This window comes from Mirounga angustirostris, unplaced genomic scaffold (genome assembly GCF_029215605.1).
Source record: "Mirounga angustirostris isolate CCGP_5_RB_7025 unplaced genomic scaffold, mMirAng1.0.hap1 SCAF_8, whole genome shotgun sequence".
Classification (NCBI taxonomy): Eukaryota; Metazoa; Chordata; class Mammalia; order Carnivora; family Phocidae; genus Mirounga; species Mirounga angustirostris.
In genome coordinates this window covers 88601204-88745382 of record NW_026991716.1, presented here as the reverse complement: position 1 = coordinate 88745382, position 144179 = coordinate 88601204, and the positions used below count along the sequence as shown (strand labels likewise).

At 34.5% G+C, this 144179-nt stretch overlaps 1 pseudogene; it reads left to right on the top strand.

Moving 5' to 3' along the window:
• Positions 1-49946: 49946 nt before the first annotated feature.
• On the top strand, positions 49947-50559 carry LOC123836482 (zona pellucida sperm-binding protein 4-like; annotated as a pseudogene).
• The last annotated feature ends 93620 nt before the right edge of the window (positions 50560-144179 follow it).

Here is a 144179-nt window from a genome sequence, read left to right as displayed (position 1 = left end):
TCTGCTCCGCCGAGGGACGTCACTCTGGTGGCTAAGCGGGGGGTGGAACCCTCGCGGGACAGTGTGGTCTCAGGACCCTCGGGGTCACAGAAAGACCGGGGGTGCCTGAGTGCGGCAGAGCTCCCAGGTAACGGAGCAGGGAAGCCGGCTGCAGAGGCGGAGCCCAGGGGCGGGCTCTCAGCTCGGGGTTGCCATAAACCGTGATCCGCGGCACAGTCGGGCCCCTGCTCCTCCAGCAGGGACCCAACAAGCGGCAGATCCGGGGAGACTCACCTTCCTTCCCCAGGAGGAGACGCGTGGGGGTGCACCGCAGGGATCTGCTGGGTTTGGAGGCTCCACGCGGGGTCGGGTGGCAGAGATAGAAAGGCGCGGTCACAGGCCGGGTGAGCATGGAGTGTGGCCGGAGACCGGGGAGACGGGAGTGACTGATGGCTTTTCTCTGGGGACTCGCTGAGGAGCAGGGCCCTGAGTTCTTGGCTCCTCTGGGGCGGAGATTGGGAGGCCGCCATTTTCACTCTCCACCTCCAAAGCTGTACGGAAAGCTCGCAGGGAACAAAAGCTCCAGAGAGCAAACCCGAGCAGATTACTTAGCCGGGAGGGGGCAAGGGCGGGGCAATTCCGCCTCCGGCAGAGACATTTGGAAACCACGGCAACAGGCCCCTCCCCAGAATATCAGCGAGAACAGCCGGCCAAGACCAAGTTTACCGATCAATGAGAACGGCAGAACTCCAGTGCTAGGGGAAAACTGCACATAGAATTCATGGCTTTTTTACCATGATTCTTTAGTCTTTCAAAGTTAATTTTTTTTTAACTGTTTTTTTTTTTTTGAATTTGTCTTTTTCCCTTTTTCAACCAATATCTTATCAATCCCTTTATTTAAAAAAACATTTTTATTTTTCATTTTTAGAGTCATATTCTATCCCTTCATAGTAGGTACCCATATTTTTGGCATATATATGTAAGTTGTTCTCTCTTTAAAATTTTGAGATAGTTTCTTCTAACAGATTAAAATATACCCTAAATCTCTAGTATATGTTTTTTTCTACTCCCCTGCCTGATCACATTCTCTCCCTTTTTTTTTCTTTTTTCTTTTTTTCAATCCTCTTCTTTCTTTTTTCAAACAACTTCTTATCAATTCCTTTTATAAATTTTTTTATAATTTCCATCTTTACAGTCAGATTCCATCCCTTCATCATATCAACCCTTATTTTTGTACATATATAAGTTCTTCTTTCTTTAAAATTTTGGGAGGCACTTTCTTCTAAAAGACCAAAATACACCCCAAATCTAGTGTGTGGCACTGATCTATATACCAGCCTGATCATATTTGATCACATTCTGTTCTTTTTGTTGTTGTTGTTGTTTTGTTTTGTTTGTTTTTGTTTTTATCTTTATCTTTTTCTTTTTCTTTTTTTTCTTTCTCTTTTTTCTCTCTTTCCCTTTCTTTTCCCACTGCTTCAGGTCTTTTCTGATTTGTTTAGAGTATATTTTCTGGGGACGTTGTTACTCTGCTAGCATTTTGTTCTCTCATTCATCTATTCTCCTCTGCACAAAATGACAAGACGGAAAAAATCACCTCAACAAAAAGAACAAGAGGTAGTACCGACTGCCAGGGACCTACTCAATACGGACATTAGTACGATGTCAGATCTAGAGTTCAGAATCATCACTTTAAAGATACTAGCTGGGCTTGAAAAAAATATGGAAGTTATTAGAGAAACCCTTTCTGGAGAAATAAAAGAGCTAAAATCTAACCAAGTAGAAATCAAAAAGGCTATTAATGAGGTGCAATAAAAAATGGGGGCGCTAACTGCTAGGATAAATGAGGCAGAAGAGAAAATCAGTGATATAGAAGACCAAATGATGGAAAATAAAGAAGCTGAGAAAAAGAGAGATAAACAACTACTGGATCACGAGGGCAGAATTCGAGAGATAAGCGATACCATAAGACGAAACAACATTAGAATAATTGGGATCCCAGAAGAAGAAGAAAGAGAGAGAGGGGCAGAAGGTATAATGGAGCAAATTATAGCAGAGAACTTCCCTAATTTGGGGAAGGAAACAGGCATCAAAATCCAGGAAGCACAGAGAACCCCTCTCAAAATCAATAAAAATAGGTCAACACCCCGACATCTAATAGTAAAACTTATGAGTCTCAGAGACAAAGAGAAAATCCTGAGAGCAGCTCAGGAGAAGAGATATGTAACCTACAAGGGTAGAAACATTAGATTGGCAACAGACCTATCCACAGAGACCTGGCAGGCCAGAAAGGACTGGCAGGATATATTCAGAGCACTAAATGAGAAAAATATGCAGCCAAGAATACTCTATCCAGCTAGGCTGTCATTGAAAATTGAAGGAGAGATAAAGAGCTTCCAGGACAAACAAAAACTAAAGGAATTTGCAAACACAAAACCAGCCCTACAAGAAATCTTGAAAGGGGTGTCTAAGCAAAGAGAGAGCCTAAAAGCAACATAGACCAGAAAGGAACACAGACAATATACAGTAACAGTCACCTTACAGGCAATACAATGGCACTAAATTCCTATCTTTCAATAGTTACCCTGAATGTAAATGGGCTAAATGCCCCAATCAAAAGACACAGGCTAACAGACTGGATTAAAAAATAAGGCCCATCGATAAGCTGTCTGCAAGGGACTCATTTTAGACCCAAAGACACCCCCAGATTGAAAGTGAGGGGGTGGAAAACCATTTACCATGCTAATGGACACCAAAAGAAAGCTGGGGTGGCAATCCTTATATCAGACAAATTAGATTTTTAACCAAAGACTGTAATAAGAGATGAGAAAGGACATTATATCCTACTTAAAGGGTCTATCCAACAAGAAGATCTAACAATTGTAAATATCTATGCCCCTAACATGGGAGCAGCCAATTATATAAGGCAATTAATAACAAAAGCAAAGAAACACATCGACAAAAATACAATAATACTGGGGGACTTTATCACCCCTCTCACGGAAATGGACAGATCGTCTAAGCAAAAGATCAACAAGGAAATAAAGACTTTAAATGACACACTGGACCAAATGGACTTCACAGATATATTCAGAACATTCCACCCCAAAGCAACGGAATACACATTCTTCTCTAGTCCCCATGGAACATTCTCCAGAATAGATCACATCCTAGGTCATAAATCAGGTCTCAACTGGTACCAAAAGATTGGGATCATTCCCTGCCTATTTTCAGACCACAATGCTTTGAAACTAGAACTCAATCACAAGACGAAAGTCAGAAAGAACTCAAATACCTGGAGGCTAAAGAGCATCCTACTGAAGAATGAATGGGTCAACCAGGAAATTAAAGAAGAATTAAAAAAATACATGGAAACCAATGAAAATGAAAACACAACTATTCAAAATCTTTGGGATGCAGCAAAGGCAGTCCTAAGAGGAAAGTATATAGCAATACAAGCTTTTCTCAAGAAACAAGAAAGGTCTCAAGCACACAACCTAACCCTCCACCTATAGGAGCTGGAGAAAGAACAGCAAATAAAGCCTAAACCCAGCAGGAGAAGAGAAATAATAAAGATCAGAGCAGAAATCAATGAAATAGAAACTAAAAGAACAGTAGATCAGATCAACAAAACTAGGAGCTGGTTCTTTGAAAGAATTAACAAGATTGATAAACCCCTGGCCAGACTTATCAAAAAGAGAAGAGAAATGACCCAAATCAACAAAATCATGGATGAAAGAGGAGAGATCACAGCCAACACCAAAGAAATACAAACAATCATAAGAACATATTATGAGCAACTCTATGCCAGCAAATTAGATAACCTGGAAGAGATGGATGCATTCCTAGAGATGTATCAACTACCAAAACTGAACCAGGATGAAATAGAAAACCTGAACAGACCTATAACCACTAAGGAAATTGAAGCAGTCATCAAAAATCTCCCAAATATCAAAAGCCCAGGGCCAGATGGCTTCCCAGGGGAATTCTACCAAACATTACAAGAATTAATACCTATTCTTCTGAAACTGTTCCAAAAAATAGAAACGGAAGGAAAACTTCCAAACTCATTTTATGAGGCCAGCATTACCTTGATCCCAAAACCAGACAAAGACCCCATCAAAAAGGAGAATTACAGACCAATATCCCTGATGAACATGGATGCAAAAATTCTCACCAAAATGCTAGCCAATAGGATCCAACAGTACATTAAAAGGATTATTCACCACGACCAAGTGGAATTTATCCCTGGGCTGCAAGGTTGGTTCAACATCCGCAAATCAATCAATGTGATACAATACATTAACAAAAGAAAGAACAAGAATCATATGATCCTCTCAATAGATGCAGAAAAAGCAGTCGACAAAGTACAGCATCCTTTCTTGATCAAAACTCTTCAGAGTATAGGCATAGAGGTTACATACCTCAATATCATAAAGCCATCTATGAAAAACTTACAGCGAATATCATTCTCAATGGGGAAAAACTGAGAGCTTTCCCTCTAAGGTCAGGAACGCGGCAGGGATGTCCACTATCACCACTGCTATTCAACATAGTATTGGAAGTCCTAGCCACAGCAATCAGACAACAAAAAGAAATAAAAGGCATCCAAATTGGCAAAGAAGAAATCAAACTCTCACTCTTTGCAGATGATATGATACTTTATGTGGAAAACCCAAAAGACTCCACCCCAAAACTGCTAGAACTCATACAGGAATTCAGTAAAGTGGCAGGATATAAAATCAATGCACAGAAGTCAGTGGCATTCCTATACACCAACAACAAGACAGAAGAAAGAGAAATTAAGGAGTCGATCCCATTTCCAATTGCACCCAAAACCATAAGATACCCAGGAATAAATCTAACCAAAGAGACAAAGGATCTGTACTCAGAAAACTATAAAATACTCATGAAAGAAATTGAGGAAGACAGAAAGAAATGGAAAAACGTTCCCATGCTCATGGATTGGAAGAACAAATATTGTGAAGATGTCAATGCTACCTAAAGCAATCTACACATTCAATGCAATCCCCATCAAAATACCATCCATTTTTTTCAAAGAAATGGAACAAATAATCCTAAAATTTGTATGGAACCAGAAAAGACCCCGCATAGCCAGAGGAATGTTGAAAAAGAAAAGCAAAGCTGGTGGCATCACAATTCCGGACTTCCAGCTCTATGACAAAGCTGTCATCATCAAGACAGTATGGTACTGGCACAAAAACAGACACATAGATCAATGGAACAGAATAGAGAGCTCAGAAATGGACCCTCAACTCTATAGTCAACTAATCTTCGACAAAGCAGGGAAGAATGTCCAATGGAAAAAAGACAGTCTCTTCAACAAATGGTGTTGGGAAAATTGGACAGCCACATGCAGAAGAATGATACTGGACCATTTCCTTACACCACACACAAAAATAGACTCCAAATGGTTGAAAGACCTCAATGTGAGACAGGAGTCCATCAAAATCCTAAAGGAGAACACAGGCAGCAACCTCTTTGACCTCAGCCAAAGCAACTTCTTCCTAGAAACATTGCCAAAGGCAAGGGAAGCAAGGGCAAAAATGAACTATTGGGACTTCATCAAGATAAAAAGCTTTTGCAAAGCAAAGGAAACAGTCAACAAAACCAAAAGACAACCGACAGAATGGGAGAAGATATTTGCAAATGACATATCAGATAAAGGGCTAGTATCCAAAATCTATAAAGAACTCATCAAACTCAACACCCAAAGAACAAAGAATCCAATCAAGAAATGGGCAGAAGACATGAAAAGACATTTTTCCAAAGAAGACATCCAAATGGCCAACAGACACGTGAAAAAGTGCTCAATATCGCTCAGCATCAGGGAAATGCAAATCAAAATCTCAATGAGATATCACCTCACACCAGTCAGAATGGCTAAAATTAACAAGTCAGGAAAGGACAGATGTTGGCGGGGATGCGGAGAAAGGGGAACCCTCCTACACTGTTGGTGGGAATGCAAGCTGGTGCAGCCACTCTGGAAAACAGTATAGAGGTTCCTCAAAAAGTTGAAAATAGAGCTACCATACGATCCAGCAATTGCACTACTGGGTATTTACCCCAAAGATACAAATGTAGGGATCCGAAGGGGTACATGCACCCCGATGTTTATAGCAGCAATGTCCACAGTTGCCAAACTGTGGAAAGAGCCAAGATGTCCATCGACAGATGAATGGATAAGGAAGATGTGGTATATATACACAATGGAATATTATGCAGCCATCAAAAGGAATGAGATCTTGCCATTTGCAATGACGTGGATGGAATTGGAGGGTATTATGTTGAGCGAAATAAGTCAAAAAGAGAAAGACATGTATCATATGACCTCACTGATATGAGGAATTCTTAATTGTAGGAAACAAACTGAGGTTGCTGGAGTGGGGGGTGGAGTGGGAGGGATGGGGTGACTGGGTGATAGACACTGGGGAGGGTATGTGCTCTGGTAAGCGCTGTGCATTGTGCAAGACTGTTGAATCTCAGATCTGTACCTCTGAAACAAATAATGCAATATATGTTCAGAAAAAAAAAGAAGAAGAAGAAGGTAGCAGGAGGGGAAGAATGAAGCAGGGGAAATCGGAGGGGTAGACGAACCATGTGAGACGATGGACTCTGAAAAACAAACTGAGGGTTCTGGAGGGGAGGGTGGTGGGAGAATGGGTTAGCCTGGTAATGGGTATTGAGGAGGGCACATTCTGCATGGAGCACTGGGTGTTATGCACAAACAATGAATCATGGAACACTACATCTAAAACTAATGATGTAATGTATGGCGATTAACATAAGAATAAAAAAACCCAAAAAACAAAAACAAAAACAAAACAAAACAAAAAACCTCATAACATCCTCAAATACCCTCTATTCAGGACCAATCTCTGAAGAGATTAGGGAGTTATGACTGTAAGAAATTTACAACAGGAGTGAGGTGTGATTCAAAATATCTTTTTTTTTTAATCATCAAAGGCAACCTCACTAGAAACATTGAAAATATATTATTATGTATGTCACATATTCTATTGTTATCTACTATATTCAAAGTAGGGAAATGGACGAGATGGGCCTGGATATCTTATAGTTCTGGAAAGTAAGGAAGCACTAAGGCAAAAAACAATTACATGGGAGTTTGAAGAGGCTTGATATGGGGTTTTATCTTTAAACTGAACACAACAGAAAGCCTTTGAAGTATGGTAAGCAGGGGATATAATGAAATCTGATTTGAATTTTTGACAGAATGCAGAATAAAACATTGATTTCGAGGAAGGTCAGAGTGGCTTCTGGGAGTTCAGCAAAACATTTTTACACTAGTTGAAGTAGAGAAATAACAGGGGCTTAGGCTACTTTGATGAGATTGCTAAATTTCCACTATAGATAGGTGTGTGTTTATGTGTATGTATATGTGTCTGTGTGTAAAGGGTGTGAAAACTGGTAGGTAGGAAGGGTTGGTAGAATCAGTGGAAATTTGGAAAAAAAAAATGTACCTGGAAATAAAGCTTTAAAGATAACAGAGACATCCAGTGAATGGATAAAGCAACTGTGGTGCATCCATACAGTGGAGTGCTATTCAGTGATAAACAGAAATAAACTATGTATCTGTACAAAACTTGGATGACTCTTAGGTTCATATCACTAAGTGAAATAAGTCAGTCTGTAAAGGCTACATTCTGTATAATAACATTTACATATTCTGGGAAAGGTAAAACTATTGAGACAGAAAATACATCAATGGTTGCCAGGGTTTTGAGAAGAATGGAGATTAAATAAATGAAGCACAAAAACATTTTTAGGGCAGAGAAACTATTTTGTATGACATAAGGATGCCAATTAAAAGGCAAAATGCATTTTTTCATGTTGAGTGCATTTTTACATGATAAATGGTGGACACGTGACATTTTACATCTTTCCAAACCCTTAGAATCATACAGAACACAAAGTGAACCTGAATGTATGTGGATTTTTAAAAAATCAATTAGAAAATCCAGCAGTCCCAGGATGCACAGGAAACTATATGAGAAGAATTATAATGTTTTAAAGAGGTGTGAAAAAACCTTGGTGGGAGAGAGCAAAAAGGTGTTGATCTAAGTCATTTTGGAAATTACTATTGTCTTACAAACCATAGGCAAAAGGAGTGATGCATAAGCACTGTACTTTAGGTGATAAAGTAGTTTCCTGTGAGGATATGGGTCAACAATTCTAAAACCACTATATATATAGGAACTTAACAATTTAAGTAAATGGATGTCTGATTGTGAGAGATAGGTTTCTAATTGTTGGAGTGGGAGGTTATAGATAAGCCAGAAGAGGAGGCTAGGTGATCTAGGAGGTGATGGATTAAAATTGGAAACATCGGTGTGAGTGATATTTGGCTAAACATAGATTCAGATGGTTACATATATAAATATATATATGTATATATATAAATACCTATATAATCACTGATTATAAACACATATATATTTCCTTGCTCTCTCAGATAAAAGTGTCTGGAAACGATACTCCTGCAGCAACAAGCATACTTAGTGCTCATATCTTGGTTTCTAATAAAGCTCTTCAATATGAGAACAAGAAATTTCTAGATAAATCAATGACTCTAAGACCAGGCAAATGGACGAGATGGGCCTGGATATCTTATAGTTCTGGAAAGTGAGGAAGCACTAAGACAAAAAACAACAACCAAAGAAGCACTATAATTATAGGAATATGTCAAAAGATATGTAATCCAACTGAAAGAACTCTCAATGGGCAAAATCAGAACAATTTAAGGAAAAACAACAACAACAACAAAAAAGGATTATAACCCAGTGTAGCATATAAGTATCCACATATTCATAATGATACAAACAAATGATGGAGTAAATAATAAGTGAGAGAGAAGAGACAAATCTACTATGCAGAAGAATTCCAAATAATTTATTCTCCACATTTAAGGAAGTTGCTGATAATGTCCCATTCAAGTCTGGGCCTTACCTAAGTGACTTCCCTCCAAAAAGTAAAGTGTGGAGAAGGAAGGAAAAGAGAAACAGTACAGTGGAGAGACCTGAGAAACACTCTCTCAGCCAGGTAATCAAGTATGACATCAACAGTGACAAGTGGTTTGGACAGTATGTATCCTTTATAATGGCGTACCACAGTAATGTAAGATGTTAGCAGCTGTGGAAGTGGGTGTGAGGTAGATGGTAATTCTCTGTGCCATCTTTGAAGCTTTACTATACATCTAAAACAGAAAGTTATTAAAATAATAATGATGATGATGATGATTGTAGATTTAATACCTAAATATTTATCTATTTTTAATTTCCTGCATAATATGGAATTCTGTTCTATGCAAACTGAGAGATTATATTAGACCCATTTTTGGGCTCAGTTCTCCTACTGAGTCTGGATGCTCGACTCCCTCTTCCTGTTTTTTTATAAACCTCTTTGCCTTATAAAATCCAAACTGTGAATCAACCTCCCAATCCTTTTCTTTTCTATACTTTGAGAGCTATTTTCTACAAGGAAAAATAATCACAACACCAAGATAATGAAGATATTTTGACCTGACCACCATATCATTTGGGTCCCAGATAACTTCCAACTCTTTAGCATGAAGTTGTGTGGGCTATAAATCATCCCCCCTAATCTTCCATAATCTTTGTGCTTTTCCGTAGCTTCAGGGTGAAGAGTGCCTCCTTCTCACATGGTTTCCATGTCTGCGCAGACTTCTTTTTTTTCTGATTTCCTCAAATCTCTACTTCATCAAAATCTCTTCAATCTTCCGTGTATTTTTTCTACTCACAATTTCCTCAATTTGTAAATATCATCAAAAGATATGTATCATTTAAAACCAACCAACCAAACAAGCAACAACGGCAATGATAGGCGCATGTATTCTCTCCACTTCCTCATTTCCTTTTCATTGGTTGTCATATGCACTGGGCCTTTCCTGAAGAAAAAGTCTACTGACAATATCATTGTCTTTGTCATCACTGGTCTCTGAAGTTCTAGGGTCAATGACTAATGTATTCTTTATTTTCATTGCTCTGAGACTTGTGACACTTTCTATTCCTAACTTTAAACTCTTTTCCCTGTCATTTATTTGGCATTATTTACTAATTCACCTTTATAATAATTGTGATGGTGGGTAAAAAAAAGCAGGGTAAGATCATAGAAAGTGAACAGTGAAAATTTTAGAAAAGATGGTAAGAAAGTGCTGGGAATGGCCAGCAATCCCTGCACCGAGGGATGAAAGATTACTCCAAATTTTGCTGTGAAAGAGGAGAAGGCAAGGAGGTCAACACCCCCTTGCCCTGCTTTGCTCCCACTTTTATTGGTCCTTCAGGATAATCACAAGTCCTTATCACTGTTTCTCTAGCACGTGATGTGTGCCAAGGGGTCTTACTGGAACTAGGCAGAGCTGTTTACAGGAAAGATACGATATGGTAATCTGTGTGTTCAAGGAGTTCTGCTAAACCTAGCCTAGGGGACAATGCAAAATCTCTTAGATCACAGGGCGGCTGTTTGGGCTAAGAAAGCTTCCGGGAAGGCAACTCCCCGCGGCATTCCTACTGCAGGGTGGTCGTGCAGGCTTTGGTGTTCTCCAAAACCTTCCCTGGCCCTCAGTGGCCTCTGTGTTGCATTTTAGCAAGCCAGGTATTATGGCTGATTTCATGCTCTACATTAACCCCAACAAGAAAGTAATTCTCTCAGGTGTAAATCTGAGCAAAGATCAAGCCATTACAATGATATGATGATACGCGAGAGGGATAGTTAGGGCATATGGTACAGAAGGTGCTCAAGTAGGGAGGCAGGAACAAACCTGGAGTAAGGCAGTAATAAACAAGAAGGCCAAGGTGCCCAGGGTTAGTGAGCACATGTTAGTTAGTCAGGCACATGATAAAGGGAGAAGAGATGAGAGAGATACAAAGACCAAATTGGTGGGACTTTACATGGCAGGAACAAAATAGTTTATTGTATTCTGAATGTGATGGAGTAGTGTGTTGTGATAGAATTCTTTTAAAAGATAATCTCAGGGCGCCTGGGTGGCTCAGTTGGTTAAGCGACTGCCTTCGGCTCAGGTCATGATCCTGGAGTCCCGGGATCGAGTCCCACATCGGGCTCTCTGCTCGGCAGGGAGTCTGCTTCTCCCTCTGACCCTCCTCCCTCTCGTGCTCTCTCATTCTCTCTCTCGCAAAAAAAAAAAAAAAAAAAAAAAAAGATAATCTCAGCTATATACAAGATTGACTGCAGTGATATGAAAATGGAGATAAAGAGATTCATTTGGAGGCCAATGCTGTAGCCTAGCTAAAATGAGGGTAGCGTGGGAGGGAAACTGAGATATTTCTAGCTTCATAATTTAAGAAATGTTTATGTTAAAACTATTTTGTTAATTCATATTAAATCTTTAAAGACTCAATATACAAATACACACTAAACAAACTTTATAACATGTTACTGCTATAGATACAAGTGAAAATGTGACAGAGAATTAAAAAATGAAACTGACTTTTATATTTTATGCACATAAAATATTTTTGTAAAATTCTGTAATTTCATAATACCAAAGGAATTTTTCCTCCAAACACAAGCTAACAAAATGTCCTAATGCTGACAACCACTATCCTGATGTAGTTGATATACTTTCTTTATTGTGCCTGGTTCAGTGTTGTTTATAATTAATTGGCAGCTTAAAAAAGTATCTTTGGATAAAAATGCTTGCAGCATTGTATGAAAGTGTCCATTGTCTGTCAAATGCAAGAAATTTACTGTAAATATAAATATTTCAAATAATAAGATTATTCAGAAGCAAGGGAAATAGAATAAGAGCATTTTTGCATTCACAGTATAATATAAAATGAAGATTAAAGAACATTTTTTACTTTCAAAAATCTTTGCACTGGTAAAACTATATCACCTATTTTTTGTTGTTGTTTTTCATGTGAAATGGGCTAATATTTTCTTGGTAACTTATAAACTTTGTTTTTCTCTTATAACAAAGAAGCTAATAGCAGGTAAGAAATTTTGAAGTAAATATATGGGCACATGAACATTTTTGTATTTCTTTTTTTCTCCCTCACAAACTACTGTCCTTGTGGGAAACTTTTATGATTTTTTAAATTAATCTTTTCAGAATTATCTTATTTCTCCTATTTCAAAGAAGACTTCCTTACCTGTCATTATTCAAGAAATATAAACCAAGGTATTTTATTAAATTTTAGCTTTAGCACTACAGGAATGTACCTGGTATTGATTTGAAGTTTGAGTAATAGGAATGATGTGATTCATTAGAACATTGTTGTAGGTTGTATTATAAGAGAAGAGGTGGTAAAAGAATATTAAGTCCTCAACTTTCCTATATTGTTTCAAAGTTTTTCTTTTTTAAGGAATCCTGCACCAAATGTTGGGCTCCAACTTATGACCCTGAGATCAAGAGTCACATGATTTTTTGAGGGAGCCAGCCAGGCACTGCCCCTCCTATATTGTTTCAGGAAAAAAAAATCCACTGGGTATTCTATTTTTTACCTCATCTGTAATATAATACATATATGCATGCATGCATATATATTATATATTTTTTTTTCTTTAATAACTGAAAAGTATGGTAGCTATGCTAGAGAAGAAAACAGTTACCTTTACCACTGTTTCCCTTGTTAAATCCTGCTTCATGCTTTTCTGATCCCGCCATGGAACAGCAAATTCTGACCTGAGGAATCCTCGGTCCACCTAATGCCTGGTACACTGCTAGGTTTGAGTAGTTCTGGAAGATATTTAATTTCAGCCTTTTAGGATTTAATTTAATGAAAACCACTAAACCCAATAAATCTCATGCTGGGAACTGACTCTAAAATATTTGCTTTTATGAAGGGGCAAATCTCTATAGCAAAGACTTTCTCTTAAGCATCTTAGACATTTCTTACATTCAATTTATCATTAATAAATATTCTAATTGGTGTGCTAACACTTTTATTTTATGAAGACCTATTTGAAACACAAATATTCATTAACATGAATTTAAAGAAGCATAGTTAAAATTTTTTTGGGGGGGTGGTTTACAGTATTTTCAGCTTCAGGTCATGGTATAGATCTATTGTTCAAACTGAGTTCACTGAACTGTAAAGTGTGGGTGAGTATTTGAGAGCTGTTGGAAAAGGCTTTCTGCATAAATGCCTGTAGGAGCAATCTGTTCATGTTCAAAACAGCATTCTCTTTTCACTTCTCCTGATTTCCTACATATTCTGTGCTTTATTACTCTCAATATCACCCATTTAAAATATAGGCATTATTTCACAATTCTCAAGAGAATTTTTTCAACACTTTTACTACTTTCACTGGCCTTGTTAGCTCTATTATTTTCTATTGTAACTCCTCTGAATATCGATTTACTTCTAAATTTGAATTTTAACATCTAAGTTTGCCAAAGAAATGTTTTATCTGAGAATATATTTACTAGGTTCTTGATATAGGGCAAGCAGTAATGATGCTACTTTTGTGTGGTTGGTATCATGAACATCTTATAAATTTCTATTACATAAACACCATACAATAAACACATTGCAATGGCCTGGAATTTGACGATTCACCTGAACAATAAGTAAAATCATTAATCCTGCAGGTGAAATTAAAATAAATATTTGGCTGGCTGTAAAAAAGACCTATGCAGTGACACTAATCCCCTTAATACGAACCCGCATTCACACTGCAGATACATTTTGGTAAGTTGCTCCACTCTCTCTCATTTGCTCAGTCAAAATCTCTTTGTCATTCCCAATAGCGATCTCACTTTGCCTCAGCCATAATATCTAAACCACCAACATTACTGCTCTTGCAACATTCATTACACTGTTTACTTTTCTCTGTCTCCTTGTAAGAGAGTCATAAAAAGTCAGTTAAGGGTGGAAGAGACAGATCCAGGGGATATGGAGCCAAAACTAGCATAGTATCTATGTTTAAGGGCCACACAATCAGTGGAAAAAAATAAATAAGCCAGTCTTCTTCTAAATAAAGAAGCCAGAGGTCTTCTTCAAATTCAGTGTCCTTATCATTGCACTTTAGCAATTCAAATAAGGCATACGGGAAAGGTGGTATTTAACCTTTTATTTTCTAAATTGAACTGTATTATTAGAGCAGTAAGAGAAGGTGCTCTGTTTGATTTTATTAAAGATTTTATTTATTTATTTGAGAGAGAGAGAGAAAGACAGAGAATGAGCGGGAGGAGGGGCAGAGGGAGAGGCAGACTTCCCACAGAGCAGGGAGCCAGATGTGGGGCTTCATCCCTTGATCCTGGGACACCAGGATCATGACCTGAGCCTAAGGCAGACACTTAACCAACTGAGCCACCCAGGCGCCCTGAGAAGGTGTTCTTTTAAATCTAATTAGATTTCCTGTATTTTTCTATTCTTGTATTTAGTTTTACTTTTTTATAATTTATCTCCAAAATAAGATTTTTATCTAGGTTTTATAAGATACACAGAAAATAAGTAATCCATTTTAGCTACATAAAAATGTATCAGTATTACACAAGTGTGAATATTCATCTATAATTAGAGAAACTAAATAATCGCTTATATATTAATTTTGTATCTGCTGATTGACAGGTGTATGTTGTATATCTTAGAGCCTAATCTGTTCCCACTGACTCATACAGGATTTCTTTACATACAGATTCTAAAAAATGTACAGTAATGTAGTAAATGTTTATTCTCTTAGTTTTCCATATAATTTTAAAGTAGGTTTTTGCTTTTATTGATTTATTGCAGTTTCAATAAAATTCACTTACAAGGGAGGTCCTGTGAGGAATAAGTTAACCTAAGTTTGCAGATACGAAGTTCTATTTCCCTGCAATATGCATTATCAGAGTTATTATTGGGGATTATCATATTACCTAAAGAGAACAATTGATTTACTGTGCATTTACATGCTAAATTAATATATCAACAACGATTAACATAGATTAGATTAATAGAGCAATTGAAACCTAAGAGAAATCTTTGATGATGGAGCTTAGGCAAATAAACACTGATGTAAATAGTGACATGCTAGGGAAGAGAAGGAGGGAGGGAAAAAACGTGAATGATCACATGAGGAAGCATAATGTCATCAATGATTATACTGTAATCCTGTCACTGTTCTAAGTTTTCTTTTTTTAAGATTTTATTTATCCATTTGAGAGAGAGAGAAAGCAGGAGCAGGGGTGGGGAGGGGGAGGGGGGACCAGATGGGGAGGGAGAAGGGGAGAGGGAGGAGGAAAAAAATCTCAAGCTACCCTTTCTGAGAACTGAGATCCAACCTGGGGCATGATTTCACCATCCTGAGATCATGACCTGAGTCGAAACCAAGAGTCCCATGCTTGACTGACTGATCCACTCAGGCGCCCCCTAAGTGTTTTTCTTTTTTTTTTTTTAAAGATTTTATTTATTTATTTGAGACAGAGAGAATGAGAGACAGAGAGCATGAGAGGGAGGAGGGTCAGAGGGAGAAGCAGACTCCCTGCCGAGCAGGGAGCCCGATGCGGGACTCAATCCTGGGACTCCAGGATCATGACCTGAGCCGAAGGTAGTCACTTAACCAAATGAGCCACCCAGGCACCCCACCAAGTGTTTTTCATAAATAAACTTAACTAACATGGTGTCTTATATTTTGAACTGCATTATAGAAATTCATAAAATGTATGTGAAATACAAAAAATTCAGAACAGAGAATTTAAGTATAGGGTTTTATGATAATTTTTATATTAAAACCAACTAATAAACATTAGAAATTATATTATTAATAATAATAATACTGATTTTCAAGTGTGAACTATTTTGAATAAACCTAGTATTATTAGGCATAACTATAAATTAAAATAATTTATTTTTAATACATGCAGCAGTATCTTTATATAAAATAATGGTGAGGTTACAAGGAGACTGAATCACTTACATATTGCTGGTAGGAATGTAAAAGAGCACAGCCTCTCTGAAAAACAATTTGGTATTTTCTTTCTTTTTTTTTCTTAAGGATTTTATTTATTTATTTGAGAGAGAGAGAGACAGTGAGAGAGAGAGAGAGCACAAGCAGGGGGAGCGGGAGAGGGAGAAGCAGGCTCTCCACTGAGCAGGAAGCCCGATGCGGGGCTCGATCCCAGGACCCTGGGATAATGACCTGAGCCGAAGGCAGACACTTAATGACTGAGCCACCCAGGCGCCCCAATTTGGTACTTTCTTAACAAAACTAAACATACAATTAGCATTCAACCCAGATATTGTACTCTTGGGCATTTATCCCAGAGAAATGAAAACTATCATATTCACACAAAAACTTACACAAAAAAGGTTCATAGCAGCTTTCTTCATAATGTCCCATATAAAAAAAAAACAACCCAAATATCCTGCAACAAGTGAATGATTAAATAATGAGTGGGACACCCAACTATGGAATACTATGTAGCAAGAAATAGGTACAAATTACTGATATATGCAACAACCTAGATGAAGCTCAAAGACATGTTAAATGAAAAAAAGGCCAGTCTCAAAGGTTATATATGACTTCTGACTTCAGTTCTGACATCTAAAGAGAGTGGAAATCATAACTCCCATACTTACAACAAGAAAAAAAACTGAAAAACTGAAAATCAACATTTTTCTCAAATTCATCAGCAAACTGAGGTTGCAGTTGCTGCCCCTAAGTCTGGAAAGACAGGCAAGTCAAGGAGTCACGTCCAAAATGTGCTTACCCGGAGCAGAACCACTGGAGCCATCCATTGGTTTCAGCACTTATATAAAAGTATAATGAATTGCTGGAGGCAAAGTGTGGACTAACTCGGAAGTGGGAAACTCTTGGAGCTATTAGTGGGGGCCCACACTTTCATAAGTTTTACCTTCAGGAACTCCACCAGATTCTCACAACAAAGAACCAATAATGGAGGAAGGGGAGAAGTAGTCTTTGTGAAATATCCCCAGAGCATTTTTTATAAAAGGCTTATTCTCCAGGGAAAGAAGACTACCAGAACATTGTTCCACACAGCGGGGAAGGCATCTACCCTCTTCCAGCCCTGTCTAGTCTTCCTGTCTCCCCTAAAGGGGAAAAGCTGAGATTTAATCATCAGATTCTAGAACATTCTCTTACCCTCACACCGAATGACCATGCCAAGAGGGCTCTAGTATAATAGGAATGGATTACATTGGAAAGAGTGACAAGATGCAGATTCTATCTAAAGAGGAGTTATTAGAGAAATCCAGAGACAACAAGGGATATGAAAACAAGGACATTAGAGAAATCTGAACCTCTGGCCCTTTTAGCAATAACAAATTATTAAACATAGCAGAATTCAACATAAACCTCACATTAAAGTTCTCATTATCCAATATATCATGACCGACTTTCAGAAAAATTCTTTTTTTTTTTTTTTTTAAGATTTTATTTATTTACTTGACAGAGAGAGACACAGCGAGAGAGGAAACACAAGCAGGGGGAGTGGGAGAGGGAGAAGCAGGCTCCCCGCAGAGCAGGGAGCCCGATGCGGGACTCGATCCCAGGACCCTGGGATCATGACCTGAGCTGAAGGCAGTCGCTTAACCAACTGAGCCACCCAGGCGCCCCAGGGAGGAGGGTCAGAGGGAGAAGCAGACTCCCTGCCAAGCAGGGAGCCCAACGTGGGACTCGATCCCGGGACTCCAGGATCATGACCTGAGCCGAAGGCAGTCGCTTAACCAACTGAGCCACCCAGGCGCCCTTTCAGAAAAATTCTAAGGCATGCTACAAACAAAACAATATAGAGGTGAGGCAAACATCAGAATGAGACACTCAGCTAGACATGACAAAAGTTGTGGAATTATTAGATAGGAAATTGAAAATAACTGTGATCAATGTCCCAAGGTTACATACTCCATCATTCAATTTATATAATAATATTTTTTATTATGCTATGTTAATCACCATGCATCACATCATTAGTTTTTGATGTAGTGTTCTATGATTCATTGTTTGCATATAACACCCAGTGCTCCATTCAATACGCGCCCTCTTTAATACCCATCACCAGGCTAACCCATACCCCCACCCCCCTCCCCTCTAGAACCCTCAGTTTGTTTCTCAGAGTCCATAGTCTTTCATGGTTTGTCTCCCTCTCTGACCCCCCCTTCATTTTTCCCTTCCTACTATCTTCTTTTTTTTAACATATAGTGTAGTATTTGTTTCAGAGGTACAGGTCTGTGATTCAACAGTCTTACACAGTTCACAGCGCTCACCATAGCACATACCCTCCCCAGTGTCTATCACTCAGCCACCCCATCCCTCCCACCCCCCACCACTCCAACAACCCTCAATTTGTTTCCTGAGATTAAGAATTCCTTCTTGAAATAACAAGATATAGTGGTGGAGAACAGATTAGTGGTTGCCAGGGATTAGGGATGGAATTGTATATGAGTGCTATAAAGGGTAGCATGGGAAGCCTTTTTCTTTTTTTCCTTTGGGGGGAAGGGCAGAGGGAGAGGGAGAGAAAGAATCTTAATTGGGCTTCATGCCCAGCCTGGGGCTCGATCTCAAGACCCTGAGATCATGACCTCAGCTGAAATCAAGAGTCTGGTGTTTGACTGAGTCACCCAGGCGCCCTAAGGGTAGCATGGGAAGCCTTATGGTGATGGAACAGCTGTGAATCTTGACTGTGGTATGAAATTGTTTAGAACTAGATACACGCACACACACACACACATACACACATACACACCCCACACAAAAGAATACACATAAGACTGGGAAAATTTGAATACATTTTGTAGATAGTACAAATGGTATTTTTCTGGGTATGACATTGTACCATAGTTATGAAAATGTTATATTGGTGATAACTGTTGAAGGTACATGAAGCATCTATCTCTATATTTTTTGCAACATTTTGTGATTCTGTAACTATTTCAAAATAAAACTTCTTGAAAAAAGTGAAAGAAAATGTATGTGAAATAGGTTTGTCTGTTTTTTAGATATCTTGTTTCTTTGAAGCATTAGATCACTGAATTAAATTTATAGCTTTGAATGTGAAAGAAGGAATTACTATCTTATTTTTATTACTAAACACACATTTCACATATTACTAAATAAACATATCATTACAGTCATTAATGTCATAACTGGTTCTCTGATTTTTGTATTAGGAATAGGCAGGGATCTTATACTTTTTACAATGATAATCCTATTACTCCCCCTTTTTGGTAAAATTAGCTATAAAAATTATAGCATCCTCTTCTGACTATCTTAGTAGAGTCAATATTTTACTATTAGATTATAGATTTCATATTTGTAAGGAGGCACCAGGCCACTATATTCAAGGGTGGTGGTGAATAATATGGCTTAGTAAATTCTGGAGATAGTTATTAAAAACAAGTGAGCAAACAAAAAGTTCCAAAATAGTTGGGGGAAAAAAAAAAGAATTTTTAATGGACACAGAGCATCTAAGTATGATTCTTTTGAACTCTGGTATTATTTTGATGTAAAAATATTGCTCATACGTTTAGTTGTATGGGTAACATCTTAAGAATTTTCCTCAAATGTTCTATAAATACAGTTTATTGAATTTTCAGAGGTTATATGTACATAGCCGCTATTTTTTTATGTTTCATTTCCTGGGATACCTGAGTCTTACTGGAATGACTCAGTGGTAGCCAGGTATAAATACCCTTAAAATCTAGCCTCAATTTATACCTTCAGCTTCATTCACTGCTGTCATCCCTCTTAAACTTGGTGCTTCAGCCACACTAAACACCTATGTTATGTTCCTAGATATTTGTAAGTTTTTCGCATTTTACAGAATATTATTTTCTGTTCATGACATGCTTATGGGACACATGATAGTACAATTGTCGCTCAGACAAAATTGGAAACTGGTAATATTTTGTATATTATTGGAATTATTATAATTATGTTTGATGCTTTTCTTTCCACTATAAAACTACCAAGTACCCATGGCAAAGACATCTTGTTTATATTTTTACCCCAGGCCCAACAGATTTCCTGGCATATAGCATAGTCCAAATGCTGAATCAATTAATAGCTGATAAGCAAAGTCACCAAAAATTTGCAGTTTTACTTAAGAAGGTTTTTATTTTGGGGTATCTGAGTGGCTCAATCAGTTAAGTATCTGCCTTTGGCTCAGGACATGATCTTGGGGTCCTGGGATGGGGCCCCACATTGGGCTCTCTGCTCAGCAGGGAGTCTGCTTCTCCCTCCCCCTCTGCCCCTCCTCCCCTGCTTGTACACACTCTTTCTCCCTCTGTCTCTCAAATAAATAATTAAAATCTTAAAAAAAGAAGGTTTTTATTTTTATAGTTGGGCAGCATTAATCTATGTAGCATTATGCCAATCACTTATTTTAAGGGCAGCTGTATAATACTATGCTATTAAGTAATAAGGTAAATGTCCTACAATTTTTTAGTTGAAAATGCTCTGTAATTGAGCTGTTTTTTGCCAGTATGATATATTTTCTTATTTCATTACACGCTATCTGTGGAGAAAAGGGACTATATTCATTTTACTCTGTGTCTTGGTTTTATAAGATAAAGTAGGACAGGATGTAATATTCTGTATTCTAAAGACAGTGTAATCTTGAGTAAATGGATCCTGATTTAACAAAATGGACTCAAATTTTATATGGGACCTCAAAAGACATGCTACATTCTCATGTGAAATCATTTTTTAAAATAAGCTAGAAAAGTAAAGAAATGACCCATTTTAACTATAAAAAAACTTATCGGGGACGGGGGAAGTTAATCATTTGATAAGCGTGGAAACTTTTTACCATATGTGTATTTTGTAGATCCAAGTATTCCTCATCTTCTGCTTTTTTCCCTCTAACTAAAATTACTTACACAAAACTGCTTAAATAGTAGCATTTTTATCAATTAGTGATTTCAGCATAGTGGAGGAGTAATTGGTAGATGTCATGGGCCTAAAGTTCCCGAGACTGTTTTATAGATTTCAGTTTCCACTTGTGTCTAGGAGTCACCGTCGTGGTGCATATCCAGGTACTTAACTGTATATTTGAAATATAGTCAGTTGACTATATTTGTTTGGGTCTGTATCTGGGCTCTCTATTCTGTTTTACTCATCTGTCTATTCTTTCACCAATACCAGTCTTTATGACTGTAACTTTATAGTAAGTCTTGAAGTAGGTTGTCTCAGTCCTCTGAATTTCTTTTTCAGTATTGTGTCTACTATTGTGAGTCTTTTGCTTTTCCATACAAACTTTGTAATCAGGCTGATATGCACAAAATAACTTCCTGGCATTTTGATTGGGAGTATGTTGAATCTATAGATCAAGTTGGGAAGAACTAACATTTTGGCAAAATTGAGTTCTCACTCAGTATGAACGTGGAATATCTCTCTATTTACTTAGATTTTCTTCAGTTCCTTTCACCAAAGTGTTATAGTTCTCATACGGGTCTTGTACATATGTTACATTGGGTATATTTACACCTAAATATTTCATTTTTTTGCTGGTAATGTACATTCCATTGTTTTTAATTTCAAATTCCAAATGTTCATTGAGTAAAACAATTCATTTTTTTTTTTTTTTTTTTTTTTGTATATTAACCTGTGTCTTGCATCTTGCTATAGTCACTTTTTAAATTCAAGGAGTTTTTTTGATTGATTCTTCGGGTTTCCTACATAAACAATCATGTCTTTTGTGAACAAAGACAGCTTTAGTTTCTACCTTCTCAATCTGTATACCTTTTATTTCCTTTGTCTTATCATATTAACTAAGACTTCCCAGTATGAAGTTGAATGAGAGTGATAAGAGGAACATCCTTACCTTGCTATCACTTTTAGGGAGAAGGCATCTAGTTCCTTACCATCAATGTGATGTTAGCTATAGATTTTTTTGTAGATTTTCTTTATCAAGTTGAGGAAATTCCTCTGTACTCCTAGTTTGCTGAGAGTTTGTATCATAAGTGGGTGGTGAATATGCCAAATGCTTTTTTTTTGTATTTATTCATATGAAAATGTGATTTTTTTCTTTACCCTGTCAGTGTGAATTATATTAACTGATTTTCAAATGTTGAAACTGCCTTGCATACCTGTAATAAATCCCAATAACTGTGGTGTATAATTCTATTAGGCATTACTAGATTCTATTTGCTAATATTTTGGTGAGGATTTTTACATTTATGTTTATGTAATATTATAGTCTGTGGTTTCCTTTTTGTGACGTCTTTCTATGGTTTAGGTTTTAGGTTAATGTTGGCCTCATAGAATACGTTAGGAAGTGTTCTTTCTTCTCCTATTTTTCTGGAAGACGATGAGAACTGGTATCATTTCTCCTTAAATGTTTGATAACATTCATTTATGGTTAATCTATCTGGGTCTTGTTCTTTCATTTTGCGAAGATTTTCAGTTGTTTAAATTCATTTCATAAATAAAGATCTATTCAGATTATTTCTCTTTGTATGATTTTTGGTAGGTAGTGTCTTTCAACAAATTGGCCCATTTCATCTAGATTATCAAAGTTGTAAGTATAAGAATTGTCCATAATATTTCTTTGTTTTCCTCTTAATGTGCATGGGATCAGTAATGAACATCACTTTTTCATTTCTGATATTAATATTTTGTGTATGCTCTCTTTCTTTTCATGAATAGAGCTTTATGAGCTTTATTATTATTTCAAAGAATCAATTTTTGCCTTGTTAATTTTCCTATTGATTTCATGTTTTCAATTTCAATGACTTCTAATCTAATTTTTATTTTTATTCTTCTAGTTACTTTGGATTAAATTTTGTCTAATTTTTCTAGTATCCTAAGATGGAAAGTTAAATTATTGATTTTAGAACTTTCTTCTTTTCTAAATATGCATTCAATGCTATAAATTTCTCTCTGAGCACAACTTTCACTATATCACATAATTTTTTATTATTTATATTTTCATTTAATTTAAAATGATTTTTAAAAACTTTGTTTTGGGGTGCCTGTGTAGTTCAATTGGCTCAGTGGGGAGTCTACTTCTCCCTCTACCTCTGCCCAACCCCCCCACCCCCACCAGCTTGTGTTCACTTTCTCAAATAAATAAAGAAAATCTTAAAAAAAAAACAACAACTTTGCCTTTACATTTCTTTAACCCATTAAATAACCCATTATTTCAAAGTGTCTTGTTTAATGTTTAAATATTTTGAGATTTTTCACATACCATTTCATTACGGATGGAATTTCATTGTGATTTAATTCCATAGTGACCTAAGAATATATTTTGTATGATTTCTATTCCAAAATTTGATAATTTTTTTTCTCAGAGTGAGGTTTATCTTGGTGAGTATTGGGTCTAATAAAACCTCAGCCAGTTATACTCTCGTTAAATAGTTTCTCAAAGAAGCAGAGACTGCGCTGGCATATTACAAAATGGTTCTTTTACCCCTGCCCTGCTGGAATCATTAGGGGATTTTTTCTCCTATATTCACTATGAGAACCAGGTAGAGATCAAATAGGTAAAACTCAGAAAATTGTGACTTCAGGATGTCTATTTATGAATGTGATGTTTTCTGGAAATAGGGACTTTCCATTTGTAATCAAGTGAATATGATGTCATTCTGAATTTGGGTGGACCCTAATCCAATGACTTAGAAAACAGGGGGGATTTGAACAGTGACACTAAGGTAGCACACAAGGATGAATTTCATGTGACAGTCAGTACACAGACAGAGATTGGAGTGATGCAGCTAGCTAGGAATGCCAATGCTTAGTGGCAACTACAAGAAGCCCCGGGGAGAATTATGGAGCAGATTCTGCCTCTGAGGCTCCAGAAGTAACCAGCTGTGTCAGTGTTTTGAATTTTAAGTTCTAGCCACCGTAACTATGATTTATATTATCTTCAGTCACCTAGTTTCTGGTATTTTGTTATTGCAGCCCTTGATAATTAATATAATGACTCAAAGATGTGCTTATTTTCTCTTGTTATCAATGTTGACTGTTTTTTTACTCTTATATTTATAGGGTAAACATATAAGTTCTTATACATGAATGTCGTTTCCTTTATTCAACTCATTGTTATATGTTTCTATTATCTGTGTGTATTCCCATAATAAGTGCAGTTCTCAAAAGCATGAGATAATACTGTAAGGAGAAAGAGAGAACTGACTGGTAGTGGCCGCTATAACCATTCAGTAAAAAGCCTTGATAGTGTGTTGTACAATGATGTTTTCCACTTACAAGAAAAGGGAGGGGGGCTGCACAGAAAAATTTCCTTTATTTCTGGGAAACAGATGACCATGTGAGTTATAGTGTGATGCAAAAGGCACACTGAACTGAATACTAAACTAAAGTAACTCATCCTAGAGGTACCTGGCTGGCTCAGTTGGTAGAGGATGTAACTTTTGATCTCAGGGTTGTGAGTTTGAGCCCCACATTGGCATAGAGTTTACTTAAAAAAAAAAAAAAATAGTAACTCATCCTAACCAGGTTCTGATGGACAAGTCACTGGAGGGCAAATGCACTAAAGGATGAGTTCAAAATAGGGCACCTGGGTGGCTCAGCTGGTTAAGCAACTGCCTTTGGATCAGGTCATGATCCTGGAGTCTCAGGATTGAGTCCCACATCGGGCTCCCTGCCCTCAGCAGGGAGTCTGCTTCTCTCTCTGACCCTCCCCCCTCTCATGCTCTCTCTCTCTCTCTCATTCTTTCTCTCAAATAAATAAAATCTTAAAAAAAAAAGAAAAAAGAGAACCTACAAGAATAAACCCATTAAAAAAAAAAAGAATGAGTTCAAAATGGAGATGAAGGAAATTATATTTTCACTGTCTTTGAATGAAGATTGGTTGGTTAAAGGCTCCCTTAAGGACCAAAGGCTCTCATGTAGGAGTTGTATAAGTATTCCTTATTCTATCAATTCTGGTCTATTTTAATTGGAATCGTCTTTTTAAAGATTTTTTTTTTTTTTTATTTGACACAGAGAGAGTGAGAGAGAGAGAGAGCATAAGCAGGGGGAGTGGCAGGCAGGCAGAGGGAGAGGCAGGCTCTGTGCTGAGCAAGGAGCCCGATGTGGGACTGGATTCCAGGACCCTGGGATCATGACCTGAGCAGAAGGCAGACGCTTAATGACTGAGCCACTCAGGCGCCGTTAATTGGAATCTTCTAAAAAACACAATGATTCCCATAATTCTCCATAACTGGGCAGAGTACTAGTCAAAGTGTTTGATGCTATGGTTATGCATACTTGTAGTTTTAATGGCCTGGCTCTAGGTTAATAAGGAGGGTCAAATTTAGGAAGCAAGACAACTTCACTCCCTAGTTTAAATGCTGCTTATAGTTTCTGCCACATGGCCAGCTGGGTTCCACATTAGCATATTTGCTTCAAAAAAACTCCTTAATTGTAAATTTGGCATTAAGATGAGGAAATGAAGAAAAGAACAATTCTTCTGTCACATAGATTAACAAAAATATTGGACTTCTTCCAGAAGATAAAAGAGGGTGTCCATAAAGGAAGAAACCCCAGTAATTTTGAGTCCATCAATGAGTACTTTTGCTGTGCAGGAAATAATTCAGAAATGTATATTCCTTGATGTTTAATGTTGGATTTTAAGTTGGATACTATTCTGAGTTTTATCACCCTCCATTATCCACAAAACTTTAGTAAAATTAGTTTTCCTTTAAAACACTACATTATTGGGGCACCTGGGTGGTTCAGTTCGTTAAGCAACTGCCTGCGGCTCAGGTCATGATCCTGGAGTCCCTGGATCGAGTCCCGCATCGGGCTCCCTGCTCGGCGGGGAGTCTGCTTCTCCCTCTGACCCTCTCCCCTCTCATGTGCTCTCTCTCATTCTCTCTCTCTCAAATAAATAAACAAAATCTTTTTAAAAAAACAAAACACTACATTATTTATAAGTTGGTGAATAAAGGCAGAAATGCAAGCATTGCTTTTATTAGACTTTAGGGGATGAGTAGTAAGAAGGAAACAATTTCTAGGGGTGTATCAGAAATTTGAAGTAGTGATTGAAAAGGCAGTATTTTTCAATCACTCACCACCCCACTAATAACTTCACACTGCATTTGCTCAGAAATATTAAGGGGAGGAAAATTCCAGAATGTGAACACTAGTAATTTTATTTGGGTATTAAAGGAAATGACGCCTATAGAATGCATGAGATATTTGAGGAAAACTGAATAATTACCTTTTATATAATGATTGTAAAGAATTCAAGAGACATTTAATGGGTTTTTAGTATTTTCCAGAAACTGAACCATGAACAACTGTTAGAAACTTTAGTCCAACATAAAAGACTGATATATACAAAATTTACAATAGTTCAATGTGCAGTATAGAAATATTTTTAGGATCCTAAAAGAAGAGAAAATTTAAAGATGGTGAGAGTGATTAATCATGATAAAGTTCTAGAAAGAACCTAAGGATACCTAAGATTGAAAGTATGTGAAGATATGAAGATAGCAGGGTATAAAAGTTTTAAGAATGAGACGTTGTTGAAAAAAACACAGGAAATGGGATCTCTTCTATGCATTTCTCTTAGGATTGGTTAGATCTGTGTATAATTTTGGATTCACAAGAAAGAGCTAACAGCAAGTTAGAAAATAAAGTAAAGTAAATGATCCTCAAATTCCTCTCTGAGGGTCTGAAGGCTACCAGTTCTCTCACTTTCACTTGGGTTTTGTGTTATTGGATATAATGTGTGTGTGTATGTGTATCCTAGAGAATGGTAGAAAACTTGAATCAACTACACAGGAAAAACACATGAATTACTAGTAGTCTAAAAACATAACATTTGAGGGCGCCTGGGTGGCTCAGTTGGTTAAGTGTCTGCCTTGGGCTCAGGTCATGATCCCAGGGTCCTGGGATTGAGTCCGGCATCAGGCTCCCTGCTCTGCCAGGAGCCTGCTTCTCTCTTTGTCTCTGCCTTCCTCCCTCTCTCTCTCTCTCTCTTTCTCTGTCTCTCATGAAAAAATAAATAAATTTTTTAAAAAAAATAACATCTGAAAAGCATTATTTTTAGATTTCTCCACAATGGTGATTAAAATGGAGTCATGGTTCTCTCCGGGTACAATGTACCACAATTTTATAAAATACTCTTGAATTCCTCCTACTTGATAAAAGTCTTAGGAGATACTTTAGTTTACTTTGTCCTTGATAGTTACTATAAACTTAGAATTTTCAGTCTAGTTATCAAACTAACAACATGGGATTTTGCCTATTTTAGGCCTAATAAGAGCTACTTATGATTAATTTGTATATTTATAAGTTATTCTTTATTGTGATGGATTGTGTGAAAATAGAAAAAAGTTTAAAGAAAAATATGTAAATCAAGCTTTATGCAATGAAAAAGAAGGCATCTGTCATGTATTTTGCATTTATTCTCTTTGTGGCTGTCGTAGAGGTTAAGAAAACTAATTAGTGAAAGGTTAGTTCAGTTTTTCACATGCTGACTTTTCATTAATCTCTTCTAAGTACTCAATAAGCACTCAGATTACTCAATCAAAAGTGTAAAAAATTGTTTTTAAATTCCAGCAGTCCAAAACTCTGAGATTAATGGATGTGATTACATTTTAGTTCATGCTTCAATTATAGAAAAGGTACACTAAAATCCTAAAGTTCTCATTTTATTCATATTAATTTTGCTGATGAAGACAATAGCTATAGGTAGAAAATAACCTTTTAAGTTCTGTAAGAGATTTATAATCAGAATTGTTATAATACATTATAGTCTCCTTTCTATCATTCGATTAACACTACTAATAACATCTCAATAAGGAAAGCTTAAGGCTTTGAAATTTGTGAGACCATTTCTATGAAACTGTAATTCCAATAAATTTCAAAGAGTCCACAAAAAAGGTGCTATACATTTAAAAACCCATTTATGGATTTTTTTTAGTTCAGATAATTTGACATTTATAAGTGGTGTTCCTTAAAATGATGAAGAGTGGTAGCAAAAAGAGAAAATTTTGTTCTTAGTCTATATCCTTTTTCCTCATGATGTACTTTAAGCAAAGTCATGCAAAATAGACTCAAGCTCTATGGAATCTTCTCCGGGTATTAGAAACTATATTTATAATAACTTCTAAATTTGGCTACATTTCAATTTTTAAGTTTGGCTACATTTCATTGGATTTAATTATTTGAACACCGTTTTCATATTTTTTTCTGGAATACCTGTAAGGTATTGTGTTTGTATGTATATAAAATAAAATGCAATATACACCAAATGTGACCTAAATACAAGACTTCCTGTTTTGTAATCACCCTCAAACAACAGAATTATTTTTACTGAGTAGCTAATGAAGGACTTTATTCAGCACTGATTTGAACTGTAAAGTCTGATACGTATCATAGGTCTATGAAAGTATCTATGACTAACATAGACCTAATGAAATATGGACCCAGATGCAGAAATTCTCCATTAGGTAAATTCACACTTTCCCTCCTCAGGTGTATTGACTTAGAATCATTCTGACTTAAACAACAAAAGGAATTATAATAAATAAGGAACACTGACAGTCCTTTAAATATAAAACAAACATCACTGAGCATCAATTTGACATATTTGTCAAAATATTTATGATACACTCATTTCCATTTTAATTGGAGTCTGCAGTGCATTTCAAGACAAGAGTAGCTGCTGCCTCTGATTGTGGCCCCCAGCTGGGTGTCTATTCAATAACACAGGTCGACTGTCCTACATCATCTGACCTGTGTATTTAACATATAATGATTCTTCTTCATGGATTTGACAAAATCAAAAAATTACCATCTGAATGTATTATTTTTATTTTTTATTTTTTATTTGACAGAGAGAGAGAGAGCACAAGCAGGGGGAGCGTCAGGCAGAGGCAGAGGGAGAGGAAGAAGCAGGGAGCCCGACGTGGGGCTCGATCCCAGGACCCCAGGATCATGACCCGAGCCGAGGGCAGACGGTTAACCGTCTGAGCCACCCAGGCGCCCCCAATCTATTATTTTTTTTAAAAGAGGAGATTTGTTACTTTAAACCAAAAAGATACTTGTTACAACAGTGGCTCTGTACAGAGCAGCATTGTGTCTGACTCAGCCGTCTATCAGTCTCTGGCCAGCACTGATCTCTCTTCGGCATTGCAGAACAATTGTCTATGGTCTGCCATCTGCATAATTTGAAGAATACAGAGGTGATGATCTGAATGTAAATCGACATATTGGGTATATAGTCCTTAATCATTGTGATTCCATTAATTTCTTCCTTTATATCGTCTTTAGGTATTTCAAAGAATTGGAGCAAATTATCACTCAAAATAGCCCCCTGGCTACTTGTTATTGTACAGTATGACCATGAAATACATTTCCTCCTCCAGTTATTAGCAAATGAGTGAGTTTGATAGGGTTAGCAAGTGACTCACATTCAAATCAGAACCAAATTCTGGAATAGCGTACTAGGGCCTTCCATGAGCACTGGAAGAACAAAGTCACACCCAAATAACTACAGGGTAATTATGTCTCCATTTAGTCTTCCTGAAATATCTCCTCCCTGTCATACAGGGAATGCAGACATTCCATTTTTAACATTTAAGGGAAAATATGCCCCATCTGTACATGCTAAATGTCCATATAAGCATTTGTTCTCTAAGCAGACACTACTAGAATTACCTTTTCAGACACTGTCCTGTTTCCTCTTTAAAGGAATATTTCCTGGAAAAATGGATGTTCACTTCCATTCATTCACCAAATAGTGATAGTGTCAATTTTGTCACCCACACTATTCTAGACACTTAAGACTATCTTGGTGAACAAAACAGACTAACTTCTTTGCTCCTGTGGTGCATACATCCTAATGGGTTGGGTTGGGGTGTGATGGGGAAAGAGATAAAACCAAAATAAATGAAAAAAAAATGCCTGGTAATTTATATGCTGAAAAGTTCTCTGGAGGAAAATAGAAAAGAGAAATGGAGAGGTGCACAGGCAGTATTAGAATCCACGAATGGGAGACCACTAACCGGGAGATGAAATGAAAGGACATTTAGGTGTTATATGCTTCAGATTTTACTTGAGAAGGAGACGTCATTGGAGGATTTTGAGCGCAGGAATATTATTCAACTTTAATGTGATCAATTTCACCACTTTGTTAAAATATGTTACAAAAAGGGAAAGGGTACATCTAGGTGTAAGGCTGGAAAAATTACTGTGTTATTTAGGCCAGGCGTGATGATAGTTTGGACTAGGTGGTGGCAATGGAGGTTTTGAGAATCAGTTTTATCCCGAATATGATTTGAGGCATGACATAGCCTTTTCTTATCTTTTGTGTGAATTTCTCAGGTCTCTACAGACTAGTATACTTACTTTTCTAGTAGAGATTTAGGGCTGCATCTACTACTCCCTATATTAGTTTTCTATTCCTAAATAACAAATTATCACAAGCTTAATAACTTAAAACTACACACATTTATTATCTCACAGTCTCTGTGGGTTAGGACCCAAAGTTGGCTAGCTGGATCTTCTGTTCAGTCTCATGAGGCCGAAATCAACGTGTTGGCCAGTGAGGATTCACCAGGAGGCTTGATGAGGAAGAGATCTGCTTTTTAGCTTCCTCAAGTTGATGGAGAAATTCAATTTCTGTCACTGTAGAATGAAGACCCTGTTTTCTTGCTGGTCATCAGCCAAAGACCATTCTTAGCTCCTGCTAATCACCCTCAGGTCATTGCCATGTGTCACCCTCCATAGCCAGTTCACAACATGAATATTTGCTTCTTCAAGTCCGGATGGAAGAATTTCTCTTTTTCAAATCTCTCCCTTCAAGAAGGGCTAAGTCCCTCTTTTTTTTTTTTTTTTTAAAGATTTTATTTATTTATTTGACAGAGAGAGACACAGCGAGAGAGGGAACACAAGCAGGGGGAGTGGGAGAGGGAGAAGCAGGCTTCCTGCCAAGCAGTGTGCCTGATGCGGGGCTCGATCCCAGGACCCTGGGACCATGACCCGAGCCGAAGGCAGATGCTTAACGACTGAGCCACCCAGGTGCCCCATGATCTGGATTTTAAAAAGTCCTTGAAAACTTTCAGATTTGCCATATGCACAGCAGCATCTTTTTATGTATTCTGTTATATAGGACACACTTTCCTGGGCACTGCCTAAAGGCTTCGTAAGTATGATTTAATTTAATGCCATTTAGTACTCAAAGTTCTTTTGAGAAGTTAGTATAATTAGCCTGATCTTACAGATGCAGAAAGGAAGCATATGAAAATTAAGTCACCTAGTAAGCCATATAGTTAGCTTTCTTTAGGGCTGGGATGTATATCCTAGTCGCTGCACTTTGGCACCTCTCTGGTCAGTCAGAGAATAAAGGACAAACCAGAAGCCCTGGAGTCAAGAACTCTTGGATTCAAGATTCCTTAGGATAAATACTAGAAAGGAATAAAGGTAGGGCATGAAAAGTCTATAGGAAAAGCAAAAGCAAGATCACTTTACTTCATCAGTTCTTTGAGGGGGTGGATCTTTCCATACCCCAGAATCTGTTCTTATGCTTCTTGAGAAGTGTTTCACTTTATGCCAAAAAGGTGTTTTTTTGACAGTCTCTGAGAAAATACAGTGATGAGTTCAGGTCATGGCTTATTTTTGTTTTATGTATTCATGATTCATTAGCTATTTTGACCAGAAAATCCTTTGCTGTGACACTACAGATTTCCTTCCAAGAGATAAGTTGAGATATTTTGGCCAGAAAATGGGTTAACCCCTCACATCTTGTAAGTTTGTTATTCCACTCAGAATTTTTTTGTTAATGCTATTTACTTATTTATTTACTATAGGGATGTGTAATATAAAGAAAACATTTCTGTTTGAATCCTGTTTACCCATGTTATGTTTTTTTTTTTTTTTTTTTTTTTGTAGGGCAATAGTAATTATGACTGTGTTATCACAATTACAATTCAGAGAAACAGACTTTTGTCCACAGGATTTTTATTCTAATCCAGACTCATTATCTTAACCCCCTCTGAAACAAACCAATTTGTAGTCAGAAGTGATGGTAAAGTGATAGTGGAGAGAATCAATAGGAAGTTACAGAATGCTTGAGAAATTTGTTTCCTGGTGTCTTTTGGCAGGATTCAAATGCAGAAGGTTAATAGGAAGTAAGGAAATGAGTCTAGACTACTTAACTATCACTTTAAAAAGTAATGAAGTTAGAATTACATTTGTAGTCTGTTTTGCTTGCTGGTGAGAGTAATAAGAATAAAAATATAATCCTGTGACAAAGACCTGGGTATTCAGAAATTTCAATTACACTTTGACTTGCAACGCTTTTCATAGGTTGCTACCCTGCTCCATGATAACGGATGCCTATTGTTCTCTCTGCTTATATATCAGCATCAGGAATTTCTTTATTTATCAGTTATTATTCAGATTTTGAGATGGAAAAGTAAGAATTCTCTTCGTATCATCTTGAAATTGTAATTATCAAATGTATTAAATGAAGATTAATTCTAAAAGCTGAGGTAACTGAAAAACATAGAGCATGCCATGACTAAGTTGATGTCTTCTTGTTAAGAAATATATTTTATAATGTAATCCCACTTACACCCCAACCAGTTATTTGCAAATAATGGTTGAACTTAATGCCAGCCTGATTGATTAAAAATGGGTAACATAAAAAAAAAAAAGGGTAACATCAACACAACCCTTTCTATGTGTACACAGACAGAGGGAAAGAACAATATTCCACAATTGATCTTTTCAGAGAGTTCTCACACTTATTATATGAATTTTTAAAGTACTCCTCTGAGGTCAAAAGAAAATAATTATATTTATCTTCAGTTTTCAGAAGAAAAATAGAAGACTGAAACTCAGGTAGAGTGTTTACCCAAAATAACATAAATGTTAGAATTGTGACTAGAGTCCGTGTGTCTCTAGTGCACTGCTAGCAATACGTGTCTCTATAGCAAATGCTGATTACACTATCCCGGGCTTTCAAATAGATTAAATTATTGATATGACAGCATACTCAGTAAATTACTAAGACACTCAATAAGTACTTAATATATGCATGCCAGGCATACTTACAGGGTTAGTGCTTACACAAAAGATAAAAACAAAATCCTTACCCTCATGCAACTAACATTCTTGTGGAGGAGGCAGGTGCTTAACAAACTAATGTATCTATAACCAAACAGTATGGATTTGTGCACCGTAAGAAGAAAAACAGAGCATCACACAAACTGGTTATTATATTTCATACCTTAAAGAAACAAAAAACAACTTTAGCTCATCTCCTTTTTTAGCCAGATTCCATTTTTGCTCATTTTTATAGGAAAAAAAATCCCTCAAAGAATTGAATATTACTATTATTGTTAAGGGTAAATGAATTGTTTCTCATGCCTGATGTTTCCTTCCTCTGAAAGGTGATTTGCTAGTATTTTTGGACTCACTCTGCCTTTTTTATTCCACTTCAGGAGAGGTGTTCTGATTAATCTTATTTGGTAAGTCACTTAGCATTACTACTATTTTTCTTCTTGAAGAAGAGTGGTCTGCAAGAACTTTGCATTCCACTGGTCCTTCAGAGGAAGGCCTTCTACAACAAACTGGGGCTGAGTCTGTGTATGATTCTGAGATTCAGTTAGAACACTCATCTGGCTGAAAGATATAAAGATACGTTGTCCACCTTAGCTTTCAGAATTAATAAAGATGTTATTGTGGTTCTGTATTCACTATATCCTTTATTTTAGTTCTCAACTTTTTCAGAATCCAAATGGGAAAGAAAATGCTAGGGGAGGGAGGGGGTGTGTTTTCTTTATCCTCAACCCATTAATGCTGCTATTGTGAGTCACCAGTGCATTCCACAATACAAAATCCGTGTTCATTCTAACACTTGAATTTAGTCACTCTCTCAAGCTACACTGAACACAGTTGCTTACTTTCTACCTCCTTAAGTCCTACTAAAATACTATCTATTTGATTTTTAGATACCACACTTACCTGGTTTTCCTTCTGCGTCACTGGAAACTATTTCTCAACTTCCTTTGCTGATACTTCTTATTCTCTACTTTGAGGTATGAGGTGCCTTAAGACTCAGTCTTTGACTTTCTTCTCTTCTCTGTCTAGATTTACTCTACAAGTGATGCCATAGAATCACAAGACTCTAAATACCAACGTATACGTTAATTCTTCCAGAATTACTATCTTCAATACTGACCCTTCCCTGAATTCTAGAGTTGAATCTGTATGTTACTTGACATCTCCATTTGTATCTCTACTAGGCATCTCAAAAGTAACATGATGAAACCCTCTTTCCCACCCCTACTACTCACACTTGATTATCCTTTAATAGTTCTATTTCAGTAAAGGACAAGACCATATACCCAGTTGTTTAGGACAAAAACCTTAAGTTCCTCTATATTAAGCCTATATCCAAAAAGTAGAAAATCTTACTGTCTCCATTTTCAAAATGCATTCAAAATTTTGACCACTCCTCATCACCTCCATCCCTACATCCTACTTCCAATCCAAGGAACAGCTATCCTTCATTCACTGAGCTACAATAGCCTCATCAGTAGTCCACTCTGCTCTATCAAAGGCCATTCTCCACACAACAGCTAGACTAAGCCTTCAGAACTATAATTCAAATTATGCCACTGTCCTGTTCACAGCTTCCGCTGGCTTCCATTTAAATTCAGAATATCACCAAAGACCTTGCCATGGTCTGTAACCTGCCATGACAAGCTTTGTGATCTTGCCCTAGGCTTACTCTCTGACTACTCCCTTGTGGTCTTGACATTTTTCACTGTTTTCCAGCCACACTGGCATCCTTTGTTTTCTGAATAGGCCAAACATGCTTCCATCTCAGGGCCTCTGCAAAAGAGATTGGTACTCTACCCCAAAGCTTATTGTTTCATTCACTTAAGGTCTGCTCAAATGTTACCTCCAAAGGTTGATTAATCTTCTATCTATCATCTATCTATCTATCTATCTATCTATCTATCTATCTATCTATCTATCTATCATCATCATCATCTATCTATCATCTATCAGTAAGTATCTCCCACTCGAATATAATATCTGTGCAGGCAAATACTTTGCGTTTATTCTTTTTTGTAGACAGGCTATAAAGTGATAACCAGCATATAGTAGAATCACAATAAATACTTCTTGAATAAATGTATAAGAGGACTCTCCAATCATATGAACACATAAAGTAAATGAAAAGAAATAAGAATACACAAAAAGTGAAAAAGGGCCAACTGATAAAGAACAGATTACAGAACTAGCCTTCAAATATTGGAGACCCAATATATTATTATATATACACACAGAATATCAGGGAACTTTTTGGTTCACTCTCCGTGATTTCAATTCCATAACATTTCTACTCTTGCTTCTTATTAAAAAGGAAAACACCATACCCTAAGTTCAGTCCCCAAATCTTGTCATGTACAATAGAGTTTATCAACAATTGAAGAGAGAGCCTAGATGCATTTATTCCAAACCTGCACTCCCTTTTAAATCTAATAGTTCTTTGTTTTTTATGATAAAATGTTTATCTAACAATTAGATAGTTCAATTGAGAACATTTTACCCATGAGGTATTCAGATAAATACAAACATCACAATAGGGGTGGGTTGAAAATATTCTTATAAGGTAATGATTTAAGACAAGAAAGGAATAACAATAACAGTAACAAAACGTAGGCTGAGAGAACAAAGCATTCTGCTTTGCGACCATTGCAATACTGCTAACAAATAAGATAGTGGAGGGTCTTTCTCTCCTTCAATAAGATGGCAATATTTTTGTCTGGAGTGGGGTACATAGTGGCCAGTACCTGAGGCCAAATCTACCTAAATACGGAATACAGAGAAATATCTGGAATTAAGGGTGGTGAGGGAGTTTTAGCAACATGGAAGACTGATCAATGATAAACTTTACATGGCAAACCCATCTGACAACCAAGAGGACTGCAAATAAAGGACATTCACAGCTTTTTGTTTTCTAAAGTATTTCAGACAGATTTTAGGTAGAGGATGAGTTTAAAAACACACATTTTTAATGTTAACTCTATTGAATCCCAATATTAGTTTATTTAATAAAAAATATATGAATTAAGAAAAGCAAAAATACTAGGATAATAGATAAAACTAAGTATAGGAGCAAGACGCTTGAGAGTTGTGTTGGACATCAATAACGTAGGCAGAGTATGTAGGTACCGAACATTGACAGAGAAAAGACCAAGAAGTAACAAATATTCATGATATAGTTACATGGGACATGTGGAGACGAGGATGATAATGAGACCGCAAAACACATGAGTTACACAAGACACTCAGCATGTATGTGTTCTCCATTTGTGACCCCCATTCTGGCCATATTGATTCTGGCCCCAAATGTCTTTGCCCTACAAAATCAATAGCTGATCAGCAGGTATTTTTTGCCCCCGTGTCTCACTCATACAGAAAATGTGTACTGGTTGCAGGCACCTTTTATCTGCTAAGCCCCTTTGTCAATCTCACCATGAGAGGAGACAGAAAAGAGAGAGAAAGACAGGACATATGAACATGGCTGGTGAAACAAGGATCCAGGATCCAGGTAGCAAGCCATTTCTACCACCTGTTATCAGTGTGTTACCATACTATTTGTTACCTTTCTCTTCCCCCTGCATTTTTGCTATCATTTTTAAGTTAATTCAATAGCCTGTGTGACTCATGTATCTTAATTCACTCAGTGAGCCTTTTTGTTCTGTGACCTCTGAAATAGCCTGGTTGGGAGCAAATGTGGAGCTACCGTTGCATCAGTGTATTTTCTCACATGACAGACGCCCTCATCTGATGATCAAAGCAACGTGTCCTATCATTTATCATCATAATATAATAAATTTGTTACTGCAGCTTTGATGGTGCCCTGCACAGAACAGGAATATAAAAAAACTAATGTTAATAGAGTGAAATTGATCATTTAAATCTCCTAGTAAATTGGTCCAAGGAAGTATTTTTCAATTCAAAAATAAAATATGTTTGCTTGACAAGTATATATTTTCTTTCCAATTAAATAAAATTCATATTATAGCATACTGTCATTTAATAGGTTCACTATTAAATAGGTTCACTGTGAAAGAAAGGCAATCACAAATAGCCCAAGGCAATGACTACACCCACTGAGGTTACCAACCAAGAACAGCTTTTTAAAATACAGGGTGGAGAAGCTTTTGTTCTACATTGATCTTTGAAATAGGAGTTGGAATGACAAAAAAATAAATAAATAAATAAAAGTAAGTGTGCATGTTTGCATGCACGTATACATGTGTATTACACTCATATCTATAAATTATAGCAAAGATTTAGGCTGACATTACCCAAAACAACTTGTTACTATTTAGCTAAATAGGGTTGAGGGTAGATTGGGAGGGTGGATAGTTATAGTTATAAAGGGCAGAAATGCCAATTTCATGATAAGTAAGGGAGAACAGTTTCGGTTGTGATATGCAGATGACTTAAGACAACTAAAAACAAATACAGGTGTTCCTCAACCAATGGCCAGAATTAAGATAGAGAGAGAACAAGAAAAGATAGAAAAATAGAATTGAGGAAGGTAGGGAAGATTGAAGAAACAAGGCACTTCCCCTGAATGTGCACTCTGAGAAAGGGGGGAGGGGAGGAAGTGAAAGGAAGGAAGAAAGGAAGGAAAGAGGGAAGGCAGGAAAGAAAGGAAGGACTGCAGATGTTGGTGACCTTGCAGTGACTGCTTTTGATTCTAAAAGCCCAGAAAGAACTGCAGATACATAAGATACATATTCTTGCTTGAGTGATTCATGAAAGTCTAACTTGACTCCCTAGTTGATGAAGCTTAAAACTATAAATCATGGGTGCCTGGGTGGCTCAGTTGGTTAAGCGACTGCCTTCAGCTCAGGTCATGATCCTGGAGTCCCTGGATCGAGTCCCGCATCCGGCTCCCTGCTCGGCAGGGAGCCTGCTTCTGCCTCTGACCAGCCCCCCTCATGTGCTCTCTCTTTCTCATTCTCTCTGTCTCAAATAAATAAATAAAATCTAAAAAAAAAAAACAAAAACAAAAAACTATAAATCATACTTCAATTTCTCTTTTTAGCTCAGGCAACAAGATACAGATAGTGTCACAAACCATTGTATTTCGAATGTTTAAGGGACTGATTTTTTGGTTATATTACCCAGGCCCCCCTGCCTCTTTCTCTCCTGTTTCCTGATGTCTGCCTTTGGGCCATTTTACTCTCATTAACACTTCCAGCTCTATGGGTAAATTGTTAGGCAGGCAGATTAAACCAAAATCCTTCTGTGCCTTGGATATAAGGAAGAACAGAATAGAAGTTATTAGTAGAAAATTAAATTTGGTGAATAAATATAAAGTTTAGTTACCCTGACTTGTTCTTTTTTCCATTTCTATGAGCAATTGAGAAGTTCTTACATTGAAAATTTATTCAATTTTATTCAGGTTCCTTCATATTTTCTCCAAAATCCATCAAATTACTAGGGGGATTGAGAATGCGTCAGCAGGCAGACCAACATGGATTGCATTTACTGTTTCCCTGCCATCAAGTATGAGGCCTGTGACCTTGGCAAGTGATGTGAACATTCGGATTCTGTTTTCTCCATAAAACACATACCTGAACACACTGTGACAAATTCGGTGGCATTTTAACAGCCCTACTAAAGGGGATGAAATATATTAGTGCTCAAAACATATTAGAAACTTTCCTTCCTCCCTTTTCTTCCTTGTCTAAGTAAAACAAAAAGAATGAAATTTAATAAATTTACTGATTTTCATTTTATTACCTTTGTAAAAAAATTTAAGGATAAGGTTATTTTTAGGACTCCTACTACTTTATGCTGATATAGTAACTTAAACAACTTTGTGGCATAATCTACCCCCAATTTTTTTTAAACAAACTGCACTTTTTGAGGTTCTGCATCAAGGGTTAAGTTTGTTTTACACAAGAGACTACACAAAAGGAAGCTTTCTTTCCAAAGACCATGACAAAAAAAAAAAAAAAATTTCCATCAAAGAGAACAAAATGATTTATGAATATCTGTAAAAAATACAATGCATGGTATATATATATATAGAAAAACAGTTCAAATTCTGATGCATATTTTTATAGGTGTGTTTTACTTATTTTCATTTTGTTAAACAGTAGTTTTATTCTTTAGCATTTTAATTTAATATTATTAAGAAGAACTGACCACACATCAAATTTTAACTTGTTTTATATAATTTCCTAGGCATTTATATTTGTTTTCTCTTGCTGCCATAACAAAGTATAATAAACTAAATAGCTTGAAACAACACAAATCATTATTTTTTTTTTAAGATTTTATTTATTTATTTGAGAGAGAGAGAATGAGAGAGAGAGAACACCTGAGAGGGGATAGGGTCAGAGGGAGAACAGACTCCCTGCCGAGCAGGGAGCCCGATGAGGGACTTGATCCAGGGACTCCAGGATCATGACCTGAGCCGAAGGCAGCCGCTTAACCAACTGAGCCACCCAGGTGCCCGAAACAACACAAATTATTATCGTACAGTGCTCTGCACCAATCTCACTGAGCTAAAATTAAGATTTAATTAGGACTGCATTCTTTTCTAGAGACTCTTGAGGAGAATTAATTTCCCAGTCGTTCAGGGCATTGAGAGAAGGCAGTTTCTTGTGGTTGTAGGATTGAGGTTCCTTTTAATCTTGCTGGTTATGAGCTACAGATTGACTGCCAAGATGTTTAAACTTTAAGGTGACACTCTCACATGAGTCCTTTCCATGTGTGGTCCTACAATTATGTCTTTCTGAAAAAAAAATAATTTATCATGATTTCTTTTCTAATTTTAAGAAAATTCACCTTTGTACAGAATTTGTTTTCATTAAAATTATGCCTACATGCCTAAAGAATACCTAAAAGTTGTGTTAAAAATTAAACGACTTTGGAAATAAGGTAAATAACCTCAAGGTTTTCTTCATTAAATGAAGATCTATCCTTGCCATAATTCATTTGAATTTCCATTACTCTTCTTGTAAGTAAAATAAAAATGCATTGTTGAGATCATTTTTATCAACAGTTATATATTGACTAATCACATAAGATTATACTGATTTTTTAAATGCTATATGCAAGCAAACATAGATTACATGTCTTCTGATAATATATAAGAATATGCATAATAAATTAAGAATAGTCAATGGCTTACTTATAAATTTAATACCATAGCCATTGCAAAAAATTGAATTTGTGTGTGTGTTCGTATTTTCTTCTAATTAATGGCAGAAATTAACCTTGATTTACAGTTTATACTCCTGAAACATATCTTTCTTTTCTGGGTAGAATTTCTTCCTTTGTTTTATATACACATGTATACACATGTAAGGATAATAATCCAAAGTATTTTAGAAAAAGAGTAAATTCCTTTAGAGATCCCTCTCAGATTATGTTCTTCCTTAAGCTAATAAAACCTTTTTTTATCAGGTCTTTCCATTTTGGGTTTTTCTTTTGGGGAGGAGTGGGGTGGGAAGTTGATTGTAAACCATTCCAAGTATTTTCTATTATTTATTAAGTAAGTACTAAATTATAAAAGCATATTTATTATCCTGGATAGAGAGCATAATCACATTTTTTTTTTTTTATTCTTTTCCTTGTGGTTGTTGCTGTTTTTGTATTTAGGAGTTTAAAACTCCTTCATCTCTGGAGGTGATTCGATCACCTAGGAGAAAGTGTGGGAGAATTAATTCTGGTGTAGCAGATATTGTGACTGGTTATGGCCCACCACCTCCAAGAGGATCTTGTATTCTGAGAAATCACCATCTTATGAACTAACATGGTTTGTTAAAAGTTGCCATATTGGACTAAGGTTATTTAGGTATAAAGTCCCTTTAGTAAGTGCAACTTTAAGATAGTTCCTCCTCATAAAGTGTGCTATTCCCACCCAAACAGCAGTGGACAGATGAAAAGAGCTACTTTTACTTGCCATGCTTCACACCTAACTTCCAAACAGGAAGAAGTGGTAGGAAGCACTGATTTATCCCCAAGTATACCGCAACATCTGCCAAAGAGATAAAACTGGTCCCACATCCTGCAGCCTGCCCTTTCCCCAAGATCACAGCTTTGGTACTCAGCTGTATACCCACAATCGCCTTAAATTTCTCCCTTTCTGTGGTGAGATGACAGGGAGTTACAATTTAACACAAAAGACTCTGGACATCTTGAGACTCCTTCATTTGATTGTAAAATACTGTATAAATATCCGAAAATATACACTCTTGAGAGCTCTACATATCATAGCAACGGCAAGTTCTAATAGAGCAATTTTGCCCAGAATTTCCTGATTTTCAAGAACACAGTAAGGAAAGTATCAAGCATCTCTTTGTATAATAAGCAGAGGTAGTGTAGGAAACATTTGGAAGAATAACAGAACAACAGGTGACATTTGGGTGAGTAATTTGCCCTCTACATTATGTAGAGTAACACATATGTAAGGTTAACTTGAGTTTTACTGTTTTAAAAGAAATGGTTTTCACCTATGATGAATCATTAAGCAGAGATTACATATAATACAAGTCACTTTTATTCCATTTTATTATATTGATAGAATATATAAATGTTTTTAGGTATTTTATATAATATATAAAATGTCTTTAGGTATTTCTACATGCCATTCTGAAATTCTTGGTAGACTTTGAAGTAACCTGGCACATTACTTTGGTCACAACTTACAAACCACCCTAGGTTTTCCCAATTATTATGCAATAGATTACATTTTTCTTTTTGTAGTTCATGAGCTCAATCAATCATAATTTTATAATGATGTCAGGGGTTAATTTTATATCTAGCTTCAAAGGTCACCATGATTTTATCATTGTTTAAGTTAACGGGATTAAATTGTTTAAACCTATATTCATATCAAAAAATAGTATGGGGTATTTCAGTTTTCTTTGTTTAAATCTTGATTGTAAGGAAATCTAAAGCTGGATTCATGGGAAACATAAAATTATATTTTTCTCCTTCCATCTCTACTTTTTATAAAATGTCACAATAGCCACATTCTCTATAACTATTCCTTAAAAAAAATAAACATGTCTAATTATAATATGCCATGGTGACTGACAGGCATTACATTCAATATTCAGATAGGCAGTGTTATCCCAATAAAATTATACAGTGCTACCCATCCTGGCCTTGTAGGGTATACTAATAATAGCTTTATCTTCCAAAATATTTCCACATGTGACAATTCTTATTTCCTGTGGCATTTTAAGAAAAGCAGTCCAATCAGCCGTAAATATATCAGTCTACCTATAAAGGTTCACTACCCAAATGGCAATTCCATTTTCAATTTTCCTTGCTAAATAGATACTGAATATTTGAAGGAGAAGTTTGTTTCAAAAGTCTAAAAGATTAAAATGACATTCCTGTTAGAGCTCCTTTTACTCAGGTGGGCAACCAAAGTGTCATTTGGAAAGTTACCTTGATATAGCAGTAGCCTCCCAGAACACTACCAAGGAGATTATCTGAGAAACAGGGTTATAAGCCAAATTAGAATGCAGAGATCATGAGGTTTATTATATTACTTTATGACACAGCAAGCCACAAAGCAGACATGAGGGGTTGGCTAACACTTAGGACAGGGTGAAAGTGGGTAGAAAGAACACTCTACCTTAATCCTGTATTAACCAATGTTCTAATATTCCGTCTCTCTTTCTCTCCACCACCTAAGGCTTCCCCTGTGATCAAATGTGTACAATATCAGAGTTATGGGCGAACAGAAGAGTTTGGCAGACAGAAGACACACAGAGCAATCACATATTCAACTCAGGGCCCACTCCTTGCTGCAGTTGTATCTCCTTGGACAGCCTGATGAACATTCATACTTTTTAACTATTTATGGAGAACAACACTTATGAGGCCAGAATAACATCATATCAGTTGTCCCTAGTTGGGGCAGGGACATGCAATTTAGGGATGAAAGAGCTACTAATCTTCATACTCATCCTCATCATACACCAGGTTACTTCCTGGTGTATGATGAGGTCTTTCCATCGCTTTCCATCTATCTGTAACATTCTTGTTTGTTCTATGCTTTTAATCATATATCCCATTTATTCTATCTTTAATGAGTCTTCTAAGTTTCTGACTTAGTCTCTGTATTTCATATATCTTACGATTTCTACCTATATATCACAAGCTATTAGATCATTTAATATCTATAATTAGCATTTTTAGGAATTTAATCTCATTTTTTATTTTGTTTGTTTTGTTTTTGCCCTCTACAGCAGAATTAAATATTTCCAAATAATACTGCAAAGAGTTACTACAAAAAAATGGCCTCCAAAAATTAATATCTTAATTTTAATAATATCTTGCCAAATTGATTCAGTCATTCATGACAAAAATGACCTTGTATCTGCAATAGCCTAGAGGCAATCTGACCTATATTGAGCAATATCATCTCGGCATAACAGATTGTTGAAGTGGCATAATATGACTGCCATGCATATTTCATTACAGTGTTAAAAATGTGTGAAATACATGAGTTACCAGATTCTGTTTGGGCTGCTTTTTGTTCTGTGTTATAATTTGATGGAGGAGTACCAGTGCTTTGGGCTTCACTCAACTTCTTTAATGACGACTTTCTTACTCAAGTTATCTAAGTCTTTATACAATAGTCAGATTGATTCCCTGCAAACTTCCCTAGTGGAATACCAGAAAAAAAAAAATGTTATGTCATTAAAGTAGGAAAAAAGACATATAAAAGTTACTAAGTTGGGCTTGGTTCTACTACGCAACTACTTCAACCCCAGCCATTTTGACAGTTGACAAACTCAATTCTGGCCTGATGAACATGGCCCAAACTTCACCCTATATCAGTCTGCTTAGAATTCCTGACATATCATGACTGCTATGATGAATGGCCATTTCCCTTGCTTTTAATTTCTGGTTTAACGTGTATTATTGTTACCCTAGCTAAAATATTTGCATCTTCTAGAAAAGTTTGTCCCTTCAGTGATATTACCTAGATTTTTCTAGAGAATGTCCTATTTTGGTTTTGTTTTTTCCTCAATTCCATATTCTTTTTCCTGATAATACTCATAATAAAATTACAAAATACTCCAGTCATGCAAGAGGAAATTAAGAAAAATTAGATTTAGTCTATATACAGCATTTATCAATCTGGCTAACTTTAAAATTTAAAAGATACTGACTCCTCAGAAATATTCTTCCTTCAAGAATTGCTGTTTCTAGAGAAATAAATTTGTGGGTGATGAAAATTGGAAATTGTTGCCGTGATGATCATTGCTAACTGTAAAGCAGTCCCTAAATTCCAATTACTGGTAGCTGATAACATATGCTCTTCAACATATCTCAGGCAACTATCAAATAGAAGAGTAGGAGAATATTTCTCTTTCTAATTATTTTTCCAGCATTTTCTCATTTTTCTCTTAGGATTTAGCCAGCATGGAAGGTGATAACCTTAATGTGGTAAAGTGGTAACACATAGTTATCTAACAGGTAATCATCAGAACATGCTGGTTGAAAGCTTGAAATATTTCATGCTGAAAATATGTATTTTATGATTGACATTAGTTGGAAGATGTCACAGGTGTAATCTTATTTTATGTGTTCTTGCATATTTAATTTTGATATTGAAATCAGTTGATAATATAAACTACCAAACAAAACTTTTAATTCATCATTATTAATTTAAATAATCTCCAGTCACTTCAGAACATATTTTTAAAAATCCACTTCTGTAAGTAATCATATATTTTTTCACGTTATAATTCAAATTTAGTGTTACCAGCACTAATCGCAAATAGTATAAGCACAAAGAATAGTAACAAACATTTTTAAAGGATGGCATTAACATAAATAGAATGTTTTATGTAAATATATAGTGATTGTTTATATTTGAAGAATTATATATGATGACTTAGTAAATAGATGCTCTCCTTGATATTCTAGTAGCTTTAGATAACTATATTAATCAATAAATTCTAAGCCAATAGTGAGTACTTTATTTTCCATCCTCAAAGTTCAAGGAATTGTAGATTTTAAGATGAAATGGAGATCAAATGAGTGAGTTTATGATTTACTGTAATATTACCCTTTTTGTTCTAATCTTAAAGCTACACTTCCAGAGTTGTAGTTCAGAATAATAATTACTTAAAGCATTGTTCCATAGCTAAGGAGTTTTTCTTTTCTTTTCTTTTCTTTTCTTTTCTTTTCTTTTCTTTTTTTCCCTTTCTTTTCTTTTCTTTCTCTACTGTTTGTTTTGAGCAATTACGTCATGCTCTTCATGCTGCTTAGGCTGTGACAAGACTTCAATCAAGGTGTTAGTTGAGTTCCCTGCTATAGCTTGGGGTCCTTTTCCAACTTTATACCATTTTGATAGTCTTCTTCTTAACTCTAGGCTCTTACCTCACATTTTTAAGATAACTTTTTTAGATAACTTATAACTGTGAATTCTTTCTCGAGATGTAAATACTTTTAAAAGCCTCTTGCCAGTTTTACTACCCAGGAATATCTTTCTCAGGAACCTGAAAACCTACTGAAAGGATCATATGGTTCTTTTCTTTTATTAGTGTGGTGTATCATATTGATTGATTTGTGAATATTGAACCACCCTTGTAGCCCAGGAATAAATTCCACTTGATCGTGGTGAATGATTCTTTTAATGTGTTGTTAGATTCAGTTTGCTAGTATGTTGTTGAGAATTTTTGCATCCATGTTCATCAGGGGTATTGGCCTGTAGTTCTCTGTTTTAGTGGAGTCTGTCTGGTTTTGGAATCAGGGTAATGCTGGCCTCATAGAATGAATTTGGAAATTTTCCTTCCATTACTACTTTTTGGAATAGTTTGAAAAGAACAGATATTAACTCTTCTTTAAATGTTTGGCAGAATTCCCCCACCACGATGTGAAAGGAACTAGAAAGTATTATGTTAAGCAAAGTAAGTCAGTCAGAGAAAGACAAATACCATATGATTTCACTCATATGTGCAATTTAAGAAACAAAACAGATTTACATAGGAAAAAAGAAGAGAGGCAAACCAGGAAACAGACTCTTAACTATAGAGAACAAACTGAGGGCTGCTGGTGGGGAGGTGAACAGGCGGATGTGTTAAATGGGCGATGGGTGGGCGCCTGGGTGGCTCAGTCAGTTAAATGTCTGCCTTCCATTCAAGTCATGATTCCAGGGTCCTGGGATCAGGCCCAACGTGGGGCTCCCTGCTCAGTGGGGAGTCTGGTTCTCCTGCTCTTCCCCACTCGTGCTATCTCCGTCTCTCTATCTCAAATAAATAAATAAATAAATAAATAAATAAATAAATAAAATCTTAAAAAAATAAAAAAAATAAATGGGTAATGGGTGTTAAGGAGGGCACTTGTTCTGATAAGCACTGATTGTTGTAAGTTATGAATCACTAAATTGTACACCTGAAACTAATATTACACTGTATGTTAACTAACTGGAATTTATTTATTTTTTTAACATTTTATTTATTTATTCGAGAGAGAGAGAGAGCACAGAGGGAGAGTAAGAGGGAGAAGGAGACTCCCCACTGAGTGGAGAAAGTGATATGGAGCTCCACCCTGAGACCATGACCTGAGCCAAAGGCAGACGCTTAACCAACTGAGTCACCCAGGCGCCCCAACTAACTATAATTTAAATAAAAACTTGGAGAAAAAAAGAAAGAAAAAAGAACCTGAAAACCATCTCTCTGAAATGCAATCACCAAGGATGATAGAGCCCCTAACTCCCAGTTTCTGGACGAGGGTAGGAGCCTAACTTCAGTGGGAGTCTTGCTTCAAGTTGCTGGGTGATGGGCATTAAGGAGGGCACGTGATGTAATGAGCACTGGGTAATGAGCATTGCAACTGATGAATCGCCGAACTCTACCTCTGAAACTACATTATATGTTTATTAATTTAATTTAAATAAAATAAAATTTAAACAAAGTTGCAAAACTACCTCCTTTCACAAAGATATGCTTAGTTTTCCTTTGAATAAGGCCAGTTAGCAGAGATGAACTTGCTAGTTGTCTATTGCTGACCTGAATTTTGTTTTAGAAAAGAATCAAGGATGTTTAGATTCCTTTGAAGAATTTTTAAATTGTTCTAGTCTATGTTATTGATGGAATTATGTGCCCCTCCATTTATATATTGAAGCACTGACCCTCAGTGTCACAATATTTGGAGATAGGGCCTTTGCAGAGATACTTAAGTTAAATGAAGTAACAGGATGGAGGCCCTAATAGGACTGGTGTCCTCATAAGAGGAATAATGGATACCAGAGCTCTTTCTTTCTTTCCATGCGCAACAAACCAACAAACCACAAACCAACCTTGACAACACCTTGATCTTGGACTTCTAGCCTCCAGAACTGTTAGAAAACAAATATCTGCTGTTTAAGTCACCTAGTCTGTGTTACTTTGTCACGGCAGCCCAAACTGACTAAGATAGTATGGGAACCGTTATTATTATTTTTAATTATTATTTGTTTTGTTGTTGTTCTTGTTTTTAAGATTATGAGATAATGGAAACTCCAGAGCCCCACTAACACATTCACATACTCTTTTGGGAGTGACTGTAACACTTGACCTCTGGCAATATCAGGCCCTTCTCATAGGTTTTTTAGAATTAAATGAGAAAATACATGTGAAGTCCTTTTGAGCAAAAGTGCACAAACTGTATTTCTAGAAGAAAACATTTCTATAGGGACTTGAATTTAGTAATCAAGAATTTGTGATTATTAGAACAGATTGCTTTGCCCTTAGGGAGTTTATAATATACAAAGCAAAATACACATTTAATAAATAATAAATTGTTATGATTCTAAACAGGAGGCATTAACACACGCACCATGTGGCCTATACATTTTAGAGATGTTAACAACAAATTCTGTCAAATTAAATATAAATGAAAATACTAAAAAGTACTAAACATGAAACATTAAAGAAAATATAATTCACATTTAATTTAGGTGGCAAGAAAAACAAGATATGGAGTGCATATTGATTCCATTATAATTAATTTTCTCTTTTGTTTTTGCATATTAGATATAGTTATTGATGAGTTATCATTGACCATTCAATTACATGATGTATTTATAGAAAGTGAAAAGGTAAAAAGCATCTGGAAATATGTTTATCTTCAAGAATTTATGCCTAAAGGATTTGATTTGATAGAAATTATAAGAAAAGCATAAACAGTAACTTTTATCAAATTATATTTTTATAAAATTTAGAAAAGAATTATCTGGGGGTGCCTGGGTGGCTCAGATGGTTAAGCGTCTGCCTTCGGCTCAGGTCATGATCCCAGGGTCCTGGGATCGAGTCCCGCATCAGGCTTCCTGCTAGGCGGGGAGCCTGCTTCTCCCTCTGCCTCTGCCTCTCTCTCTCTCTCTCTGACTCTCATGAATAAATAAATAAAATATTAAAAAAAAAGAATTATTTGTATTTGGCTAAGTTATTATATTAAAAAAATATTCTTACCATTCAATTGATTCACACTTTCAATCAGTTGATTTTCATATTTTTACGCTAGGTATTTGTAAAGCCTATATATAGGGATAATGATTATTCAAAAACAATGTTTTAATGAACTACATATATTCCTACTGTGATGCTCAATATTTTTTTGTTCACTTAATAGATATGCAATGAGATTCTAATTCATTTCTGAACTACAGATACAGTTAAAAAGTACTCTGACCTTGTGAATAATATGCCCTTTTGAATTACATATTTTAATATAGTAGGGGAGAAAAACAGTAAATAAACAAAAATGTAATATAATTATAATATAATATATATTATAAAATGCTATGGATAGAAATGAAGCTTAATAAAAGTATAGAGAGTGAAGAAAGAAGGTGGAGGAAGGACCATTATATAGATATGATATGTGAGAAGAGACACAAATGAAACAAGGGACTGAACTCTACCAATTATACAATATATGGGGAAGAGTATCATATTCAAAAAACCAAGCAATCCCAAAGGCCTTCTTCTTGAAGAAGAAACAAGTAATAGCACTGTTAGAATAGCCTGGTGATCATTAGTGTGGCAAGAGAAGAGTGAGTGAGATTAGAAGCATTGGGAAATGAGGTTGTAGATATTTGCAGGGGCAAGTTCAAGATCACATACAGGGACACAAAGCCAGAAAAGTAGAGTGTAGTTTGGTGAGAATTTCAGATATGATTTGAAGGTAGAACAAACAGCAATATCTGATAAAATGGCTATAAAAGAGAGGCAAGAAAGATCCTTGGATTTATTTGTTTAGCAAGTAGGTAAACTGTGCCATCACTTACTGAGAAGAAAAATACCAGAGAAGAAGCAGCTTAGGTGGGGGAAAGCGAAAGCTTGGTTTTGAATAGTTTGAATTTAAGATGCTTATTAGACACCAAAATGAATATATCAAATAGGCAATTGTGCATACAAATCTAGAATTTAGATAAGAATATGGGATGGAATTAAAATATGGGAGTAATCATTATATTGATGGAACTTTAAAACCTTGGAACTAGAAATGACTACCAAGACATTAATGTAAATGATGAGTGTATAAAGTGCTAAACTCTGGCAAATTCCAACAGTTAAAGATGGGAAGGAAAAGATTGGGCAAGAATGATTAAGAAGAATAGGCCATGTGCTACATATTTCTTTGTTATCTAGAAGTGAAGTGAAGAATGTGTTTCAAAGAAGAATTGCTGAATGTGAGAGTAAGGTGAGAATTCTCAGTACATCTGGATTGGAAAGATGAAGGTCATTGTTGACCTTGACAAAAGTTGTTTTGATAGAATGGTAAGGATAAAACCCAATTGAAGAGAAAAGTTTGTAAATAGAGGGCACAGAAAGCTCAGGATGAAAATTAAAATGGAAAAAAAAAAACAACTTTTGAGTTGTTTGTCTATAAGAAGGTACAGAAATATGAATCAGAAACTTGGGGAGAGAAGAGTCTGTAGAAAAATAAGATTGACATTTTTGTTCTTAAGATGGAAGCTATTTTACCAATGAGGATTTTGATAGGAAGTTAACTTGAATGCAGCTGACTACCTCTTTAGCTCCATGATGGCAAAACATGCCCTGTTCTGGTTTCCATTTACTTCCTGTGGTTCCACAGACAGATCACCACAGATCAGGCAGTAAATGAAAATGAGCTGGTTGCAGCTAGGGATGTGAAAACTTGGAGCCATGGTTCTATCACTCATGAAAATATCTTCAGTTTTGGAGTCAACTGTAGCTACTCTGTAAGGAGCAGCATCTTCCCAGTTAACGTCCTGGTTCTTACTCTCCCTCCACCCGTTCCAGACACCTAGCTGAATCCCTCACTCTGGGACTTCAGACTGCTGAAGATAAAGACAACAGCTCCAACCACATTGCTGATGACTACCCAGTGATGGTTACTTCATGATACCATTTATGTGGAGGTCTCCTTCTGTCACAGAACAGGCTCTTACCTAGGGCTGATCCTGTGTCAGCATTGGGCCACATCCAGTACAAATCTTCTGCATCAGCTACAGTGGCCCATGCTGGGGAAGGGATGCCTCAAACCCAGAGATAATTAACCAACCCAATGGGCCCTTGTGCAGAAAGCTTGGATCTACCATTTCCTTCTCACCACTAGCACTTCAGCATTTTCACTCAACGTTGCAAACTCCATGGCAAAGCTGGAACTTAGGACCCTGGTGTATCTGCACTGCAATGCATTGGTCTGTCAGCCTACTGGGACGCCATCGTGTATGATAACCTGTCATGAAGATGAAGTGTTGACATCCATTTTTAGAACAGTACTGTTGGCATTTCTCGTTAGAATCCCATAATTCTACTCCAAGCCACTAAGGACTCTTCAGAAAACCCCCGTAAATACTCAAGTTCTCGGGCGCCTGGGTGGCTCAGTTGGTTAAGCAACTGCCTTCGGCTCAGGTCATGATCCTGGAGTCCCTGGATTGAGTCCCGCATCGGGCTCCCTGCTCGGCAGGGAGTCTGCTTTACCCTCTGACCCTATCCCCTCTCATGTGTTCTCTCTCATTCTCTCTCTCTCAAATAAATAAATAAAATCTTTAAAAAAAATACTCAAGTTCTCCTATAGACTCCATAGCTCTGAAGGTGGCAGGCCTTTTTAGGACTTAATTGTGGAGCCTTGTTAGTGTCCTACTTCACTATCAGGAAATTAGACACGAATTACTTATGGCCAATGTATTAATGAAAACAGATTGCATTAAAAAAGAGAGGGTTAGCCCTCTAGGACATGCCCTTTCTAGCTGTCTGCATCAAATGGCTTCTGAGATGGAAAGTGAGACTTTAATTTTTGGGTACTATTGGAAGGAAACATATCTGCATGAGTTTTACCTTCTTGAACTGATGAGCAGCTTGAGTACCAGGAAAAAAGTCTTGAAGCTAGAATGTAAATGTGACAGATGAAGCTTCCTCCCTAGAAATTCTTGACATTTGCAGAAAGTAAAAAATGACCCTATGGGATTTTTCTTAAGCTTATTAATTCCAAAAAATCTACTAAATATTTGGAATTGTTTACTGGCCATCTTCTTCCTGAAATTTGGAAGTTATAGAGAGATCTGGTAGGATGAAGGCTTCCTGAAAGTGCATTAGCGGGTGGCAGATGGCCAAGCTACCATTCTGCCAACCAACACAAGACAGCTTTACCCTCTACCTTGTTGTAGTGCCACCACACTTGGGGCATTCCAACAAGCATAACTGATTTCAATGAGCTGAAAAATAAAAGTAACCACTGACGAAGACTACCAGCCAGAATAAGAACATTAACTTGCCCTTTTGGAGCCACTGGAGAAGTCAGAAGACTATCTCATTAAACAAATAAACAAATATTAAAACATTTAAGACTATGTATTAGCTATCTATTATTGCATAACCAGTACCATAAACTTAGTACCATAAAAAAATACATGCTTATTATCTGAAAATTTCTGTGCATCAAAACTTGGTCATAACTTACCTCGGTTCTCTGCAAGGCCACAAGCAAAGTGTTTTCCAGAGTTGGATTCCTATGTAGAGGCTCAACTGAGGAAAAATCGATTTCCAAGCTCAGATTCCTGGAATAATTCTCTTCTTTCTCTTTCCCTACTCCTCCTTCTTCCCCTTCCTCTCCTTCTTGTCCATTTTCTTCTCCTTTTCCTTCTCCTCCTTCTCTCTTCCTTCTTCTTTTTCTTGTTTTTTGGTAAAACTGAGGACCCTGGCTTCTTCCTACCTATAGACAGCTCTCAGCTCCTAGAGGTTACCTGCTATTTCTTGCCACATGTTGGCTTACTTCATCAAAAGAACAAGGAGAATCCCTACAGAGATACTGCTAGCAAGACAGAATGCAATTTAACATTGCATAATGAAGGGTGCAATGTTCTCTTGGTCAACAAAGAAAGTTGCAGGTCCAGGAAGGGGAAAGTATTTTGTAAAGTCACGATCACCATGAGACAGGGAACATGGGTGCCACTTTATGATGTCCTGTACACAAATGATAAATACAGCAAGTGTTTTGAAGCTAAAATAAGAACCTGAATTCATATCAAAATTATTCAGTAGCTGAACTGAAGTATATCTTTAATGACTTTGCACATTTTGATGTTATCTGTCTCTAGAGAGGGCTCACTTTTTTCACTGCTAGCCAGAGAAAAGTGGGGGTTTATCATCTTAATCCAGTCAGGGATTGAGATAAATTGAAGGTGGGTTGCAGTTAGTGTAAGGCTCATTTTATATCTGCTTTGCTCTTTTTCATAGGGTATAGTCCACGGCTTTCAACTAAGAGCCTAATGTTTCACCAGGGACCCTTTCTGGAAGGGTTCTATATTTTAATCTTTCTTCCTAGAACTATAAGACTGAAAAAAAAATTCCTTCTCCACTTAGAGTTTTTAGGCTTATATTAAATCTCCCACTCTGCACAGTTTCTGCTTCACCAACTGTTTCCAGGTAAAAAGCTGCAGATCATTAGCTGGCCTTTCCTAAATTATCCCTTCCTTGTGATCTCTGTCCCTCTAATCCCGTTGGTTCCAGGTTTCTGATACTACCATATACTGTTTTTAAACATTATCCTAATTTTGAAGTTGTTTCTAGAAATATTGGTCTTTCAAAAACTTTTTTATCTTACAGTAAATCAGAAGACCTTCTGTATCTAAAAAAAATTATACACCTCACTTTCCCATTCTTCCTGTCATTTTATTACCTCATATTTCTCTATTTATTCTGAGTCCATTTTCCCCTGAGAATATAGAGAAGTATATTCTTTATTTTGTTTGTGTTTTTTTTTTCTTTTTGTTTTATTTACTATATGCTACTTGCTTCTATCACTTCCTCTCATTTTTGTGTCTATTTACTCTTTCGAGAATACTGTGGAAAAGGCTATTTGGAGTAAACTGGAAAACTAACACTCAACCTTGCATGTGTTGCCTTAAAAAAACTAATGGAAATTCTGAATATCTCTGATCTTATGTAGATCCGCCCCACTATCTATTGCTACATAACAAACTATCCCAAAATTTATTGGCTTGAAACAATGATCATTTTATTCTACCTCATCAGTTTGTGGGTCATGAGTTCAGGCAGGCTGACTTTTCCGTTTCACATGTTGCTAATAGATGTCGCTAAGTGGTTTTCAGCTGGCAGAGGGCTGCCTTGGATGATCCAAGATATCTGGCCTCCCATGTTTTGTGCCTTGGCAGAGATAGTTCCAAAGCTGGGCTTAGCTGGGACTCTCAATCAGAGAATCTACATTAAGCCTCACCACTGTTGTCATCAGACTTCTGCCATGGCAACTCAGAGATCCCTAAGACAATGAGGCCCAGGTGGAGGCTGGAGAGATTCTTTATGTCCTTGCTTCAATGTCCCAGAATGTCATTGTCGCTGTATTTGATTGGTCAAATCATACAGGCCAGCCCAGGTTCAAGAGAGGGAATTAGAGTCTGCCTATGAGTGGAGGAGTAGCAAACAGTATGTGATCATCCTTAATATATCACAATATCATTGTTGCATTTTTAGCATTTGCCACTGCCCAACCCCTATCCCTTTCAAGGAGAACAAGTTATAAAGTGGGTTTATAAAATAGCTCATGGCAATGTAATAAGTCAATTATTATATTGTAATATTTAGTGCTTAATTATCACTACTTAGCTTACTCTCTCTGCAGCTATAAAGCCAAATGTGCTTTATCTCTGTCATGAACTGATCCATAAAGCTAGGATATTTCTCAGGGTTAGGAGTCCTAATTAGAGTTTAAAATTATGTGTCTTATTCATGCTGGTTAGAAAACTATTTGAATCTCAGCTTTAAGTCTATACTTTTATACATTGATTTTTGATACTGCAGTGGGGATTCTGCAATGTATAATTCTTTGTCATGTGGATTCCTCTTATGCTTTTTCAATACAGGCACTGGAGAGAGACTGAGGCAAAAAGAGGAAAGAAGGGACTTGTCAATGCTTGTTGTTCCTCTCAGTGTCACTTTATCAATGTTGCTTCCCCCTTGCTGCAGCAGTGGTTTTGAATTCCTAGAATAGTTTGGCTCTTTCGGAACCATCCTCATCACCACCCCTCCCCTCTGGGGGGTTACCAGAATTAAGCTGACTTCCAGCTCTACACATCTGAAAAGATGTGATGCCAACATTAACAGATGATGCTATCTCCTGAGTAGTGTCTCAGCCCTGGTTCTGTGGGACCTTATTTTGAGCTTCTAAAGTACTAGGCATTACTCCTTGCTCAAAGGTCTTAGTTATTATCTATAGATTCCCCCCTGGCCACCTCTGGTTTACCAGACTAGCTGGCTTGGCAACCTCTCTTCACCCGCCTGATTCCCAAATCTGTGTAGATGCTACTCTTGGCCTCTAGGTTCTGAGAACTCCAAAGCTTTTTCCCATATCTAAAGGCAATACCCATTCTCTCATTTATTCCTCCTGCCTTACTTCATTTCTTCCCCTTCTGCCATTTAAGTTCCCCAATATCTATTTAACCAATTTCTTATATTAAATTTTCTCTGTTGAGATAGCTAATGTAGTTTCTTTTTTTCCAACTGAACTCTCCCTGATAACCTGTACGGATCCTCCTTCATCCTTCATTCCCTCGGGATCTGCCTCAGGAAAATACAAGGCAAAATTCTAACACATTTGTGGTAGCTCACTCAACTTTCTTCATTCCACTTGATAATTCTGAAAGAACCCAGTTCATGTATAAAGTCCTTTTCTGCTTAGAAGAACTTCCTTACTAAACCCAGGCTAATACAGAACACTTGAGCTGGAGAAAATAACTGAGATCAAGGCCTAAGAGAAAACACCTAATAGTAAGGCATTTTTACTCTGTATCTGTTTCCTTTCTGTTAGTAATAATAACATTTTCTAGAAGCACTTCCATAATAGTTTCTCTCTTTTCAGGAGTGATTCTTCATCCTTGACCTGAGCAGAGTAAACTTACTCTGGGTGTGTATCTTCTGTCCTCCCTTGTCTAGGTGACAAGTACATTAAAATTGACAATGTATTAAGTACTATAAAAAGTGTTATTGGAATTTTAGAAAACAGATAAATCTGTATGAGGGGCTTCAGATAAAACTTTATAGGCACAAAGATAATTTATTGAAGGGGTGTGTTGGAGGTTCCCAGAGTTAAGGGGATAGAGAATGTGGGCGATGAGAAAATTGCATGTGAAAACTATATTATTGGATCAATCCTTGGTTTATTCATAAAGATTTTGAACAATACTTTTATCAGTAAGTAATGAATTCAGAGTTTATTCAGACTTGATCAGATTTGTTTATCATAGTACTCTGACATTGGACTCTAATTCCACGCCCCCCAAAATGTATTTTGTTCTTTTTGCTTATGGCTTTACACTGCCTTCTTATTCTACAGCCAATATTTCTGTTATATCTCCCTCAACAGTTGATTGTCTCCTTAACTTAATCTTATTAATCTACATCTCATAACAAATATGGCTGCCAAAGTTACCAATTTCACTCTACACTTTATCTTCTCATTGCTGGCTCCTCTCATAAGGCCTCCATGACTGTGCTGCCAAACTTCCTTAAAGGTCTTCTTACCTGTAGCATCGTGCCTATTGTTTACTGCTGAGACTTCTGTATATTGGATAACTAGAAACTCTGTGTGTGAGTATTCCTTATCTAATCTAGAGTAAAAGAAGAATGAATAAAACTAACAACAATTTTTCATTTCTCATTAATAACTAAATTCATTTCATTTCTATGTTATGAGACTAAAACATAAGGAGCATAGGTAGAGAAATAGTGAGAAACAACTGAAGGTGAACAATTTCTGGGTGCTGTAAGAAAATGGAGAAATAGAAGAAAAATGGGGACTCAAAGTGAAACTTAAAGGGCTATTAATGGCAGTGCATAAAAAAAATCTGCTTGTGAATTTTATTATCTGAGCAAAAGGAAGTACTGACGAAAAGTCTTCTAGCTTCTATTTTCTAAAAGGCAGCTATTCAGGACAGTGGTTTTCTATTCTCCTATGTGAATGTAAGTTAAGGACATATTACAGAGGCCACAGTTTTAGCACCACTTATAAATTCTTCTGGATATCACATTTAAAATGGAATCATTAAATTGTCCTTATAAGTCCACCAAGATTGTATGTATGCATGCACAGTATAACTATGTTGACATGGCAATGAGAATAGAGTAAATCAAACCCAGGTACCCCTTATTCCAAATCTCTTGGTACTTTTCCCACTAAATCCTACTTAATATAGAGTACATTGGCATAGCTCATATAATAGTATATTCAAGGTGAGAGAAAAAATAAATGTACTATTCAGATACATTCCAGTTTTAAATTTCATAAGACAAATACCTTTAGTATGGTTTAGTTTCAATATCCCAACTCACTTATTATTCAATTCACTATGCAGTGATATGAATAGAAAAAAAATGAAGTTAATACCATCTACTGATCTGGCTTTCCCCACTAGAGACCAGCTTTCTTACTAATTCAGTCATCTTCCTCTTACTAGATAAAATCATGCAGCCACTCAGTCTTTTACACTAATTGAAAAAATGCTGATTTTATGCACTGATGGACTACAAAACTTCACTGGAGAGTTTCTGTGATCATAAGTACATTTGATCATTTTAAATAGTGCTCAGGGACCAGATAGCAGAGAGACTAATTCATCTCTGTTTGGAAGGTCTGTACACAGCATAAAGAGGCATTTCTAATTCCACTCATTACTTCTTCTGAGAAAAAGAATTTTAAGTATTTTATCAGAGTTCTAGTAAGAAAAAAAATTCATTTAAATAACATAATCTAAAATCTATATCTGATTTTTGGATATCATAATTAGAATGCACAGAAATTATCAGTGAGTAAAATTACTAATGGGCCTTAAAGTTATCTTATTTTTATTTAAATTAGATGTCAAAATTAATTTTTAAGAGTGTGCAATTCATGCCTTCATATCTCCCCAATCTGTGGGTACAAATTACGTCAGGATTATGTTAACATCAATAGTATATTTTCTTGTCTTCACAGCTGTAGTTCAGCTTGTGGATCCTTGTTCTATTTGCTACTTAAAGGAGTCACACTGTCACTAACTAAAGACATTCTGATACTCTTAAAGCAGATAATACTTAAGAATTTTTGTCCCAAAATATAAGCCTGGATTAGTAATAACTGCCTTTCTCCAAACAGTTTTACTTGTATTCTGAAGCATTATTGTTTTCTTTGAACAATGATTGTGTGGCAGCCTTTACATTTTACATACTAGGAGTTTAATGATGAATAAAAACATAAAGGAAAGACTCTGCTCTCATGAACTGTGCATCTTCAGAAGATGATGAGAGATGAATAATAAATAAGGAGACACAAAAAGAAAAGGAATGAAATTGTAAATGAGATGAGAAAATGAACAAGTGGATATAGCAAAGAGTGATAGGGGCAGATGCTTTTTTATATGGAAAAATCAGGGAAAGTCTTCCTGAAAAAATGATCTGCCCTGAAACCTAAGGAATAAAGAGAGGCTAGCCACCAAGCACAAACAAAATAAACAAATGAACCAAAACTAGAGAAAAAATGAAGGTAGCATGTACTGCTAATGAAAATCACTTAAGAGAGAATAAATGGATTGAATTAAAGAAAAATAAAAAACATAAAGGTGATGAGTAAACTATAACCAGAACCTCTGAATCACTCAAGGAAACAATTAACTATGGGGTTTTCTCCCATAGCTCCCTGACATAGCATCCTTTCTCTAGGTCTGCCAAAAATAAGCTTCTGCTTTCCTACTCCTTGTAAAAACAGAACCTTATATGATGTATAAGTATCTGTCATGGTCCCATTAAAAAATAGAAACCAGTTCAAATAATTCAAGAGAATATAATAAAAGGACAACTTTTAGACATGTGGTAAAAGTTGACACCCAATAAGGGATATTAAGACAACCAGACTAACAATATCTAAAAATTGCTATCACCCTTAAGAATAAAGAGATAAATTTGGAAAATTATGCTTTTGGAATCCAGACAGAGTTAGAATTACCGAGTAGTGGACAAAAGGAAATAAAATTAGTCCAAGAGAGATTCAGCTGTTGCCAAACACAGCCTGGAGCAGAGGACAAGAGGGAAGACTATCCCAATTTCTCTTTGTCTCTCACCTCCCCATCTCCTGTCAATATCTCCCATTGGCTGAATACAATGGCATACTAGCTAAAGGAGGAGCACAAGAAATGCAATGTCTTGAGGTAAACCTCTGGGGCATAGAACAATAATGGAAGAAATAAGAATACATCTGAGGTGTGGGAGGTGCTAATTGAAAAGAATAAGCACAGCATGCAGATAGATACTTGTGGATAAGATAAAGAAATCTATATTCTAAAAATGCAATATGTGAGAATCAAATTCAGATAAGGAAATATTCCTTGTACATATCAATTAAATTCATCAAAAAAGTGACCAAATAAGTTTCCCTGCTTTGGGAATATGTCCTTATAAAATTTAAAATTATAAAAGCAACTTATTGGTTGAAACTAGTCATTTGTCTAAATCTAGTCCTAAGAGATAATTTGCAACATTATTAATAAACAAGTTAGAGAGGGAGACTTCAGTTTTCTTTTGGGAGGAGAACTGGGGGGTGGATAACAACAAAAACAAAAACAAAAACTATGGCAACCATACATAAAGTTCATTTGATGACTGATTAATGGTTATTATTTTGACAATGAATGAAAATCTATAACTGATTATCCTGAAAACTCTTAGGAAAAAGTATACCTCCATCTGATTGATTGAATCAGAATGTATCTTAATAAGAAAAGAAATTAGTTCTTTTCACTCCCTCTGGTCTCAATAAACAAATTTCTCATTCACTAGTTCAGTTTTGTTCTAGGATCCTACTAAATACTGAAATAGAGTACATTCTTGGCTCATTCCACCAAGGTCCTAAAGAACTACAAGAGTGGTGGTGGTGAGGATCAAGATAAGAAGGAAGTAATGAGTGGAGAGTTCTTTTGAACCAGCATAAATAAACTGGTAGTATTAATCTTGAGCAAGAGGCTTCTGGCCTAGTTGTTTGAGGAAAATCAGATATGAAAAGGGCTGCTCCCGTTCTGCTCTTGCTTCTCTACCATCTTCACTTGGGATGATCAAAGTTGTCTTCTATATTTGCAGATGTTCAAACCAATGGTGCAGATGACTTAATGAGTAAAATCAAGGTAGTGCAAAGATTTTCAAAGATGAAGAACTGGAAAAACAGGGAAGGGATTTGACTTGCTAAAGGCAGTGATTTCCATATCCTCTCTCTAGACCACTAGGGTAGATGGACTGAAATACATGGAGTGAAACTCTCACTGACTATAAATAGAAAGCTTCATAAAATATGTGAAATAACTGTCATCAGAAATTAGACAAAGGCAACACAGAACTTGTGATCCCTGATAGAAGGAAAACAAACAAAATGAATCTCAAGATGACATTATATAAGAACAAAGGAAGAATTGATAAACTGGACTTCATTAAAATTAAAAACATCTGCTCTGTGGACAATATCCAGAAAATGAGAATGAAAGTCACAGATTAGGAGAAAGTATTTATGAAAGAAACAGATGTTAAAGGCTGCTATAAAACACATAGTCCTTTATATTTTGATAAAATATGCTATATTTTTATAGTAGCCCTTTATCAAAATATAAAATATATATATATATATGTCTATATATATATATACACACACACACAAAGAACTCTTAAAAACTGAACAGGTAATTAAAAAATGGAACAAAGACCTAAAGACCTCAACAAAGAAGATATACAGTTGGCAAGTAAGCATATGAAAAGATGTTCCACATCATTTGTTATCAGAGAAATACACATTAAAACAATGAGATACTACTACACACCTATTAGAATGGCCAAAATCAGGAATACTGACAATACTAAATGCTGACAAGGATGTGGAGCAATTCACATTCATTGTGGTGAGAATGCAAAATGGTAATGTCACTTTGGAAGACAGTTTGATGGTTTCTTATAAAACTGAATATACTCTTGCCATGTGATCCAGGAAACATACTCCTTGATATTTACCCCATGGAGCTGAAAATTTATGGGCACACAAAAACCTGCATATGGATGTTGATAGCAGCCTTATTCATAATTGCCAAAACTTGGAAGCAATCAAGATGTTCTTCAGTAGGTAATGGATAGATAAACTGTGGTACATCCAGACAATGGAATGCTAAAAAGAAATGAACTATCAAGCCATGAAAAGACAAGGAGGAAACTTAAGCGCATATTGCTAAGTGAAAAAAAGCCAATATGAAAAGACAATATATATACTTTATGATTTTAATTCTAAGGCATTTGAAAAAGGCAAAAATATGTGGACAGTAAAAAGGAGGAATGAATAGGTAGAGCACAGAGGATTTTTAGGACAGAGAAACTATTTTGTATAATACTGCAATGGTGGATACATGTCATCATAAATTTGTCCAAACTCATAGACTGTCCAACACCAAGAGTAAATTAATATAAACTATGGACTTTGGGTGATTATGATATGTCAATGTAGGTTTATCAATTATAACAAATGTATCACTCAAGTGGGGGGATGTTAATAATGGGGGAGGGTAGGCATGTGTGGGGCAGAGATAAGATGGGAAATATCTTTACTTTTCTTTCAATTTGCTGAAACTTAAACTGCTCTAAAAAGTTATCTTAATTAAAATAAAAAATCTGATAGTATGTTTGCCCTGGTATATTTTAGACTTACTTGGCACTTGTGATCCCTTTCTTCTTTATGATTTATCCCTTTTAGATTGGGTATGTTTAACCTACGCCTGCCCCACCATTGTATTTTATTTATTTATTTAATTTTAATTTTTTTTAAAAGATTTTAATTATTTGACAGAGAGAGAGACAGTGAGAGCAGGAACACAAGCAGGGGGAGTGGGAGAGGGAGAAGCAGGCTTCCTGCCTAGCAGCGAGCCCAATGTGGGACTCAATCCCAGGACCCTGGGATCATGACCTGAGCCAAAGGCAGATGCTTAACGACTGAATCACCCAGGCGCCCCCACCATTGTATTTTAGAAGCACATACCTTGTCTAGTTTCACAAGTTCACAGCTCAGGATGAGTCATAACTCAAGTCTCACCCATTTCTGATTAATATTTTAGATAAGATTTTGGACTAAGCTTTGATGATAGAATGAGATAAGACTTTTGGTAACTTTTGGAATAGGGTGAATATATTTTGAATGTGAGAAGGACATGAATTTGGGGGAGTAAGAAGGTAGAATGTTGTGGGCTGATTTGTGCTACCCCAATAATTCATATGTTGAAGTCCTAATCCATACTACCTCAGAATGTGACTGTTTTTGGAGATAGAGTCTTTATACAGGTAATTAAGTTAAAATTAGGTAATTAGGTTGAGTCATAATCCAATATGACTGGTGTCATTATAAGAAAAGAAAATTTGGATACCGACATGAACAAAGGGAAGACAACATAAAGACAAAGGGAAAAGATGACCATCCGTAAACCATAGTGAAGGCCTGGATGGATCCTTCCCTCTTGACCCTCAGTAGACAGCAACTCTGCTGATACCCTAAACTCAGACTTCTGACTTCCAGAACTGTGATAAAATAGATGTCCATTGTTTAATTAATCCAGTCTGTGGTACTTGGTTATAGCAACCCAGCAGACTAATATACATCCCAAGAATTTTTATCAAGAGGGCTATTAAGTAAACCTCTATCACCCAAGAAGCAAAGAATGAGATCTGCATGAGAGACAAATTATAATTTTTTTTAAAGATTTTATTTATTTATTTATTTGAGAGAGAGAACAAGCGGGGAGAGGGACAGAGGGAGAAGGAGAAGTAGGCTCCCCACTGAGCAGGAAGCCTGACATGGGGCTTGATCCCAGGACCCTGGGATTATGACCTGAGGCAAAGGCAAATGCTTAATTGAGCCATCCAGGCAACCCAATGTCTCTAGTTTTAGTATTGCTGTTTTTTTATTCCGTTGTTCTTTTGTGAATGCAATAGTTGGTTATTATTTACTCTTGATTTGGTACACCATACAACGTAATCAACCAACTATTGAGATTTTTCTCAGAGGCACAACTCAGCTTCTTTTGATATCATTATTATTTTACCTGAGTGGTTGAAGTCAAACATAAAGTGACTTGTAAAAATATAGCAATCATAGCTACAGCCCAGACAGAAAACTAAAGCCCTTCTAGCTAGTCTACAAGTTATTAGATTAGGGATGGGATCAGTTCTAGTGGTTTAAGTTTAGCACTCTTGGCTCCCTGTTTGGAAATCAATGGCAAACTATAATCATAATCTTTCCCCTAATACTGTCTGTATTATATTACTTAAGTGTGCATCCTCTCCAGAATCTTTATTGCTGCTGTACAGTCACTGTCCTTTAAATGATGCAATAAATCATCTTCCAAAGAAAAACAAGAAAATCTGTTTGGAACAATACAGTCAAAAACTCCATGCATGACTCAGATTTATCAGACAATGATATAAAACTATACTGATCACATTCCATGATGGAAATGATCTACCATTCAGCTTAGTCAATGAATGATCAAAAAAAGACTGAGAATTTGAACCAACATATGAGACAATTTGTGGACCAATTATACTCTCTCTGTGCTAAACAATTCTGTGACCAAATAAACTTCTCTGTTTCTGTGCTCAATCATACTTGTAACTGATGAAATAATTTAGCTACATGATCCAGCAAATATTTGTTCCTGGAAGATTAGACTATGAGAAAATTAAATTAGCTTCGTTGCCCATATGAATATTTTGATTATTAAGGCTTTTCCACCAATACAAAGCTACTTTGTTATAAACTCTGCTCAGTTCCAACTAGTCCTCTGCCTAGGATGATCTGTTTTAAAATCACTAAGTGATTTTAAGTCTAAGTCATGAAACTCTGCATGTATTGTGTCATAAATTCTGATGAGACAGAACTATTTTTGGTTCCATGTGATGTTTTCTTTGAATACCATTAAGTCCAATAACTCAGCTTTGCTTGATCTACTGGTCAATGGTTTGGACCAATATTTTTTTTACTGTTTTTTTTTAATTAACATACAATGTATTATTTGTTTCAGGGGTATAGGTCTGTGATTCATCAGTCTTATACAATTCACAGCACTCACTATAGCACATACCCTCCCCAGTGTCCATCACCCAACCACACCATACCTCCCACCCCCCTCCACTCCAGCAACCCTCAGTTTGTTTCCTGAGATTAAGAATCTCTTATGGTTTGTCTCCCTCTTTTTTTTTTTTTTTTTAAAGCAATAAAGAATTTTAAGCAGGTCAGGTATATGCAAATCTGCATTTAGAAAAGATTACTCTGAATATGATGTGCAGAGGCCAATGAATAGGTTTAAGCTTCTAAATTTTTAAGAACACTTATCTTTTCATAATTATTTTTCATGTAGACTTGCTTACAGTTAAAAGAACAGTTTTTAGGGGTGCCTGGGTGGCTCAGATGGTTAAGCGTCTGCCTTCGGCTCAGGTCATGATCCCAGGGTCCTGGGATCAAGCCCCACATCATGCTCCTGGCTCAGCGTGGAGCCCGCTTTTCCCTCTCCCTCTGCCTCTCCCCCTGCTCATGCGCTCTCTCTCTCTCTGTATCTCTGTGTCTGAAATGAATAAATAAAATCTTAAAAAAAAGAATAGTTTTTAGATAGTATTCTATACTTGCTTGATATCTTATATCAAGTACATTATATAACCAGATCAACAGTAGATTTTATGAAATTTCTATGTGATTAATATTAAGATTCAGGGCTATCAGAGCTAAGGACCAATACCAATACCAATACCAATTTCTAATAACTATAAACAGGAATTGCCAACCTGAAAGGTAAGAAATCAGCCTGTTTTCCAGTAGCCACGTGAGGGTCAGTCAATCCAGTCATCCAGTTTTAAAGATAAAATGTTGATGTGAAAAATAATCAAATTATTTAATGGAAAATGCTCCTTCTTATTGCTCACTGAATAATTTTATATAATTCACTAGTCAAGAGTTCTCATTAAATTCACACTCCTTTCAATGTACATGGAATTCATACTGCATTTAGAAGCAGTCTCAGCACATTCTGATACATTGAACTATAATCCTAACACCAACCAGCTTTTGTTCATGTTCAGAACTTGTGATTACTAGGAGCATTTCTCCTAGAATTGTTCAGCCCCTAAGGCTATTGATCTAGTGCCAAACCTTACTGTATTTCTCCATCTATTTTCTCCATTTATTTTCAACTGATGTGCTGGGTTTGACCTTTGCTTTCCTCTGTAATTTTGCTTCTCTGTGGTTTCTTATAATGAGTATGTCTATGACAATAAATCTTTCCTTGAACATAGTTCTTGAATTAACTATAATTTATAACAGAGTAGCTTATTTACCATGGCTTATTTTGGGTACTTCCAAATGATTATCTTAGAATTCTTAATCACTAACTGAAGTTTTATTTATTTAAAAAGTCATGTGTAATCACATATTATTTAAAGCTTTTGTGATTTATGGTCATATGCACACATGAGATTTTTGAATTTGAAAGCTATGGAAATGTATAAATCATTATATAAATACTAGGTGTAATATTACCATTTCATTACAGTATATAAATTTTCATTCTTTAGATAAATCATATATAACTTAAATCTTTTTGAAGAAATTCTTCTGGAATCATAGTGATAGTAGATGTTTCTGTGTAGCTATGAATGAATCTATACTTCATTTTTACACTGCTGTGCTACTCAGTTGATTTCCAAATACTTCTTCCCCTTGGCCCTAAATCCACTGCTTTTCTGGTCCAGCCTTAAGCCATTAAAATTCCATTTACACCAAGTTCCAATATTAAAGGCTTTTGTAATGTCCAATTTCACTGAAAATTCTGCTTCTAATGCATTATTTGAAGATAATATGGAGCCAACCTTAAGGATGTCGGTAAACTTTAAGAGACGCTTCTTCAACTTTTCAAAATAGCCTTGGAAAGGGATGCCTGCGTGGTTGTTTGTTAAGTATCTACCTTCAGCTTCCCAGGATCCCAGTGTCCTGGGATCTAACCCAGCATCAGGCTGCCTGCTCCACCGGGAGCCTGCTTCTCCCTCTCCCTCTGCACTCCCCCCACCCATGTTCTCTCTCGCCCATGCTCTCGCTCTCAAATAAAATATTTTTTTATATATTTTTAAAGTGAGAGAGGGAACACAAACAGGGGGTAGTGAGAGAGGGAGAAGCAGGCCTCCCGCTGAGCAGGGAGCCCGATGAGGGGCTCGATCCCAGGATACTGGGATCATGACCCGAGCCGAAGGCAGATGCTTAACGACTCTATATCAAGGGAAAAATTGACGCATACTCTAAACTGTATAATCTAATGGTCCTTCCACTTTTAGGTGGCAATTTTGGACTCATTTGGAATCATTTCAGCCTTTAGATTAAAATTACATGGGATGATGTTGAGTGCATTGCAAGAAAGGAAGGTTGAGGATCAGCAGAGGGAGATATAGTGGCTTCTGGCATACTGCTTTAATACAACTGAAAATATGTTTATAAATTGTAGACATCATGCAGCAAATATATCTGGCTCTCCTCCACCTATGTATCTTCTTTAAAAGTTATGCAAAATTCTTCAAAGGTTATGCAAAAACTAATGATGTAATGTATGGTGATTAACATAACATAATAAAATTAAAAAATCAAGATATGCATATATATGTATATATACACACATGAATAAAAAGAGAATGAATAAAGGATGAAAAAAATAAAAAATAAATAAATAAAATATGCAAAGTCATACTATGGAAATTGGCCAGTGAAATGTCAATGTAAAGTAGAAGCTTAAGAGCCTCTGCTAAGCACCCATTCTCCTTTCTCTGCATTAACAATTATGGAAGCACGTGTCAAGATAGAATCTCAGTTTGCATCCCTGCAATGGATATGTACTGTGAATTATAGATCCACATATTTTTAAATTTTTTAAATTATATTTTAATTTATTTTAGTTAACATAAAGTGTTATATTAATTTCAGGCATGCAATATAGTGATTCAACCCTTCCATATATCACCCTGTGCTCATCAAGACAAGTGCACTACTCAATCCCCATCACCTATTTTACCCACCTCCCACCCCTCTCCCCTTTGGTAACCATCAGCTTATTCTCTATTGTTAAGAGCCTTTCTCTTGATTTCTTTCTCTCTCTCTCTCTAATATTAAGTATTTAATATGTAAATATTAAACAACACACTACTGCACAAGGAATGGGCTGAACAAAAAATCAAATGGCAAATCTAAATATGTCTCAAAACAAAAAGAAAAAGAAAACACAATATTCCAAAACCTATGAGATGCAGCAAAAGCAGGTGTTAAGAGTGAAATTTATGCTATAAAGGCTTGTATTGAGAAAAAAGTTCAAATAAACAACTTAATATTACACCACAAGGAACTAGAAAAATAAGAAATTTAGCTGAAATTTATTAGAGGAAAGAAATAGCAAAGAAAAATCAGAAATAAATAAGAGACCAGAATAAACAATAACATAACATTGAAATTAATGATGGGTTTTTCCAAAAAAAAATAAAATAAAATTGGCAATGCTTTAACTATATTAACTAAGAAAAAAGAGAGAAGACTCAAAAACCAAAATGAGCAATGGAAAAGAAAACAACACAACAGACAACCACAGAAATATAGTGTGATAACAGATTATTATAAGAAATCATATACTGATACATCAGATAACTTAGAAAAAAACAATAATTCCTAAAAATGCACAGGTTACCATGATTGAATCATGAATCTTGAATCCAAGAAATAGGAACTCTTAGACCAGTAACAAGAATGAAAGTTGAATTGGGAATCAAAAATCTCCCAGCACAGAAAAGCCTAAGACCACATAGTTTCACTGGTGAATTCTACCAAGCATTTAAAAAAATAATAATTAATGACAATCTTTATTAAAATCTTGTGAATAATGGAATAGAGAGAGCATATTTAAAATCATTCCATGAGTTCAGCACTACCCTGACACCACAGCAGGATAAAAACAATACAGATCAAAAAAGTCTAGTTTGATAAATATAAATATTGGTACTTCAAGTTTCTTCTAGCATTCCATAGGTGGCCTTTTAGTTTCCTTTGGTGTGCAGAATCTTTTTATTTTGATGTAGTCCTAATAGTTTATTTTTGCTTTTGTTTCCTTTTCCTCAGGAGACTTATCTAGAAAAAAAATTTGCTACAGCCAATGTTAAAGAAGTTAGTGTCTGTGTTCTCTTCTAGGATTTTTATGGTTTCGGGTTTCACATTTAGGTCTTTAATCCATTTTGAATTTATTTGTGTATGGTGTAAGAAAGTAATCCAGTTTTATTCTTGTGCTTGCTACTGTCCAGTTTTCCCAACACCATTTGTTGAAGAGACTGTCTTTTTCTTATTGCATATTCTCTCCTGCTTTGTCGAAGATTAATTGACCATATAGTTGTGGGTTCCTTTCTGGGTTTTCTATTCTGTCCTATTGATCTATGTGTCTGTTTTTGTGCCAATACCATACTGTTTTGATTACTACAACTTTGTAGTAAAACTTCAAGTCCAGAATTGTGATGATTCCAGCTTTGTACCTATGTTTTTTAAGCTATAGACATCTGTGGAAATTCTACTGCAGTTTACTTTAGCCCATCCTTTTTGACACAAATATTTGGTAAGTTCCATTCATTTTTATGATGATCTGTAAAATTATCTTAGAGCATTTACCTAATTTGACAAATCAGTTGAGCGTTCAGAGTAGAGTCCTGTTTGTATTATGTCTTTTCTTTGTTCATTCATTATTATTCATTTATTCATTGAGAGTTATATTAATTTTCATCCTTTCTGGCTTTCCTTTTACTTCTTAAACAACTAAAATCTAGCTTGCACCATGATTTCCAAAATGGAAATTTAAGCTGCTTAATAAACTTTTTCCTGACAAAATTAATCAATATTTTTCAAACCTCATCTTATTCATATTTTCTCCAATATTTGATTCTTCCTTTTTGGACTCCCACTTTTTTGGTTTCCAGCACATAATTTACTTTTGGATCATTACCTACCCTCCTTGGACACTCATTCTCAATCCCTTGATGGTTTTCCTCCTCTTGCCAATTTTCTAAAACTCTCAGGGTTTCATCCTTAGCAGTCTTTCTGTCATCAAACATTGTTTTTAAACAATTTTACTTACTCCATGGTCTTCAACTTTTCCCGAAAGACTCTTCAGCTTTCACATTTTTTTTAAAGTTTATTCTTTTTTTTTTTTTTTTTTTAGTAATCTCTACACCCAACGTGGGGCTCAAACTCATGACCCCAAGATCAAGAGTCACATATTCGTCTGACTAAGCCAGCCAGGCACCCCAAGTTTTCACATCTTCTACATGCTTTGGATTAGAATTTTTCACTACCCAAAGGATATCCTTTCTGTTGTGAGACAAATTACTTTTATCACACCTACTCTTGTCCCCATTATCATATAATCACTAAAACCCAAAGTTTGTCTTTAATTCTGTATTCCATCTTCCATCCACAGTCCCCAGTTGTTCCTTATTTCCTCCTATCCTACAGTTCACAAAAACATCATTTTTACTTGCTTAATATGTATTGAATCTGTTCCCTCCTTATGATCATCACTGCTGTTGCATTTATGTAGGCTTCATCCATTATTTCAGAATACTGTATTTATCTCCATATTGAATTATTACTTCAAGTCCCATCATTCCCTACCTTTTTTCATGAGGCAGAAGATAATTCTAAAATTAAAATTTGATCATATCTTTCTTACTTACACTATCTCCATGACTCCTCCACCAAATTCTTAAAAATTTCCCTTGATCTATATCTTAGGGAGACTTATAAACAAAATACATGAAGAAATATATAAATTTATCTGCTGATAAAGATGCAGAGTATTTTTCTCTGATCTCTTGCTCCAACTCCATTCCTACCATAGACAGAAATGACCCTCTTGGAATCAGGGCTTCTTGGAATTAAACTTTGAAATCTATAATAAAAACCATACTAATGTTAAACACCAATAACAATATGACATAAAGCACAAATTAGACATAGCACATGTTATTTTTCATGGTCCAGGTTTGCTTTATTTTTATGTCTTGTCTTTACTACATATCACATTTAGCACTTATTTTTCGTTTCATTTGTTATTTTGTCAGCTTAAAATGCTTTCCCTCCTGGGTATTCTTGGTTTACTCTTGCTAAGATTAATTAAAATTAGTTGAAAGCTTTTCTGTTGGATCTACACTAAAGGTTGTTGTGTGTACAGTCCCTGTCCTTCCCACTATTCTCTCCATGTGGTTATTTTAAAACAGATTAATCAAAATCTTAATTCACTATCGCAGGCTGCAATATTCAAAGCCTTCCCTGGAATTTTTGAAGTTGGTTCTAAAGAGAGCAAAAAAGAGTGTCCCTTATTATTTAAGATTAAAAAAAACTCTTGAGCTGTTAGATTTCTTTCATTTTCTGGGAAACATTCTGCAACGAAAGAAAATAAATTGACATGTAGAGCAATGAATGACGGAAAGGGAATTGTGGAAGCACTTGAATACTTGCTCTAATGGTTCCTGGGTTTTGCTGCATCCTTGCCCTTCCCATGGATTGAGTGTTCAATCTTTTCTTCTGTTATGTAAATTGCTTCAGTGTACCTAAAATAAATACCCTTTTTGCATTAGCTAATTTGATTTGGGTTTATCTTGCTTACATCTAAAATGTTTTCACATATATCCACAAAGAATGGTGATATATTTCAGAAAGTTAAAAATTTCCCTAGACCCTATTCAAGGATTCCCAACTTAAGGAAATCTCTGCTAGACAAAGTTCATCCCCCCTTTCCTCTATGTCCCCATAGTTCTTCATTCAGAAGACATTTATAGTTCAATCATGCTTCTTTAACTTGATTTATAGTTTGTCATTACTCTCCCCCATTCCCTCACCTTTGATTGGAAGGAATTGTGTTCTATTCATCTTCATCTAATTCTCTTCACTTTATGATTATTATTTAATATTTGAATGTAGAAGACAGGAGAGCAAATTTAACTTCTGTGATACTCTGAAGATTATTCAAGATTTTTGAATGTTAAGGAGAACATTAGAGGTCCGGTCATTTTGTGTCCCTACCTATATAAATATTTATTCTTGAGATCTGTTAACAGCTGGTCATCTACCTCTGCTTAAATATGGGGTTGACTTATGAGATAGCTTGTTCTATCGATAGATAACTATAGTTGATATAAATTAATACACAATTTCAATGCCAATTTTTAATTTCCACAATCCAGAAAATACCCTTTGAAGTTACTATATTTGTTAGTTAGGCCTGCCATGACAAAATACCACAAATTGTGTGGCTTCAACAATAGAAATTTATTTTCTCACAGTTCTAGAGGCTGGGAGTCCAAGATCAAGGTGTTAGCAGGGTTGGTTTCTCCTGAGGCCTCTCTCCTTGGCTTGTTTCTTTCTCTGTCCTCATATGGTCTTTGCACTGTGCATGTGCACTCCTGATGTCTTTTTCTCTTCTTAGAAGAACACCAGTCATATTGGATTAGACTTCATTTAAACTTAATTACTTCCTTTAAGGCCCTATTACCAAATTGGGGGTCAGGACTTCAACATACGAATTTGGTGAGGAACACAATTCAATCTATAAGAGTAACAAAAAGAATTATGTTTAGCTTAATTCCTGCTCACATAATTAGGGAGCCATATTGATATTTTAATTTTGAACAATGATCCTGAAAAATTTCCACTTGGTTTATAAATTTCATGTTGGTCTTTTTAAATCAATCTGTTACTATTAGTGAACTTATTCATGTTCTGAATAACTTACAAATATCCTGATTAATCAGAACTAATGGCAAGATTATTGTTTCCCTTATCACTTTTGTCATATTTTCTTCACTCATCTTTAGGAAACATGATCCATTTCCCACTAAATGATACAAATTTTATGAAGTATAAGTAAAGTAAAGCAGGAGAGCAATTTCTCTGAAGAGTCACTTCAAATTTTATTAACAGAAAACCAGTCAGTGCACAAAGCACAACTGCTTAAGTTTCCACTGAAATCGTTTTGGTTATAAATTACACAGAGTGTTTATTTGAAATTAAATATGCATATTTCATTTTATTCTGAATGACAGTGACCATATGCAGCTTTCAACCACATAAATTATATTAGATATGAATACACTAGTATGTCCAATTTAACGGCATATGGTTAGAATCCTATTTCTTTCATTTTTTAAACTTGAATGTTTGTATCATAACTAAAATGAATTTCATAATAATCTAAGACTTTATCTGAATATATACTAGTAAAAATCTCTCGACATTCATTTTTTAGTGATGAAAATGAAGCTTTTTGTATATATTTTTGGAAGTTATTGGTAGGATGAACATAAGAAATTTATGGTAAACTATTTTAATATAATTGATAAGGTGATTATAATGCTTTATTGCTTATAATATTTACCATCTCCCCACAATTTAGAAACTACTGCTATTTCTTTATGCCTTAGTAACAATACTAATTTCTATTTGAGTGCTGTTGATACGGATTTTTCTCCCAAAATGTATTGAAAACCCTCTGTACCATTTGAATCTAAAATAGGCAAGGGTATCAAAATAATAGTTTAGATAAAAAAATCACTTCCACACAGAAAAATGAAAGACACTTTCTTTAAATTTTGAGAAATGATGTACAGTTACTACATAAAAATTTCAGTAATTCAGTACCCTTTGTGATTATGCAAAAGTTCATTTGAATTGCATATGGCTGTATTTTATCTTTTCTATAATAACCTTTTACTATTTAGATAAAAAGGAACATTTTTACAATACTGGTAAATAAAGTTGAATATTATAAGTGGGTTCTATAGCCAATATATAGAATAAGGTTTTTATTTTTAACTGATTAATACAAATTAGAAGATTAGGTATGAAGCCTATTTGTTGAATAATAATGCACAATGTGTATGTTATATGATTAATTGAAAAACTTCTTTTTCATATAGAAATTCTATTAAAGGGCGCCTGGGTGGCTCAGTTGGTTAAGCGACTGCCTTCAGCTCAGGTCATGATCCTGGAGTCCCTGGATCGAGTCCCGCATCGGGCTCCCTGCTCGGCAGGGTGCCTGCTTCTCCCTCTGTCCCTCCGCCCTCTCATGTGCTCTCTCTCTCTCATTCTCTCTGTCTCAAATAAATAAATAAAATCTTAAAAAAAAAAAAAAAGAAATTCTATTAAAATAGAGACAATCCTTAACAATATATGATGAACTCCCTAAGGGATTCTTTAGCAATAAGGGATCTCTATCCTATCACAATCTGCCTCATACTCTTGGAATTCTCAACCTCTCAGAGTTATAGACAGGGTTTATGAGAGGAACTCTCTACACTTGAGACTAGAAGGAAAACAAATGGATAAGAGTATTAAAAAGGTTTCAGGTACCTACACTTCTCAGACGTTACTAAAATAAAAATTGTTGGCAGACACTATGTTTACCTCTGGTTAAGACAATGATGCTATGGTGGAGCCAAGATGTCTTTCTCCAGATTTTAGCTCTTAAGTATCTCTTTGTAAAAATTAAAATAACCTCAGAGTCAGGGAAATATGTATACTTTTGGAGATCTTTTGGCTACTTGAGATCAAATGAATGCACACCCTGTTAAAATAGTCAAGAATTTCTTTTCAGTCAATGGTATTATAATAGCCTTGTATGGTGACAGATGGTAGCTACACTTGTAGTGAGCATAGCATAATGTATAAACTTGTGGGATTATTATGATATACACCTGAAACAATGTAATATCATGTGTCAACTATACTCAATTTTTTCTAAGAATTTCTTCTCAATTTTTCTAGATATTTTCCAATGATTTTTTTTGGTATTTTCCAATGACCGCACATTGTATATATTTACAAATATGTTTAAAAATTTTAATTATCTTCCTTATTATAGGTTATATATATGTTGTGGCTTCAAAAAGTTTAAAAATTGTTATAGCAGGGAAAGAGCAATCTTTTGGTTGTTTTTATAAGGCAAAACATCTAATCTATTTCTGAAAAATATCCCCACATGTATAGACACACTAGGTTAACTGAGAAGAGAAAAAAACATTCATAAGGAAATCTGTACTGTGGAAATATTATTATGAATATTTACTAACAAAAAAAATCATACATGGAGATTAAGTTATCTACCTTTTCTGATACATAACTCTATAATTCCATTTGATCATTTAAAACTATTTTTTTTCTGAAGGGAAATCTAATCCAATATTACTTTTGGATATGTTTTCCTTTCTTGCTATAATTTTTAATAAACATAGAAATGAATCTATTGTTTGTGTAGTATAAATATTTTATGTACTGTGCTCATGTTATGTGCTAATCAAGGGCTTAGTACACTTATCAAATACATGTCCTGAGAGAGCAGCTTTCCTTTCCCAAGAAGTATGCATGTGGTATTTTTAAATGAAATGGATAAAAACAAAAAATTAAGTGAAAATGATGAGTCACTGTTTTTCAGTATGTTTTCTATAGATTTCCAGATATGTAATGCCTAGCAGTTTTCCTTCTTAAGTGTTAAGCTCACTTTTTTGTTTTTATTATATAATAATCTGAACTTATCCTGCAACATTTACTTGAAGTAAGTTGAAAAAAAACTAAGATAAGTAGTTTACCTGTAAGATACTATGATGTATAACTTCTCAGAATGGCTAAAAAGTCAGGAAACAACAGATGTTGGTGAAGATGTGGAGAAAGGAGAACCCTCCTACACTGCTGGTGGGAATGCAAGCTGGTGCAACCACTCTGGAAAACAGTATGGAGGTTCCTCAAAAAGTTGAATATAGAGCTACCTTATGACCCAGAAATGCACTACTGGATATTTATCTCAAAGATACAAATGTAGTGATCCGAAGGGGCACCTGCACCCCAATGTTTATAGCAGCAATGTCCACAATAGCCAAACTATGGAAAGAGCCCAGATGTCCATCGACAGATGAATGGATAAAGAAGATGTGATATATCTACAATGGAATATTATGCAGCCATCAAAAAAATGAAATCTTGCCATTTTCAATGATGTGGATCGAACTAGAGGGTATTATACTGAGCGAAATAAGTCAATCAGAGAAAGACAATTATCATATGATCTCACTGATATGTGGAATTTAAGAAACAAAACAGAGGATCATAGGGGAAGAGAGGAAAAAATGAAACAAGACAAAACCAGAGAGGGAGACAAACCATAAGAGACTCTTAATCATAGGAAACAAATTGAGGGTTGCTGGAGGGGAGGGGAATGAAGGGACGGGATAACTGGGTGATGGACATTAAGGAGGGCACGTGATGTAATGAGAACGAGGTATTATAAGCCTGATGAATCACTGACCTCTAGCTCTGAAACCAATAATATATTATATGTTAATTAATTGGATTTAAATTTAAAAATGTTAAAAAAATAAAATATAAAACAAATTCCAATATGCTTAAAAAAAGATACTATGATGTATAACTTCTGAATGTTTACATCTGATAGATTAAGAACATTAGCAAGTTTTGAGAGCATCTAAAATTTACATTTAAATATTGTGTATATATGTATATGTGAGTTATATTATATATGTTATGTATATTAATATTTACTTTATAATCAAGCCTGTAAAAAATAAGACCCATGTTAAGAAGAAACAAAAATAAATTATTCAGAATATTTTTCATTACTCTTAGTGTCATTAAAATATTTTTTATAAAGATTTATTTTTTTCTGACTATTCTAAGATTCTGAACCTATTTGAAACCTAAAATATAATTCTAAGATGAGATTCTGTGCAATAACATTAATTTATATAATCATAATTTGAGAAATAACAATAGAATATTTACCTAAATTAACCAGTATGTTCAAACTTGTCTATAAGTACCTATGCAAATCCAAGCCAATAACTGTTATAAATAAAATTAGTTTTTTAAATAAAAAAGGTAGATTTAATGGAAGAGTGAAAAAAGGTTTTATATTTTTTAAACATATTATTTGTCCTTGGTTCAAACATTGCTCTCTATAAACAGAATCTCTTTGGAGCCAATAATATAATGAATAATAGTCATTAGTATCAGCCTGCATTTATATGTGCTGACACATTTTTCATGTCACTGGTAATCTGTTAGTATTTTGCAACACAATGAAAACCTATTTGGTTAGAAAATTACAGAGGCATAGAAAAGTAGATTATCATCTTTCTGGGCAGCCTTTATTTATAAGGCAATTCCTTTAGCAGTATTTCTCATTTGATTAGTTTAATGTAGGAGTAGAAGTATAAATATTTAAGTACATTATGAAAACAAGATGGTAGGCAATTATTGGTAAGGCTTTTATTTTTATGATTAACTTCTCCTAAAAGGGAATCGTTTACAGAATAATTTTTGAAGGATACAGAAAGACTCGGGTTAATAGGGCATGGTACTTTCTGCCTTATCAAGAGAAACCAAATAAAGAAAAAAATGTTGCTGTATAAGGAAAACATACATTTGAAGCAGTCAAACTACCATCCTTCATTAACCTGGAAACTCTGAGTGGAAAAAAACAATGTCTAGTTCATAGAATATCAGCAATGTGAAACACTGGGCAAATCAGAAACAGGTATTTTTTGAATAAGGATTGGATATTAGTATTCAAATAACTTACATAATTTTAATAAATCATGATTTTTATTTTAGTTAACATAAATCATCTAATTTGCTCTTCACACCATCCTATCAACATCCTTTGTCTGTTTGAAGAATTATGTGAGAGAAAAATATCAGACAGATGATTACCATTACAGGGAGTTTTCTGAGAGCCAGTCCAGTTTTCTTTTTACTCATGCCATGATTAGAACTCCCACACCTTCCACACAGAAGGGTGATAAAAGATTTACTTGGGTACTACACTAAGAAAAAAATATGTAAATGTGAACAAAAGGCAGAACTTTTGTTAGTAAATCAAAATGAACCATACTAGGAACCCAGGAATAGCAGGCTTGTTCACTTAGCAATTTTAGTTCATTTTCTATGGACTCGGTTCATAGATACAAAACACGTCTTTGTGTTAAAAAATCAGGAAAATGAAATTGATATACCTTTTATATCAGTAGAAAGTATTTTTAGTCTCTTATTGCATTCTCTTTTTAAAACTCTGTAATATATAGTATAATCACCCTTTCTTATACAAGTGGAAAAAGTAAATAATATAGATGAAATGTCCAGTATAACTTCATGTAAATAGTGTTACAAATCATCTTAATAGCTCCAGGATTGGGGAAAAAAAATAGAGAATTGTGAACTTCTGAATTTAGTTTTTATTTTTGTATGTAAACCCAAACTTTCACGATTCTTCAAAGATCTGGATTTCATTTACTCTTGTATTTAATACTTCAATTAATAATTAACTCTATGGATGCCACAAGATGCATCTCTTTCTCTCTCTCTCTCTTTTTTTTTTTTAGCAGGCTCACAATTCTGAATATAAGAAAAGCTCTTAAATGAAGAAATGAGAAAATGAAGGATATTGATCTGCTAGTATCTGGAGCAAATAGTGCAATGACAGAGTTCTTTAGGAACTTTGAAAAATATACAGGACGGACATTTGTCCCTACTTTAAAGCACAGATATGTAGAGTGGGAGAGAAAAGATGAAGAAGTAATTTGTCAGAAAGCAAACCAAAAGTAAGGTATAGCATTGAAACTACTGGATGAGGCAAACCTGCAAAAATAATCATTAATCAAAAACATTAATCAAAAAGGAAAAAAGCAATTAAATATTGACATATTTTTTGAGCTTATGTAAAAGCTAAATGATGTTATAAGAACTGAAAAAAATAAGGTTTTCAGGAAGATATGTGATAAAAACCAAAAATTCTGGCTTTTAATTTTTACTCAAAAGTCCTCTTAAAATCAATTCTCAGTAAAAGGCCTGACAAAGCTTAGAAATCTCAAACTACTAAATTCTTATTATTTATATACAGATTAATAATTTTGTAATATTATTAAATATGCCAGAACAGCACATGGCTCGATAAATGGTTCCTGACACTTATCTAAACTTTAAAAAGATGTGTTCCTAATATGATACGTCAAGGTTATCACTAAATTCATTCAAACTATGCCTTGTAACAATATTTTCTATAATTAAATTATGTAGCTGATTAGCACAGGTGAGAGGTAACAGAGAAATTTATGTGGCTTAGCCATATTTATCGTTCATCTTTTATTTTTTAATACAAAATTTCCATGTTTTATTACCATAATGTAAAACCTAATATAGGCTCATCTTTCATTTTGTTGAATAGGTATTTCCACAATTCTGTGTAACAAATTGATCAGAATTCAGCTATGATGTGAAGTATCATCGGAGTCATTTGTGAATGTACTGGAATGAAATATACACAAAATATTTTCGTATTGTTTTTAAAATCAGTTAAGATGCAACTATCATCTCTTTTAATGTACTATTTGTAATAGGGAAAGGCAGATCTATTTATTTCCATGATTATGCACATATGTAAATATGTGAGAGATGAGTCTAAAATTAAAACAAAAAGCTTCCATATGCTCTTTCTTTGAGCTTATTTCACATTCATCTTTTCTTGCCCCTCCTTTCTTCCTTACAATCCAGGTAGTTAAGTCTACTCAGTGCCTTATTTCTTATTTAAATTTGGGGCACCTGTTCTTATATATGTAATTTCCCTTCCAGTTTTTTTTTTTAAAGTAGTTATATTACACAATGTTTTACACATATACACACACACACACAATGTAGATATATATACACACACATATATTATTTCCCTCAATCTAAGAACTGGGATATCACCAATAGTGCTGAAATTATCTTTATACTCTTCTCTAATTTCATTCTCCATCTTCCTCCTTCCCTCACCCAGTCATAAACACTATCCTACATTAAAAAATATCATTTGCTTTAATTTATTAAAATATGATTTATCATATTTATATATGATCAGAACATGTAAATTTAGTTTGTTGTTTGAATTTATATAAGTGGAATCATGTTGTATACATGATTAGAAACAGCTTTTTTCACTCAACACCATGTATATATAAAATTTACCCATATTATACCTATGTGTTATGGGCTCAGTCCTTTTCATCAATATATACTATTTTACTTTGTGAATAAATGCAATTTTATATTTTCATTTTTCTTATATTGGCTATTTGGCCATTTTCTATGGTAGATTGAATAGTGTCCCACCCAAAATTCACATCCACCTGGAACCTCAGAATGTGACCTCAACTGCAAATAGGTTTTTGCAGGATGTAAATTGGTTAAGAATCCTGAGAAGAAATTATCCTGGATTTAGAGTGGACCCTAAATCCAATGACTGGTGCCCTCATAAGAAGAGAAGAGGATGCAGAGACAAGAGGAAAGAAGCCATGTGAAGACAGAGAGGTAGATGCTGGAGTTATGCTGCCATAAACCAGGGAATGCCAGGAAATACTGCAAGCTGGAAGACATGAAGGATGCTCCCTTAGAACATCTGGAGGTACCATGGCCTTGTCCACACAGTGATTTCAGATTTCTAATTTTCAGAAGTGTGACAGTGCAAATGTCTCCTGTTTTAAGCCCTCACTCTATCCTCTATATCTCTTTAATCTCTATTTTATTTAATTTTTTAATTAAAGATTTTATTTATTTATTTGACAGAGAGAGACACAGCGAGAGAGGGAACACAAGCAGGGGGAGTGGGAGAAGGAGAAGCAGACTTCCCACCAAGCAGGGCTCAATGTGGGGCTCCATGTAGGGCTCGATCCCAGGACCCTGGGATCATGACCTGAGACAAAGGCAGATGCTTAATGACTGAGCCACCCAGTCCCCCCTTTAATCTCTATTTTATATTGTCCACTTTTCTGAGTCTCTGGGCTTCACCCTAGTAACATCTTCAGTTTGTCTTCCTGCTTAGTAGATACTTTTAGTCCTATCTTTAGAGGTGTTTCATATGTTGGTGAACCCATTTACTGAGTGGTAAATTTCAGTAATTTCATATATTGTGTTTTTTCTTCAATTTGCTATGCATTTTATACTTTCCCTTTCTTGATAATATTTCTTATTCTCTACATTATTTTCTATATGCATAGTCATTTAATACTCTGCACCTAATTTAAACATTTAAATTCCTTGGGGATAGATTTCTTATTTCTCCTGGCTCTCCAGTATTGTTTTGTATTATATAATTTGTGTTCCAAAGAGCAATACTGGCTTTCCAATTTTGCATAAGGATCTTGCAAGATTTTAGTTTATCTCACTAGTCCATGCCCTTATACCCAGAAATTTTGGTGAGGATATTTATTTATTTCATTACAAAAAGAATGCTGATAGTCCACTCTCTCTCTGTCTCTCTATCTGTCCTTTATTTATTTATTTGTTTGCAGAATGAACTCTAAGAATAATTATGCCAACAAACTATAGAAATCCTAATTGTTGCTCTTTTATGTGATTGACTCCTTTATTAACCATGGGATTTTTATGTGTATTTATGTTAAATGTATCTTAACCTAAAACATATTAATATCAATGTGAATATTAATATTGATAAAGATATATTTTATATTCAATTTACCCAGTAGTTTTTCTAGACTAGCAAACTCTGATTTATGAATATATTGAGTTATGAATGACTTGCATTTTTTTTGCATCTTTATTATTTTAGTGGATTATGTCCCAGATGGGATATAGTATATTGGTAGGGTAGCATCTGTATCATTTTACCTATTTCCCCCACCCCCAGCTCCTGCCAACCACTTTTGTACTACCTGTTTCTATGAGTTTGACTTTTTTGTTGTTGTTTTAGATTCCACATATAAGTAATACCATGTGGTATGTGTCTTTATCTGGTTTATTTCACTAAGCTTAATGTTTTCCAAGTTCATCCATGTAGTGGCAAATGACAGGATATATATAATAATATATTTAAGCATTTCATGACCCATTCATCTATTGATGAACACTTAGGTTGTTCCCATACGTAGGTTATTGGGATAATGCTGTTATGAACATGGGAGTACATATCTCTCTTTGAAATAATGATTTCATTTCCTTTGGATATATACCCACAGTGGGATGGCTGGATTATATGGTATTACTATTTTTAATTTTTTGAGGGATCTTCATACTGTTTTCCATAGTGACCACATCAATTTACATTCCCACCAACAATGCACAAGGGTTCCCTTTTCTCTACATCTTGCTAACACTTATTTCTTGTATTTTTGATAAGATATCCTAACAGTTGGAAGGTGATATATCATTGTGGTTTTGATTTGCATTTCCCTGATGATTAGTGATGTTCAGCACCTTTTTGTGTATCTGTTGGCCATTGGTATGCCTTCTTTGGAAAAACTATTTGGGTACTTTGCATATTTTTAAATTGGGTTATTTTTTATTTTGCTATTGAGTTGTATGAGATCCTTGTATATTTTGGATATTAACCCCTTATCAATATGTGGCTTGCAAATATTTCTTACCATTCCATAGGCTGACTTTTCACTTTGTTAATGGTATCTTTTTGTTGTGCAGAAGATTTTAGTTTGATGTAGACACACTTGTTGATTTTTGTTTTGGTGCTTTGCTTTTGTACCAAATACAAAATATTATTGCCAAGACCAATGTCAAAGAATTTATTCCCTCTGCTCCATGTTTTCTTCTAGGAGTGTACCATGTAGGTCTTATGTTCAACTCTTAATCCATTTGAGTTTATTTTCATGTATGCTGTAAGGTAAGTGTCCACTTTCATTCTTTTTCATGTGGCTGTCCAGTTTTCCCAACAACATTTATTGAAGAGATCATCCTTTCCCCATTATATATTCTTAGCTACTTTGTTGAAAATTAATAGACTCTAAATGCTTAGGTTTATTTCTGGATTCTCTCTTCTGTTCCATTGATCTATGTGTTTACTTTTATGCCAATAACATACTGTTTTGATTACTATAGCTTTGCCATATACTTTGAGATCAGGAAGTTTGACACATCCAGCTTTGTACTTCTTAAGATTGCCTTAGGTATTTGGAGTCTTTTGTGGTTCCACACAAAATTTAGGATAGGTTTTTTTTTTTTTTTTTTTTTTTTTCTATTTCTTTGAAAAATGCCATAGAGATTGCACTGAGTCTTTAGAAGGCTTTGGATAGTAGGGACATTTTAACAATATTAATTCTTCCACACATGAGCATAGAATATCTTTTCAATTATGTGTGTGTTTTTTTCATTTCTTTCATCAGTGTTTTATAGTTTTCAGTGTGCAGGTCTTTTACCTCCTTTGTTAAAGTTATTCCTAGGTATTTAATTATTTTTAATGCAATTGTAAGTGGGATTATTTTCTTAATTTCTTTTTCTGATAACTTGTAATTAGGGTATAAAAAAACACAGATTTCTGTATGTCATTTTGTATACTGCTACTTTACTGAATTCATTCATTATTTCAATCATTTCTTTAGATTTTTTTTTTTTTTTTTATTTGAGAGAGACTGATAGTGACAGAGCTAGCGAGAGAGAGCATAAGCCAGGAGGAGAGGGAGAAACAGGCTCCCACCGAGCAGGGAGCCCGACGTGGGACTCGATCCCAGGACCCTGGGATCACGACCTGAGCCGAAGGCAGACGCTTAACAATCTGAGCCACCCAGGTGCCCCATTTCAATCATTTCTTTAATTCAGTCTTTTAGGTTTTCTATATATAGTATCATGTCATCTGGAAAGAATGACAGTTACTTCTTCTATTCCAACTGGGATGACTCTAATTACTTTTTGTTATTCAATAGCTGTTGCTAAGACTTCCAAAACTGTGTTAAATAAAAGTGGAAAGAGTGGGCATCCTTATCTTTATCCAGATCTAAGAGGAAAAGCTTTCATTGTTTCGCCATTGGGTGTGATGTTAGCTGTATGCTTGTCACCTTTGGTCTCTATTATATTGAGGTACTATCCCTTTATACCCACTTTATTAACACTTTTATCATGAAAAATGTTAAATTTTGTCAAATGATTTTCTGTGTCTATTGAGATGTTCATATGATTTTCATTCCTGCATTTTAAAAAATGTGGTGTATCATATTGATTTGCAGATGTTGAACCATCCTTGCATTCCTGGATACACTTGTTTGATCATGATATATAATTTTTTTTTTTTTTTTTTTTTACCATTTGGTTTGCTAATATGTTGTTGAGGATTTTGGCATCTACTGTTATCTGGGATATTGTCCTGTCATTTTCTTACAGTGACCTTGTTTGATTTTGGTATCAGGGTAATCTTGGACTCATAAAATGATTTTTGGAAGTATTCTCTCCTGTTCTATTTTTTGGAAAAGTTATAGAAAGACTGGTATTAGTTCTTCTTCTTTTTTTTTTTTTTTTTAAAGATTTTATTTATTTATTTGCGAGAGAGAGAATGAGAGACAGAGAGCATGAGAGGGAGGAGGGTCAGAGGGAGAAGCAGACTCCCTGCCGAGCAGGGAGCCCGATGCGGGACTTGATCCCGGGACTCCAGGATCATGACCTGAGCCGAAGGCAGTCGCCCAACCAACTGAGCCACCCAGGCGCCCCTGGTATTAGTTCTTCTTTAAATGTTTGGTAAAATTTATCAGTGAAGCCATCTGGTCCTGGATTTTTGTTTTTTGGGGGGGGTTTTGATTACTAATTCAATCCCCTTACTAATAATTTATCTGTTCAGATTTTCTATTTCTGCATGATCCAGTCTTATTAAGTTGTATATTTTTAGAAATTTAACCATTTCTTCTAGGTTGTCTAATTTGTTGCACATATTGTTCATAGTAGTCTCTTATGATTTCTGTATTTCTGTGCTATCAGTTGTAATGACTCTTCCTTCATTTGTAAATTTATTTATTTGAGTCCTCTTTTTGTTCCCCTTAGTAAATCTAGCTAATGATTTGTCTATTTTGTTTATTTTTAAAAAACAATCTTTACTTTCATTGATCTTTTTTATTGTTTTGTTAGTCTCTATTTTATTTATCTCCACTCTGATCTTTGTCATTCCTTCTTTCTCCTAACTTTTGCCTTAATTCGTTCTTTTTCTAGTTCCCTGAGGTATAAAGTTAAATTGTTTGAGATCTTTCTTTTTTATTACTGTAGGCATTTATTGCTATAAACTTCTCTCTTAAAACTGCTTTTGCTGCATCCCATAAGAAAACATAGGACTTAAACTACATGTTAGACCAGACTGACCTAACAGACATATATAGAATATTCCAATGACCAGCAGTAGAACACCTATTCTTTTCAAGCACACATGAAACAATCTCTAGGATTGATCATGTTAGGCCACAAAATGTCTTGATAAATTTAAGAAGATTGATATCTTATCAAACATCTTTTCTGACCACAATGGTATGAAACTAGAAATCAATTACAAGAAGAAAAGTGAAAAAGTAACAAATATGTGGAGTTTAAACAATAAGCTTCTGAACAACCAATGGGTCAAAGAAGAAATTAAAAGAAAAATCAAGGGGTACCTGGGTGGCTCAGTTGGTTAAGCAACTGACTCTTAGCTTCCACTTAGGTCATGATCTCAGGTTTGTGAGATCAAGCCCTGAATAGGCCTTCACACTCAGCAGGGAGTCTATTTCTCTTCCTCTCCCTATGCCTCTCCCTCTGCTCCTCCACCTGCTTGCATGCTCTCTCCCAGTCTCTCTCTGAAAAAAAAAATAAATAAATCCTTTAAAAAAAAAGAAATAAAAAAATCTTGAAACTTAACATTTCTCAGTCATCTTTATAGTTTTGTAAATCTTGGGTATTACAAATGTGAAATACCTTTCTTTTCCTCCCTTCCATCTTTGTGGAGGTAAACAAAATGAACTTCCTTCACTTTGAGCTTCAAATCAGAATTCATTTTGTTATAGAAATAACTTTATGAATGACTGTTAGCTCCATAGAATAGCTAAATATATTATATCATATCCATAGTAATTTCACGGACAACCACGAAAACTTTGCAACAATTCATAAAATCCTTTTCCAGTCCAAGTATTTTCCAAACTATAATTTGTATTTTTGGGAACACAATAACTACATATGTAAATGCAGTTTTGATGAGTACTTATGTATGCAATAAATTTACTTATTATTGTAAATAGTAATCCATACTTTAATGTAAACAAGTATAAGTAATGTCAATAGTTTTAGTTCTACTAAATTGTCAATAATTTTGGTTATATAAGAAATGACACTAACAAAAACTTGATATTTTGTTGGTAAATATACTATACATCAATCAATATACACCTACCTTTTCATTTCCATGATACTGTAATAAATAATTTTTTAATTAATCACAATAATGCATCAAGCCCTACAGCAAGTGAAATATACATAAGCTAAATTAAAACTTTTTTCCCACTCAAATTTACATCAGAAAAACATCACCTATTGATATTTAAAGCAACCAGGGATTCAAAAACACGTGCATGGGGCAATTTCAGGTATTAGTTGATTAATTTTAATCAATTAATTGAAATTTTACTTAATATGTTTCCGTGCCATGTAATTAAAATTTTGTTTATGTAAACTAGTGATCCTTGACAGCAACTAGTATGTTTAATTTTATTTACTTAGATTTGTATATTTCTCATACTGTACAAGATCTTATTTACATACATTATCAAATTCCATATAAAAATATTTTTATGTGGTAGAATTTATTTCCATGAAGCATAAAACAAAGTTTATGTTTAATTTCTATGCTTATAAGTTATTTTCCAAGGAGTCACAGCTGTTAAGTTGAAGATCTAGGCACTGAACCCATAGTTTCTGAAAAAAACCCAGTCATTTGGCCTCCATTTGCTAACTTTAAAGGTTTGTCACTTTATTAAATAATTTGCATATAATGTTATTCCTAGAAATCTACTACACAGGTACATTGAATGATATTTAAAACAAGCAAAAATTTTAGTAAGATCTAGAAACTTTGCCTTTTTATTTTGACAAAATTACCACCTTAAATACAGAACTAGATAATAATTACATGTTTTTCTTCAACCTAGTAGTTATTATTATTATTTGGTAATAGCATCATTATATTTCTGCCTCTGCTGAAGTTCAGTTTCATTACGCAAAGTTAACACAGTACATACACTTTTTAAAATTGTGAGTACGTATAGTGTACACCTCTGATTTTATGGTGAATGGAGATAGTGTAACCAACATATATCTTTCATCAAAACAGCTATTGTCTTTCAGAGATCTGAAGAGTAAGTATTTAGAAGACTATATGTATCATTGGTACCCCCAATGTGAATGACAAATGTACTTAGCTATATTTGTTATGAATGTTATTCTGCTACTAAATATTGTATGCTTTAACTGTTCTCTCAAATGACAGGAAAAAACATAGTTGCCCTTTATAAAATTCCATCTTAATTTTTTGTTGTTGTTATATAGAAATGGATGACAGTAGTGATAAGTTAAAAAGAAAGAGCTCCTGTTTCCAAGGTAACCAATCTAAATTAATAGCAGGCCTACAGAACTTCATGTTCAGAATATAATGTAAAAGGTTCAATCTGTAGTTCAGAAATGAAAGCCAAAATTATTATATTTTTGGATTGGTTTGGAAACATTTTTAAATTTCAAAGTTTCAGCTGAGAATTTTAATTTGGATTAGGCAGTAATATTTCTTTTCTGAAGGAGAAACATTTTCTTTCTTTTTTTCTTTTTAGAGAGAAAGAGGGCATGCACATGCATGAGTGGGGCAGGGAGGGGCAGAGGAAGAAGGAGAGAGAGAATCTTAAGCAGGGTTCATGCCCAGCACAGAGCCCTATGAGGGGCTCAATCTTACAACCCTGAGATCATAACCTGAGCTGAAATCAAGAGATGCTTAACCAACTGAGCCACCCAGGTGCCCCAAAGGAGAAACACTTTCTGATTAAATTTCAAATTGAGGCAGAAATACCGCTGGTTAATCTCTATAATATCATTATCTATACAACAGAATATGATATAAGCATATAATAATTCTTCAGTGAAATATTCTGATGGAGAACTAACACTGATTCATTGTCCCCAAAGGCCATGTGAATTTTTCTTACTCTCATGCATATTTTTCTGCTTCGCTTCCCTTCTTTCTTTCTTTCTTTCTTCTTTCTTTCTTTCTTTCTTCTTTCTTTTCTTTCTTTCTCTTTCTTTCTTCTTTCTTTCTTCTTTCCTTCTTTTTCTTTCTTCTTTCTTTCTTTCTTTTCTCTTTCCTCTCTTTCTCTTTCTCTTTCTTTCTTTCTCTCTCTCTCTTTCTTTCTTTCTTTTCTTTCTTTCTTTCTTTCCTTTCCTTTCCTCTTTCTTTCTCTCTCTTTCTCTCTCTCTCCCTTCCTTCCTCCCTTCCATCTTTTTCTTTCATCTATCTGTCTAGATATCCATCCACACATACTATATATATCTATGCTTGATCAAATGCAGTCTCACTGCAGAGTCTAAATTAGCCTCTATGCTATAATGCCTCACAGAGGAGAGTGCAGAAGAGTGAGTATAAGAATTTATAGAGAGGGCAGGAATGATCCAGTACACTTGCTATTTCCTAAAAGAGTGTTGTAGAGGAAAGCTTTAAAATTTCAGAGACACTCAGTATTAAGACAAAAGCAGAGAGTAAGATTAAATAAATGAAAACAGTGAGCAATTAATTGATACTATAGAATTGAAACTCTAGTAGTTTCCAAGGGAAATTATGTCAATACTAAGCTTATTTTTTATAGTTTACCTTTAATAAATTGATGTGTGTGTGTGTTACTGAAAGAGACTTAGTTAATTTTGCACATAAAAGTTCATTCATATGACTGAGGTAACAAAGGTTAGTATGCCAATAACTGTGAGAATTCTTATAACTATTTCATCCAATTTTCATATTTTTTGACTTTCCTGACATAAAGAACCACATGTGATATGTCTTTCTCCTACGGCATATATTACAGTGCTGAAGTATTTGGGATAAGTCCAAATAAATACCACATATAATGTATTTTAATTATAAACCAAATTTGATCCTTTCATAATATGGAAGAATAAATTTAACAAGGCAAGTGTGTGAAGGACCCTTAACATTCTACTGTATAATTTGACTTTTAAAAATTTACTTTTAATATTTCTAAAATAATAGCATTATGTAATATAATTAAGATTCAGATTTTATTTTAATTTCTTGTGAAATATTTATGTAATGTTATCATGAATATCCTGTAACTAATTTGCTAATTGTTAAATTTATTATTCATTAATGAATTATTTTTTTTAAAGATTTATTTATTTATTTGACAGAGAGAGTACAAGCAGAGGGAACAGCAGAGGGAGAGGGAGAAGCAGGCCCCTGGTTGAGCAGGGAGCCCGATGTGGGGCTCAATTCCCAAGACCCTGGGATCATGACCTGAGCTGAAGGCAGCTGCTTAACTGACTGAGCCACCCAGGTGCCCCGTTTGATGAATTAATTATTAACAGACTTAATAGATATTCAAATGGCAAAATATTTTTGAAAGAAAAGACATGTGAAAATTGCCAAAATTCAACTCAACATAAACATGGTAGCCTCTAATGAATAAAGCTTTCAATGGGAGGTGAGGAACATGATCACTGAGTACTAAGCAAGATATAATTAAAATATTTAAAGGTTAATAATAGTATCAATTGTATTAGATAATATATTTTAAAGTTATGAATGATGTAACAATTCATTATACAAAATATTGCTTGACTTTAAGTATTTAATTTACTTCATTCTTTTGCAATAAAACTACGTTGATAAATTTTAAAAATTGACAACAGTAGGTGTTGGCAAGGATGGAAATGGAATCTCATAAATTGCTTATGGGAGTGTAAAACAGTACTGCTTTAAAAAAATTGCTTAGCTGTTTCTTATACTAATTGTACACTCACAATTAATGTGATTTAGCAGTTCCACTCTTAGGTGTTTTAGAAAGGGAAATAGCGGGCGCCTGGGTGGCTCGGTCATTAAGCGTCTGCCTTCGGCTCAGGTGATGATCCCAGGGTCCTGGGATTGAGCCCCGCATTGGGCTCCCTGCTCTGCAGGAAGCCTGCTTCTCCCTCTCCCACTCCCCCTGCTTGTGTTCCCTCTCTCGCTGTGTCTCTGTCAAATAAATAAAATCTTAAAAAAAAAAAAAAAGGAAATAGCAATAAATGTCCTGACAAATTCTTATACAAGAAGTTTCCTAACATACAAATTTCTTAAAGTCCCAAACTGGAAACAACTGAAATGTCCATTAACAAGTGAATGAAAAAAACTTATATATCTATACAATGGAATATGCTTAGCAATAGAAATGAATTATTGATACAGACAAAAAGAATGAATATCAAAAGGTATTATATTGAGAAAAAGAAGCTACCACTGGATCAGAGTAGGGGCAGGAGGCTCAGATTGACTGTAAAGAGGCACGAGGGAACATTTCAGGTGATGAAAATACTTAACATGTTGTTTTGGTTGGTAGATACTTGGTGGGTATACAGTTACCAAGTCCTATGAAAGTGAAACATGTAAGTTCTGTGCATTTTATATTATATAAATTATACCTCAACTAAAACTTACAATGAAAAAGCTTCTTAATAGGAAATTCATGTATCACACAAAATCTGTTTATTTCTATATATTGATATATTTTCAGATTAAACACATTTCTGAAATTTTGCTTGTAGAGTGATTCTTCTCTAAATAACAAAAGTAAATTGAAAAACATATTTAAGTAAGACCAGTAAACCAGTATAATACTAGATGAAAAATGTTGAAATATAGAGCTCTAATTTTAATTTTTCACTTGTATATTTGATTTTTACCTGTATATTAGTGAAATTATAACTTTGTTCTCTTTCTTTTTTACAAAAATGTATGTAATACTTCAGCCTATGTTTAAAAATTATTTACCTTGAAGTAGATTGCATCTATTGGGAATGTGACTACTTCAAAAAATTTCAATTTTGATATAATATGAACAATTATTGAATAAAAATAAACCATTAGAAATAGACTTCTGAAAAAGAGATATCTTGGTTTTAAAAAATCAGCCATCTATATTAAAGATACTACTGTATCATTTATTATGCATAAATTAAATCTAAAATAAAAATAATATTAACTACTGTATAGAGAGTTATGGGAGACTACAGAAAAGGAAGCTTGATTTTCTACCTTGGGGTTTAAGATACAGAAGGAAGCCTAGGTGACCCTTGACTGATGCTTGGTGAAAAATATGATATTATAGAACTTATATCTGTTTTAATATGGGAAATAGATGAGTTTGGCAAATAAATCTGTTGCCTCTGTTCTTATGAAAATAAAAATAAGACCCTTTATAGTACATACATTATATACATCTCAATGAGGAAAGTAACATGATGTTTTCCGTGTTTCTATGAGAAATCTCTTTTGATTTAAAAAATTTGAACTTACTTTCACTTTCTGGTTTTCTTAAAAATAAAAGAAGTAACTACTGACGATGCCTCAATGAGATAATGAAGATGGGATGGGATTTCACCACAGATCACCATCTTTCTTTTTTTCCCCCACAGAAGCTAATAAATGCAGTTGCAAAACTTATGTTCTTTAAAGTCATAAAGTTTGGCAGTAGTTGTTGGTCAAGTGCCCTGTTTACCCTCCTTCTTCCCCTGGAGAGCAGGTTAGTCTCATCATGCAATCTCAGTAGCCTGGGCTCCAATGGTGATAATTAATTATAATACTTACTTGGTAGTTTGTGTCTAATCCTAAGACCTTTACAAATATTAACTAATTTATTCTGCCAACATTCCTAAGTGTAAGTTCTTATTATTTTCAGAGATGTCAAGTGACCTGCCTTGGGACACCTTGTTAGTAAGTGGTGGATCTGGGCTTCAGCCGGGCCGACAGGCTCCGGGCATCTACACTACAGCTTCTCTGTTGTGTGTGGTATAAGGAAAGCAGTGCATGTAATAAGTGACTATGATTTGTCATTAACTTGATAAAGAGGAATGGAATAGTAATCTTTTGCTTTTATTATTATACAATAATTCATTATTGTATATTTATATTAAAATATTTAATCTCATAGCTTTAAAAAATATAATCAAGTAGGCCTTGTCCAGAGCAGGAGTCATCACTGATTTAGATAAAGTTCTAAAATGTATCTCCATTTGTTTTGGCCACTCTCTCATTTTTTACCTTTTGTCTGGATATCCCATTATTGGGCTTACTTTCCCACACTCTACGCTGTCCATTCCTGCTCTGTGGGATCTCTAGTGACTAAACATGGTTAAGAAAGCTTTTACTTTTGTAGTATTAGTGTTGATCACTTTTTTCTTTAAGGAGAACTGCTTTCAAGGAACAGTCTACTATTTAAAAGCACCCAGAGGAAAAGTGCTATCATCGGGTTTAGAACATTTTTTCCAGCCTATAGCATGGTGTTTGGTACATAATACACCCTCAATAAATGATGTAAAATGAATCTATAAATTAAATAGATGTATGAATCAATTAATTAGTTAAATGGTTTGCTCAGTTTAAAGTCAATGTTTAATCATAGTTGATTAGTTAGCTGATATCAATAAGCTGATTATGGGTCATCTTAAAGATCAGTGAGTTATTTCCTTAAAAAATATTTGTTTCAATCACAGCCATCGGTTACTTTTCTGCTATTTCATATATCATGAATAACTTCACTAAAATTTACACCCAGTGGCTTGATAAACTAATAACTAGAAAAACTTGGAACAAGGTTCATGTCTATATGTTATTTTGCACAGTCTTCTGTTAAAAAAGCAGAATTATTGAGATATGCTTGACTATAATAAACTATGAATATTTAAAGTATATAATTTGATAAGTATTTACACATGCATACCTCATGAAATGACTCCTAAAATCAAGATTATGCAAGATTTTTGTGACAATTTATAAAAATATTAACTATACCTATCTGAATTTGATATCCCATTGGACAACATTGTTAAACACTTTACATTTTGGTAGTACACATTTACTCCTACCTTTACCTGCATTAAAGTCATTTCCTATATGTGACAAATCTGTGTGTGTGTGTGTGTGTGTGTGTGTAAAACATTAAAATGTGGGTAAGGCTAAATAGCATATACACGTGTACCACACTTCAGAAGTTTGGCCCAGTGTAAATTACTCCTTTAGAAAGTTTTTTCTTTTTAAATTTTCATCTAATAGTATTACATTGGTTTGTGATCTATATTTTGATGTTCTGGTTTCAGAAGGAAATTGTCCATCCCCATTATAGGTCAATTATGACAAAATTTCACACTTTTATTATTTAATACTTTTTTATCCAAAAGTAAAGCATTTCACAAAACTTCCTTCAAAAAATAAGTGTATGCCATCACATTCTAGCCATTTCTTTATATTAAATCATCAATTATGTGCAAAAAATTCTTCAAATTCATTATAAAAACAAAAAAAAATAATCATAGAACTTGACTGATTTTTATTTAACTGATAATTTTATTAGGGAATTTTTCTCAATTTATAGGTCACAAATAGTAAATAAAAGAACTAATGAGTATATTTATAGAAGATATAGCAGGGAATCTAATATATGTATTTATCTATTACTCCAACCACAAACTAATGCATTAGGTATATCCTGAAGGATGAGTAAATTTAATATGATTAAATTCTAATGGGCAAAACTTAAAATATATATATGTATATATATATATATATACATATATATACATATATTTAAGCCGAGGCTAACACTCCACAGAAATTTTCCAAATACATTCAATGTAGAAATGATATGAAAAACATTCTACTTATATATCTGTGTGCTGGCTTAAATGTTTTTCACCCCCCTTCTTTGCTGGTCTCCCTATTGTTATTGCCAACACATACAAATAAACAGGAGTTTCAGTTCCTTGACGGTCCTTCTGTCTGTTTCTTATTCTCAGCATATCATCCTAATCCTTTCTTTGTAATTTTATTATCATTTTCTGAAGCCAACTGTGATAGGTAACATAGCATTTTGGATTCAGGTGGGGAAAAGATAACAAATACAGAGAAAGCTTTCATGTGGATAATCTGAGAGAGTGGGAGTATGGAGAAAGGAAACAAAGATAGGGCATCTGAATGTGACTGTGATAGTCATATTCTAAGTTATCCTGATTACTACAGTGTATTTAAACCAAAGCAAAGATTTGTATTTGTTCAATTTTACATTTATCATAAATGGCTTTGAGGAAGTTTGTTTATCCAAGCCAGTATCTAAAGGTTTTCTTTCATTTAAATATATTAGGGAAATGAAGAAGAATTAAATTTAAGAAAGAAATTACATAGGAATATCAGGAAGTCATATTTGATCATAAATTGAATATGAATTAAATAAATAAGGGCTTTATTTTTAATATGGGAAGGACTCTAGAGGGTTTCTCTAGGTTTTGGTGATGTCAAGCAACAGGGTACTCCAAACTAAACTAATTAGCTAAAAATATTTTTTTAAATTAGTACTTTTAAAGCTTTATTTGTAAATAGATTTTATTCTTATTGTATGAGCATGCCCTGCATTCATAGTTACCTAGAGTGAGATGAAATAGGAAATAAATGAATATGAATATGATAGAAGGGATCCACAAAAAGGTTAAATGAATGTGAGTCATTAATACAAAGAAGTGAAATGGTTGCCCTCTTCCTTAGAATTATATTATGATAACCAACTGCAGCAATGATAATGGTAATAATAATACAAATTAATATTTATGAATCACTATGTGCCAAAAATTTTTCCATTTCATGTGCATTAACTTTTTATCTTTCCAGTTTTATTGAGACATAATTGACATATAACATTCTATCAGTTTAAGGTATACAACATAATGATTTTATATATACATATACTGTAAAATAATTACCACAATAAGTTTAGTTAACATCCATTACCTCACAGTTACAATTATTGTGTGTGTGTGATGAAAGCTTTTAAGATCTACTCTCTTAACAACTTTCAAATATAAAATATAATGCTGTTAACTATAATCAAAATACTGTATGTTATATCCCCTGAACTTATTTATCTAATAATTGGAAGTTTAGACTTTTGACCACCTTTATCTACTACCTCCATTCCACACCCACCACATTTGACAATCACTGATCTGTTCTCTGTTTCCATGAGTTGTTTATTTAGAATTTACATATAGGTGAAATTATTCAGTATTTGTCTTTCTTTGACTTTTTTCACTTAGCATAATGCCCTCAAGGTACATCTACGTTGTCCCAAATGGCAGGATTTCCTCCTCCTGTTTTATACAATATTCCATATATATATATATATATGGGTTTTTTTTTTTTTGCTTTATCCATTCAGTGGACACAGGTTGTTTCCATGTCTTGCCTATTGCAAATTGCCTACTGAAATAAACATGAGGGTGCAGATATATCCTTGACATAGTGATTTTGTTTTCTTTGAATATATACCCAGAAATGGAACTGCTGGATCATGGTGGTTGTGTTATTAATTTTTTGAGGAGCTTCTATATTTTTTTTCATTGTGGCTAGAACAATTTACATTACCACCAACAATGTTCCCTTTTCTCCACATCCTTGCCAATACTTGTTATCTCTGGTCTTTTTGATAACAGCCATTCTAAAAGGTGTGAGGTGATATCTTAACATGGTTTTGATTTGCATTTCCCTAATGATTAGTGATGTTAAGCCCCTTGCATGTAGCTGTTGTTCATTTGTATGTCTTCTGTGGAAAAATGTCTATTTAGTTCCTCTCTCCATTCTTTTTTATCAAGTTGTTTGTGTTTTTGTTATCAAATTGTAGGAGTTACATATTTTTCATATTAATGCCTACCAGATATATAATTTGCAAATGTTTTCTTCCATTCTTATGGATGCCATTTCATTTTGTTGATGGTTTCGCTTGCTGTGCAAAGATTTTTTGTTTGATGTAGTCTTGCTTGTTCATTTTTGATGTTGTTGCCTTTGTTTTTGGTGTCAAATCCAAAAAAATCATTGCCAAGACCAATGTCAAACTTACCCCCTATGTTTTCTTCTAGGAGTTTAATGGTTTCAGATCTTACATTCAAGTCTTCAACCCATCTTGAATTGTTTTTTGCCCATGGTGTAAAATAGGAATCTAATATCATTCTTTTGAATGTAGTTGTCTCGTTTTTCCAACACAATTTATTGAAGAAACTCTCCTTTCCCCATTGTATATTCTTGGCTGCTTTGGAGGATACAACTCTTTCTTTTTAATTTTCACAATAATTTGAAAAGTATTATTGTCTTCACTCTCACTTTAAAGATAAAGAAACATGGGCATAGAAATATTGACTAACTTGCTTAAGATCTTAACAACATCTAGGATATAGTATAATAAGGCTTTAAGCCCATGAAGTTCAGTGTGAGTCTCAGTCTTACTGAAGGATGCATCAATTCCCATTCCTTGGTTTTATAATTTCTTTATAAGGTGTTATGTTTTCCTTTATTAACAAATAAATCTTTCTCTGCCCCACTTTCAACAATGTCTTCTAGTCATATGTATGTATTTAATGGCTTCCAACGTATTTTTTTTTTTTTAAAGATTTTATTTATTTATTCATGAGAGACAGAGAGGGAGAGGCAGAGGGAGAAGCAGGCTCCAAGGAGCAGAGAGCCCGATGCGGGACTCGATCCCAGGACCCTGGGATCATGACCTGAGCCGAAGGCAGACGCTTAACCATCTGAGCCACCCAGGCGCCCGGCTTCCAACGTATTTTGTTCTAGTGTCTTCCAAAGCAAGCTTGTCACATGATCTTTACTATCTAAGCCCAGAGCAGCACTTCAAACTTGTATCACAATATTTTCTTCTAAACATATAACGCTCTAGTCATTCTGGACTACTCTGTGTTCCAAAAAGTTGATCAGTATGACTACTCAAAACATGCATTCATAATATTCTTTCGATCTATCATGTCTGTTTCCGTTCTGCTTACCAAAGCACAACTTACTACTTAGCACAAATGTCATTCCTCTGAATTTTTTTCTAGACATCTGTGTCAGATTTAGTTGTTCCTTTCCTGATTCTAGCCTTTCATCTTATATCTTTATTATTGCACTTGTTTTATTCTTCTTTGATCATAATTTGATCTTTAAATCGCTAAGTTCATAAGGGATTAAATATCCTTGGAGTTTTTCCTTTGTGGCCTTGGAACAAATTTAGTATCGCCAACCACAAATGGTCAGACCCTGAATTGTACCCTCAAGTCATGCTGTTTTCAGGAATACTCACTGCCCAGGGGTTACAGGAAAAAGACTGTAAGAATGAATTGCCCTCTAGTTCAACCCAATTGACAGCATTTTCCCAGGGATATACTAGAACAGCCTAGTTCTAGCTCTTAATTGATAATAGGGTGAATAAAATTTTTCCAAGGCATCATGGAAATATGCTCTGATGAAGCAAATCAAGAGCACAGACTGGTGTCTCAGGGTTAGTAGCCTAAATGAAGCCAGAGGGTTCCATTGTGTGAAACTTAAGAGCCAGGAAAGCTGCACCATTATGTTGTGAAAATATATATTTTCTCATTTTATACATTCAACACTGTTTTAATGAAAGCACATCCAGACTTTGTGAAACTTTAAAAAACATTCTAAAATGTGTATAGAACGTAAAATGTGTAATAATGGCCAAGAATGTACTTAAAAATAAGAAATTTGATACACTTCATTACAATAACTGACTATATAATGGTGTCCAGGAAACAAATAGATCAGAGGAAGTACACAGAACATGTGGAAGGAGACTAATACATATATAAAGATATAGGCTATGATTCAGGTCACATTTCTAATTATAGTCAGTTCTGCTATCATGCCTGTTTTTACAATATGACTTTGTTTCAATACAATTGATATATCATGGAAAAAAAATAAATATAATGTAAATTTCCTGTTTGCTCATGTGTAATTTCATCCTAGAAAAGCACTAAAAGAATGCAGCAAACTGCACCTAGCAAAGTGGGGCCTCAGAGGAATATACAAAACATGCTCACATACACATTTCAATTACCAGCGTCTTTAGTTCATTGTGTACATTAGTGAGCCACACCCATGCACATCTGGTGTCATTTTCTCCACCTTCCACCACTTCACAATTACTCATCAACTGTAACCCTTCCAATGCTCACTTCTACAAACTTTTTTTCTAGATTATCATATTTACTACAGTGTTCATGTGCTTGTTAACTATTTAATACATATAAAACTGTGTCACTGTTTTTCCTTAGGGTTTTTTTTGTTTTTCTATGTGTTACTGATGAGGTTTTTTAGTATGTTCCCCCTACCCCAGTTTTCCAGTAAGATTGTATTTTTATTGAGCAACTATGCGCACCATAATGATTTTTAGGAATGCATATGTTGTATTATAGTGGAACTGAATGTAAATGGTCCAGGGGAATTAGTTATTGATTCTAAAAACAGATTTCTGAATCATGTTATAGGTAACATTATTCAAGGAAAATACTCATAACTAAAGTATTAAATAAAAAGGAAACACAATTTTTTTTATCTGGTGAGAACACTTAAAATCTACTCTCTTAGCAAATTTCAAGTACACATTATTATCAACCATATTCACTATACTGTACATTAGGTCTCCAGAACTTATTGATCTTCTAACTGAAAATTTGTACCTTTTGATCAATATCTCCCATTTCCCACCACCTCCCAGCTTCTGGTAACTGCCATTCTACTCTGTTACTGAGAGTTTGACTGAGAGTTTTTTTTAGATTTCATATATAAGTAAAATCATGCAATATTTGTTTTTCTGTATCTGGTTTATTTCACTTAACATAAGTTCATTCAGGTTCATCCACAACATTCACACAAATGGAAATGGTAGCTGTGGGAGGTGATGAATATGCTAATTAGTTTGATGGTGGTAATTATTTCACAAAGTATACACATACCAAAACATTATATCTTATGCCTTAAATATTTAAGATTTTTTTGTCAAAAAATAAATACAAGTAAAAAAAGTGAACATACCAAAGTAAACAAATGTAGATGAATCAAATAAAAACAATCCTGTGACAAGAAAATTACCGTTTAGCCTTGACTTGGGGAAACAAAACAAAATGTACACACACAAACACAAACATAATACTTCCTAAGGAAGATGCAAAACCTAGAAAGCATAAAAGTAAAGACTGACAAAATTGACTCCTTAAAAATTAAATTGACTACCTAAAAGACTGACCAAATTGACTCCCTACCTTATATAAAAGTCTCTAAAATCAAAATTAAAATATAGGTGATAGGATAAAATAATTTAATTATTAACATAATTAAAACATAATTCAAAAATGAGCAAAATTTAAAATTTTACTCCACAAGTAAATGTTAAATGGCCAATAAACTTATGAGGTTTTTATCTTATTTGATCATGTGAGCAGAGGCCTCTCTGCATTAGTAATTAGGCACAAGGCAAATCAATGAAATAATTTATTTTAAACTATCAGATAAAGAAAATAAATGATTGATAATAGTTACTTTTAGGAATGGCAAAGGATATGAGCACTCTGAATCATTAGTGCAAATGCTATTTTACGTAATTTTAGGTGGAAATTTGGTAGTGACCCAGAAAATTCATGTCTATGAATCTGTCCAAGAAATATAATAGTACATGTACAAACTGTATATAGGCATGAGGTTGATGTTTACATCATTGCTTATAATGACAAAATTTATAAAATGTCCAACCATCACAAGAGAATGGTAATTAGTCTATAGCCATACTCTGGAATAATACCAGTTTTCAATTATAATGAATCAAATCTATACATAATGATATAGAAAATCTGACAGCACTTATTATTACAAGGTGATAAAACTAATAAAGACAAGCAATCTGATCTGATTTTTTTGTCGTTGTTTTACAAGACTAAAACAAAAAATAATGTTTGTGTATACCTGGTGTGGCAGGCAGAATAATGGCCTCAGATGTTCACATCTTAATACCTAGCACCTGTGAGGTTACCTTAAATAGCAATGGAAAGCCAAGGTGGCAGATGCCATTGAGGTTGCTTATCAGCTGAGTTTGAGATAAAGAGAATATACTGGATTATCTAGGTGGGCCCAATCTAATCACTTGAATCCTTAAAGGTCTTTAAAAGAGCAGTCTTCATCTGGTTCTCTGAATACCAGATGGTAGTGTGGAAAAACTAGATCCCTCCAATGTTATCTTTGAAGATGAAGGAAGGGGGCCAGGAGACAAGGAATGCAGGATGTCTCTAGAAGTTGAAAAAGCAAGGAACATTTTTTTCTCTCAGAGCTTCCAGAAAGGTAAGCAGTCCTGCTGATACCTTGATTTTCATTCTCTGCAACCCATGGCAGATTTTTGAAATAGAGAACTATAAAATTATACATTTGTGTTGCTTAAGCCATTAAGATTGTGTTAATTTGTTTTAGTAGCAACAGGCAACTAAAACACTTGGAAATAGAAAATTTGCCTAGAAATATATACCAAACTGTCAATTGTTGTTTTCTGTGGGAGCTGGAATAATACTGGGAAAAGTGTTAGAGGGGGAGGCTGTCCCTTATTACTATTTGCATAATAAAGAGGAAAATAAATCAGAAATAGAAAACATTATGAAAACCAATTATATTGGGCCTTGTAGGCCATGTCATGGGATTTTTTTTTTTTTTTAAGATTTTATTTATTTATTTGACAGAGAGAGACACAGTGAGAGAGGGAACACGAGTAGGGGGAGTGGGAGAAGCAGGCTTCCCGCAGAGCAGAGAGCCCGATGAGGGGCTCGATCCCAGGACCCTGGGATCATGACCTGAGCCAAAGGCAGATGCTTAACAACTGAGCCACCCAGGCATCCCATGTCATGGAATTTTAATTTTATTCTAAATGAAATGGTGAAGTCTTTAAAACGTTTTTGGTTTGGGTTTTTTTTGTTTTTGTTTTTGTTTTGTTTTGTTTTGAGAGAGAGAGAAAGAGCATTCATGTGGTGGGGGAGAGGGCAGAGGGAGAGAGAATCTTAAACAGGCTCCACCCTACCATGGAGCCCGACCTGGGGCCCCATCTAAGGACCCTGAGATTATGAGCTGAGCCGAAATCAAGAGTTGGACGGTTAGCCAACTGAGCCACCCAGGCGCCCTCATTAAAAAGGTTTAAGCAATGGAATAATATGATCTAAGATTTTCAAAATCTCACTGACTGACTTGTAGAAAATACAGTTTTGGTGGCAAAAGAGGAAACAATATGAATGCTGCTGTACTAGTCCAGGCAAGTGATGTTGACTCACAGAAATGATATTTAGAAAATGATTCTGATGGATAGACAGGGGATGATTGTGCATGTGCACCTATGTACATAAAAGAGAAAAACAAAGAAAAAAGAAAACATTAAAATGTGATATTAAAAGAGCAAATACAGTCACTAACGTGTTTTAGCTAATGTGCAATTTAACATGCAGGAATGATGTAAAGCTGTGTTAGTTCATACAAGATTTTTCCCCAGAGCTTATTTTGTGCCACCGTCATAGCAGCTGAATGCAGCAGTCCCAAATGAAATACAGTACAGACATGATGCCCTTGGTGCTTTTCCTTTTGTCTGATTAGACCACCTAATTTGCCTTCGGAGTATTCATTGAATGGTGCTTACAGATTTTGTGCATTTTGTGTGTTCCTTTGGTGAATTCTTTCCCTATCTAACTATCTGGGATATGTGTATTTCTTTCTTTCTTCTAGTGATTACCTTAAGTTTTCTGAAGAAACCCATATTTTAAACTTCATAATCAAGTTCTTTTTATCACCATGAAACATGAGAAAATGAACAAAACTAATCTCTCCCTCTCACCACTCCCCCACCCCACATGACCCTTGCTAAATTCCTGTCGGCAAGCTTTGGGATCTCAGGAGGACCACCGTGTGATCTTTGTGATCCTCACCGTTCTAGCTGCCCCCCAAACACCCAGTACTCATTTGTTGGGATCTTATGCCATTCCAGCCCATGGAATCTTTCCATGGCATTCATCTGTTTTCTTTTTCAATCTTTGAAATGAGAAGGACTTATCTCACCTCTTTTTTTTTTTTTTTCTGGAAAAGTAATATAAAAATAACTTTCATATAAGAATAAATTTAAAAAGTAGTATTTTCTATGAAACCATTAAATATTGGGATGCCTGGGTGCCTCCATTGGTTAAGCGTCTGCCTTCAGCTCAGGTCATGATCCCAGGGTCCTGGGATCGATTCTGCATCGGGCTCCTTGCTCAGTGGAGAGCCTGCTTCTCCCTCTCCCTCTGCCCCTCCTCCCTGCTTGTGTCCTCTCTCCCTCTTTCTCAAATAAATAAATAAATCTTTATAGAAAACCCCATTAAATACTAAATGTTAAATCTTCCATTTCTGGAGCTTGATTGCCTCCACGTAGTTCAAAGACTACTAAGATTAAGAGGCTTGTTTCCTTTATCCTTGTTGACTTCTCACACACAAGTCAAAATACTATCCCTGAATCAAAAGTGTTTATCCTTCTAAAGTTATCTAAACTCACTCTCTGGAGCTTTTTAAAAACAGCAGATAAAGGAAAAATGAAAGATCACAAGTTAAAATTCTGTAGAGCATCTTCCTTCACTAAAATGGGTTTCTATAAGCTCCCTGTTCAAAATGTCAACAACAAATCTTGTGTTGTTTATTCTTTATTGATTATACTGAAACATGCTGTGACCTCTGAATCTTCAGAATAAGCTTTTTATTTCAGGAACACTAATTCTATTATATATTCTATTATATACTGTTTAATTGTAAAAAAAACATTATCCATGTAGACATTTTATCTAGCACTATAGTGTTTGCTGTTTGCTTTCACTTTACTAACTGTACTGGAAACATTCCTCTTAACTACAAGTCCTCTAAAAAGGATGTCTTCCTTCCATTATTACCTGATCTCCTTTTAAAATTTTCTTCATAATTTATGCATAAGATTTATGGTTTTAATATAAGTAGAGTGTAAATATTTTTATCATTTTTTTCTCTCTCAGAAATTAACCCACTTGCCACAGTGAATGAGGAATTGCAATGCAATTTAATTTTACACAAATTTTGTATGTATCTGTAACCTCAAACCATAACATAGAAAAAAGGGCTGCTAAAAAGGAAAGATCAATATAGGATATGAAAAGATGTCAGGAGAAATATAACTACAGTGAATGGCTTTCCACAATAAAGAGTACATCTGACGAGGGTTTGTGAGGGGAAACTTTGTCGCAGTTAATGGGTAAAATCCCCTTGCATTCACTCCCTCTTTTCAACCAAAATGTCTACAGTTTTTATCTTACGTCTGTTGCACCATTATAGTGGTGGTTATGTTGGGAACAGATAACTTCTCTCTTTAGTTTCATAGGTCAAAAGCTGGAGAGGAATTGTGTGCCCTAGAAGCTATATCTAATGGATTAAATCCAGAAAACTCAGTATCTGGATGCTGTTGAGATGATAAGGTTTTGATCTTTGAGCTCATGCTCTCATGTGATGAGGATCTTGATGTATCAATCAGAGAAATAGAACCAGTAGTAATACTCTTTATATATAAAGAAAATAATTTCATGGGATTGACTTTTTCTGTTGTGAGGCCTGAATAGGCAAGTCCAGAATCCACAGGGGAGGCTGGAACTTTCCAGCCTCCCCTATGGCACAAGGGGCATAAAGTTGAAGCTGCAATCCTCAAGCAGAATTTTGTCTTTAGGTAAACCTCGGTTCTGCTTTTAAGGCCTGTCAATTGAATGAATCAGGCCCACCCAGATTATCTAAAATAATCTTTACCTAAAGTCAACTGATTGTAGACATTAATCACATCTACAAAACACCTTCACAGCAACACTCAGGTTATTTTTATCAAATACTATGGATTATAGCCTGGCCAACTTGACATATAAAACTGACCATCACCTTTGAGTACTTTAGGAAGTTACTACATTTTATATGTGAGAAGGGCTTAAATCTTTAGAAGCCAGAGGGCAGACTGTGAGAGACAAACCCTAAGGTGACCACAAATGTTCCTGTCCTAACCTTCCAGTATTCATTTCCTTTTATAATCTCCTTCTCAAGAAGTGTAGGCAAGAGTTCTGACTTGCTCCTAACCAAGAGAATACAGTCAAGATAATAGAATGTCACTCTTATCATTATGTTGTGTAAGATTGCTTAGACTCTGGCATCATACAATTTTCTAATATTGCAAATATGATGGGGAAAACTGGGATATATCTCACTGTTGTCTTAAATATTATTTTTTCTATTCCCAATGATTTCAGAATTTCATCACAGATTTACTATCATTCAGGTTTCCACTCCTAAGTTTTTCCTATCCATATTCTTATCTGTGTTTCTATTGTGTTTCTGGGTGATTTTACAGAAATGTCTTTTTTCTTTCTTTCTCTTTTTTTTTTTTTTACTATTTTATTTATTTATTTGTCAGGAAGAGAGCACAAGCAGGGGGAGTGGCAGGCAGAGGGAGAAGCAGGCTCCCCACTGAGCAACGAGCCAATGTGGAACTCGATTTCAGGACCCTGGGATCCTCACCTGAGCCAAAGGCAGAGGCTTAACCGACTGACCCACCCAGGAGTCCCTACACAAATTTCTCAAATCATCTTGATTGTAGTTTTTATTTATTGTCTATATTTAAAATACCATTTTACAAGCCATTATTGGTCTGTTGAGTTTATGTGGTCACTCTTTGTGCAGAAATCTATAATTTTGATGAAATCAAATGAATCATATTTATTTGTTTCCTTATGAATATATTCATTTATTTATTTAGCCTTGTGCTAGAGCCCTTTTTGAAATTCTCCACACTACTAGGCTGAATATATTCTAAATAGTTATATAGTAAATACTAATAGCTACATTAATTTTACCTTTCACATTTAGATCTTTAACATATCTGAATTCCATATCTATACAATACATGTTAACAAAATTTTCAATTGAAATCTACTTTTATTTTCTCTAAATGAGAGTTCTCTCTAACACCAGATACAAAATCTTACTTTGCTTATCTGTTTAACATCAAGTCTTTAAAAACACATTATTTGGTCTCTTAGTTATCAATTCTATTTCATTAGTCATTGTTTTTATTCCTTGTTTGTTTCTATTACTATTACCATTATTACTATTACTATTATCATACCTTTTAAAACCTAAAGGACATACCTCTTCCCACATCTTTTCGTTTTGAAAAAATTGATTTAGCTTCTTATAGCTCTTTATTATTCCAATGAAATTTTAAAATAATCTTGTAAGTTCTGGTTATCTTAGTGCAGGCTTATTTTTTAAAACTGATTTAAGTTTGGTCATAGTTCTGCATTTTTTTTGTTTTCTATTTTTCTTATGCAAATACTAATATGTGATTTTATGATTTGTTATGAGATGGTGTTATTGTAGGATTTATTTGATTTTATTTAAGAGTTCTAATTTACTAGCAAAAATCACTGATACTAATCTTAGCAAATAACTTGTGGCTATTTTCCTTTATATTATCTTAGTCATCAATGTATTCACTTGTTTCATTGCTTTCCAGATTTCATACGCACATACACATGCACACATACACACAGCACAATGCTAAGATCTTGTGAAAATATTGGCAGAGGCTGCTTTAGGGTTTGTTGGCCAAGAGTTTTGGGTATTTTAGTGATTCTAGAGTAGTTTGGATATTAAGTGTTCACATTAAATTTTTCATAACATAGATAATATACATTGAAAATTCATATTTGTACATGATATTGGACTAAGGGTTTTTATTTTGAGCAGGTTGCTCAATATTGCCAATATTGATCCACAGTGCTGGGCATTTTATGATAACTGATATATATTATTTTAGGGCTGAGTTTCGTTTCTACACTTGATCTTAGCCAAAAGGCCGAGAAGCGATAGGGCTGAGTTTCATTTCTAAACATTATCCATAATAAGGAAGCCGTTACGTCATAAGAAAGTGGCAGACAATAACCTAGTTCCTAAACACTCCTTCCATTTTGGGAGAAGGTCTGCTCTGTTTCTCTCATAGCTGGTCTACCCTTCGGCCTGTAAATTGGACCTGTTCATCAGGGTCCTTTGTAACTTCTTCCACCTATTTCCTACCCCCTTCACTGTATCATAAAGTACATACTGCATATTGTTATGTATACATTTCTGGATCTGCCGTGAATTACCGAAGTTTCACTGTTATTTATCAGCTATTGTTCAGCGATTGTGTTTGAGGTTGGAGCTGTGTCTCTTCAGTGTACCTGAAATAGTCTATTCAAATGAGATGTGCCCTTATACTCCCATCTCTTCTGGAGATCAACCATCAAGTTGTTTTTTTTTTTTTCATCAAGTATTTTTTTTTTTTTTTAAAGATTTTATTTATTTATTTGAGAGAGAGAATAAGATAGAGAGAGAGAGAGCATGAGAGGGGGGAGGGTCAGGGGGAGAAGCAGACTCTCTGCTGAGCAGGGAGCCCGATGCGGGACTCGATCCCGGGACTCCAGGATCATGACCTGAGCCGAAGGCAGTCACTCAACCAACTGAGCCACCCAGGTGCCCATCATCAAGTCTTTTTTTATAGCATTGTTTTGAGCACTTCTTCCTCAGCATAAAAAGTATCTGCATAAAAAGGCTTACTGCTTACCTAACCTACATAGTTGAAACTGTACATTATTTTGCAGCTCTATGACTCTCTTTAATAAAAGTGTTGTTTGTCTTCTGTGATCTCTAACAAAATCTACTTTTTCTCCTAAATTTTAATTAAGTTGTTTTAAGTGAATTTTGCAGAAAGTTAATTTTTCACTGGGATCTGAACTAAAACTCACTCCTCCAATTTTATACAACCATTAAAAATGTATATGATTACATTTCTACTCAGAGTAGGTAATACAGTATTCTTGCGTAAAATGAAATGGAGTTCTCTTCAAAACTGCATGGATGTCTTGTGTGGAATTAACATTTATTGTTTAAGACAATTACTACATGGCTGTACAAAAAAAAAAAACTGTTCTAAAAATATGGAAAGTTTAGAATGGCATGACAGTGTTTATAAAAATGTTTATATGTGTTTCTTGTTAGCAAAAAAGCAAGTGATGACTATTTTTTTGGAACCAGAAAAAAATTAGATAGATAAAATCAGTGATAAAACAAGCAAAATGAAATAAAATGCATTTTAGAGCATTACACTAGTAGATCACATTAATTGTGCACATGCTATCTGCCAGGTTCAATTATAAATCCTTTATAGGAATTGACTCACTTAACTCTCAGAACAACTATATGAAATAGATACAGTTGATACCATTATTTTACAAATGAGGTAATGAAGGCATGGAGAAGGAAGTAACTTGCCCAAGACCATACACATAGTAAGTGGTGGGCGTAATTTTAGGATGCAGAAGATCTAACTCCAGAGCTCACGTTTTTAATCACTACGTAATACGTTTGTTCACCATAAAGTCATTACCTCCAGGGTGTTTGGAATTTGGAGGCAAACTAAAATTAGGGTTCTTTTACCATAAGTGTTAAATTATCTGTGTCCATAGGTATGGATGATATGCTCGTGCCACAACAAAGATGTAAGTCACAGCACTATCATTCTGTTGTCCCTGTTTATTTCTTTTTTTCAGTGTTTCAACATTAGATGTCTCACATAATATGGATATTTCCACTCCATCATGTATATTCTAATTATCCTGTAGCTAGTCAGTGCAATAAAACTAATTTGAGAATACTCCACCTAATTAGCAGTTTTTGCCCTAATGCCATACACAGCAAGTGATGTTGCCATTGATTCTAAACTATAAATATTGAAAACTGTGATTATCTCCTAAGCAGTAATATATATTTAATATATATGTAAATGAACTCTAAGTAAACCATGTCGTATTGAGCTTGTTTCTCTCCCTGATGTGCACTAGGGCTGGCTCTGATTATGAGCATCCCCAGGATATTTGACTTGCCCACTCCCATCCCACCCCCCAGTAATTCTGCTCACTAAAAATCTCTCCTAAAGGTTTTCAAGAATTCTTCTAAGTATTCACAGGCATTAAAAGAGTAAGAAGGCTATCTCAGCTAGATATATTGTATCTATCTCATTGTTAAGAAATTAATGAAAGTAAGCAACAAGGCTGCATTTTTTTAGCTGTAGAATTTCTTCATAGGTTGCAGCTAAGCCAAACTGTAGCATATTGTTATTTGTACCAGAGACCATAAATCATCTATATGTCTGTTTCTAAATTAAATTTGCAATAACACACGATATTTTAAAAGTTCATCTCCCTTTTGATTCACTTGGAAAATTTTGATTCAATGGACAATGATAGATTCGTGCATGCTTTCAAGACACCCTTTACCTGCTATTATATGTTGGACTTATTGAGTCCATTATCCTCTTTTGTAGATAGAGGGCAAGCTGATTTACAATCTCAAATTATTTCCCAGGCTAAGGAAGCTAATAAACTGAAAGCCAACTATTTCTTGGTTAAATACCTATAGTCAAATGATTCCATTTATCTTGTGAAATGGGTTATTTCCTTCTTTATTTTTTCTATTTCTTGATACCAGGAAATCCCTTTGGTTAGGCATTTTCACTTGCTCAAATGTACCTTTAGTTGAGATGTTTACTATGCTCAGAATTAGCTATGTCTTAAATATACTAATTTTCTAGAATCCTGGGCTTGAAAAATAAAGCATATACTATATAGATCTATGTTTCTGTCACTAGGAGAATGGAGTTAATTAAATTTGCCAACAACCATTTTTTTTGTGTGTGAATTTACATACTTAAGTGGTCAAATAAATGTTTTCTCTATAAAATGACAAGATTTTAATTTTACTTCTGCTTTGAGGTTTCCAGTTGTGTCAGGGTAACTTTCGCCCATAAATATTCCTAGTATTGGAAAGGTGATCTTGGACTTCCTACTGAGCTACATTTTGCATATTTTTTTACAGAAAGAAAAAAAGAGGGGGGGGATGTTATGTCTTTTTTTTTCCAACTCATAATAGAGGGTCAAGCACATAGCCAGTATCCGCCTTAAAAAGATGACTGACTGACTAGCTAAACCAATGCATGAGTTGATTTTCCAGTCACTATAAATCAGTTCTTTATGAACAGGAAATTGTGCTCTGAAAAAAGTAAAGTTTCTAGGATAAAACCCTCTGGTGTGGAATAATTATTTTATAAAGACAAATAATGCCTCATAGACATGAAATAACTCATTTATTTCCTAGAACAGGGTGGATAATTTGCAATCAAGTCATATCTACTTTTTAGATTCTTATTTGAGTAATTTGTTTGGGGCAGCTAGATTGGTCATTGAGTGATGCTTGTGAATCAAAGTTACTAGTTACCCAAAGTGGTAAAAAGTATTATCACATAGTTGACTATTATACCAGGTTATATTAAATTAAAATCACAATTAAAATGGATCTATTCTGAAAAATCTAAGATAATAGTTACTGGGTAGTAACACATTTTAAAAAGCACAATCAAAAGTTTAATGTAATATATTACTGCTGATGGGCCAGTAATAAAAGTTTTCCATTTTCCTGAGAAGTACCTTGACCATGATTAATTTCTGATACTGCCCTCCTGCCCCTTTCAGTATGGCATCAAAGACACTTTGCCTTATGGCCCCCATTAACACGTCCATTATCATCTTCCAGTACTCATCCCTCTTCTCCATTTTGCCACTTAGTATACACAAGCATATCTTATATCCTGGCATGGGAAAACACTCACAATCTCCTGAGTATACTTGTTTTCATGCATTTATTCAGCATATGCTCTTTTTGAAAAACTGTAACTATCCACCTCTACTTGTTAAAGCACAATTCACTCTTCAAAAGCTACCTCACACACCATTGGTAGCCATAAATCTGATGTTTTATTGAATCAAACTTTCTTCTCTATTTTATAATAATTTTTAAAGTGGAACTCTTATGTAACTAATCATATTTTCTTCACAATATTATGATTTAAATGTCTTCTATATTAAATAATAAACTCCCACTTTAATTGCATGAGATTTTCACATTTAATCCCCCATATTTAATATAGTACTTTGTGCAAAGTAAATTTTAAATATAGGTGTTGGGAATGAGTTTGAGAATCAAAGATAGTTATGCAGGGGTTGATTTTTCTAAAAGAAAGAAAATAGGAATAACTAATAAAATGTCAATTAATATTCTATGGTTACTTAACCTCTCTAAATGTAGAGATATTTAAAAATATGCAAAAATACTAGACCAGCAATCATGAAAATGTGTTCCAGTCTCTAATCTACTGATAAGTAGCTATCTTCTCCAGGTCATGTGCCTCAATATTAAAATGAAAGATTACACTTATTCTTGCTGTTCCTTTGTCACTAATATTTATGTTTCTAATTTGGACTCTCAAGACAAGTGAAAGGTCGATTCAAATTGCCTAGGCATTCCACACTTTCTATTTAATGAATGATGTTTCATTTATTATTGCTACATTGCAAATTACTCCAAAATTTAGTTACTTTAAACAATTTTTATGTTACTCATGAATTTTTGGGTCAACGATTCAGGAATGGTTTGGTGGGACAATTCTCACTTGGGTCTCATGAGGTTATGTCAGATGTTGCCTGGAGTGGTAGTCCCTTGAAGGCTCAACTTGGTTGGCCATCCAAAATGCTCACTCATGTGGCCATCTGTCAGGTGGGAGTTCAGTAGTCTGTTAACCTGAACCTTAAATATGGTCTCTCCAGCATGAGAGTTTCACAGTAATAGAATTTTTGACATGCCAATGTAATGTCCCCAAAACAAGTAACCTATGTAATAAGGCAAATGTTGCCTCACCTATTATGGTATAGCCTTGAAGTCTTGCAGTTTCATGTCTACCATATTCTTTAGGTTACAAGCAAGTTACATGCTTGCGCAAATTCAAGGGAAGGAAATTAGACTTCAGATCTTCATAGAGTAGTGGAAGTTTCTTGAAGATGTGCAATAGAGACATTGTTGCAGCCCTTTTTTGGAAGATAAAATTGATCACATTTCATTAAATATTAAATTTGAGTTTTATTAAACTTAAAATGCTAAAATGAAAATTTATTGATTTTTACTTATCAAAATACTGAAAATTTTAATGATAACTTAATGACTAAAAAAAAAATTAAGGCATATAGTATACATATAGTATATATCCCTGAAAAGTTCCCATGCAATGACTAGACTTTTATAAGTATCAGATGTGAATTAATGAATTTAACCTTGAAGAACAAGATAAAGTCATGTGTAAAATTTTCAAAGTTGTTACCTTAAATCACTTGATATATTTATATGGAGAGGTGGTATAAAGTGCCACATAGTTTATCTTATTAATTTTGTTCCAAACCATTATACTGAGAAGAGGATGCTAACTTATTTCAGGGAAAGGATTGCGAATATTTCTCAAGGGGAAATAGAGTTACTTTTTGTACCACAAAACTCATATACTGATTAAAAAGAGTAATTAATATACAAATCAACCTTATTATTCTAGCCAGTATTATACAGTTTTCAGTATTAATCCAACTTACATTCTACTCATTTGTCCTTACCTTTTACTTTAATATAGTCACTTCTTATTTTTTAAGGTTTATCTAGGTACAACCCATTTGATATACAAATAAGTGCACACATTTAATGTATACATCTTGATGAGTTTGGACATATGCATATAACTATATACCATCGCCACACCAAGGTACTACACATATTCATAATCTGATGTGTTTTTACATAATTTCTTCAGAGTTGTGCAAACATAAACACACCCACAAATTAATTTTGTTATTTATTTTCCAAAATTAGATTATATTATAAATATATTTCTGCATCTGGCTTTTATCATTAAATATTATGTTTGGAAAGTCTTTAAGTTAATTGATACACATTAAATTTATTCATTTCTGTACCTGCATACTATCATATGGAATGGAAAGACCACATATTATCATTTCCTTATGGTATTTTATATATTCCAAGATTTTTTAACTTCCTTAATTTATTCTAAAGATGCATCCTCCTATAAATATACTGATACTCTTAGGCATTTGTTACAATGAATGGATCCTCAAAAGTTGGAATGCTTAATTTAAATATGTGTATAATTTTATATTAATATTTATTTACGAATTAATTTGAAACAATAATTAAAATGTGTCTATATTGGGGTGCCTGGGTGGCTCAGTTGGTATAGTGTCTACCTTCAGCTCAGGTTATGATCCCAGGGTCCTGGGATCAAGTCCTGCTTCGGGCTCCTTTCTCAGCAGGGAGCCAGCTTCTCCTTCTGCCTGCCACTCCCCCTGCTTGTTCTCTCTCTCCCTCTCTCTCTCTGACAAATAAACAAAATCTTTAAAAAAAATAAAAAAAATAAAATGTCTCTATAGGTGAAAATGTCTCCCCCCCCCATTTACCAAAGGAATAAGTTAAATAACAATATTTTTTTGTCAAACTAGTAGGTGTAACTCAATATGCATATTTCTGGCTTAATAAACTAGGGAAACTTTTCCTATGTTAATCATTTTGAGATGTTTGGTTTGAAGTATGTCTTTCCATTTTTGCTTTTTTAATATTTACTGTCTTTCCTTTCTGGAAAAATTGTAGGCATACTTTGAATAGTATAAATATTAGCACTTTATTAGGTGCTTTGGAATATAATTTGATAATCAATAATGTATCAATATTTTCAACTTGTACAAATTTGATAGGTGAAAAGAAGTTTTGTATTACTTTCTTCTGTTTTTTGACATTTCCTTAGAAAATTTCATTAAATGCATTATTAGTATTATGTCTATATGCAAATTTTAAAGATCTAATATGAAAATGGTAATATAGGCAAAGCCAATTGATGAATTATATTGATAATGCCACTTGATAACAAATGTATAGAAAAGTAGGTTAACTCATATGTTTCTGATGATAGTTTTTTTTTTTAAGATTTTATTTTTACTTATTTGAAAGAGAGAGAGAGTGAGAGCACAAGCGGGGGGGTGGCTGAGGGAGAGGCAGAAGCAGGCTCCCCGCTGAGCTGGGAACCTGATGCAGGGCTCAATCCCAGAACCCTGAGATCAGGGCCTGAGATGAAGGCAGCTGCTTAACCAACTGAGCCACCCAGGCTCCCCACTGATGATAGCTTTTAAAGCTTCATCATGTTTAATGTAATCTAAGAGTAGCTATTAAAATTATGCATATCCATTGTAATAACTGAATTTTTTAAACTCTAATTGACATCAAAGAATAATGTGTCTGGACGATTGACTCTTGACTGAAGAGGCCAGTATTGGCAGAAATTTTATAATTTGTTTGTTATACCAACAAATAGATCTTACTAATATTTTAACAAAGAGATCTGTTAAAAAAAATAAAGTGGTATGCTTCATTTTAATTAGTCAAAAGAAATTGTTAATGGAAGGACCAAATCCATTTATTCTGTATTTGAATTATCTGAACATGTACAACAATTCAGCTGATTCAGTAAAAACACAATCAAAATTGTTTATTGACATCTTGTAGATGAAATAATTCTTTGGATTTTAGCTTTTATATAGCATTCACTGTCCAGCAATTGTAGAGAAAAATGTCTTAAGTTGAGCTTCTATAATGAGAAAATTTTAAGAAAAGTTTTGAGGGAAGAAAAGTAAGCTTAGTACAATTCAAAGACAGGAAACATTGAACTATTTTCCCTCAGTATAAAATGTAAAGACAGCTGAACAAAGGAGCTAACTCTTCATCCCCCTTCAACATCCATACTTACTGAACTTAATAGCCTACCTATGAAAACTGGAGTACAGCATAAGAGACATGCTACTTTAGCAAATTTCTGAAAGTATATAAAAGGAAGAGGTAAAATGATGTGTGTTGGGCTGACAAAATAAGGTTCAGGTTGGTTAAAAAAAATGTGACCAAAGATATAATATTCTGTAGCTTTTGAAATATGATTACCTAAAAACAGAGATTAGAGAAATAGGAGAAGAAATGCGTATCAAGCATTCTGGTTTTCTTGAACTCTGTATTCCTTTAAACTATATTTCCATACATATTAAGTGTTTTAAAACATTCAGTAAGCTATTTTGTGAACAGATGTGCTGTCATCCAGGCTTTGTTCTTCCATTTAAAGAGCACAGGCAGATTTAGCATAATTTTAGGTAGATAGACTACATAGAGTAGATTTAGCATAATTCTTAAGGATTTTTAGAATGGTAAGTGAGCACTGCCTTCAACTTAAAGTCATCAGCTACATTAGCTCCTAATAAGAGAGACAGCCTATCTTTTGAAACTTTGGAGACAAGCATTGACTTCTCTCTGGCTATGAAAGCCGTAGATGGCATCTTCCAATAGAAGTTTGTTCTATCCACATTGAAAACCTGTTGCTTAGTGTAGTCACATTCCTTAATTATTCTAGCTAGATCTTATGGATAAATTCCTATAGTTTCTTTATGAGCACTTCTTTCTGCTTCATCTTGCGCTTTTCTGTTATAAGGATAATTTCTTTCCTTAAGCCTCATGAACCAACCTCTGCTAGCTTCGAACTTTTCTTCTATAGCTCCCTTACCTCTCTCAGCCTATATAAAACTGAAGGGAGTTAGGGCCTTGCTCTGGATTAGGTTTTAACTTAAAGGAATGTTATGGCTGGAATTTTAGTATTCTTTCAATCCATGAACACAGGATTTCTTCACATTTATTTGTACCTGCTTTAATTTCTTTCATCAGTGTTTCATAGTTTTCAGTGTACTAGTCTTTCACCTTCTTGGTTAAGTTTATTCTCAAGAATCTTATTCTTTTTCATGATAATTTAAATAGTTTCATTTTTGGAGAGTTTATTAGTTTCATTTTTGGAGAATTTGTTATTAGTGTACAGAGAAACAACTGATTTTTACATGATGATTGTGTATCTGGTAACTTTGATAAATTAGCTTTTAGTTCTACCAGTTTTATTGTGGTATTTTTAGGGTTCTCTATGTATAAAACTGGCATCTGCAAACAGAGGTAATTTTATTTCTCTTTTGATTCAGATACCCTTCATTTCTTTTTCCTGCCTAAGTGGTCTAGCTACAGCTGTCCTTCAGGAAGGAAGAAAAATAAAGACATTCTAAGATAAACAAATTCCAAGGGAGTTAATCATCTCTAGACCTGCCTTACAAGAAATACTAAAGAAAGTTAAGTTGAAACAAAAGGACACTAAATCACAACACAAGCATGTGAAAGTATAAAAAAATCACTGGCTATACTAGGGTTAAAATGTCAAAAGTTTTAAAAATAACTATATAATAATTAGTTTAAGTATACATTGCATATAAAGATGTAAATTGTGACATCAAAAACATAAAGTGCATGTGGGAGGATAAATGTATAAAGGTTTTGTATTTGAGCAAAGTTAAACTATTAGCTTAAAATAGACTTACAACTGTAAAATGATTTATGTAAGCCTCGGGGTACTCATAAGGAAAACCTTATTGTAGAAACACAAAAGATAAAGAAAAAGGAATCAAAGCATAAAAACACAAAAAAATCATCAAATAACCAAGAAAAAAAACAAAACAAGAATGAAAGATCAAAATCAGCTATAAAGCATGTCTTTCACCTTTTTGGTTAAGCTTCTTTCTAGATATTTAAAAAAAATTAAGATTTTATTTTAATCACCCAGTGCTCATTACTACAAGTGCACTCCTTAATCCCTATCACCTATTTCATCCATACCCCCACTCACTTCCCCTCTGGTAACTATGTTTTAATAAAAGTGGGTCAGTGGATATCCTTGTCTTGTTCCTGACATTAAGGGAAAGGCTCTCAGTTTTTCCCACTGAGGATGATGTTAACTGTGGGTCTTTCATTAATGGCCTTTATTATGTTGAAGTATGTTCTCTCTAAACATACTTTGTTGAGGGCTTTTATCATGAATGGATGTTGTACTTTCTCAAATGCTTTTTCTGCATCTATTGACATGAACATATGGTTTTTATCCTTTCTCTTATTCATGTGATGTATCATGTTGATTAATATGTGAATATTGAACCACCCTTGCATCCCTGAAATAAATCCCACTTGATTATGGTGAATGATTTTTTTTAGTATATTTTTGGATTTGGTTTGCTAATATTTTGTTGAGGAATTTTGCATATATTGATCAGAGATATTGGCCTATCGTTCTCTTTTTTTGTGGTGTCTTTATCTGATTTTGATATCAGGGTGATACTAGCTTCATAGAATGCATTTGGAAGTTTTCCTTCTTTTACTCTTTTTTTGGAATAGTTTGATAAAAATAAGTATTAACTAAATATTTCGTAGAATTTACCTATGAAGCCATCTGGTCCTGGACTTTTGTTTTGGGGAAGTTTTTTTGATTACTGATTCAATTTCATTGCTGGTATTCAGTCTGTTCAAATTTTCTATTTCTTCCTGCTTCAGTTTTGTTAGGTTATATGTTTCTAGGAATCTATCCATTTCTTCTAGGTTGTCCAATTTGTTGGCATATAATTTTTCATAATATTCTCTTACAATTATTTGTATTTTTGTGTTGTTATTTCTCCTCTTTCATTTGTGATTTGTTTGTATTTTCCCTTCTTTTTTGTTTTTTGTTTTTGATGAGTCTAGCTAAAGGCTTATCAATTTTGTTGATATTTTCAAAGAACCAGATCTTGGTTTCATTGATCTGTTCTATTGTTTTCTTTGTTTGTTGTTTAGTTTCCATATCATTTATTTCTGCTCTAATCTTTATTATTTCCTCCCTTCTGTTGGTTTTGGGTTTTGTTTGTTCTTTTTCTAGCTCCTTTAGTTGTAAAGTTTCGTTGTTTATTTGAGATGTTTCTTGCTTCTTGAGGTAGCTCTGTATTGCTATAAACTTCACTCTTAGAACTGCTTTTTTCGCATCCCAAACAATTTGAAACATTGCGTTTTAATTTTCATTTGTTTCCATGTAATTTTTGATATCTTGTTTAATTTCTTGGTTGACCCATTGATTGTTTAGTAGCACACTATTTAACCTCCATGTATTTGTGTTCTTTCCAGATTTTTTCTTGTGGTTTATTTCTAGTTTCATTGCAGCCCAAGTGCCCATCATAGATGAATGGATAAAGAAGATGTGGTATATATGCAATGGAATATTACTCAGACATTAAAAAAATGAAATCTTGACATTACCAACAATACAGATAGAGCTAGAGAGTATAATGCTAGCTAAATAAGTCGGTCAGAAAGACAAAGACCATATGAAATCACTAATAAGTGGAATTTGAGGGGGGAAAAAATGAGCAAAGGGGAAAAAGAAAGAGAGGGTAAAATCAAGTAACAGACTCTTCACTACAGAGAAGAAACTGATGATTGCCAGAGGGGTAGTGGGTGGGAGTTGGATGAAATAGATAATGGGGATCAAGAGTACTCTTATCATGATGAATACTGAGTAATGCATAGAATTGTTGAATCACTATATTGTACACCTGAAACTAATATAGCATTTTATGTTAGTTACACTGGAATTAAAATTAAAAATTTAATAAATAAAAAAGCTACAAAACAGAAAACAATTAACAAAATGGCAATAGTAATTTCTTATCTATCAATAATTACTTTAAATGTAAATGGATTAATTTTCCTAATCTATAGAGTGACTGAAAGGATAAGACAAAAAACAAAAACAAATCTAATCATATCCTGAATCAAGAGACTCACTTTAGCTTTAAGAATACAAATAGTGCAAAAGTTATGTGATGGAACAGGCATTCCATGCAAATGATAACCAAAAGAGAGTAGAGATGACTATATTTGTATTAGACAAACTAGATTTTAATTAAAAAAAAAACTGTTATAAGAGACAAAGGTCATTATATAATGATGAAAGTATAAATTTATTTACAAAGACATGATAATTATAAATATATATTCACCCAATAGCAGAACACCTAAATATACAATGAAAATATTAATGGAAAAGAAAAACTGACAGCAATATTAGGACATTTCAATACTCCACTATTAACAATGAATAGATCATCCAGACCAAAAATCAGTAAGAAAACAGCAGACTTGAACACTTGGCCAAATGGATCTAACAGACATGTACAGAGTATTCCTTTTAACAGCAGTAGAATGCACGTGAATCTCAAGCACACACCAAACATTTTTTGGGAGGCAAGAATTCTACTACTGAACCACCAACGCTTCCTATAACAAACATTCTTTGTGAGAAATCACATACTATGCCACAAAATAAATCTTAAAAACTCAAGAAGACTGAAATCATATCAAGTATGTTTTCTAAATACAATGGTATGGAACTGGAATTGAATAACAGGAGGATATTGGAAAATTCACAAATATGTGAAATTAAACAAGACACTTCTGAACAAAGAAAAAAATCAAAAGGAAAATAAAATATATACTGAGACAAATGAAAATGAAAACATAACATACCAAAACTTACGGGATGCAGCAAAAGCAGTATTAAGAGGAAAATCTATAGCAAAGATCTGAAATAAACAATCTAACTCTACAGCTGTAAGGTACTAGGTAAAAAGAACAAACTAAGTCCAAAGTTAGCAAGAGGAAGGAAATAATAAACATTAGAACAGAAATAAGAGAAATGGAAACTAGAAAAACAGTATAAAAGATCAACTAAACTAAGAATTGGCATTTGAAAGGTAAACAAAATCAACTAACCTTTAGTTAGAATAACAGAAAAATGAAAGAAGATTCAAATTGCCAATGAAAGAGAAGGTATAACAGTTAATGTCACAAACAAAAAGTATCATAAGAGACGGCTATGAGAAATTATATGAAACAAAATAGATAACCTAGAAGAAATAGATAAATTCTTAGAAACACACATACTTTCAAGACTGAATCATGAAATAGAATTAGAAACTCTGAACAAACCAATAATGAATAAAGAGACTGAATCAGTAATCAAAACCCTCCCAATAAAGGAAAGCCCAGTCCACATAGTTTTGTTGGTGATTTGTACCAAACATTTAAAGAACTAATGGCAATCTTTTCAAACATTTCCAAAAAATTGAGAGAACGTTGCAAATGCATTGTTCAAGGCCACCATTACCCTGATACCACAGCCCCCCAAAAAACCTCTGAAACAAAATTACAGGCCAATATACCTGACAAACAGAGGTGCAAAAACTTTCAGCAAAATCCTAGCAAACTGAATTCAACATTAAGAGAATCATACATGATGACCAAGTGGGATTTATCCAAGGAATACAAAGATGGTTCAACATACACAAATCAGTAAATGTGATTTATTACATTAAGAAAATTAAGGATAAAAATTATGTGATCATCTCAATAGATGCAGAACAACATTTTACAAAATTCACTATACTTTTATGATATAAATGCTCAACAAATTAGGTATTGAAGGAATGTGCCTCAATAAAATAAAGGCTATATATAAGAAGCCAACAGTTAATATTTTATATTCAATGTTGAAAACTTGAAAGCTTTTCCTCTAAGTTCAGATACAAGAAACACAAAGATGTCCACTCTTGCCCTGCCATTCATATCATTTTATTATAACCTGTTTGGTGGTTGATAATATTCTTCTGGTTCTTTCTCATATTACAGTATGATGACAATTGAAGCTGGGATTATATGAACATTTCTTTATTCACCTGTCTGTAGTCTAGCCAAGAATGGATGAACAGCTGGAGGTTGTCAGGTATTTCTTCCTCCATATGGCTTCTTCAAGTTGTTACTTTTGACTTTTTTTCCAGCAGGAAATCTTAAAATAAATTTCTTGCAGTGTAGTTACCTTTCTCTAGAGTAAGTTCCAGAAAACAAAAACAAAAACAAAACCCACAAACAAAACAGGTGGAAGTTACCAGTCTTCTTAAAGGCTAAGCTTGGAAGTGGTATAACCTTGCTTCTTAGAAATTTAATGGTGAGAGTCATCACAGACCAATTAAGATTCAAGTGGATGGAAAACCATACTCCAATTTCATTTGACAGAGTACAAAGCAGATATTGAGAAAGAAGGCATCAGTGGTGACCATGTTGGAAATAAAGTGCCAAAATTATCATATTAGCTGCATTTTTCAATTGAAGAAATGAGTGTCAAAGGCATTATTTAACTTGATCAAGGCAAAAGTGAAACCCTAATAATTTAGCTCCAAAGCGCATCTTCTTAACTATAATGTTTTTCTATCTTTATATAATTATAGATAACAGAGGAATCAATTTCTGCCAAATCAGTATGACAACCTCTATATTTTCTTTCAAAATTATTATGACCATGATGGCAATTGACAATCATTTAAAATCTACTAATTCATTTATTTAGGTATTAAACCATGCTGTGGTTTTAAATATCTATTTCAAATCCACTTATGTAACTACAGAAAATTGGATAGTAGCAAGGATCATTTATAGTCTTCTTATTGACCTATTTGGATGACAGATATTTTAATTATCTCTCTCTTTTTTTTTTAAAGATTTTATTTATTTGAGAGAGAGAGAGAGAGCACATGAGAGGTGGGGAGGGTCAGAGGGAGAAGCAGACTCCCTGCTGAGCAGGGAGCCCGATGCGGGACTCGATCCCGGGAGTCCAGGATCATGACCTGAGCCGAAGGCAGTCGCCTAACGAACTGAGCCACCCAGGCGCCCTAATTATCTCTTTTTAATTTCATGCACAAGTGTTATCTGTTCAGTGGGGTCAAGAAAAGGTCTTCCTAGATTAGGAAAGCAAAATATATCTAAATAAATTTCATCTGCCTCAAGACATATATATATAACTATCTACTGAATATCTTCACTTTGTATAGGCCACAGAGACCTCACACTCAATATATCTTCCATTTGTTCATCTGTTCACCATCTTCAAAACCAATTCCTCAATTCATAATGCTGAGTCATCTTTTACTTCTTTTTCTTACCTCTACCTAGCAAACAAAACTGTCATAAAATTCTAATGATTCTAAAGTTTTTCTATATCTTAAATATAATCTAGTCCTTTTCTTGCTAATGCATACATTAGTGAATCCTTTTATCATATTTTGTAAGAGTTACTGAAACAGACTCTAATCTAATCTGGTCACGTTACATTTCTTGTCCATATAAATCTGTTTATGTTGTCAGAGTGATCATTCAAAACAGAAAATGCAAAGGGTGGCTGGCTGGCTCAGTCAATAGAACATGTGACTCTTTATCTCAGGGTTGGAAGTTCAAGCCCCACACTGGGTGTAGAGATTACTTAAGTAAATAAACTGAAAACAGAAAATGTGATCATTTCACTTCTCAGTTGAGAAATACTTATTGTATCTTCTGAGTTTTCATATATTTTTTTTAAGATTTTATTTATTTATTTGAGAGAGAGAGAATGAGAGACAGAGAGCATGAGAGGGAGGAGGGTCAGAGGGAGAAGCAGACTCCCTGCCGAGCAGGGAGCCCGATGCGGGACTCGATCCCAGGACTCCAGGATCGTGACCTGAGCCGAAGGCAGTCGCTTAACCAACTGAGCCGCCCAGGCGCCCAAAGAAACTTATTCTTTAATATGAAAACTCAGATCCTGATCCTGGAGTCTCGGGATCGAGTCCCGCATTGGGCTCCCTGCTCGGCAGCGAGTCTGCTATGCCCTCTGACCCTATCCCCTCTCATGCTCTCTCTATCTCATTCTCTCTCTCTCAAAATAAATAAATAAAATCTTAAAAAAAAAAAAGAATAAGTTTCTTAGAAATCCATAAAAATTTTGGTTGGCTGCTTAAAAACTTCATGTCTCAGCTGCATACATTATACACTTTCAATATCCATGCTGTCTATATCAAAAATACCAGAAGTTCATGTTATGCTCTTCTTAGATGCTTCAGCAAGGATCTGACATACCTCAAGTTAAACTAATTTTACTTTTTAATCCATAGCACCCTGTCATCATCTGTGTTTATAAGAACCTTTATTTTATTTTTTCTAAATGCATTTTCTTACTGTTTTGTTCATTTCATTCTCAATGCTCAATTTCTTATCATCTCAACACATTAGATATCCAGTTTAAGTGTATTTACTGTACGTGTGTCTAATCACTGCTATTAGATGTAATTTAAAGCATGCATATTCTTGGGAAAAATTTATTTTGTTATATTTGCCTATATATTCACTCAATAATTTACTTTTGAATTATTTTAATTTATTACTTCGTTTTTTAAAAAAGATTTTATTTATTTATTTGACAGAGAGAGACACAGTGATAGAGGGAACACAAGCAGGGGGAGTGGGAGAGGGAGAAGCAGGCTCCCAGCTGAGCAGGGAGCCCCACGTGGGGCTCGATCCCAGAACCCTAGGATCACAACCTGAGCCGAAGGCAGACTCTTAACTGACTGAGCCACCCAGGTGCCCCTTAATTTATTACTTCTTAGCATTATACTGTATTATGTTAAACGTATTTAATTTCAAATTATATTCCATTACAGAAAACACTGGATTAATAAATTAGATATCTGTTAATAAGTTAGATATCTGTTAATGGACTTATGTGATAGATCACTTGTGTTATAAAATAAATGTGCCATAGAGTGAAAGAGATGGTCTGGAGGTTACATGCATACCAAATTTCAATAGTACTTCCAAATTGCTCTCCAGAATGGTTCAATCAATTTATACTACCCTCAGCAGCATATGAAAGTTATCTTTTCCCCTCAATCACAGAAAGTTCTAGTTTTTACCAGTGGATGGGTATGAAGTGGTTAAATTTTAGTGTTTATTTCTCTGAGTTCTACTACGGTTCAGGGTTTCTCCACATATTAATAGCATTTGGTTTCCTGTTTTCTTTTTCACCTCTTCAAATCATATATTTGGCTTATTTCATTTTTATTTCTATTGAATATACTGCCTTTCTCTTGTTGATTTTCCTTCATTAAATAGAAATTTAAAATTAGTTTTGTACTAGATGGAAATTTGTAATTTCCCATAAGATTGAAATTATACTTGCTCTTTGGTTAGAAAATATTGCTAATATTATCTATTAAGCTTACAAAGCATCAATGCAATCTATCAATTTAATGTTTTCCTAATTATGATACAGTGAATAATTTTCTTTTTCAGACTTTATATCCTTGTCACTATATAACATACTCTACTCCAGTCAGATAATTGCTTTAGGCCTTGGTGTTGACACAACTTCCCTTGGAGTTTTCTTCTGTTCTAATTTTTACCTAGGAAAAACAAAACTTTGGGTCTACATCTAACCCAACCTGGACTACATCATTGATCTCCCACTATTCCTTAGGCTGTTCTTTGTATTACTGAAGATGCGAAAGAATATAATAGTCTCTTTTTGGGTCCCAAATAAGGACTCCACTCATCCCAAGTCTTTCTATAAGTGAAATTCTAATATTCAAAACTTGGATCCCAGGTGCCTGACTTCATGTTTTATACCTCCTTGGCAACCTCTAGTGTACTCTCTTTTAGAAACTGATACTCAGTATTTCTCAATGGATATTCATTTTATGACCCTACATTTAAAAACATGCCTAAGGCAAAAAACCTGTTTTTTATTTCTCCTGCCCCAACTTCTTCTTGCCTTCACCGTATTCAAATACCCACTAAATGGAACCCAGATGTATAAATCTGTGTTCAGTCTGGAGTCAGTTTCAACTGACTCTTTTTCTCATTTTTGTCATATTTTCCTGCTTTTTTGCAAGTCTAGTAATTTTTAGAATTAGTTTCCCAATATAATAGATTTTACAGAAGGAAAACATTCCAGCTATTGTTTTGTTTTAGAAACTTTCTAGTTGAGTAAAGTTGCACATGTGACCTGATAATTCTGAGAATACAATTTTATAATTCTGGATATTGTTGCCTTTGTTCTGCTTTTACAAAGAATTGAGTAAGCTCAATAAGCAGGTCTTGTTTGCTTTCCCTAGAAGTAAAGCAATTAAGGTATGTCCTCTTTCCCTTGAGGATGAACATGCTGCATTACAAAGCTAGTCAGCTTCAGTGGCAGAAAAAAATAGTGACATAAGTTTCACCTGCCATAAAATGAAATGCTCTACTGGGACAAAATGAAGCTGAAAAGCACTAAAATTCAGTGCAATGGAAATGTAACAGTGCCAGATTAAGCAATATTTTTTCCCTCAGCACTAAAAGAGTGCATTAAAAAATTCAAAGCAATGATGTTGGGGAAGTTATATTTGGAACACATTTGAAATTTAAGTATTAGTTCTATAGTACACCATTAACTAATTTAATAAAATGTTTCAAAGTCTTTGCATAATACTTCATTAAATATATTTATTAGTATAATATTAAAATAAGATAAAATTAGTATTTTTTTTTTCTTATAGAACATTTGGGGAAAATAACCTGTTCTCTAGCATTATGTTCACCCTTTTTCTAGTTTCCCACTTGGGGAAAAATAAACATCTTCATTTAAAAAAAAAACTTTCCTTCAAATATTCATTTGGACAGATAATTAAGGTTTAGAAAAAAGCTTTTAAGTTTACAGCTCTCATATTTCAAAACTAGAAACGTACTTACTAACATGGAAATGCAACATTTTCATAAACCTAAATGTATTATTTCCTTAGAAATTCAGATATGATTTCATATCAACATAATTATCTTAAGAAGATAGTCTTAACACAAAGTATATAGTTTGGCTGGTTAACCAAATGATACTGTCATATACAATGTTAGGATGTGTGAGATCAGAAAATATTGCTTTACTATTAAAACATAAAAATACAAAACCAAAACATGATTATAGGGTTTAAAAATACTACAGAGACAGTAGATAAAAGACTGAATTCTGTAGAAAATAGATTTACTGATTGAGAGCATTAGCCCAAGAAATCCTATCAGAACACAAGAATGAGTCACAGAAAAAGATGATCAGTGAAAGGTTAGACACAGGGGAATGGGTGGAAAAATTCAATACAAATGTAATGGAGATTCAAAAAATGAGTGCTCAGCAGAGGAATAAGAAGCAACAACATAAAAATAATAATGAAAACTGAAACCAACATAACCCCCTGTCTCTATCCAAACCAATACCAGGACCAAATATATCTTCCTGTCCTTGGGTTAAGCGATTCTGTGGTCAGGCATGCTTAGGAAAGCATGTCTTTGTATTGAATAATCTGCTTCTGGGCAAAGTAACTACTTGCTCCAGAAAATAGTTGGGCCCGGGGAATATGGCTGTAAACCAACTAAAATAGCATGTTTCTCAAGCCTAACAGCTTACTAGTCAAGTCTCTCTTCAAAACCCTTATCTTACTGTGTCCACCAATAACAAAACTGTAACATGATACATTCTGCCTAATCCCAACTAGTTTTCTACATTTTCATACCTACCTTAGAATAGAATAGCAGGTAACTCAGGGTATGTTTACACTTTGATATGAAGGGCAAGTGCTAAAATTTCTTTATATGTGTAAGATGTTTCCTAACTTAAAATTCAACTCCTAGAGGGGTGCCTGGGTGGCTCAATCCGTTAAGCTCTGCCTTTGGCTCAGGTCATGATCCTGGAGTCCCAGCATCCAGCCCCAGGTGTCTGCTCCCTGCTCAGTGGGGAGTCTGCTTCTCCCTAACCCTCTGCCCCTCGGCCAGCCCACACGCACACAGGCTCGCACATGCGTTTGCTCTCGTGCTCTCTCTCTCTCTCACTCACCCCCTCTGTCAAATAGATAAAATCTTAAAAAAAAAAAAATTCAACTCTATTTTTAAATTTTTGAGGAACCTCCACACTGTTTTCCAAAGTGGCTGTACCAACTTGCATTCCCACCAACAGTGTAAGAGGGTTCCCCTTTCCCCACAACCTCTCCAACATTTGTTGTTTCTTTCCCTGTCCATTTTTGCCATTCTAACTGGTGTAAGGTGGTATCTCAGTGTGGTTTTGCTTTGGATTTCCCTGATGGCTAATGATGATGTTATACGAAAACAATGGATCGTGGATCACTACATCAAAAACTAATGATGTATTGTATGGTGACTAACATAACATAATAAAATTAAAAAAAAAAATCAACTCCTAGAAGTTACACTTCATGTATTTACCTTCTACACAATAAAGTTTGTAATCTATTCTGCATATACTGCTGCAAGGTACTGGAAGACTTGAAGATAAGTACCACTGTCAAGGAACTTTTAAAAGAAGTAACATTTCAATATATATGGGTATGTATATAAAAGGACTGTCTCCAACAACTGGAGACCTTTCTCTCTCTCTCCTTAGTAGACTCTTAACTACTGCTGAGTCAGCTGCTTACTAACAAAAGGCACACATTTACAATTAGGAATAAGGCTGAATCTTTTAGGTAATACAGCTAGTAATTTATCTTCAGAAAGTGTTTACCTCTAATGGATTTATGGGATTTTTTTAATTCAAATATGAAAACTCATCTCCCCATCCCCACCGAGACTCTCTTCTTTGTTTGTATCAAACTAAAACTCATACACATTTATAGACATGGGCCATTTCTCATTAGTTTCCATGGTGTATTGTCATCCTATAATGGTAAACTTGGAATGCGGGTGCTCTGTGCATACTCTTGTAATTTGACACGTGTCTTGTTACTCAAAGTTTGCTCAATTGCTCTGTGACAAGAGCAAGTCAGTCTGCTGACACTCAGGGCTTATTCGAGCAAGCCCAGGAAATCTCTCTATAATAGGACAGGGCAGCTGTCAGCTCTCAAGTAGCTTAACTTTCTAAGTTCACCTTTTCTTTTAAATATCATAACCTATTTTGGAAGAGATACATTTTGAGTATCAGCAGTAGCATTTTTTCTCCTACCTCTTATTTTTTTTTTTCTTTTTTCCCCTAATTAACTAAGGGGCATCCCAGGGGAATAAAAGTTAATCTTATTATCCTACTGTTACTGGTGAATCATCATAAATTCATCAAACATCATATAGAAAATAACAATATGCTATATACACACTGTGCCTCTGTACAAAGAAATAGAATTTTTCTTGCTCTGAAGAAATTTTTGAATTATTTAATAAGAAACATGTTGGAATAGAACAATATCAGGCAGCAACCGATCGCTGCTAAAAAGGTCATTCAAACAAGATCTATAGGGGATCAGAGGAAAGAAAAAAAGTACAAAAGAAAGTGGAACGGGATCTCAACCAAATGAAGAGAGAGCTTTAGGTAGATGGAGGGAAGAAAGGATCGTATAATTTGTGAAAATGAATGCTCTGTGTCCCAGTAAGAAATTGAGATCCGTACTAATTTCTTTAAAGACAGATTTAAAACCATTATGCTGCCCAAACAGATTCATTTGAAAGTGAAAGAGGATACTAAGTTAAAATAATATATTATTTTTAAGTCGTTTTTTATTGTCCAAAATTGATTTTATTATGATGTGAACTTACTAAAAACTTACAGAATATTAAAATTATGTTCAAAAATAAACTTCCTTAAAAAATTAAAGAGTATCTGTGTATTCAAATGAAACATATGTATAGCTGGTATTGTGAGTTTAAAAAGATTAAATATCAACAATATCTTATGGGAAAATCAAATACATTACAGGAAACTTGAAATATTGATCATCTAAACATTAAAAATTACCATAAGGATATTTTCTATTGGTTTAGGTTTACATACTTAATTTGTTTCTTATGTTCATGTGTCCTTAATGCCTTATCGCTGATATATTTCAGAGAATGGTATTTTTTTTCCATACGGAATTAAGTTTTCATATAATAACCTGCAATTGCATTCAAAATTAGCTTTTATGGATAACTTTGAAACCACTGACACTATTATTGACCCTTTTCTGTAGACTGCAATAGGTTTTTTATAATATATTTTTTGGTGAATAGTTCTATGAATTTTAACACATGTATAGATAAATAGCCACACAATAATCTGGGTACAGAAGAGATCCATTTTTTGTGATACCCTTTTTTAAGTCATACTGTCCTGCTACCACTAGTCACTGGAAACTATTGATCTGTTCTCTGTCACTATAGATTTATCATCTTGAGAATGTCATATAAATGAAATCAAACAGTATGTGAACTCTTGAGATTGACTTCTTTCATTTGCATAAAATGCTTTTGAGATTCATCCAAGTTGAAGAATATTTAGGTTTTCTCTAGTTTTGGGGAATTATAAATTTCTTGAATACTCATGTAGAGGTTTTTGTTTTAAGATAAGTTTTTCTTTCTTTAGGGTGAACACATAGGAACGTGTTTTCTGGACCATATGGTAACTATTTGGTTATAAGAAGTCTTCAACTTTTTTTTTTTTTTAAACATATAATGTATTTGTTTCAGAGGTACAGGTCTGTGATTCAAAAGTCTTACACAATTCACAGCGCTCACCATAGCACATACCCTCTCCAGTGTCTATTACCCAGCCACCCCATCCCTCCCAACCCCCACCACTCCAGCAACTCTCAGTTTGTTTCCTGAGATTAAGAATTCCTCATATCAGTGAGGTCATATGATACATGTCTTTCTCTGATTGACTTATTTCGCTCAGCATAATACCCTCCAGTTCCATCCACATCATTGAATGAAGGGAGGAAAATCGGAGGGGGAGATGAACCATGAGAGACTATAGACTCTGAGAAACAAACTGAGGGTTCTAGAGGGGAGGGGGGGATGGGTTAGCCTGGTGATGGGTTAAAGAGGGCGCGTTCTGCATGGAGCACTGGGTGTTATACGCAAACAATGAATCATGGAACACTACTTCAAAAACTAATGATGTAATGTATGGTGATTAACATAGCATAATAATAATAAAAAAAGAAGTCTTCAAGCTCTTTTCAGAGGTGTACCATTTCCATAACCACTGGCAATGCATGAGAGTTTCAAATGTTCAGCATCCTTATTATCAACTGATATTGCCAATAATTTTTATTTTAGCTATCCTAATAGTTGTTTTGGTGGTATCTCACTATGGTTTTAATTTGCATACCCATATTCACTAATAATGTTGAACAACTTTTTATGTCCTTTCTTAACATTTACATATCATCTTTGATGAATTGTCTATTCAGGTCTTCTAAGCATTTTTATTTTATTTTATTTTATTTTTTTCTTTTTTTTATTCTTATGTTAATCCCCTACATTACATCATTAGTTTTAGATGCAGTGTTTTTTTATTTTTTTATTTTTTTATTCTTATGTTAATCCCCATACATTACATCATTAGTTTTAGATGAAGTGTTCCATGAATCATTGTTTGTGCATAACACCCAGTGCTCCATGCAGAATGTGCCCTCCTCAATACCCACCACCAGGCTAAGCATTTTTATTAATTGGGGTTTTTGTTTTCCTTCTGTTCAGTATTGAGAATTCTTTATACAACCAGATATAATTCTTTTGTCAGATACGTGATTTGCAAATATTCTCTCTCAGTCTTAAGAACTCTCTAACACCAGGGCACAAAGATTTTTCTCCCATTTTTCCTCCAATGTTTTATAATTTTACATTTACATTTATAATCCACTTTGGCTTACAGTATAAGCCAAAGAATCCAAATCCTAAAGATTTAAGATTTAGGTTGAATTTAATTATAAGCTTATGGATGTCTATTCATTCCAGCATCATCTGTTGAAAAGATATACTTTATACATCGAATTACCCCTTTATCTCCTTGTCAAAATCTTTTGCCACATGTATGTGGGTCTATTTCTGGATTGTCTGTTTTTTTCAATTGATCTGTGTATCAACTCTTTTGACAATAGTACATTCAAAATAGTTTATAGTGCATAATAACTATATTTTTATAAATACTTGTATGTATATAGATTTTGTATAGATCCTTTAATATTCTTCTAGGTATCAGGTTATAGAAAACGTCACATAAACTTGGTATTATTCTGGGCTATGCTACTTAATAGAGAAACTATGACTCCGTACAAGTTATATAGAAGATATAACTTCCATTTCCTCATCTATAAAATTGCCATAAATTATCTAAATTATAGGAGTAATGTAGGTATTAAATGAGCTAGTTTATTTAAAGTAAATAACATTTAATATATGTTCTCAGTAAATGTTATTTCTTTTTGTTCTTTATTCTATCTAGCACTATATGTTTGCCTGATTTTATTGGATATTATTTTAACAAAGTAACCCTTTAAAAATACATAAAGCATGGGAAAACCAATAAGCTAACATAAATATAATTTTCTCCATAATTGCAGAAAAACAAAAGAATTAATATAAAGCTAGCATGCTCATAATAAAATTTACCTTCGTAAGGGATAAGGCTTTCAGAGAATTACTATTTTCCACTTGTGACCTTGAGCTAAAGAAAAAGCAAAAAGAACATATCATGCAGCTCAGTACCCTTTAGATTTAGTGCGCAGAGAACTAATCCATCTGTTTATAGTTCCTTTTTTTGTCCCTAGATAACACTTTGTTAAAAGACACATGCTTCAACCTTCAAGATAAATTATCCTTTTAATTCTTAATGGTTGTAAGTGATGAAACCCAAGAGCAAATCAGAGTGTGCATTTAAACTGGTGACATCTATGCCTTTGGCTTGCTAAATGATTATCAAGATATTTAAAGGTTAAATGGTTATTTATACATTTATACGTAGATGGAGTTCATGAATATAGTGTCATTTGCTCTCAACATTTGAGTGCCATATATTAAAAAGTGGGTGATGGAGCAGAAGGATGGTTCAAATTAGGAGTAAAAATGAATAAATATACAAGTCTCAAACAATTTGATGTCTATCTTTAATGCAGTAGTCATTTTAACAAAAATAGAAAAATCTGGAGAAGGGGAACTGATTTCAGGGAACATGTTTCCTCTATAACCACCAATTGAGTGCACATCTGGGAGGTCCCAGAGGTAACCTCAATAAACTTGCTTTGAAGCTTTTTTTCTAAGAAAGAACTCAAACTGATGTTCTAGGAATTTAATTTGCTGACTTTTATTTCAATACCACAGTGAAAATGTTTACCCTTTAAGATTGCTATAGTTGTTCTCAGAACCTATGTTTTGGGACTCTTCTAGGTTATATGATAATAATTTATGTTCATGAGAGCATATTAGCCTGGATAACTATAGACAAAATAAAAATAATGATCTCTTTCAAAAATGTGTTTTTCAACTTGAATATACCAATTACTCATCCAAAAATAGAAGAATGTTTTTGGCCAAGGAAAATGGTGGCTTCTAATATTTGCATCTCTCTACACATTCTCAATAAACAAACATAGATCCTCCATAAGAACCCATACAACTACACAAGACCCTCACACTCAGAACATCTGGAAGAAAAGAAAACCACAATCAAAATACCCATAAGTTTAAAAAGAAGCCAAATAAGCAGCTATTTCTCACATTCCTTGGTCATACCTCTATATAAAGTAGTACTATCCAGGGAAACTTCTCAGAAGAAAAAAAAAAAGGACAGCAAGTAGAAGATTGACTTAAAAAAATAATTGTCAGAAAGAAAAATCCCACCATAAATGTCAAAATTCTGAAAAAGGAATATGGTTTTTCAGAGCCCTGAACACATTAGGCATGGTTCTTGGTGGTAAGCTTTGAGAGGGATCATGACTAAAGAAGAAAAAGGTGCAAGGAAAGGAGAGACATCTGTTTCCATATTCAATGATAATGGTAATAAGAGACAATAGTGGGAAATCTAGAGCTCTGCAGGAAAAAAAAAAAGACCAGAGTTGATAAAATCTCTCTTCCAAATACCAACAATAAGAACAAAAATCAAAATTACAATGAATGATTTAATATTTGTATTACTTAGGGTTCTCCAGAGAAACATAACCAATAGGAGATGACAGATTAGGTAGAGAGAGAGAGAGATAGGGGAGATTTATGATGAGAATTGACTCACATGATTATGGGAGCTGACATATACCATGAAATGGTGTCTGCAAACTAGAAATCAGGAATGCAGATGTTGTAATTCATTCTGAGTCCAAAGGCTTGAGAACAAGGGGAGTCACTGGTGTAACTACCAGTCCAAGGTCAAAGACCAAAGAAACTGCACAGGGGTAGGATTCTTGATACAAGTCCCAGAGTCCAAAGGACCATGAGGCAGGAGCCCTGTTATGAGAGGGTAGGAAAAGATGAATGTCCCAATCTAAGAGATCAAGAGAATTTACCCTTTCTCAATTTTCTTGTTCTATATGGGCCCTCAACAGATTGGATGATGACTCCCCATATTGGTGAGGGTGAATCTCTACTTAGTTTACTGATTCAAATGTTAGTATCTTCCAGAAATACCCTTACAAACAGATCCAGAAATAATGTTTTACCAGACATCTGGGCATCTCTTTGCCCAATGAAGTTGATATAAAATTAACTATTAAAATATTAAATACAAATCCTAAAGAAATTTTTAGCAAATACCATTTAATATCATTTAAGGAAAGAAATACACCACACCATGAACAATGGGCATTTACTCTAGTACTGCAAGGTTGGTTCAATATTTAGAAATCTATTAAGATAATATACCATTAATGAGTTGAAGAAAAATCATGTGATTACCTCTAAAGATGATAAATAAGTCCAAAAATATTAAATTCTCACTCTTCATAAAAATATAGCTAAGAAGATACATATTGATACATCCTTAACACAATAAAAACGAATTAGTTGTAAAATCAGTATTTTGTTTAATAAGGAAACAGTAGCATTTCCACTAATACCAGACACAAATTAAAAATGCCAACTAAGACCCCAAGTATTTAACAGTGTATTGGAAATACCTGCCAATCAAATTAAAAACCATAAATTGTAAAATAGGAAGTACAACTCTTTCTTTTGTACATGATAGGATAAAATACTTACAAAGCTGAAGTCAAAACTTTGAGTCAAAAATAAAATTATATACTCAAGTAGCAGAAAACACTAACATATAGAAATCAAAAAGCCTTCTTACTCATAAACAACAACCAGTTCAAAGACATAATAGTAGAGAAAAATCTATTCACTATAGCAACATCAAAGATGAGAAAACTGGGGCGCTTGGGTGGCTCAGTTGGTTAAACATCAGACTCTTGATTTCAGCTCAGGTCATGATCTCAGGGTCGTAGGATTGAGCCATCGGTTGGGCTCTGTACTGGGTGTGGAGCCTGCTTAAGATTCTCTTTCTCCCTTTCCCTTTGATCCTCCCCTCTCTAAAAAAAAAAAAAAAAAAGATGAGAAAACTGAGAAATACACTTAAAAAGAAACAACATTAGGGAGGGTATGTGTTGTAATGAGCACTGGGTATTATATAAGACTGATGAATCACAGACTTGTACCTCTGAAACAAATAATACATTATATGTTAATTAAATTTAAATTTAAAAAAATTGAAAAAAAAAAGGAAACTGTTTATGAAGAACTTTAAAATACTTCTGAACAACACAAATCGGACTTGAACAAAGGTGAAGAAATATGTCATTCTTTAATAGAATGACTCAACTTAATAAAGATAACTCTTCTCCCTAAGTAATTTTATTTTATTTAATAAATAAATAAATTAATTAATTTATTTATTTATTTATAAGATTTTATTTATTTATTTGAGACAGAGGGAATGAGAGAGAGAGAGCACATGAGAGGGGGGAGGGTCGGAGGGAGAAGCAGGCTCCCTGCCGAGCAGGGAGCCCGATGCGGGACTCGATCCCAGGACTCCAGGATCATGACCTGAGCCAAAGGCAGTCGCTTAACCAACTGAGCCACCCAGGCGCCCTCCCTAAGTAATTTTATGAATTTAATATAATCCCAATAAACGTACCTACAAATTTTTATGGATCTAGACACACTGGTTATAATTTTGTTAGAATAACTCATATAACTAGAAACATGAGGAACAAGACTTACACAATATTAAATATTCCCTAAAACCATGTTATTCAAAATAATGTGGTGCTGATGCATAAACAGACAAATAGACAATGAAATATATTAGGAAGACCAGAAATAGATCTGAGTTGTCAAGGGACATTTGATATATTATAAAGATAACATCTGAAATTACTAGGGCATAGACTGACTTTTTAATAAATGGTGTTCAGAAAACTACATAGCCAATTGGGAAAAGATAATTACATTATAATTTATAAGAATAAACTCTAAATATTTTAGAGATATAACAAAACAAATACCACAAATAGCAAAAGGAAACATAGGTAAGGTTTTATATATTATAGGTATAGGGAAAGAGTTTATATGACTTAAAATCCAAAAGAAATAAAAGAAAAATTAATATATTCAAATACATTTAAAAGTTTTACACAACTAAAAAGAAAAGCATTTTAACGCCGTAATTCCAAAGAAAACCAACAATTTTTTCTAAAATATTTATTTATTTGAGAGACAGAGAGAGATGGGAGGGGCAGAAGGAGAGGGAGAGAAGCAGACTCCCCATTGAGCACAGAGCCCAACACGGGGCTGATTCCATGACCCTGAGATCATGACCTGAGCTGAAATCAAGAATCAGAGGCTTAACTGACTGAGCCACCCAGGAGCCCAACAACCAACAATTGTTAAAGGTATCTGCAACATAAATCACAGATAAACATGATATCTTTAATATATAAATGGCTCTTAAAATTTAGGGGAACAAAGCAGAAAAGACTAGAAAATACAGTGAACAACCAATAATAGACAAGGCAAAATTATATAAAGATCATTTAATAATTTAAAAATGTTCAAGTTTTCTGTGTATAAGAGAAATGAAAAGCAAAACTAAAAGAACTATCATTTACCACCTATTAGATTGGCAAAATTTGCAAAACCTGACAACAAACTCTGTTGGCAAGGTTGTGGGGAAATAGGCTGACTGGAATTCAAAATCGTACAACAGTTACAGGAGTGGGTGTGAACAGGAGGGGAGAAATTAAAAGGGAAGTGAATTTTTCTCTCAGTATATTTATATAGTTTTGACTTTTGGAACCATGTGACTATCAATCTTAAAAATAAGCAAATCAAAGCAAGAAAAAGGAAATAAATACTAATATAGAATACAGACAAAAACAAAACAAAAAAATAACAGACACTAAAGGGGAAAAAGACCTACCCTACATATTAAACATAATACTTTTCTACATATACTCAGGCGAAAGACAAAAATGTCTATAAGCAAATATGGAAGTCTAGTTAGAAATTTGTTTTCACAGTGGTATGGGATAACAATCAAGAAAGTGCTTTCTGTGTATTTAAGGATTTGGCAATTGAATAAATGCATTGAGGATAATCAGAAGCTGGTTTTTCATTGTGGAAAAGAGACTATTAGAAAGAAGAAATATTAGAATAAACTCTTTTGTGAGTTTAATTGGGGTATTAAAAACCTATATATACAAATATACATACATACACATAAACATGGGCATCTTTCTGCCATGCAAAACAAAAGAAGCAGGGAAATGCAAATAAAATAATAATATATTAATAAGACAATGGGACTAACTTGAAGGAACTCCCAATAGAGAGACTGTAGAAAATCTGAGTATCAAAAGAAATAATAATAGTAACAGAATTTTTGTGAAATAAAGAATCTATTAGTGCACCCTGATAGGAATAAATAAATGAGCGGGAGTAAGGGTAAAGATCTCCTCTACCATAAGTGCTATAATGATTTCACATGACTAGATAATTGAAGACTCACAGACTTTGGAGAGCATATTCACAAGCATCTTGATAAATCAAAGGATATAGAAAGTATGCACAAACATTAATAGCCTGAGAGACTTCCAGGCCCAGTTCTTCAGAATTATTCTTATTTATACATGATATACTTCATTTCTGGAATTTGAACCGCTACAATTTGTGTGAGGCTTCTTGGCTTTAGAAGAGCTTCTGAAATGTTCCCCAGTGGGATCTTTCATGCCTTTCTAGTCACATAGCCAAGCCAAACTTGTAACTGGTTACACCAGGGGTAAGGGATCAATACACAACCGGCCTGGTGACACCAGAAAAGTTTCCAACTTTAAAAAGCATATTATAAATCATTAGTTAGCACTCTCACCCTTCTCTTGGCCAAGAGTCAGTTCCATACTTCCAGGTACCCCTGGAGATAAAAAAAATTGAGCTGTCCTAGTCCAGCCAAAAATAATTTACACAAGTACTGATATATGAAAGGAATGACAGAGTTACAAATAACACCATTTAGCAACTATCGTAATAATTAAATGAGACAAAATCATGAGTGGGAGCTAACCTCATGGGTAAAAGTTTGATGAGGAGCAGGATATTTACATACTCTTCAAGTAATTCCCCTCTAATTACTTTTTTTTTTTTTACAAGGAGGAATTAGCAATGTTACAGTGGATTAACCTAGTTGTTATCACCTTAGGCAAATCATCAAAGTTAACATCAGCAATAACAGAACAAGCTGACAGCAGGTGCCCCCTTATCAGTCATCGAGAAGGACACAGTATCACTTCTGTCAAAATACATCATTTGAATGAAATCATTAGCAAGAATGAATCAAAACTAAAATGAGGGACAGTTTACAAAATAACTGGTCTTTAATTTTTTTTAATGTCAAGTTCATGAAAGCTAAAGAAAGGCTAACGAACACTTACAGGTTAAAGAAGACTAAAGATAGGAAATAAATATAAATGGTCTGACCTGGAACGAGCACTGGGAAAACAAAAATTGCTAATAAGTACGTTATTGGAGAAATTTATGAAATTTGAATTAAATTATTTGACTATGGATCTCATCTTTTAAAGAGGAATGAAACATACAGGGAATCACATTATTCAGTTCAGATCAACTGATTAAAAATGTTAATTGGCTTAAACAAATTGTTGATGATGTTGGTTAATTTTAGGACTTTTAAAATAAAATATATTATATAAAGGTATATTTGCCATAAACCATTATTGATGAAGCAATCCAAATTCCTTTTAACATCAACTATTTTAAAACTCAGTTTATAGGAGAGGAAAATGAGTCTTAGCCATTTTAAATAAATTGTTGGAGATGACCCAGCCAGTAATTACAAAGCCAGAGCACAAACTTATATTTGTCTGATTCCAGTACCAGTGCTCTTAACCACTGTTCTAGGCTTTCTTATTTCCAGTAAAATCCTACAGTTCATAAAATGTGAAATGTGGTGAAAATTATACTGTGATTGGTATAGACCTAGATGTTAAGAGACCTGACAGTTTCCACTTTTTCTCTAGGAAAGCCTGCTGTTCTGCAGCAAATAGACTACAGGATAGACTGAAAAGAGAAGCACCACAGTGCCAGGTGGGTAAATCAAGTCTTCAAGGACTTTCTAGCCCAGCTAAGCAAAGTGATGAATGCAGCCAACCGAAAAAAATCTAAAAAAGAAATTACTGAGGCTACCTAAAAGAACTAAAGATTAGTCTCTCAAGCAGAATCTGTATTCCTATTTTCCTATTTTCCAAAATAGGAATATTATTGGTTAGATTAGGTAAGAGCTTGAATGATAGGTTTACGGAAATTACATACATATGGAATTATAGATTGATAGAAAAGGAAAGAGAGAGAGACTTCCAAATAGTAGCGGTAGTAAATAAAGATTTAGATTAAGAAAAAATTGATGAATGATAGCCTTTCTCATATATAAATGCTAGTAGATTCAGTAGTTTTTGATCATGACATAGGTCTAAATAATTTTATCAAAGTCTATCTGAGATACAAGAAATACAAAGGCACTAAGCAAGGTAGCATCAGAAACCCATTTTCTGCTGATGCTCCGTATCTCACACCATCTCTAGGAAAGATCTTGGGATGTTTGATCTTCTCATTCCTTAACAACAGGGGCTCACACCCAGTCCACAAGGTCCAGCTGAAGATAGAATATAACCAGCCTTCTTCACACTCCTCATCTGTATTTTTGCCTCACAATTATTTTATACCATGCAAATTATTTTCCCCTCACCTAAATGAGAAAACAGACATAACAAACAAGAACCAAAAAACTTCCATGCATTGGAATGTGGATTGAAAACTGATACTTTTGAGTGTGTGTGTGTGTGTGTGTGTGTTTATGCTTATGTCTGGTATCTTAGTAGTAACCCCCGCCACCCCAACTTGGATTTTATAAATACATGATAATCAGCTATGGATGAAGAGTTTTCTTTCTTTCTTTCAATCTGAACTGAATTTCTTTATTGTATATTTTAGTAATGGCTACATTTGTTGGTGGTGGGAGCTGACATTCTTGTGTTTGTTGGGTCTGGAGAAGCAGTCAGACAAAAAATACCCCCATTAAATATAATACTTTAGGTAAGGAATTACAAGTATTTTTCATTTATTTAGCATTCTTTTTGGATATTTGTCTTTGAGGGAGGAATAAGTGTATATTGGGACTGGTGCAGAAGATTAGATGTACAAGGAATGAAAAGAGTGGTTTTGTCTGTTTGTATGTATACACAGGGAGTAAAAACTATATTTTGTTGTACATAATGCATTTCTAACTTCTTTTTTTAAGCTTATTATGCATAGAAAAAATCTAAAAGTTAAAATAATAATCCCCATAAACTAATACTCTTCTGTAATTTTAATTTATAGAAAGAAATAAGATTAATGACATATATTGGATAATCACTCAGATATAAATATCCCTGTCCTTATGAATCAAACCAATACATTAAATATCTTATAACGTATAATTTTCAATAATATAACCTATAATTTTTCAGCCCTCTTCAGTCAGTCATAGGATAATGTCTGAATAAAATACATATTAGAACTTTCTTTTTTTAAAGATTTTATTTATTTATTTGATAGAGAGAGACAAAGCGAGGGAGGGAACACAAGTAGGGGGAGTGGGGGAGGGAGAAGCAGGATTCTTGCTGAGCAGGGAGCCCGAGGTGGGGCTCGATCCCAGGACCCCAGGATCATGACCTGAGCCGAAGGCAGACGCTTAACAACTGAGCCACCCAGGTGCCCCTGATCAGAACTTTCAAAATGACAAATGATGCTCAAATTTTCATGATTTTAAGTTTCTGTTTAAATTAAAACTTTTCCCTTGTCTGAGGAAAACGGCAGCATCCTCGAGATGGACTGGGAAGCAAGAGTTTTAGGTGAATGCGCTAACCTCTGCCTCTAGACTTCTTCCAGCCTCCTACCTCCGGGGCCCAGCCCTGCCGTCCCTGCTGCAGACCAGCTGTCCCCACAACCCATGTCCTTCTGTCCTACCCATGTCTCCTGCCTAGTGAGCATTTGTGTAATTCGGGACTTTATTTCCATAAACTGACCGTTGTATCAGTAGAGCCTTTAGGAGATTTAAGGACCTTCCTTCAGCTCTGAACAGCTTTTTCCCTCAATTCCAATCCAAAGATACATGAACCTTTCCAGTTGACTCTTTTGTGGGTGGCTCCTTTGCTGTTGACATTTTCCGTCCTATGCTACCTTTACATCTCAGAAATGGTGAAAATCAGTCCAATAGGGTGCCTGGGTGGCTCAGTTGGTTAAGCGACTGCCTTCGGCTCTGGTCATGATCCTGGAGTCCTGGGATCGAGTCCCGCATCGGGCTCTCTGCTCAGCAGGGAGTCTGCTTCTCCCTCTGACCCTCCTCCCTCTCATGCTCTCTGTCTCTCATTCTCTCTCAAATAAATAAATAAAATCTTTAAAAAAAAATCAGTCCAATAAGATACGAACTAAGTGTGCTGAAAAAAAATAAATTAATTAAAACTTCTCCCATATAATTAACCAATTGGAAGATGTTCAATAAATATAAAAATACTTTCCAGGAAATAATGTGAATATAATGATTTTCATGGAAAATACCATTTAATCAGAGAACATAATTCAGCTATTGAGGAATATAATTAAAATATAAATTTTTATCTAGTGACTAATTAGAAAAATCAAAATCAAAATATTCTGAAATCTTAAGTCATTTCAGAGAAAAGATTCTGATAAATCATCCAATGGAAGTTACATTGAATTTTGTTCCAGAATCACTATGCTACTTGGAAGAAACGTTACCAATAGTGTATCTTTTTCTTTCCCTACACTATAGAGAAAAGTTGGAATGTATGCTGAGACCTTATATAATTATAATAGGCAGAATGATCCCTCTGAAAGATGCCTATGACTTAATCCTTGGCATTTGTGAAAATGTAACATTATATGGAAAAAGAGGCTTCGCAGATGTCATTAAGGTTATAGACCTTCTAATAGGAAGATTATACTGGATTATTCAGGTGGACCAAATCTAGTTGCATGACCTTTTAAATAGAGAAATATAGCAGACAAGGGAAGTCAGTGAAATGTTCAGAAGCTAAAGTCAGAGCACTTCCTAGAAGGAGAAGAATCAGCATACTATTACAGGCCCTTAGATGGAGGGGCCCTTGTGGAAAGAACAGAGAGAAGCCTCAAGGAGCTAGGTAGGAGTGGCCCTCAGCTGACAACTAGTAAGGAAACAGGGACCTCAACTTTACAACCACACAGAACAGATTCTGCTAAAAATCTGAGTGAGTTTCAGATTGGGTTCATCCCTAAAGCCTCCAGTAGGAAAAACAGCCCTGCCTACATCTTGATTTTACCTTAGTGAGACCCATTCGGGACTTCAGACTTACAGAACTATTAGATAATACGCGAGTGTTCTTCTAAGCCACTAAATTTGGTAATTTGTTATTACAAAGAATACTAACACTGTTATATAAGACTAAGGGCAGAATAGAGCAACCAATCTTTTCTTATGCAGTTGGGAACTAAAAACAGAATAATTTAGAAGGAATAAATGATAGGTAAAGAGTTCTAGACACATCTTTGTTACAACCCACTGGATGGAATGATATAGTGTATCTCAGAGCTATTGTTGGACACAGATATGCTTAAGTTTCAAAGCAATAGACCTAAACACTGTTGGTGTAATGCTAGGATCAGTTGAAACATTTTGTTCTAAAATTTTCTGGAATTTCTCCACAATTTCCAGTTGGTAAGCTTAGAAAGATAATAAAAACAATTGCACATTAGCTAGGAACTTTGCATATGGTCAAGGAGGTAAAATCTGAAAATAAGCCTAGTTAATGCTGAAAAGAAAAGACTTTAAATGTGTGAACTCTCTTTCAGAGTCTGTTTGATTTTAAGCAAATATTTTCTAATTTGATGTATTTATTAATTCTGAAAAATCTCTTAATCATGGAATGGTGTTTATGAGATAACTAAATATAAATACATGGTCATGAAAGGTTGGCAATTCAAATGATGAAATGTGTGATTAGTGAAATCATCCTTTATACGAGGGCAGTTATCAAAAGATTATAAGGCATTTATGAGGAATGCAATTGCTCAATCAAAAGAAAGAAATTAAGAACTTATATCTACAAAGCACTATACAGAAATCTTGAGGGCTTCAAGTTTTATTGGAATTCTGATAAAAATTAATCCCTTATATTCATTTGATGTATTTTCTTAGTATAATATTATGAATCCTAATTTATTATTCACTCACCTTTGGATTTATCACTACATTTTATATGTTCTGGAGTTTGTAAACCAACAATGATGTTACTCAATGTCTATAAAGACTGTATTCTTTAAATTCATCATGGTTTCCTTGTTTTTAATTGTTATTAATCACCACAATCTAGAAAATTTTCATATGCAGTAATCTAGATAGGCAGAGCTCATTTCAGAGTACACAATTCTTCCTGAAGAAGGGAAGATGGTCATGGGTGAAGCTATGATCTAGGAGATCAGGTGATGATCTGAGTAGGTATAAAGAAAAAGTGGTCTTAACATATGGTCTCAAGGCAAAGACAATAAGGTCAGGTGTGTGATCTGATAATATAATGTATAAAATTGATATTTGACTGCTGGGTTAAGAATAAAGGAGTTGAGTAAGGAGAAAGTGAAAAGTGGTATACTTGCAAAAATCTATGACTCCTCAACCCATTATTTTTTCTAGTCTTTTGGTAATTCATCACTCTATGACCCTGAGGTGAAATTCAGCAATAGTAAAGAAATACAAGAAAAATTGTAAGATGTTATAGCTATAGTTATATTTATATTTTTATAGGTGTCTTGGAAAGAATATAAAGTCTTTACTGTGATAAATGAATTGCAAACTTTGTTAAATTTACTTAATGACACTGACAAAAAGTAGTCTACCAACAAAATAATAAATTCTATATAATATAGAGTTCCCAAGTAATAGACATGTGGAATGGTCTGTATATACATGATCCAACTATTGTTGCATTCTTGTTGAACCCCAGAATAAAATAGTTAAAAATGAAAGAGTTATGATTAATCATTTTACAGAAGAGAGAACCAGCTGCAGTTCTTCCATAAAATTTACCTAATGGGTTTGTACCTCACTACAGTTGGAAGACTTTGATCATCGTTTACTGATGATTACTATGGCCCTGAGGTAGTGCTTTACAAAAGATAGTTAATATAGAGGATGCCATTCCTCATTGCTGGCAAGTGTTCTTAAAGAACCTTCATGGGTGAAGATGAATATCATACTGAAATAGTCTCTTCTTTTTATCCAAGAGAGCAGCAGAGGTGAATGCCTTTGACTCTATCCCTTCATTCAGGCATAGCATAGAAGACTCCCTGCAGACTGTAGGCCTAAGGAGTCACCACCTAGCAGTTTTCTTATCTTGGTTCAGTGAACATTAGGTACAAGAGATTATTGCAAAAGAAATACCTTTTTGGTAATGGCACTACTGACATTTGTATATTTTCTTTCATAGTTTGTATCTGGAATATTGCAAAATACACACAAAACCACATGAATTCATATATACACACAAATGTTTAAAGTAGATGAGATGATTTTCAGTGCAAAATTTTCACGCCATTCTTAATTTCTAAAAAGTAATAAGAAAAGTTCTCTTCAGAAGGAAGATGTTTTAGATGCTCAGTTTATCACTGTCAATACTTACACCTACTCTTCATTTTCTTTTCCCCCTGAACTGAAAGAAACAACTTTATATCTTTTATCAAAAATAAACTTGTTTATCTAGTCTTGACTCCATCTCTATCCAACTTTAAAGAACCTTATATTAACTGTCTGCCTCTTTCAGTAGAGAGTATTTGTAGATGTAGGGTTTCTAGAGAAAAGAATATACATTAAAAAATATTTTTGTATGTATTATCAATTGCCTTCTAAAGGGTTGCCCCATAGTAGAATCCCAAAAATAATCTACAAAGGTTTCTTTTTAGGGCATATTTTTGTTGATACAATAAATACTATTGATTTTTTGAAATATGCTAATTAAATGAAATATGTCAACTCATTCTTTTTTTTTATTAAAGAAGATTTTTATTTATTTATTTGACAGAGAGAGACACAGCAAGAGAGGGAACACAAGCAGGGGGAGTGGGAGAGGGAGAAGCAGGCTTCCCGCCGAGCAGGGAGCCCAATGCGGGGCTTGATCCCAGGACCCTGGGATCATGACCTGAGCCGAAGGCAAATGCTTAATGACTGAGCCACCCAGGAGTCCCTCAACTCATTATTTTCTAAGTTATATTTATCTTACGACAATGATTCAAACAATTATTCACACTTCCTGTGAATTACATTTTTATGCCTTACATTTTTTACTTATTTACATTAGTGCATTAGGTAAGAGTCTTTACAATCAAATATGTGTGTGTGTATATATATATATATATACACACACACACACGTATAAATAGACATACAAGCATATTATAATTTAAAATTATCAAAAAGAATCCATTCTTGAATTCACTTCTATTAAGCTCCAAACAATACTGTAAGATTTTGGAAATAAAAATTAACCCCTTTGTGCCACTCTTTTCTTCTCTATAAATAAAGATTGAATAAATTAATATATTCAACCCATTTATAATAAAGTTTGGCAGAGCAGAAGTATTTAATAAATGTTAATAGCAAAGTAACATTAAATACTTTACCATCATTTCCAGTAAAGTAATTTATCTTTCTTCATTGGCTTGGCTCTTTGAAAAAAAGAGGCCCTGGCCCTGGGCACAGGCCCTGACTCTGTGCATAAGCAGTTCCCCTAAAACAGTTTTTATTTTTAAAAATGTAGGCCAACTTATTAATATTTAATTTAGTGGTTTCTAGATTTTCAGTCTTCAAAGACTTTACCATAACAACTAAATGTGCCCTTTCTTTTCTATTATGTTAAAAATGTAATTTGTTTTCTAATAAATATTTACATTTCTTTTTGTCTAGACTATAAATTTATTAAAAAGTATGAAATATGAATCCGCTTCTTTCTTTAAATTATTACCCAGGTGTCTCAGTACCTTTTATTTCTTCAGACCAAGGACAATTGACAGGAATTTTTAAATTTCTTTATAAAAATTATATAATTATAAAAGTATTTTGTATCAGATGTTGGAAACCGCAGTTAAAATTAATGGCAAACTAAAGCATTACAACTTAGATTTTGTTGTAACCAATAGAATAGACAATATTTTGAAGAGTTAAGCTTACTTTATTTTTTTATTTGAGTATAGTTGACACACAATATTACATTAGTTTCAGGTGTGCATATAGTGATTCAGCATCTCTATACATTATGCTCTGCCCACCACAAGTGTAGCTACCGTCTGTCACCACACATTACTACCATATCATTGACTATATATTCCTTATGCTGTGCATTTTATTCCTATGACTTATTTATTCCATAACTGGATGCCTATATCTCCGACTTCCCATCACTCATTTTGCCCATACTTCCACCCCTGCTCCCTCTGGCAACCATCAGTTTGTTCTCTGTATTCATAGCTCTAATTCTGCTTTTTGTTTGTTTCTTCATTTCTTTTTTATATTCCACATCTGAGTGAAATCCTATGGTATTTGTCTTTCTCAGTCTGACTGATTTCACTTAGCATTACACCCATGTTGTTGCAAAGGCAAGATCTCATCTGTTTTGTGGCTGAATAATGATCCATTGTATAAATATAGTGTATCTTTTTTATCTATCCATCTCTCAATGGGCACTTAGGTTGCTCCCATCATCTTGGCTAATATAAATAATGCTGCAATAAACATAGGGGTCCACATATCTTTTTGAATTAGTGTTTTCATTTTCTTTGGGTAAATACCCAGTAGTGGAATTACTGGATCATATGGATCTCTATATTTCATTTTTTGAGGAACCTCCATACCATTTTCCATAGAGGCCATGCCAGTTTACAATCTATGGACCCAATGAAATCCCTATCAAAATACCAATATTTTCACAGAACTAGAACAAATAATACTAAAACTTGTAAGGAACCATGAAAGATCCCAAATAACAAAAGCAATCTTGAGAAAGAACAAGGCTAGAGTTATCACAATTCCAGATTTCAATATATACTACAAAGCACTAATTTGAAAAGATACATGCACCTCTATATTTATTGCAGCATTATTTACAATAGCTAAGGTATGGAAGCAATTCAAGTGTCCATCCATAGATGAATGAATAAAGAAAATGTGGTATATATATATATATATATATATATATATATATATATATGTGTGTGTGTGTGTGTGTGTGTATATATATATATATATATACACAATGGGATATAACTCAGCCATAAAAAAGAATGAAATTTTGCCATTTGTAACAACATAGATGGACCTAGAAGGTGTAATGCTAAGTGAAATAAATCAGACAGAGGAAGACAGATACCATAAGATTACACTCACATATGGCATTAAAGAAACAAAACAAATGAATAAAGGAAAAAAAAAGAGACAAACATAAAGCAGACAAATACAGAGAACAGACTGGTGATTCCAGGGTGGAGGTACATTCGGTGGGTGGGTGAAATAGATAAAGGAGATTAAGAGTACACTTACTGTGATGAGTACTGAGTAATGTAGAATTATTGAATATTTTTTTTAATAAGCTCTATGCTCAACATGGGGCTTGAACCCGTGACCTTGAAATCAAGAGTCACATGCTCTACTGACGGAGCCAGC